Genomic DNA, 143363 nt, shown 5'->3' on the forward strand with positions numbered 1-143363 from the left:
TGGGGGCTCTGCCTGTGCACCCCCATCTGCTGCTTCCTGGGGGTGGTGGCTGCTTCCTCAAGAGGAAGTTGGATCTGCTCTCCTGCCCACCCCTCTCCAGGACCTTGTGGAGCCCTGGCCACGTCCTCCCAGGGTAAGGGCAGAAAACTGGGCTCCTTGCCCTTCTTGCTGCTTGGGTGACAATCCTGGGGTCTTTCGTAGGCCCCATCACTCTTCCTGCTTCTAAATAGAGAGTATTTTGGCAAATCTTCCTGGCAGAGGCCGGGGGCTCATCCCTGCTATTTGCTGTAGCTTGGTAAAGCCAGGTGAAGACATCTGGCCAAGCAGATAGTAGAGCGGCCCCCAGGAAGGGTGGGGCGAGGGTGCTGGCCTTTGGGCTTGCCTGGACCCGGCTGGGAGGGGGCAAGGTTACTAGGAAGCAGGGTTGTGAGGGCTAAAATCAGGAGGCGGGAATAATGCTGGTGGAGGATGGGGGTGTGTCGTGGCTTGGGGTGGGGCATGAGAGCCAAGGTTTGTCAGCACACAGAGGGGTGGCTGACTCATGGACTAGAGGCTGTGGAACCCAGTGGTTGCCCTTAGTTCCTGGATCCTGGGAGACCTCTGGAGCCTGGGTCTGGGGCAGCCTAGGGGTGGAGGTGGTGGGAGACACGGGTAGGGGTGGGACAGGCCTTGCATGGTAGGGTGAAGGGTAGGAAACCAGCCAGGGGCCAGTTTGCATTGGCGGTTCCCATCCCCACCCCCAACCCCAAGCCCACCCCTACCCCCACCCTGCTGCAGAGACTGGCCTGGGCTGCTGTCCTCTGCTTTGGCCTCAGCAGATGGCACGATGGAAGCTGGCAGTCCCATGGGTGCGCCACTCAAGCCAGCTGTCATTTGCAGTTTCTGCTTCCTGGAGTGTGGGGCACCCACCCAGGAGAGCACGGGCACACCCCACACCCCTCTTTTTGAGGATGCTGGGAGGTGGGGGACCAAGGGCCTGCAGCCCTGTGCTTGCGCTGTGACGGGTAGCCTAGGAGTCCTGTGTCCGCCCATCCACGTGGGGCCCCAGGAGCCCGAACAGTGGCAGGCGGAGAGATGAGGAGGGAGAGAGAAGTGGAAAAGAAGGAGAGAGAAAGAGATGGGAAGAAGGGAGTGAGAGAGAGAGAGGAAGAGAGATAGGGAGAGAGACAGAGGAGGTTGAGAGGAAAAGGAACAAGAGAGATAGGGAGAGAGACACAAAAGGCAAAGAGAGAGACAGGGAGAGACGAGCATGAGTAGGGGATCAGGTCACTGTTGATCTCAGTTCCCAGTGAAAACTGGAGCTTGCCGTCACCTCACTGCGCATGCAATGAAGTCTTCTGCCTGCTGCTTATAGCCCGAGAACCCCTTCTCCGGGAGAGTCAAATCTTTGACCCTTGCCCTTTCTCACTGGAGTTTGCTTGTGTCTTCTGATGAACTGCTATGTCTCACCTATCGCCTTCCTGGGCTCAAGGATCCAGGAAAAGCCGACACCTCTTTTAGGGAGGCTGTGCAGTGCCTTCATCTCATGAGGCTCCCCAGGAAGCTTGAGAACTTGGCTTGAGCCCTAAGCAGCCGAGTATGTGCCGGGCCTCTGCTTCTGTCTTTCAGTAAGAGGGAGAACCAAGAAAGACACTGAAGCATGGTCTGCAGAGAAGGCACTTGTGCAAACACCAGGAGAATGAGGGGCCTGAGTTGTCTTCATTTCTCCTAAAGACACGCATTCCCTCTCTGGCCACCCTAGTGAGGGCATGAAGCACAGCGTATGTGTGTGTCTGTGTGTGTGTGTGTCTGTGTGTGTGTGTGTCTGTGTGTGTATGTGCGTGCGTGTGCATGCAGGTATACGCATGTGTATGTATGTATGTTCGTGTGTGTGTGTGCAGGTATGTACATGTGAATATACTTATGTATGTGCATCTGTGTGTGTGCGTGCATGTGTGTGCCTGTGTGTGTGTGTGTGTGCAGGTATGTACATGTGAATGTACTTATGTATGTACATCTGTGTGTGTGTGCGTGTGTGTTTGCAGGTATGTACATTTGAATGTATTTATGTATGTGCATCTGTGTGCATGTGTGCGTGTGGGGGCACGTGTGCGTGTGTTGCAGGGCTTTACAGTGGACAGGATGTGGGAGGACAGCTGCAGCTCCAAGCAGCAAGTCTTTCTGATAGAATGGTTAAGATTCCCTGGACCACAGAAAGAGTGTTTTCATTTGCACCCATTTTTATTAGTATTTAAACCTGTATTTTTTGTAGTATGTAAAGCTTAAGTTGCTTAACTATTCTTGCAAACATTTAAATCATTGGTCCCGAAACTTTTTGGCACCAGAGACCAGTTATCTTGAAGACAACTCTTCCACGGACCTGGGAGAAGGGGAAGGGATAATGCGGAGGTGATTCAAGCCCATTACATTTATTGTGTGCTTTATTTCTATTATTATTTCACTGTAATATATAATGAAATAATTACACGACTCACCATAATATAGAATCAGCGGGAGCCCCAAGCTTGTTTTCCTTTAACTACATGGTCCCATCTGGGGGTGATGGGAGACGATCACAGATCATCAGGCATTAGGTTCTCATAAGGACCACACAGTCTAGATCCCTGGCATGAGCAGTTCACAGTAGGGTTCATGCTCCTATGAGAATATGACGGCACTGATCATCTCACACGAGGCAGAGCTCATGGGGTAATGCGAGGGATGGGAAGCAGCTGTTTCTACAGATGAAGCTTTGATCACTGGCTAGCTGCTCACCTCCTGCTGTGTAGCCTGGTTCCTAACAGGTCAGGACCCCTGATTTACCCAGCAAGATACACACATTTTTATGTCAATTGAAATTATTCATCCTGCACCACCCAAAATTATCTTGCATACCTACACCCACCTGAGAGTCCCATAGTGCACTTTGGAAGCTGTAGACAGTCAGCCTGGAGCTCCGTTGCACATTCCATCCCTTCACCATCTGTGGGCTAACAGGCTGTGTTAGTTTCCTAGGGCTGTTTTACAGGACCACAGACCGGGCACTCTCAACAACAGAATCTTATTGTCTCACAGTCCTGGAGGCCATGAGTCCGAGATCAAGCAGGATGGGTCCCTCTGAGGCTGTGCAGGAAGGCTCTGTTCCAGGCCTGTCTCTTGGCATATGGGTGGTCATCTTCTCCCTGTGACTCTTGGTTAAGGGTGACTCTGGCCAGGGCTCAGAAGAGGAGAGCTGGACAGAATGTCGGTAGCATATGGAGGGGTTCGTGCGTAGTGTCTCATGCCTGGAATCTTAGCACTTTGGGAGGCCAAGATGGGAGGATCGCTTGAGGATGAGGCTTTAAGACCAACCTGGCCAACATAGGGAGTCTCACTCTCTTAAAAAAATAAAAATATGAAAGGGAAAAGTCATTCAGATGAAGTCTCAGATGGCAATGAAGAACATGTTATTGAAAACTGGAGGAAAGGTGACGCTTGTCATAAAGTGACAAAGAACTTGGTTGCATTGTGCTCCTAGTGTTTTCTGGAAGGCAGAGCTTGTGAACGGTGAACCTGAAATTTGGCAGAAGAAACATCTAAGCAAACTATTGAAGGAGTACCTTCATTCTCTTGAATGTTTCTAGGAAAATGAAAGAAAAGAGGAATGATTTAGAGACAGAACTTATAATCAAAAGGGAAGCAGAACTTAAACATTTGGGAAATTTTTAGCTTTCTCAGTCTGTCCGTATTGAACAGATAAGAAAGTGTGTTTGGGAGAGAACACGAGGGTGTGGGTCAGGAGGCCTGCATGGATCAGGGCTGTGCTCTTCACCAGGACAATGGAAGAGAGACCCTGAAGGCAGTTTGTAGATCGCTCAGGCTGCACTCTCATCACAGGCCTATGGTGCCAGGGCACTGACGGCAGTACGATTTCCAAGGAAGGCCCTGGGGCGCCCTGAGGACCTTGGGACTTGCTGCCGAGCACTCCCTGACATCACTGGCCCCCACATTCTGGTGTGGCACTCCTTGACTGCTCCAAGTGTTGCTTAATGGGCTCCTGTCCAGGGGAGACATGATGTCACCCCTGCAGACGACACAGGCAGAAAACCCTTAGGCAGCATCCATGTGATGCTAATTCTGCAGGTGTACTGATTTTGCTTCTCCCTTATAGAAATGGTGGAGTCAATGAAGAAAGTAGCAGGGATGGATGTGGAGCTGACAGCTGAAGAAAGAAACCTCCTCTCTGTTACATGTAAGAATGTGATTGGAGCTAGAAGAGCCTCCTGGAGAAGAATCAGCAGCCTTGAACAGAAAGAAGGAAACAAGGGAAGAGAAGACAAGCTAAAAATGATTCAGAAATACCGGCAAAAGGTGAGACTGTTGTACAATAGTCCCCCCTTATCCGCAGTTTTAGTTACCAGTGGTACAGCACAATAAGATATTTTGAGAGATAAAGAGACTACGTTCATATAACTTCTATTAGAGTATGTTATAATTGTTCTGGTATTCATCTTTCACTGTGCCTAATTTATAAATTAAACTTTACCATGAGTATGTATGTATAGAACAGAATATAGTATATATAAGGTTTGCTATTATCCATGGTTTCAGCATATTTACTCGGGGTCTCAGAATGGATCCCTCTCAGATAAAAGGGAATTATTGTATTTTCAAGAAAAATGATGAGTGTTTTTGGTTAAATTTGTCTCATTCTTTTTTTATTGAAAGACTCAAGTTTCTTTAATTCAATGTCATAGTTTTTAATCTTTGGGTTTTATGCAACAGAAATTATCTGGGGGAAGGAGGTTGTTGTTTCCTGAATATGTCCTAATTTTTGCCTTTTATTTTTATGGTTCTAGAAAATGTCTCTGAAAAGGGAGGCTTGTTTGAGTGTCTGGCTTAGTTCTCAGGCTTATGTCTGTTAGTAATTTGGCCATAGTCGTTGGCATTTGAGGTCACAGTCTAGTACTCAGATGACTGTATATATAGTACACATTTTACATCTTGGTAGATTTTTGTCTTTTGCTCACGTAGGATTAGGCTATAGAATATTTCAGGACAAACCTTGAGCTAGACACGGAGTACTGATTGGTGCATTTACAATCCCTCAGCTAGACATAAAGGTTCTCCATGTCCCCACTAGACTCAGGAGCCCAGCTGGCTTCACCTAGTGGATCCCTCACTGGGGCTGCAAGCAGAGCGGCCTGCCAGTCCCGCGGTGCACCTGCACTCCTCAGTCCTTGGGCGGTCCATGGGACCAAGCAGCGCGGCGCAGCGGGCAGCCCTCCTCTGGGAGGCTCGGGTAGCGCAGAAGCCCACGGAGGGGTGCAGGGAGGCTCGGGCATGGCAGGCTGCAGGTCCCGAGTCCCCGCCCTTCGGGAGGCAGCTGAGGCCCGGAGAGAATTCAAGGGCAGCGCCGGCGGTCCGGCACTGCGGGGACATGGCGCACCCTCTGCAGCTGTTGGCCCAGGTACTAAGCCCCTCACTGCCCGGTGCCTAGTGCGGGCACCGCCGAACCCACGCCCACAGGGAACTCGCGCTGGCCCGCGAGTGCCGGGCGCAGCCCCGGTTCCCGCCCGCGCCTGTCCCTCCACACCTCCCGGCAAGCAGAGGGAGCCAGCTCTGGCCTCGACCAGCCCAGAGTGGCTCCCACAGTGCAGTGGCAGGCTGAAGGGCTTCTCAAGCGCCACCAGAGTGGACGCCGAGGCCCAGGAGGCGCAGAGAGCGAGGGCTGCTAGCAGGTTGTCACCTCTCAGTCCCAGCTACTCGGGAGGCTGAGGCAGGAGAATGGGGTGAACCCTGGAGGCGGAGGTTGCAGTGATCTGAGATTGCGCCATTGCAGTCCAGCCTGAGGGACAAAGTGAGGCTCTGTCTCAAAAAAAAGAAAAAGAAAAAAAAACAGGAAGCACGCTAAGAATGTGCGTTTAGAGGTGGTGTACATTTTCAGCATTATAAATGAATTGAGATGAGTAGCAATAGTTTTTTTGGTCCATAGATTTTTGGTATCTTAACTAGTTTTGGATCTCTTCCACTAACGGGATTGCCTCTTGAACCTTGTTAGGAATGTAAGTACTGAAGGCAAACTGCTTGGGTTTGAATTTTGTTCTATCCCTTGCACCCTGCCTGGGTTCAAATCCTAGCTCTGCTTAGTAAGTTCTTTTAAGGGGGTGATCTTCGAGCAAATGTCTTAGCTCCTGTTTTCCCAAGTAAATGGACATAGTAGTTGCTACCTTGTGAAAGATTCACGTAATTGACCAGCATTTACCAAGTAGCATCAGTGTTTAGTTTTAGTCATTGGTGATTGTGTAGTTGGACTGTGAGGCGGTGCTGGGGTGGGGGGTGGTGTGTGTGTGTAGCACGTAATTGCATGCGGAAAGGAAAAGATACTTTTGATGACCGAGAGGCAGCTTTTCTCTGCTTTTGTATCAAAAGGGAAGAAGGGAGTTTGGAGAGGGAAAAGAATTCTGTTCAATACTAAGCTCTCTTCCTCAAAATCAGAGGTACATAGAATGTGTAATAATTTGCAGAATTTCTAGACTTCAGCAATCTGATTTTTTTAAATTTATTTTTATTTTTTCAGGTCGAGGCTGAGCTGGTGTTAATCTGTGTCGACATGCTGGAGGTACTAGACAAACACCTCATTCCAGCAGCTACCACTGGTAAGTCTAAGGTTTTCTATTATGAAATGTAGGTTATATACTAGAAAGGAAAATGTAAGATTCAAAGTTGGCCTTTTTAGAATCATGACTTTCTTTTATGTAGGTTTCCAATTTTTATTTAAAAATAATTGTTTAATGTTAGAAGGATAGTTGATGTTGGAATAAAAAGATGGTCAGGCTATTATAAAAATGCATTAGCTTTTGCTTTAGTTATTTATATTCTTTTGCTTTCATGGAACCTATCTCATTTCCCTCCCCCAAATGGCCACACATTGCACAGTCCTGGCTGAATGTTTCGTGTAGAAATTTTATGTTATGATTCATACACTTGTGGCATTTCTTCGAATCACTTTCTTGTTTAATTCTAGTCTATCGAGTGATAATTTTGTTGATACTTGGAAGCTCCTCAGTTAATTTCTGTGGGATTTTTGGTTATATTTAATAAGAAAAATAATAGGAAATATCTAAGAAAAAAAGAAACAAAGCCAATTATTCTTGAGAGTGTTTAAAATTATTGAAGTACACTTGTTAGTTGTTAGTATAGAACCTACATTTCATAATAGAAAACCTTGGACTTGCCAGTGGTAGCTGCTGGAATGAGGTGTTTGTCCAGTGCATCCAGAACGTCGCCACAGATTAACTGTAGCTCAGTCTAAACCTAAATAAAAATAAATTTTAAAAAATCAAATTGTTGAAGTCAAGAAATTCTGTAAATTATTACACATTCTGTGTACCTCTGATTTTGAGGAAGAGAGCTTAGTATTGAACAGAATTCGTATGCCTTTCCAAAACTCCCTTCTTCCTTTTTGACACAAAAGCAGAGAAAAGTGGCCTCTCCCTTATCAAAACTATCTTTTCCTTTCTGCATGCAATTAAGTGCTACACACACACACACCACCCCCCACCCCAACCCTCTCACAGTCCAAATACAGAGTCACCAATGACTAAAACTGAAGGCTGATGCTACTTGGTAAACACTGGTCAATTACATGAATCCTTCCACAAGGTAGCAACTATTGTGTCCATTTACTTGGGAAAACAGGAGCTAAGACATTTGCTCAAAGATCATCACCTTAAAAGAACTTACTAAGCAGAGCTAGGATTTGAACCCAGGCAGGGTGCAAGGGATAGAACAAAATTCAAAACCAAGCAGTTTGCCTTCAGTGCTTCCATTCCTAACAACGTTCAACAGGCAATCTCTTCAGTGGAAGAGATCTAAAACTAGTTAAGATACCAAAAATCTAGGGACCAAAGTAACTATTGCCACTCATTTCTTTTCATTTATAATGCTGGAAATGTACATACCACTTCTAAAGGCATATACCCAGTTTGTTGCTTTTTTTTTTTTGAGAGGGAGTCTCACTCTATTGCCCAGGCTGGAGTGCAGTGGCAGGACCTCGGCTCACTGCAAGCTCCACCTCCCGGGTTCACGCCATTCTCCTGCCTCAGCCTCCAGAATAGCTGGGACCACAGGCACCCGCCACCATGCCCTGCTCATTTTTTGTTTTTTTTAGTAGAGATGGGGTTCCAACGTGTTAGCCAGAATCATCTCGATATCCTGACCTCATGATCTCAGCCTCCCAAAGTGATGGGATTACAGGCGTGAGCCACCACGGCCTGCCTTTTTGTTTTGTTTTTGTTTTTGTTTTGTTTCGTTTCCCCGTTTTTCTTGTTTTGTTTTGTTTTTGAGACGGAGTCTTGCACTGTTGCCCAGGCTGGAGTGCACCATCCCTGCTCACTGCAAGCTCCGCCTCCCGGGTTGAGGCTACTATCTTGCCTCAGCCTCTATAGTAGTTGGGACTACAGGCACCTGCCACCACGTCCGGCTAATTTTTTTTTTTTTTTTTTTTTTTTGTATTTTTAGTACAGACAGGGTTTCTCTTCACCTCGTGATCCGCCCGCCTCGACCGCCAAAACTACTGGAGTTACAGGCATGCGCCACCACACCTTGCCAATAGACTCTATTTTTTAAAAAAAATTATTTTTTGTAGAGATGAGGTCACACTTCGTTGCTGAGGCTGGTCTTGAACTCCTGACTTTAAGTGGTCCTTCCATTTTGGCCTCCCAAAGTGCTGTGATTTTATGTGCGAGGCACTGCACCTGGCCTCAGTAGGCTTTTATGGCTTATGCCTTCTGTCCTTTTAAAACTATTTCAACTTAATTTTCTACTCTAATTGTTTGTTGTAGTTTATATATATATGTAATTGTATATATATTTGTAGGGTGTGTAAATATAGTGTGTGCATATATATATAGTATCTGTGTGTATATGTGTATGTGTGTCTGTGTGTGTGTGTGTATATACAGGTATATATATATACACACACACACATTTTTGTTTTTTCGAGATAGGGTCCATTCTGTCACCCAGGCTGGAGTGCAGTGGTGCAATCATGGCTCACTGCAGCCTTGACCTTCTGGGCTCAATTGATCTGCCCGCCTCAGCCTGCTGAACAGCTGGGACAACAGGTGTGCCACCACCACATCCAACTAATTTTTTTTTTTTTTTTTGTAGAGGTGGGATTTTGCCATATTGCCCAGGCTGGTCTTGAACCCCTGGGCTCAAGCGATCTGCCTACCTCAGCCTCCCAAAGTGTTAATATTACAGGTGTGATCCGCTGTGCCCGGACTATATTACTATGTCGTATGCTGCAGAACCTCTTTTGGAAACAAACTGGGATATAAATAATACTCAAGTGTGACTTTCAGGAACGTATTCTTCATAGTAAGACAATGCCATTGAAACTTACTGTGTTTCATAAGAAGGGGTATTACTGGCTCTACATTTATTTTTGCTTTTACATTCTGAGGATGGGAGGGAGAGGGATCTAAAATAAATTTTGAGTACCATTGCATTTGAACAATAATAGCTGATTAGCCTAATTCCTTTCAGAAGGGAAATCAGCATGCATGACATCATTTCTTGCCACTTAAATTAAAAATCTAAATTCGTGAGTTTGGCTCTTTAAGAGAAACCAGACCTACTTGACTGCAGTCATCCTAGCTGGCCATAAGACAGGAAGTAAAGGGTCAGGCGCAGTGGCTCACGCCTGTAATCCCAGCACTCTGGGAGGCTGAGGCGGGCGGATCACAAGGTCAGGAAAACGAGACCATCCTGGCTAACACGGTGAAACCCTGTCTCTACTAAAAATCCAAAAGACTTAGCCGGGCGTGGTGGCGGGCACCTGTAATCCCAGCTACTCAGGAGACTGAGGCAGGAGAATGAACCCAGGAGGCGGAGCTTGCAGTGAGCCGAGATCACCCCACTGTGCTCCAGCCTGGGCAACAGAGCGAGACTCCATCTCAAAAAAAAAAAAAAAAGGACGGGAAGTAAACAGGTAACAGGCAGATGTTAAAAGCTTTGCTTCATTCTTGTGTTGAGAGGACCTTTTTGATTTTTTTCTCCCTCTCCGCAGGTAAATAATCCCAGCATCCTTGTGTTTTCATTCACGTAAGATTTAAAAACTTGCGGCAGGAGTTTTTTCTTTTGTTTTGTTTTGTTTCTTTTAGATGGAGTTTCGTTCTTGTTGCCCAGACTGGAGTGCAATGACACGATCTTGGTTCACCGCAACCTCTGCCTCCCGGGTTCAAGCAATTCTCCTGCCTCAGCCTCCCCAGTAGCTGGGATTACAGGCATGCGCCGCCACTCCTGGCTAATTTTTTATTTTTAGTAGAGACGAAGTTTCTCCATGTTGGTCAGGCTGGTCTCAACTCCTGACCTCAGGTGATCCACCCGCCTCGGCCTCCCAGAGTTCTGGGATTACAGGCATGAGCCACCACGCCTGGCCCGTGGCAGGAGTTTAAAAGTTAAAATGTACTTTATTTCTTTGTTTATTTTATTTTATTTTTTTTGAGATGGAGTCTGGCTCTGTTGCCCAATCTCAACTCACTGCAAGCTCCGCCTCCTGGGTTGTCGCTGTTCTCCCGCCTCAGCCTCCCGAGGAGCTGGGACTAGAGTTGCCCGCCACCATGCCCGGCTAATTTTTTGTATTATTTTAGTAGAGACGGGGTTTCACCATGTTAGCCAGGAGGGTCTTGATCTCCTGACCTCGTTATCCGCCTGCCTTGGCCTCCCAAAGTGCTGGGATTACAGGTATGAGCCACTGTGCCCGGCCACAAGTATCTATTTCTACCAAACACGGTTCAGTTCTCTGAGAAAGATTTCACAGTAACATGTAACATGGAACAGAAAGGTGCAGAATGTAGCCACTTTTTTGTGACTATTGCCGTTGGAAAAACTTTTTTTTTTTGAAGATGGACTTTCGCTCCTCTCGCCCAGGCTGGAGTGCAGAGGTGTAATCTCAGTTCACTGCAACCTCTGCCTCCCAGGTTCAAGCGATTCTCCTGCCTTAGCCTCCCATTTAGCTGGGACTACAGGTATGCACCACCACACCGGGGTATTGTTTTGTATTTTTAGTAGAGCTGGGCTTTCACCGTGTTGGCCAGGCTGGTCTTGAACTCCTGACCTCAGGTGATCTGCCCGCCTTGGCCTTCTAAAGTGCTGGTATTACAGTTGTGAGCCATTGTGCCTGCCCGGAAAAACTTTATTTTGACATAATTTCATACTTAAACAGTTTCAAGGGTAGTATAAAGAATTCCTATGCCAGGCTCAGTGGCTCATGCCTATAATCTCAGCACTTTGGGAGACCAAGGTGGGTGGATCATGAGGTCAGGAGTTTGAGACCAGTCTGGCCAACATAGTGAAACCCCGTCTCTACTAAAAATAGAAAAATTAGCTGAGCATGGTGGTGTGCTCCTGTAATCCCAGCTACTCAGGAGTCCTCATTTTATAAATGGAGAAACTAAAGTATAAAATCACATAGCTCACTTATTATCACACAATAAGTTAATGGTGGAAACACAGGCTTCCTTCCAGGACACTGCTACTTCCTCTGTCCTGTTGCTTAAAAACTGCACTTCTGCCGGGCACAGTGGTGCGTGCCTGTAGCCCAAGCTACTCAGGAGGCTGAGGCGGGAGGATCATTGGAGCCAAGGATTATTAATAGAATCTAGCCTTGACAACATAGCGAGACCCTGTCTCTAAAACAAAATAAAGGTCTTTAGCAGTTAGCCTGTTTCACAGCATACATTTCTGATCCCCATGCATAACTAATTCAGGAAATAGATAATATTGTTATTTAAAATTTGTTTCTTATATGCTAATATTTTTCACTCCCTGCTAATATTTTTCACTTGTCTTCTACTCTTAGCCCCCATTCACTGGGGAGAATGGAAAGAAAACAACTGTCTCCCTACCTCACACAAGAAGCCAGAGATCTGCTTAAAAAGGTAAGGTTCTTTTTTTTTTTTTTTTTTTTTTTTTTTGAGACGGAGTCTCGCTCTGTCGCCCAGGCTGGAGTGCAGTGGCCGGATCCCAGCTCACTGCAAGCTCCGCCTCCCGGGTTTACACCATTCTCCTGCCTCAGCCTCCCGAGTAGCTGGGACTACAGGCGCCCGCCACCTCGCCCGGCTAGTTTTTTTTTCTTTTTGTATTTTTAGTAGAGACGGGGTTTCACCATGTTAGCCAGGATGGTCTCGATCTCCTGACCTTGTGATCTGCCTGTCTCGGCCTCCCAAAGTGCTGGGATTACAGGCTTGAGCCACCGCGCCCGGCCAAAAAAGGTAAGGTTCTTAAATGGTCACCAACACTATAAGATTCAATGACTAGGATTTAACTAGATAGAATTTAATGTATATTTTGAATAATATATATTGAACAAAAAAGTCTTCAGTTTTTGAAGGCGAAGTACAGATTTATCTAACGACTTTCTTTTCATATTGGTTTTTATAATTCTTTCTTTTTTTTGGGGGGGGGGGGACAGAGTCTCGCTCTGTCACCCAGGCTGGAGTACAGTGGCGCGATCTTGGCTCACTGCAACCTCAGCCCCCCAGGTTCAAGCGATTCTCCTGCCTCAGCCTCTGGAGTAGCCGGGATTACAGGCGCCCGCCAGCACGCCTGGGTAATTTTTGTATTTTTAATAGAGACAGGGTTCCACCATGTTGGTCAGGCTGGTCTGGAATTCCTGACCACAGGTGATCCAGCTGCCTTGGCCTCCCAAAGTGCTGGGATTACAGACCCTTAAACAATTATTCAGTAGTAATTAGTAAACTCTATTTTCTTTTCTTTCTGAGATGGAGTCTTGCCCTGTCATCCAGGCTGGAGTGCAATGGCATGATCTTGGCTCACTGCAACCTCCGCCTCCCAGGTTCCAGTGATTGTCCTGCTTCAGTCTCCCTAGTAACTGGGATTACAGGTGTGCACCACCATGCTGGGCTAATTTTTGTATTTTTAGTAGAGAAGGGGTTTCACCATGTTGGCCAGGCTGGTCTCGAACTCCCAGCCTCAGGTGAACCACCTGCCTCAGCCTCCCAAAATGCTGGGATTACAGGCATGAGCCACCGTGCCCGGCCAGTAAACTATATTTTGTCAAGGCAAAGTAGACAAGCAAAGTCTAAAAAGGAAAAAAATCAGTTTGACTAAGGTTCTTTATCCAGGCTTTTTTTCCTCTATCAAGCTGCTTCTCATCTGGGAGCTGGGCCTGGGGACCCTGGAGAAGTTCAAGTAGGGATTGGCATGTTTGGTGTTTTGTGGGGAAGATAGTGCTAGTTTTATGTATTTCTCAGGGTTATATGTAGTTGCTTTTAAGTTTAGCTTATTTTGTGACTTGTAACTTCAAAAAGGTGATTAATTTCTCAATCCAGCAAAGTCTATTCCCCTCAACTTTTCTTTCTGCTTTTTTTTCCCCTAGGCTCATCCATTCTTTAGACACATTAACTGGGAAGAACTTCTGGCTGGAAAGGTGGAGCCCCCCCTTTAAACCTCTGTTGGTAAGTATACATGAAAGCATATAATTGGGTGCAAGGGCTCATACCTGTAATCCCAAAACTTTAAAGGGCCGAGGTGGGAGGATTGTTTGAAGCCAGGCGTTCAAGACCAGCATGGGCAACATAACAAGACTCCATCTCTACAAAACATTTAAAAGTTAGCTGGGCCGGGCGCGGTGGCTCACGCCTGTAATCCCAGCACTTTGGGAGGCCGAGGCGGGCGGATCACGAGGTCAGGAGATCAAGACCATCCTGGCAAACACTGTGAAACCCAGTCTCTATTAAAAATACAAAAAATTAGCCGGGCGTGGTGGTGGGCGCCTGTAGTCCCAGCTACTCGGGAGACGGAGGCAGGAGAATGGCGTGAACCCGCAAGGCGGAGCTTGCAGTGAGCGGAGATCACACCACTGCACTCCAGTCTGGGCGACAGAGCGAGACTCCGTCTCAAAAAAAAGAAGTTAGCTGGGTGTGGTGGCATGTGCCTGTGAGTCCCAGCTACTTGAGAGGCTGAGGCAGGAGGATCGTTTGAGACTTTTTTGGAATAAGAAAACTCGCGGCCGGGCGCGGTGGCTCACGCCTGTAATCCCGGCACTTTGGGAGGCCCAGGCGGGCGGATCACGAGGTCAGGAGATCGAGACCATCCTGGCTAACACGGTGAAACCCCGAATCTACTAAAACTACAAAAAATTAGCCGAGTGTGTTGGCGGGCGCCTGTAGTCCCAGCTACTCAGGAGACTGAGGCAGGAGAATGGCATGAACCCGGGAGGTGGAGCTTGCAGTGAGCGGAGATGGGGCCACTGCACTCCAGCCTGGGCGACAGAGCGAGACTCCATCTCAAAAAAAAAAAAAAAAAAAAGAAAAAAAAAGAAAAAATCTCAGAGCAGACAGAAACATTATTTTCATTAGCAGTTCAGAGATCTCTGGTTTATCCTCTCTTCAGCATCTTTGTTTTTATTTTTTATTTATTTTATTTTATTTTGAGACGGGGTCTCACTCTGTCACCCAGGAACCCAGCATGGAGTGCAGTAGCACGATCACAGTTCAACGCAGCCTTGACCTCCCCAGAATCAGGTGATTCTCTCACCTTAGCTTCCGGAATAGCCGCGACTACAGACACGTGTCACCATGCCTGGCTAATTTTTTGCAGAAACAGGGTTTCACCATGTCACCCAGGCTGGTCTCGAACTCCTGGACTCAAGTGATCCACCCACCTCAGCCTATCAAAGTGCTGGGATTACAGGTGTGAGCTGCTGCACCCAGCCAAGCATCTTCTATTTTTGTACTGTTTTTTAAAGAACTAAAGCCAGCCGGGCGCGGTGGCTCAAGCCTGTAATCCCAGCACTTTGGGAGGCCGAGACGGGCGGATCACAAGGTCAGGAGATCGAGACCATCCTGGCGAACACGGTGAAACCCCGTCTCTACTAAAAAATACCAAAAAAAAAACTAGCCGGGCGAGGCGGCGGGCACCTGTAGTCCCAGCTACTCGGGAGGCTGAGGCAGGAGAATGGCGTAAACCCGGGAGGCGGAGCTTGCACTGAGCTGAGATCCGGCCACTGCACTCCAGCCTGGGCGACAGAGCGAGACTCCGTCTCAAAAAAAAAAAAAAAAAAAAAAAAAGAACTAAAGCCAGTGGCAGTTGACTGTATGAGCTATTTTTAAGTCAGTTTCCAAAGACAATTAAGTATTTCAGGTAGTTGGGACTTTTCTTTTTTTGGTTTATTTTATTTTGTTTAATTTAACCATTTTAAATATGATTTTCTGGGAATTATTTCTTCAAACTATAGAATATATGTGCATTCGTTTGCTAGGCTTGCTGCAACAAAGTACCACAAACCGGGTGGCTGAGACAACAGAAATTCATTATCTCATAGATCTGGAGACTAGAAGTTCTACGTCATGTTGTTAGAGTTGGTTTCTTTGACGACTGTGAGGAACTGTATGTTCCTTGCCTCTCCCCTGGCTTCTGGTGGTTTGCTGTAATCTCTGTCATTCTTTGGCCTGTAGGTGCATCACCCGGATCTCTGTCTTCATGTTCACATGGTGTTCTACCTGTGTGCGTATCTGTGGCCAAATTTCCCCTTTTTGTAAGGATACCAGACATACTGGATTAGGGTTCCTCTCTACTCCAGTAGGACCTCATCTTCACTAATTATGTCTGCAATAACCTTTTCCAAATAAGGTCACATTCTGAGGAGCTAGAGGTTAGAATTTCAACATACGAAATTTTTTGGGGAGTGGGTAAGGCACACGCTTCACCCCATAACAATATGTTTATGAGTAAATGAGTTAGTATGTTAGTTATTGTCTTTCTCCCACCTCAGAATCTGAGAAAATACAGTTTCTTTTTCCATTCCTTGGGATGTAGGTGGAGAAGGAGGAGGATGATGATGGTGATTATTTTTTGGTCATGGAGCTAATGTGACCCACTTTAAAAAGCAACAGACAATTGTAAGGAGGAGAACTGTCATACACCTACCGCCCAGCTTAAAAAATGATTAAGTCATCTTGTTTAAACATAACTGCCATCCCAGCATCACACCTCAGAAGTTGACAGTTTGCCCGGTTTTTTTTTTTTTTTTCTTTTTTTGAGATAGGATCTTTCTCTGTTGCCCAGGCTGGAATGCAGTGGCATGATCATGGCTCATGGCAGCCTCAACTTCCCAGGCTCAAGGGATCCTCCCGTATAGCTGGGACCACAGGGGTGTATCACCACACCCAGCTAGTTTTTTGAATTTTTCTAGAGATGAGGTTTCCCTGTGTTGCCCCACCTAATTTTGTTGTTGTTGTTCCATTCTTTTTTTTTCTCGTCCTGTTTGTGAGGATTTAATCAAGGTCTGTATATAACTTGGTTTCTATGTCTCTTAAGTCTTTTGTCATTTACAGATTCCCCTTGTGATTTACTGACGAAACCGGGTCATTTGTCCTGTAGAATTCTCAGATTTTGATTTTGCTGATATTATCCCCATAGTTTCACTGACCATGTTCATCTGTTCCCTGAATTTCCAAAAACTGGTAGTTAAATTTAGGTGGTTGATCTGATTCAGATTAAACTCTCAGCATTGCATGCTTTGATCAGGAGGCATAATGTGTAGTTGTATTTGTGTGTGTGTGTGTGTGTGTTTGTGATGTTAGTGGTCACTGATCATTGCCTGTGTCAGCATTTCACTACCAGGGTAATTTGGCAATGTCTGGAGACACACTGATTGTCACAGCGTGGGGGAGGGAACGCCACAGGTACCTTCAGGGGTAAGAGTCGGCGCAGCACAGCCCCCTACAGCAAAGTATTAATAGGCCTAAAAAGTCAGTAGCACTGAGGTTGAGAAACTCTGGCCTACTTTTATAATTTCATCAGGTGTTCATGAAATGGTCTTATTCTAACTGTTATTTCTTCTTTCTTTGTTAGCTGGAATTCTTTCATAAAGAGAAAGTGTTTGATCAGTTAGTTACTCAAGGTATGGTTCATACAGGAAAGGCAGGATGTATGTTTGATTCTTTCCTAGTTTTCAAAATAATTAGTTCCCTAGCATCTCCCAAAATTGACCAATGAACTTTGTGTGTGTGATTTTTTCTTTTTTAGTACATTATAAACTTACACGTTTTAACATATTTGTGTTTCATTTCATTGCAGTTGTTTTTATTTTATTTTTATTTATTCATTTATTGTTTTGAGGCAGGGTCTTACTCTGTCGCCCAAGCTGTAGTGCAGTGGTGTAATCTCTGCCCACTGCAGCCTTGATTCCCGGCCTCAGCAATCCTCCCACCTCAGCCTCTTAGTAGCGGGGACCACAGGTACACCACCATGCCCAGCTAATTTTTGTGTTTCTGGGAGAGACGGGGTTTTGCCGTGTTCACCAGGCTGGTCTTCAACTCCTGGGCTCAAAAGCAATCCGCCTGCCTCTGCCTCCCAAAGTGCTGGGATGATGGGTGTGAGCCCCCGCGCCTGGCAGTTATTTTTATTGATGCTTAATTTTTCCCTTCGTTGAATGCTGGCTGCAGTGAACGCTGGGTGCATCTTCATGTTGGTTTCTGAGTCCTTTTGACATGAGCACCTTGGCTGGTGTTGTACCAGAGAGCAGAATAAGGAAACTGGTGTTCTGTGCTTATCTTGTGCATTTCCCCACACCTGGAATCAGCCGTTCCTCCAGGGAGTGAGGTTCACAGTCTGGGCTCTGGGAGAATTATAAGGTCAGTGTGGTCACCTTTTAGTATGAAGTCAGATATTCTAAACTATTATTTACTTCCTACATTTGGCCCAAGAGTCTAACCAGATATTTTGGGAAAGAGAGAAGGAATTACATAAATAAATCTCATGGTGATAACAATACTTTCACAAGGTAATATAACTTATAACCCATGCAGAATAGAGAATTACTTTTGCTCCTTTAGATTTCTAAAGGAATGAAATAAGCTGTGTGAAGAAACTTTAACTGGAGCATCTTACCGGTGTTATTCATGGTTGAACTCTGCTGCACTAGTTTTTCAGGTTTATTACAAACCTGCAGTAGCCAACTGAACTAATTATCTCTACACAGAGATTTAGCCAGTGGACTAGGCACACTGAAGCTTTGTGAGAGGGGAAATTGGTATTCACATCTTTTCCAGCTTGTTTTGAGCTCAATATATTCACTTTTTGTTTTTTTTTTTCAATTGAGGCAGACTCTCGCACTGTCGCCTGGGCTGGTGTGCAGTGGCACCATCTGTGCTTGCTGCAACCTCTGCCTCCCGGGTTCAAGCAATTCTCCTGTCTCAGCTTCCTGAGTAGCTAGGATCACAGGTGCCTGCCACCACGCCTGGCTAATATTTTGTATTTTGAGCAGAGGCGGGGTTTCGCTATATTGGCCAGGCTGACCTCGAACTCCTGACCTCGTGATCTGGTAGCCTCAGCCTCCCAAAGTGCTGGGATTACAGGTGTGAGCCACCATGTCCAGTCGATATATTCACATTTTTAATAGGAATAACTGTATATTAAAATCTATTTGAGTGTATACTTAAGATTTGAAGATGTAATTTGACTCAGTACTTTTCACCTGCATTGTTTTCTTCATTCTGTGCCTGCTAAGACTATTCTAATACTTCATTGTAGTTAACCCCTGCGAAAAGAGCTCCCAGAGCTTACGGTGCATTTGATTGATGTCATATGGACTATTTATCATTTCTAAATTATTTTGTTTGTATAAAGCAATCTGAAGAGGATGTAAGTCAGTCTGATTCCAAGTCTACACATCAAACACCTGTCGACAGCCCAGATGACTCAACTCTCAGTGAAAGTGCCAATCAGGTCTTTCCGGTAAGTGAAAGAATTTCCACATAGTCATGGGAAATTGTAAGTATGAGGATGGGCTCTTGGATAAGAAAATTCAGTTTGCTTGCTTTGCAGTTCGTGTAGGTAACCTGGCCCACTATTTTTTTTTAAATAAGCCATGCTCTTATAACTTATTGATGCCTACAGAATTGATTTTCATAAAGCAACATTTTATTTTAGCAATTAGAGTGGGAAGGTACCATTCTTTGGAGAGTATGATTCCCTTCTTTGGTTGGGCCACAGACTTAAAATGACATCTGGCTTAGTATCTCAACCAAAAATTAGTCATAGCAGTGGGGAAGAAAAACCTCACTAACTGCATGTATTTTATTCCTGAAACAGCTGTAGATTTTTGGTACTTCTTTTTTTTGAGACAGGGTCTCACCTTGTAGCCCAGGCTGGGTGTAGGGTGTAGTGGTGTGATCACAGTTCTCTGCAGCCTTGACCTCCCAGGCTCAAGTGACCCACCCATTTCAGCCTCGTGAGTACCTGGACTACAGGTGTGTGCCACATCCAGCTAAGTTTTTATTATTTTGTAGAGACAGAGTCTCACTATTTTACTCCTGGACTCAAGCTGTCTTCCCTCCTCGGCTTCCCAAAGTGCCAAAATTATAGGGATGAGCCATCATTCCTGGCCCTATTTTTCGTACTCTTAACATAAGCAGGGTTTTTTGTTTTGTTTTGTTTTGTTTTTTTGTTTGTTTGTTTGTTTGTTTTGAGACGGAGTCTTGCTCTGTCACCAGGCTGGAGTGCAGTGGCACGATCTCAGCCCACTGCAACCTCCGCCTCCTGGGTTCAAGTGATTCTCCTGCCTCAGCCTCCTGAGTAGCTGGGATTACAGGCACGCACCATCACGCCTAGTTAATTTTTGCATTTTTAGTAGAGACAGGGTTTCACTGTGTTGGCCAGGATGGTCTCGATTTCTTGACCTCGTGATCCTCCCACCTTGGCCTCCCAAAGTGCTGGGATTACAGGCATGAGCTACCGCACCCAGCCTGTAGATTATTGTCTTTTAAGCTTCTACGTTTGGGGCAGTTGGCTTCATAACAAGATTAACTGATAGCCTAATGACCAAGTATATGGGGCAGGTAAGAGGAATAGTCTAAGACAAATCTTCATTTTTTAGCATGGATAGATGGATAAATCAATATTGGGAAGCTATATTAGAATAAGTAAATTGGTGGCATTACCAGATGAATAGGGAATTTTTTTGAAAGACCAAGTTTGGGCAGACATCAATAATTTGGGCTTGGAAATACTGAGTCTTAGGAGTTCCTGGGAAACATACAGGTAAAGATATCCAGTTGGCAATTTGATATAAGGATCTGGAGCTAGAAGATTTGAAGTAAAAACTGTGGCTTTGAATAACTTTGCCCATTTCTCATTCATGCGTTTTCAGAGTCTTTTTTTAATAGATTCTTTGTAGACAGTGTTGTCTACAAATAGAAACAGCTTCTTCCTTTCTGATGCCTATGCCTTTTATTTCTTGCTTGATTGTATTAACTGTAACTGCCAATATGATGTTATTAATACATTAAATGGGAATGGTGACAGTAGACATGTGTGCCGTGCTCCTGATTTTAAGGGGAATACATTTAGCCTTTTACCGTTAGGTATTTCAGTTCATTTGTTTGTTTCCTTTTTTTTTTTTTTTTTGGTGAGTCGGAGTCTCACTCTGTCGTCCAGGCTGGAGTGCAGTGGTGCCATCTCAGCTCACAGCAACCTTTGCAACCTTCGTCCCCAGGGTTCTAGCAATTCTCCTGCCTCAGCCTCCCAAGTAGCTGGGATTACAGGCAGCTGCCACCACACTCTGCTATTTTTCTTTTTTGTATTTTTAGTAGAGACGGATTTCTCCATGTTGGCCAGGCTGGTCTCGAGCTCCTGACCTCAGGTGATCCACCCGCCTTGGCCTCCCAAAGTGCTGGGATTACAGGCGTGAGCCACTGCGCCTGGGCTGTTTCTTTTTTTTGAGATGGATTCTGACTCTGTCGCCCAGGCTAGAGTGCATTGGTGTGATCTTGGCTCACTGCAATTTCCACATCCCAGTTTCAAGCGATTGTCCTGCCTCAGCCTCCCCAGTAGCTGGGATTACAGGTGTCTGTAAGCACACCTGGCTAATTTTGTATTTTTAGTAGAGATGGGGTTTCACTATGTTGGCCAGGCTCGTCTTGAACTCCTGAGCTCAGGCGATCCACCCACCTTGGCCTCCCAGGCATGAGCCACCATACCTGGCCTGGACAATTTCTCTTGATCCATCTTCACTAACTCTTTGCTCTATTGGTAATCTTTATCCTATTATTGATACCATCTAGTAAAATTTTTTATTTCGGATATATTTTATCAGTTTACATTCTGTTTACATTGAGTTTACATTACAGTTTATATTCTGTTCGGTTCTTTTTCATAGATTTTTCTTCTGTTGAGAACTTGTATCTTAACGTTTACTGCAGGCGTGCTCACTTTTATCTTATAGAGCATGATGATAATAGCTGTCTTAAAGTCTGGTAATTCCATCGTCTTGGCATTGGTATCTGTTGATTATCTTTTTCGCTTGAGAATGGTCACTTTTCCGCGACTCTGTGTGTGTTGAATAATGCCAGTTTGTATGCTGAACAGTTGGAATATTCCTTTGTGACTCTCTGGTTCTATTAAAATCCTCCAGAGAACGCTGATTTTAGTTGTTGTTTTCAGCATTCAGTCATCCTGCTTGGATTCAGACTGCAAGGTCTGTCTCGCCTTCTTTTCTCCCTGTGGATTCCAATGTCACGACAGTTTTCAAAGCCTGTCCTGTGCTGCTGTAGATCATCCTGCATCGATCTGTGTCCTTTGGGGGTTAGACTTGGACTTGTGCCTTATGTCGTTGTTCGGTTTTCGAGGCTTTTGCTGTGCTGCTTTGGGGTATTCTGTGTCTATGCACCTCAGGAATGAGCCCTGGACAGATGCTTGTTCGTGCACAGAAGTAGGAGAACGCTTCTCTAGGTCTCCTCTCTGGGATTCTTCTCAACTTCCTGCCTGTCCTAGGGCCAGAATGATGGGGCTTCTCAAGGAGGGTTAGTTGCCCATGCCACTGCCACAGCAAGAGAGAGAGGGAAAAAATGGACATTTCTCCCTTCCAGCTCTGAGACCCAGGGACTCACTTTCTGAGTTCCTCGATCTACACAGACAGGGCTTCTCTGGGAGTTTTAGCTGTCCACACTGCACTGCCACAGCTCACTGTGTGCCTATCCTCAGATCACACACACACACACACACGGAAGCTCACTCCCATGTGGACCCCTTTCTCCAAGTTTGATTCTGCATTTGTTTACTTTTCAGAGTGCACAGGTAGTTGCTTTTTGTATTTATTCCAGAGTGTTTAGTTATAACCAGCAATACAAATAAGCTATAGTGGACTACTCCATGTTGATTGGCACTGGAGTCTTAAAATAGTTATACTTCTTTTTCTTTTTTTGAGACAGGGTCTCACTCTTTTGCCCAGGTTGCAATGCAGTGGCACTGTCACTGCAGCCTCAATCTCCCAGGCTGAAGTGATCCTCTAACTTCAACCTCCTGAGTAGCTGAGACAACAGGTGCACACTACTGCATCCACTAATTTAGTTTTAGTTTTAGTTGATTTTTTTTTTTTTTTTTGAGATGGAATTTTGCTCTTGTTGCCCAGGTTAGAGTGCAATGTTGCGATCTCGGCTCTCTGTAACCTCTGCCTCCTGGGTTCAAGCAATTCTCCTGCTTCAGCCTCCTGAGTAGCTGGGATTACAGGCCCCCACCAGCATGCCTGGCTAATTTTTTGTATTTTTAGTATAGACAGGGTTTCACCATGTTGGCCAGGCTGGTCTCAAACTCCTGACCTCAAGTGATCCACCAGCCTCGGCCTCCCAAAGTGCTGGGATTACAGGAGTGAGCCACCGTGCCTGGCCCACTAATTTATTTTTTATAGAGATGGGGTCTTGCTTTGTTGCCCAGGCTGCTCTTGAACTCCTGGCCTCAAGATATCCCCTCATCTTGGCCTCCCAAAAGCTTAGGATTACAGGTGTGAGCCAACACATCCAGCTTATTTCTTAAATGACTCATTAAATGTATGTCTCTTTCACTATACGAAATGTCAGCAGGGACAATTTTGATTTTGTTTATTTTATTTTGTTGTATTGTATTGCATTGTATTGTATTGTACGACGGTGTCTCACTCTGTCGCCTCGGCTGCAGTGCAGTGGCGTGATCTCAGCTTACTGCAACCTCCGCCTCCTTGGTTCAAGTGATTCCCCTGCCTCAGCCTCACGAGTAGCTGGGATTACAGGTGTGTGCCACCAAGCCCAGCTAATTTTTGTATTTTTAGTAGAGATGAGGTTTCTCCATGTTGGCCAGGCTGGTCTCAAACTCGTGGCCTCAAGTGATCTGCCTGCCTCAGCCTCCCAAAGTGCTGGGATTATAGGCATGAGCCATTGCACCCTGCCTATTTTATTTTATTTTTAAAACTCATTTATTTTATTTCATTTTATTTTATTTTTGAGATAGGGTCTTGCTCTGTCACCCAGGCTGCAGTGCAATGGTGCAATCTCAGCTCACTGCAACCTCCGCCTCCTGAGTTCAAGCAATTCTCCCACCTCAGCCTCCCTAGTGGCTGGGATTACAGGCACCTACCATCATGCCCTGCAAATTTTTGTATTTTTGTAGAGACGGGATTTCACCATGTTGACCAGGCTGGTCTTGAACTCCTGAGCTCAGGTGATCGCACCATGCACTTCAGCCTGGACGACAGAGCTAGATCCCTCTCAGAAAAAGAAAACAAAATGAAAATCCAATTACGATGCACACGCCTACATAATCAGACAATTCCCAGAGAGTCTACACAACATCCTGCATTCCGTGGAAGAGACTCAGTCATCTCTTCTGCTCATTTCCAAATTTTGGATATTATTTTCTTAATATTATTTTAAACTTTTATTATTACTATTACTATTATTATTATTGTTTTGAGACAGGGTCTCACTCTGTTGCCCAGCTTGGAGTGCAGTGGCATGATCATGGCTCACTGCAGACTCAACCTCCAGGGCTCAAGTGATCCTCCCACCTCAGCCTCCCAAGTAGCTGGGACCACAGGTGTGCACCACCACGCCTGGCTAATGTTTTCATTTTTTGTAGCTCGAGGTCTCCCTGTGTTGCCCAGGCTGGTTTCAAACCCCTGGGCTCACGTGATCCTCCTGCCTCGGCCTCCCAAAGTTCTAGGACTACAGGTGGGAACCACAGCACCTGGCCAGTTTTCGTAATATTCTTCACTCAGATAGGAAAATTTTACTTTCTCTTTTTTTTGTACTAGTCTCTCTTTCCTCATCGAATGTTTTTTCCTCTCCTCCTGCCCAGGTATGTCCCTCACTTTCTTTACATCTGGCCCCGCTTCCTTCCTTTTAACACAAATTTCTGTTTCCTTCCTCTTCCATCCTTACATGAAACAGCTGATGGCCCAGGTATTCATTCCTGAAACATTCGAGGAGTAACTTGGAGTGTTAATTTTTCTTTTCTTTTCTTTTCTTTTTTTTTGAGATGGAGTCTTGCTCTGTCACCCAGGCTGGAGTGCAGTGGCGTGATCTCTGCTCACTGCAACCTCCACCTCCCAGATTGAAGCGATTCTCCTGCCTCAGCCTCCCAAGTAGCTGGAATTACAGGCGCCTGGCACTATGCCCGGCTAATTTTTGTATTTTTGGTAGAGGCAGGGTTACATCATGTTGGCCAGCCTGGTCTTCAACTCCTGACCTCATGATCCATCCGTCTCGGCCTCTCACAGTGCTGGGATTACAGGTGTAAGCCACCCCGCCCGGCCTGAAGTGTTAATTTTTCATTGAGGGGATAATAAAATGGTATTATTTTTATTAAAAATGGCCTTCATTAGTTTGGCTTTTTTCTCCCCAGTTCTCATTTGGTTTAAACGGTTTGGCATACTTGTATTATATTCCCAGTTTCATTCTAACTTCCATGAGGGAGAAAATAATTTTTTTTTTTTTTTTTGAGATGGAGTTTTCACTTTTGTCGCCTAGGCTGGAGTGCAGTGATACAATCCTGGCTCACTGCAACCTCCACCTCCCAGGTTCAAGCAGTTCTCCCTGCCCCAGCCCAGCCTCCCATATAGCTGGGATTATAGGTGCCTGCCATCACACTTGGCTAATTTTTGTATTTTTAGTACAGATGGGGTTTCACCATGTTGGCCAGGTTGGTCTCAAACTCCTGACCCAAGTGATCTGCCCACGTCCGCCTCTTAAAGTGCTGGGAGAACAGGCAGGAGCCACCTCGTCCAGCCGAAAATCCAATTAATCTTTCTTTTTTCTTTTAATTTATAGAAAGTGTATCCTCCAATTCAGCCATGGTATATGGCACTTACGCTACCACTGTGCTTACCCATAGCTGTGGTAGGTACAACTGATCTCAGAGTCACTCTGGATCAGCCTGGACTTAGCCTCATATTCCTTCTCAACACAGAATTCCAGGCATCCACTCTCAGTCAATTAAAGTGGGCACAAGACGGACATGTTTTCTTAATAATTGAGTGTTTTAAAGAAATATGTCACTCAGGTGTGGTGGCTCACACCGGTAATCCCAGCACTTTGGAGGCTGAGACAGGAGAATCGCTTGAGCCCAGGAGTTCAAGACTAGCCTGGGCAACATGGCAAAACCCTGTCTCCACAAGAAATTTTACAATTAGCCAGGCGTGGTGGCACGTGCTTGTATTCCAGCTACTCAGGAGGTTTAGGTGGGAGGATCACCTGTACCCAGGAGGTTGAGGCTGCAGTGAGCTGAGATCGCACCACTGCACTCCAGCCTGGGTGACAGAGATCCTGTCTCAAGAAAAAATAAATAAATAAAAATTATAAAAAAGAAAGTGGTGTTTAAGTAACATCATCAGAAATTACTGTATGGGGCCGGGCACTGGCTCAAGCCTGTAATCCCAGCACTTTGGGAGGCTGAGGCAGGTGGATCACGAGGTCAAGAGATCGAGACCATCCTGGCTAACACAGTGAAACCCCTTCTCTACTGAAAATACAAAAAATTAGCCAGGCGTGGTAGCGGTAACCTGTAGTCCCAGCTACTCGGGAGGCTGAGGCAGGAGAATGGCATGAATCCAGGAGGCAGAACTTGCAGTGGGCCGAGATCGCGCCACTGCCTCCAGCCTGGGTGACAGAGCGAGACTGTCTCAAAAAAAAAAAAAAAGAAATTATTGTATGGATTCATTTATGTACATGTTATTATAGGGAGACAATTGTGGTCTCTCTCAGAAAATAAAAATGTCTTTTGGGAATTGTTTTAAAACAATTTGTTGTATGGGGTTGATTATAATCTCACAAAGTACGTTTCCTTTGCTTTTTTTTGAGACAGGGTCTTCCTGCATTCGCAGGCTGGAGTGTAGTGGCATAATCATGGCTCACTGCAACCTCTGCCTCTTGGGCCCAAGCAATCTCCCATCTCAGCCTTCCTAGTAGCTGGGTCCACAGGCACACACCACCACGCCTGGCTGATTTTAAAACTTTTTCTAGAGACGGAGTCAGCCCAGGCTAATTGGTGATAGCCCAGGTAGGTCTTGAACTCCTGGGCTCAAGTGATCTTCCCACCTCAGCCTCTTAAAGTGGTGGGATTAGGGGAGTTAACCACAGAGTCCAGACTCTTTTGCTTTTTTTTTTTTAACCCCCAAATCTAAGCAAATTATTAAGGTAGATAAATTTCTTATATAAAAATTAATTTACATAATGTGGTCCAGTGGTTAGCCTTCTGGAAAATAAAGACCCATTTTCAGTACATTGTTTTGAATGTATCCACATTTGATCCTAATGTACTTTATTATTTAAAAAATTATTATTATTATTATTTTAAAAATAAATTTATGGCTGTATGTGGTGGCTCACACCTGTAATCCCAGCACTTCGGGAAGCTGAGGCAGGTGGATCACCAGGTCAGGAGCTCAAGACCAGCCTGGCCAATATGGTGAAACCCCATCTCTACTAAAAATACAAAAATTGGCTGCGTGTGGTGGTGTGCCCCTGTAGTCCCAGCTACTCGGTAGGCTGAGGCAGAAGAATCTCTTGAACCCAGGAAGCAGAGGTTGCAGTGAGCCAAGATGGTGCCACTGCACTCCAGCCTGGGCAACAGAGTGAGACTCCATCTCAAGAAAAAAAAAAAATCATCATACTGTACCCCATAAATAAGTGCAATTATTATGTGTCAAAAATAAAAATAAGAACTAATAAACAAATATAGCAATGTTGTAGGGTACAAGATCAATAAACAAAAACCAATCATATTTCTGGCGGGGCGTGGTGGCTGGGTTCAGTGGCACAAGCCCGGGAATTTGAGACCAGCCTGGTCAGCACGGTGAAACCCCGTCTCTACTAAAATTACAAAAAATTAGCCGGGCGTGGTGGCACATGTCTGTAATCTCAGCTACTCAGGAGGCTGAGGCATGAGAATCACTTGAACCTGGAAGGTGGAGGTTGTAGTGAGCCAAGGCCATGCCATTGCACTCCAGCCTGGGCGATGGAGTGAGACTCTGTCTCAAAAAAAAAAAAAAAAAAAAGTTCATGTAGTAGGTGTATCAGAACATCACATTGGCCGGGCGTGGTGGCTCAAGCCTGTAATCCCAGCACTTTGGGAGGCCGAGATCGGCGGATCACGAGGTCAGGAGATTGAGACCATCCTGGCTAACCCGCTGAAATCCTGTCTCTACTAAAAAATACAAAAAAACTAGCCAGGCGTGGTGGCGGGCGCCTGTAGTCCCAGCTACTCGGGAGGCTGAGGCAGGAGAATGGCGTAAACCCGGGAGGCGGAGCTTGCAGTGAGCTGAGATGCAGCCACTGCACTCCAGCCTGGGCGACAGAGCGAGACTCCGTCTCAAAAAACAAAACAAAACAAAACAAAAAACAGAAAACATCACACTGAGGCCGGGTGCAGTGGCTCAGGCTTGTAATCACGGCACTTTGGGAGGCCGAGGCAGGTGGATCACTTGAGGTCAGGAGTTAAAGACCAGCCTGGTCAACACATTGAAACTCCGTCTGTATGAAAAAAAGAAAAAGGAAGAAGAAGAAGGAAGAAGAAAGAGGAAGAAAGAAGAAAAAAAGAAGAAAGAAGAAAGGAGAAGAAGGAGAAGAAGAAAGAAGAGAGGAGGAGGAGGAGGAGGAGGAGAAGAAGGAGAAGGAAAAAGAAGAAGAAGAAGGAGGAGGAGGAGGAGAGAGAGGGAGAGGAGGCAGGAGCATGGGGAGGGGGAGGAGGAGGGACAGATGGGGAGTGGGGGTGTTGTTGTTGTTATTTTTATTTTTATTTTTGCTACGGAGTCTCGCTCTGTTCCCCACGCTGGAGTGCAGTGGCTTGATCTCGGCTCACTGCAAGCTCTGCCTTCAGGCATCATGCCATTCTCCTGCCTCGGCCTCCTGAGTAGCTGGGACTACAGGCGCCCGCCACCGCGCCAGGCTAATTTTTTTTTTGTATTTTTAGTAGAGACGGGGTTTCACCGTGGTCTCCATCTCCTGACCTTGTGATCCGCCCGCCTCAGCCTCCCAAAGTGCTGGGATTACAGGCGTGAGCCCGCGCGCCCGGCGGGGGTGTTGTTAAAACAAAATGCTGGTCTGCTTCAACCCAAGAGGAATCAGAAGATCCAAAGCAGTTTGGGAAAGCCAGAACCATCAGGGATGGAGGGAGAAGGAAAATCCAGGGGGTGGGGGTTCTGTTTGGCAACTGCGGTGAAGGGATCGCTGTCTCCCTGCTGGGATTTCCCCCAGTCCCTCCGGTCAAGCAGGAAGGGAGCAGCCTATTTCACTGCAGGCCCAGAAGAAGTGCATGCATGGACCATCCTTGAACTCCTGGGTGCAAAGGATCCCTCTGCCTCAGCTTCCCAAGTAGTTAGGACTACAGGTGTGTGTGCCACCGTGCCCAGGTAAGTTTTTTTTATTTCTGGGGGTTGGGGGAGCTGTCTCACTATGTTTCCCTGGCTGGTCCTAAACTCCTGGGCTCAAGGAATCCTTCCACTCAGCCTCCCCTGTGGCTGGATTACAGGCTTGAGCCACTATGGCCAGCTCTCCTGTAACACTTTCAAATTATCTCTAGATTAAGCCTGGCTAATTTTTGTTTGTTATGGCTTTTTGTTGTTATTGTTGTTGTTGCTGTTGTTTTGTAGAGATGGGATTTCCCCATGTTGCCCAGGCTGGTCTGGAACTCCTGGGCTCAGGCTTCCCAAAGTGTTGGGATTATAGGCATGAGTCACTGTACCCAGCCTAACAGTAGCATTTTAAGTAAATATGCTTTTGGCCAGGCATGGCGGCTCACACCTGTTAATCATAGCACTTTGGGAGGCTGAGGCAGGAGGACTGCTTGGGCCTGGGAGGTTGAGGCTGCAGTAAGCTGTGATCTCACCACTGAACTCCAGCTGGGTGACAGAGCAAGACACTGTCTCAAAAACTGTACACATATATATACACACACACACACACACACACATATGTATATGCTTTAGATTTTCATATTTTCTCTAGCACTGCAGACTACTAAATAGTCATAGTCATCTAATGGAAATGAACTATTATTGCTCATTGAGTTATGAATTAAAATGAGTAAGTTATGAAAACATACTAATTATTGATATTTTATGTACATCAGCAATATTTGGACTTTCTCCCACCTTAGTGGAAGGCAAGCTAAATTTGGAAGCACTCTTGGATTTTTTGGTAGTTTTTAATGTTTTTACTTTGATTTAGCATTTTTATTGCTTATATTTCTTTTTTATGTTTTAATCTGTTAGTCAAAGATTTTTAAAATTCCTAGACTGATGGAAAGTAGTTATTTAAAAGCTTGACAAAATAATTTTAATACTGTCTAATCAACAAGTTTATGAAATCTTTTTTTTTTTTTTTGAGACAGGGCCTTGCTCTGTCACCCAGGCTGGAGTGCAGTGGTGCAACCATGGCTTACTGCAGCCTTGAACACCAGGCCCAAGCTAAGCCTCCAGAGTAGCTGCGACTACACGCAGGCAGCGCCACTCCAGGCTGATTTTTTTTAGTAGGGACAGGGTCTCGCTATGTTGCCCAGGCTAGTCTCGAACTCTTGAGCTCACACAACCCTCCTGCCTCGGCCTCCCAAAGTGCTGGAATTACAGGTGTGAGCCACTGTGCCCAGCCTGAAGTCTTTATTTTAATTGATACACCTAAAGTTGCTTTTATGATGCGTAATTTTATTTATTTATTTATTTATTTATTTATTTTGAGACCGAGTCTTGCTCTGTCGCCCAGGCTGGAGTGCAGTGGTGCCATCTCGGCTCACTGCAACCTTCGCCTCCTGGGTTCAATCGATTCTCCTGCCTCACCCTCCTGAAAAGCTGGGATTACAGGCGTGGGCCACCAAGCCTGGGTAATTTTTCGTTTTTAGTAGAGATGGGGTTTAACCATGTTGGCCAGGCTGGTCTCAAACTCCTGATCTCAAGTGATCCGCCTGCCTTGGCCTCCCAAAGTGCTGGAATTACAGGTATTAGCCACCGCATCCAACCTTATGATGCATAATTTTAGAGATTGCTTTTTAAGACAAATATGGAACTCATGTATTAAATAGTTTGATGAAAACTCAGACTCTATCTGAATATGATATCTCTTTATATTTTTTACTTTTAATCTTAAGTTATACATGTTTATTATAAAAATATTCAAATTAGTAGGGAACTTTTAAAAATGTAAAATTATCTTGTTCATCCTAAATCCCATTTTTCAGTAGTAACTAGTGTGAATACTTTTTGGGAGTGGGGAGGGGACGGGGTCTCACTCTGTCGCCCAAGCTGGAATGCAGTGGCATAGTCTTGGCTCACTGCAGCCTCTGCCTCCTGGGTTCAAGAGATTCTTGTGCCTCAGCCTCCCGAGTAGCTGGGACTACAGGCGTGTGCCACCATGCCTGGCTAATTTTTGTTGTTGTTGTTGTTGTATTTTTTTGTAAAGACAGGACAACAGAGCAAGACCCTGTCTCTTTAAACAAACAAACAAACAAACAAACAAAAAACTATGTTGCCCAGGCTGGAGTGTAGTAGCTATTTACGGTATTCACAATCACAATCATGGCACGCTACGGGCTGGAACTCCTAGGCTCAAATGATCCTCCTCTTCAGACTCCTAAATAGTTGGAACTACAAGCCTTCATTAGCACATCTGATTTTTTTTTTTTTTTTTTGAGATGGAGTCTCACTCTGTCACCCAGGCTGGAGTGCAGTGGTATGATCTCGGCTCACTGCAACTTCTGCCTCCTGGGTTCAAATAATTTTCCTGCCTCAGCATCTCCAGTAGCTAGGATTATAGGCATGTGCCACCACACCTGGCTAATTTTTGTCTTTTTAGTAGACATGGGGTTGCACCAGGTTGGCCAGGCTGGCTGGTCTCAAACTCCTGACCTCGTGATCCGCCTGTCTTGGCCTCCCAAAGTGCTGGAATTACAGGCATGAGCCCCGCGCCTAAGCTGGAATGCAGTGGCATGGTCTTGGCTCACTGCACCCTCAGCCTCCTGGGTTCAAGAGATTCTTGTGCCTCAGCCTCCCAAGTAGCTGGGACTACAGGCATGTGCCACCATGCCTGGCTAATTTTTGTTGTTGTTGTTGTATTTTTTTGTAAAGACAGGGCAACACAGCAAGACCCTGTCTCTTTAAGCAAACAAACAAACAAACAAAAATTATGCTGCCCAGTCACACCTGAGTTTTTAAAAAGACCTGGGTGTTTATCTGGGATGTGAGCCCCTGTTTCCTTTTACTGTTTTTAACATGACTGCTAAAAATTTTAAACTACACATATGGCTCACATTATATTTCCACTGGACCTCGCTGCTCTGAACTAACAGATGAGGACCATAACACGGGCTTTAAAAATTATGTAATATGGCCCGGCACAGTGGCTCAAGCCTGTAAACCCTGGAATTTAGGGGAACTTGGCTGGGCACTGTGGCTCATGCCTGTAATCCCAGCACTTTGGAAGGCCGAGTCAGGGAGATCACTTGAGGTCAGGAGTTCAAAACCAGCCTGGCCAATATAGTGAAACCCTGCCTCTACTAAAAATGCAAAACAATTAGCCGGCGTGGTGGTAGACCCCTGTAATCCCAGCTACTTGGGAGGCTGAGGCAGGAGAATCGCTTGAACCCAGGAGGTGGAGATTGCAGAGAGCCGAGATTGTGCCACTGCAATCCAGCCTGGGCAACAGAGCAAGACTCTATCTCAAAATATAGATAGATAGATAGATAGATAGATAGATAGATAGATAGATAGATAAGATAGATTAGATAGATAGATGGATAGATAGATAGAAAGAAAGAAAAAAAGGGGAACTTGGAATGGGAGCCATGCGGGAGTAGTGCTGGGTATGAGGCCTGTGTATCTTGTTGCAGGGCTATCTTGAGTCATGGTCCACCCACGTGGGCTGCTGTCATCTCATCAATGGCCAGGTTGTAGATTAACTGCCTTAAGGTCATCTCTGGAATTTAGCAGTTGGGTCTTCATGCCTGATGTGTTCCAAAATTAGCCCCTGGAATTGCTGAATAAGTGCATAATTACATAAGCGAGCACTGGCACAAGAGTATCTATCTGGTGGGAAGGGAGAGAAACAGAGAACTTTATTTATTTATTTATTTTCGAGACCGAATCTCACTCTGCTGCCCAGGCTGGAGTGCAGTAGCATGATCTCTGCTCACTGCAACCTCCACCTCCTGGGTTCAAGCGATTCTCCTGCCTCAACCTACCGAGTAGCTGGGATTACAGGCTTGCATCACCACGTCTGGCTAATTTTTGTATATTTAGTAGAGATGGCGTTTCACCATCTTAGCCAGGCTGGTCTCGAACTCCTGGCCTCAAGTGATCCACCTGCCTCGGTCTCCCAAAGTGCTGGGATTACAGGCATGAGCCACCAGGCCCAGCCAACAAACAAGTTTAAAGTATGTTTCAAGGCTAAATGTAAGAAAGGAAAAAAGTTCCAAAATGCATTTTGAAGCTGAGCTACTCGGTTACAAATTGATGCTTTTATTTCTGTAGCATAGATTTCCCAAACAGACTGCTAGCTCAAATGTTATTTTCCAAATTGGCTTTAGCAATTTATATTCCCACCAGCATGTATGAGTTTCCTTTATTCATGCTTTCAGTATGAGGTATGATTACTCTTTTTATTTGTGTGTTTATTTGTATAATTACTCTTTTTATTTGTTTGTCTTTCGCTGTGTTACCCAGGCTGGAATGCAGTGGCATGATCTTAGCTGACTACAACATCCAATTCCTGGCTCAAGTGATCCTCCAGCCTCAGCCTCCCAAGTAGCAGGGACCACAGGCATAAGCCAGCATGGCCAGCCAATTTTTGTATTTCTTGTAGAGACAGGTTTTCACCATGTTGTCCAGACTGGTCTCGAACTCCTGAGCTCTAAGTTATCTGCCTCCCGTGGCCTCCCAAAGTGCTGAGATTACAGGCATGAGCCACCGTGCCTGGCGCAGATATGGTTACTCTTTATAATTTTTGCCAGTCATTGAACAGTGGCATCTCTTTCTTGTGTTAATTTGCTTTTTCCTGAGTAGTGAGGCTGAGCAGTATCTTTTTATATTTTTACTGACAATTTGAATTTACTCTCTGCAATTTGCCTATTTGCAGCCTATGTCCATTTTTCTATCTGTCATTAGTTTCTTTCTAACTAATTTGTAGAAACTATTTATGTGTTACAGACTTTCATTCAAATGTCTTACAAATATTTTCCCAATCTATTTTTTTTCTTAATTTTGTTTATGCTTTCACCATGGAAAAAACTTAAATTTCATATAGTCACTTTCCTTTATGATTCCTCTTAATCAAGTTCTCTTCATACACACCTCTTCACTTTTATTTTCATTATTTTATACTTAGCTATCTAATGCATTTCAAGTTATATTATCTTACATTATATGACATAGTGGCTGATTGACTCAAATTTGCAATCAACTCTATAAAACAGAATCTCTACTACAATGCCTTAATCAAATAGGGGTCAGGCGCGGTGGCTCACGCCTGTAATCCCAGCACTTTAGGAGGCGGAGGCGAGGGGATCATGAGGTCAGGAGATCGAGACCATCCTGGCTAACACAGTGAAACCCCGTCTCCACTAAAAAATATAAAAACTTAGCCCGCGTGGTGGCGGGTGCCTGTAGTCCCAGCTACTCGGGAGGTTGAGGCAGGAGAATGGCGTGAACGCAGAGACGGAGCTTGCACTGAGCCGAGATCGCGCCACTGCACTCCAGCCTGGGTGACAGAGCGAGACTCCGTCTCAAAAAAATAAAAAATAAAAAATAAAAATAAAAATACAAAATTAGCCAGACATGATGGTGCATGCCTATAATCCCAGCTACTTGGGAGGCTAAGGCAGGAGAATCGCTTGAATCCAGGAGGCGGAGGTTGTGGTGAGCCGAGATCGTTCCATTGCAATCCAGCCTGGACAACAAGAGTGAAACTCCGTCTCAAAAAAAAAAAAAAAATTGGGCTTTTTTTTGGTTTGTCTTTTCATATAACAAGAAGAATAGAAGTAAAAGATCAGGACAGGTGTGATGGCTCCACCATGCCATCAAAGATCCAGGCATCTTCTCCCTTTCGGTTCCACAATTCAGGGATCATTCTTTTCTTTTTTCTTTCTTGTTTTCTTTTTCTTTTTTTTTTTTTTTTTGTTAGGGTGGAGCCTCACTCTGTTGCCCAGGCTGGAGTGCAGTGGTGCGATCTCGGCTCACTGCAACCTCTGCCTCCCGGGTTCAAGTGATTCTCCTGCCTCAGCCTCCCTAGTAGCTGGGATTACAGGCGCCTGTACCTTGCCCAGCTAATTTTTGTATTTTTAGTAGAGAAGGGGTTTGGCCATGTTGGCCAGGCTGGTCTCCAACTCCTGACCTCTAGTGATCTGCCTGCCTCGGCCTCCCAAAGTGCTGAGATTACAGGCATGAGCCACCATGCCCAGCCTCCTATTTTCTTTTTCAGGCAAGCCAGTTTCTGTACTAAAAGGGTCGTATTTACATGTTACGGGCAGGAAGAATATAGGATGAAGGACACCCTTCTTCTCTTTTTATCAAGAAAACAATAGCTTTCCTGGAAGCTCTACCCATTAGACTTCTAATTATGTCTCACTGAGTAGGATATGGCCACTCTTATTTTCAAGAGAGTCTAGGGTGGTAAATAGATTTGTCTGGGCACATCGCTGCCCTAAATGAAATCAAGATTCTGAATGAAAATTGGGTAGGCAACTAGTGGTGTCTGCCATAGGAACTAGCTTTATTTTCTTCTAGTTGTATGCTCAATTATGCCAGCACCATAAAATAAATAAAATAAAAATAAAATAAAATAAAATAAAAAATAAAATAAATAAATAAATAAAAAGTCATCTTGGTCCTTGTATTAGTGTGTTCTCATGCTGCTATAAAGGACTGCCCGGGACTGGGTAATTTATAAAGGAAAGAGGTTTAATCAACTCAGTTGCACAGGGCTGGGGAGGTCTCAAGAAATTTACAATCATGGCAGAAGGGGAGGCAAACACATCCTTCTTCACCTGTGGCAGGAAGCAGAAGTGCCGAGCGAAGGGGGAAAAGCCCCTTATAGAACCATCAGATCTCTTGAGAACTCACTCAGTATCACTAGCACAGCATGGGGGTGACTGCCCCCATGACTTAATTACCTCCCACTGGGTCCCTCCCACGACATGTGGGGATTATGGGAACTACAATTCAAGATGAGATTTGGGTGGGGACACAGCCAAACCATGTCAGTTGTTTATTAGGTTGCCGTGTAGTTTGATCAATTTTGGGGTTCTATTTTTCTTTTTTTTTTTTAAATAGAGATGGAGTCTCGTTCTGTTGCCCAGGCTGGAAATATAGAGACATGATCATAATTCACTGCAGCCTTAAACTTCTGGGCTCAAGCAATCCTCCCACCTCAGCCTCCTGGGCAGCTGGGACTACAGGCACATGCCAGCACACCCGGGTAACTGTTTTACTTTTATTTTTTGTACAAATGGGGTTTTGCCTTGTTGCCCAGGATGGTCTTAAACTTCTGAGCCTCAAGTAATCCGTGATCTACCCTCTTGGCCTCCCAAAATGCTGTAATAAAGACATGAGCCATCACACTCGGCCTAATTTTTAACATTTTTATAGACACGGGGGTCTCACTTTGTTGTCAAGGCTGGTTTTGAATTCCTGGCCTCAGGCTGGGCGTGGTGGCCTGTAATCCCAGCACTTTAAGAGGATGGGACAGGGCGGAGGCCAGGAGTTCCAGACTAGCCTGGCCAACATGGTGAAAGCCTGTCTCCACTAAAAATACAAAAATTACCTGGGCCTGGTGGTGGGTGCCTGTAGTCCCAGTTATTAGGGAGGCTGAGGCAGGAGAATCACTTGAACCTGGGAGGGGGAGGTTGCAGTGAGCCAAGATCATGCCGCCGCACTCCAGCTTGGGTGACAGAGCAAGACTCCATCTCAGAAAAAAAAAAAAGAATTCCTGGCCTCCAGCCACCCTCCCGCCTTGGGCTCCCGAAGCTCTGCAATTACAGGCATGAGCCATTGTACTGTTTTCTCTAATGATCTAGATGTCTGTTCCTGTGCCAGTATCATACTGTTTCATTTACCATAGCCTCATTTTAAGTTTCATAAAAGGCAGGTCCCCTTTGCTGGTCTTCTTTTCCAAATATTCTTGACCATTTCATTTATTTTTCTATATGAATGTTCAAATTACTGTCCAGTGTGTTAAAAAATTGATGTATTCTAATTGCACTTATATGCGAATTTGGATTTGTATGTTACATTTATATGTTAATAAAAGAATTAGTACCTTTATGATAGTAATTCTTCTTATTCAAAATCATAGAATGTTTTTCCTTCATTTAAAGGTATGATTTCTATGTCTTTTGAAAAAGTCTAAGTCTTAAATTTTTATGTAGCCAAATTTATAAAAAAAAATTTCCTTATAGCTTCTGAATTTGGTAACACGTGCTTTAAAAGGCCTTTTCCACTCCAAGATTAGAAAAATATTCATCCATATTTCCCTTAGTACTTTTGTGGTTTCATATTTTATCTTTAATTTTTGATACATATGTAGTTTATTTTAGCATAAAGTAATGATTTAGGTTTTTTTTTTAAAAGTCTAACCAGTTGTCTCATTACATTTACTGCATAAGCCATCTTTCTCCCACTGATCTGGAATGCTAGTTTTATCATATCATGAATTCAGTGTATATATGGGTCCAGTTTTCATTTTTACAATTTGTTTTGTTTCTATACTAATACAATAAACATTTAGCCTCTTTGGAGTGCTAAGTGATTTCATCAAAACATTTAATGTTCAACCTCCTGTGAATTCCACATTTTTCTTCCATTTTGAGATAAGAAAAGTGAACCTAGAGAAGGTAAGTTAATCGGCCGGGCACGGTGGCTCATGCCTGTAATCCCAACACTTTGGGAGGCCAAGGCGGGTGGATCACCGAGGCCAGGAGTTCGAGACCAGCCTGGCCAAAATGGTGAAACCCCATCTCTACTAATAATATAAAAATTAGCCGGTTGTGGTGGTGCACACCTGTAATCTCAGCTACTCAGGAGGCTGAGGAAGGAGAATCGCCTGAACCAGGGAGGCGGAGCTTGCAGTGAGCCAAGATCGCACCACTGCACTCCAGCCTGGGCAACAGAGGGAAACTTTGTCTCAAAAATAAATAAACAAACAAATAAATAAATAAATACGAGCGAGAAGGTGAGTTATTTCTCATGCGTTCAGATGTGGTCTCTTGTCCTTTCCCCAGGGAAAGCAGCTTGTAGTCTTCATTACTTCCGAGTTGGGATGAGCATTCACATTAGAAGGCATGGATGAGGTTCTGAGGTTAGTATTATGGTATTGATCCAGGGACCAAGCAATGCCTGGGTGTCCTCTTCTCTTTGGCATTCCAGATCGAGGCAGCTACAGGGAGGTATATACAAGGAATGGAAATCCAGTACCTCCCGCTATGCAGCTCTGTTAGGTTCGATGTTTTCTCTCTTCTCCCTGAAATTAACATGATACAGACTGCAGAGGAGGCCCCTATAAGAGTAAAAGAGAAATAAATAAGGCCCAAGGAATGCCTTGGACTCTGACCAATCATATTAACCACTCCTTCTAGGAACTGAGGGGCCTAGGAAAGCCTTTTTGGGGTGGTAGTCCTGAGAACATGAAGCAGAAGTGTTCTCTGCCAAGATCTGCAAAGTTGAACCATGTATCTCTAGTGTAACCAAAGGGCTACAGAGATTAAAAATTGAGGTGGGGTTAATGGTGGTTATGGTTAGAGTCATCGTTTCCTTAGTGTTTTTGTGTTCTCAGCCTATGAGTGTTTGCCACTTCTACAAACCCCATTTCTTCAGAATTTCTCATTAGAAACCTCAAGAATTACCTATAGAGATGTGAACTCCTAGCTGCTGGTATCTTCCATCATCCAGTGATCAAAAAACATATCATTCTTTCAAGATCTCTTTTGAAAAATAGTTTCGCTGAAATGTAATTCCAGTTTGACAATGATTTTCCTTTCAGATGTTAGAGGTGTTATTCTGCTATCTTCTGGCTTCTTCCATTGCTGTTGAGAAATCTGCTGTCATTTTCATTTGTTTCTTTGTAGGTAAGATATATTTCTCTCTAGCTGTTTGAGGATCGTTCTCTTCAGTTTTCTGTAGTTTCACTATGATGTGTCTTGATACGGATTTCTTTTTATTTTTCTGGATTGCAGTTCTTTAAGTGTCTGAAAGAATTTGGGTCTCATTAATTCTTGAAAATTCTCAGTCATAACCTTTCAAATATGGCCTCTGCCCCATTTTCTCTATTTCCTCCTTCTGGAACTCCATTTTCTCTATTTCCTCCTTCTGGAACTCCAGATATACATTGGATCTTTGTGCTTTGTCGTCCATGACCCATGGTCTTTCATGCTTTCCATTTCTTTGTCTCCGTGCATTCTGGTAACTTCTTTGTGGCTGTCTTCTAGGTCACAAATTATTCATTCACACTATTCATCTGTTTAATCTTTCCATTGATTTTCTACTTTTAAATATTATAATTTTCTTTTTTATATATATTTTTTGCCTTTCCCAAAATCAGGTGTTATTTTATAAAATTATTGTTATTATTATTATTTTGAGACAGAGTCTCGCTCTGTCGCCCAGGCTGGAGGAGTGCAGTGGCGCGATCTCAGTTCACTGCAACCTCCCCATCCCGGGCTCAAGCAATTCTTGTGCCTCAGCTTCCGGAGTAGCTGGGACCACAGGCCCGTGCCACCACGCCCAGCTAATTTTTGTATTTTTAGTAGAGACAGGGTTTCACCATGTTGGCCAGGCTGCTCCTGAACTCCTGGCCTCAAGTGATCCACCCACCTCGGCCTCCCAAAGTGCTGGGATTACAGGCATGAGCCACCACACCCAACCTTATTTTCGTTTCAAAAGTTGGTTGATTCCCTAATCACTACCTACTTTCATGCCGTGTTTTAACCTAGTCAAACTGCTGGTCTCATATGTTTTGTTTTTTTGTCTTTGAGACAGAGTCTCACTCTGTCACCCAGGCTGGAGTGCAATAGCATGATCTCAGCTCACCGCATCCTCCACCTCCTGGATTCAAGTGATTCTCCTGCCTCAGCCTCCCAAGTAGCTGGGATTACAGACACGTGCCACCACACCTGGCTAATTTTTGTGTTTTTTTTTTTTTTTTTTTTGAAATGGAGTCTTGCTCTGTCGCCCACGCTGGAGTGCAGTGGCACAGTCTTGGCTCACTGCATCTTCCTGCTGTTCCAGCAATTCTCCTGGCTCAGCCTTCTGGGTAGCTGGGATTATAGGCATGCGCCACTACGCCCAGCTAGTTTTTGTATTTTTAGTAGAGATGGGGTTTCACCATGTTGGCCAGGTTGGTCTCAAACTCCTGAGTTTGGGTGATCCACCCACCTCAGCCTCCCAAAGTGCTGGGATTATGGGCGTGAGCCACGGCACCCGGCCTGGTCTCCTATGTTGGTAGTAGTTAAAGCTAGATAATGGGTACCTAGGGATTTGTTAGACTTCTATCTACTTTTGGTATATTAAATGGTTTCCATAATAAGTTTTAAAGGGCAGGGAGGGGTCATCACACTTTAAAAAGTTGGGGATAATTGAACAATAGGCCATATGAAAGCATGAGAATTTAAACTGGGTTATGGAGAAGACAGAACTGTGGGGCATGAAACTTTTCTGGAATACAGTGGAGGATTCCGAATGGGTTGAGGACAGCAGGAAGGGAGGCTGTGGATATGTGGGAGACAGGAAAGAAGAGGCAGAGAGTAGGAAGTGGGTCCAACCCATGATGGGAGGAAACCAACACAGTCTATTCCATTTTCCTCAGGGCCCTAGGAGCTCAGAGCCACTGAGATCATCTATATGCTGCCTTCATTTGAATATCAAGGGCTGCTGGTGGCTGGTTTCAGGGAATTTTTTCCATTGCTCCCTTCTGTCTAGTCCAGTAGAGCCAGTTTGACCTCTTGGCTCAACTGGTATCATCTCCAACCAATTCATGCCATGCCTTGGTAAGAGAAAGAGCGTAAGAGGCAATAAAGAAAAGAACCGTTCAGACTTCTTAGGTGACATAATTCTGTCTTTCCACTTTCTGTCCTGTCATGAAAAATTTGAAGAAATATTTTAATTAAAGTATACACATTCGACTGGGTGTGGTGGCACATGCCTGTAATCCCAGTGCTTTCAGAGGCTAAGGCAGGAGGATCACCGGCGATCAGGAGTTTCAGACCAACCTGGCCAACATGGTGAAACCCCATTTCTGCTAAAAATACAAAAATTAGCCAAGCACGGTGGCACTCGCCTGTAATTCCAGCTACTCAGGAGGCTGAGGCAGGAGAATCACTTGAAACCGGGAGGTGGCAGTTGCAGTGAGCCAAGATTGTGCCAGTGCACTCCAGCCTGGGCGACAGAGCGAGCATTTGTCTCAAAAAAAAAAAAACAAAAACAAAAAAAACGCATACATAAGCGGATAATATGCATTAAAAAAATCAGCAGAGCCTCACATTCAAGGATTTTCTACACAAGAAACAATTTCTAAAATATGTGCTTGGAATTACTAGGGTTTCTCTTGCAAACATTTTAATAACACCTCATTCTTTTAAAACTGTGGTTATATATGTCATGTTATTAGATCTTTACAGCAACTCTCCTGGGTAAGGAGGTTATTACTAGGATATTTTATAGAAGAAAAAACAACCAGTACTTTTTTTTTTGCTTTACTTCAGTAGGTATGGCCTCCTTCAATTTGACATTTCAGTCCAGGCACATAGTGGGGGCTCAACAAATATTTGTTGGAGGAATGCCATTTAAAATACAATGACAGGATAGGAGAATATTTAAGGGCATTAACATTTTTTAAAAGCCAAAAAAATTACAATTGGACTTACGAGATTTTGATTTTTTTGTGTATTTTTTTTTTAATAAGCTTCTCTAGGCTGGGCTTGATGGCTCATGCTTGTAATCCCAGCACTTTGGGAGGCTGAGGTGGGTGGATCACCTGAGGTCAGGAGTTCGAGACCAGCCTGGCCAACCTGGTGAAAACCCGTCTATACTAAAAACACAAAAATTAGCTGGGCGTGGTGGTGCACACCTGTAATCCCAGCTACTAGGGAGGCTGAGGCAAGAGAATCGCTTGAACCCGGGAGGCGGATGTTGCAGTGAGCCGAGATCACACCACTGCACTCCAGCCTGGGTGACAGAGCAAGACTCCATCTCAAAAATAAATAAATAAATAAAGTATATAAATAAATAAATAAGCTTCTCTTTTGGCTTCCTCCAATGTAGTCTCTTTGAGTAGGAAGAAATTACATTGCTATGATTTAGACTGGCAATTTTTTATTTTTTATTTTTTATTTTTGAGATGGAGTATCACTCTTATTGCCCAGGCTAGAGTGCAGTGGCATGATCTTGGCTCACTGCAATCTCTGCCGCCCAGGTTCAAGTGATTCTCCTGCCTCAGCTCCCGAGTAGCTGGGATTACAGTTGCCTGCCATCACGCCTGCCTAATTTTTGTAGTTTTAGTACATATGGGGTTTCACCATCTTCCAGGCTGGTCTTGAACTCCTAACCTCGTGATCCACCCACCTCGGCCTCCCAAAGTGCTGGGATTACAGGCATGAGCCATTGCGCCCAGCCAACAATAAATTCTTATATCAAAAAACTGAGTTCAAAATGGTCCCTGGAACTGTTTTCCATCCCTAAAAAGATGATGTCAAGCTGTCATGTATAATAAATAACAACTCAATTGACCACATATTTTCCTTTAAGCCTAATGATGAAATAATATTATAATGAAATACTTAGAAGTTTTAAGGGAAAAAATCCTTTAAGTCATTAAATTAAAATTTAAACCAAAACAATAACTTCACTGTTTGAGAATAAAATTGGCAAATGAAAGGTTTGATAGTGAACAATATTAACCTACTACAGCATTTGCCTTTAGCATTTACTAATACTTGAAGCTATCATAAATGTGCAAATGAAGACATTATTTATTGTACTACTGCTGACATTAAGATTGTCTGTTTCAGATTTCTAAAACATTACAACAAATGCACACATGAGGGCGCTCTAATCAGTCAGTATGGAGAGGACGTAGGCATTTGTTGACTGTTAAGTCAAAACTAGTTCTATACTTTTAACAGATGGAAAAATCAAGGTCCACCAAAGAGGTTATGATTCTAGATGAGTTATTCTCTAGAGGAAATAAATTGGGTATTAGAATTTTAATAAAAAGATTGAACAGAAATCCCTGTCAGTAAATTTATGCTGGATAATTTTTACTTTTATCCCAGCAACTCCTTAATGAAAATCTTTACCCATGGCATGATATAATTTATCTTCAATCTTAAATGGGTTCAGTAATAGTGTTTATAAGATGTAGGAGAAAGAGTTCATTAGAATATTTATTTTTATGAACTTTTGCTCTGTAAAATTATAAAATGTTAATTGTGATTCATTTATACATTTTTTTTTTTTTTTTTTTTGAGATGGAGTCTCACTGTGTCGCCCGGGCTGGAGTGCAGTGGCGTGATTTCAGCTCACTGCAAGCTCCGCCTCCCGGGTTCACGCCATTCTCCTGCCTCAGCCTCCCGAGTAGCTGGGACTACAGGCGCCCGCCACCTCGCCCGGCTAATTTTTTTGTATTTTTAGTAGAGGCAGGGTTTCACTGTGTTAGCCAGGATGGTCTCGATCTCCTGACCTCATGATCCGCCTGTCTTGGCCTCCCAAAGTGCTGGGATTACAGGCGTGAGCCACCGCGCCCGGAGGTTTTTTTTTTTTTTTTTTTTTTTTGAGACGGAGCCTCACTCTGTTGCCCAGGCTGGAGTGCATTGGCACGATCTTGGCTCACTGCAACCTCCACCTCCCGGGTTCAAGCGATTCTCCTGCCTCAGCCTTCCGAGTAGCTGGGACTACAGGCACACGCCACCACACCTGGCTAATTTTTGTATTTTTAGTAGAGACGGGGTTTCGCCCTATTGGCCAGGGTGGTCTCCAACTCCTGACCTCAAGTGATCTCCCCGCATTGGCCTCCCAAAGTGCTAGGATTACAGGTGTGAACCACCAATACCTGGCCCATTTATACTTAAGGCTGATTCTCAGCTGGTTTGGGTCAGATGCTTGGTCTTTCCCCATCTCTGACATAATTCCTAGTTTGTCCTTTGGCTTTCCTATGTGGACAAAGGTACCAGGCTGCTTGCAGGTTTTCCAGGGAAGGATTCCCATAAACACTCACAACGATTTTATTAGGGAGAAGCAATGATGGGAAGATAGAATGTAGAGTTTTTAAATTTAAAAATCAGTATGTAGAGCTGGGCACGGGTTGTGTGCCTATTAGCCCAGCCACTGGGGAGGCTGAGGCAGGAGAAGCCCTTGAGCCCAAGAGTTCAAGACTAGCCTGAGCAACACAGTGAGACTCTCATCTCAAAAAATAAAATAAAATAAAGTTGCAATATTTATTATATAGGTAATTTTTTTTTCACTTAAGTACTACCCTCATCAAAAGAAGATTTGTTTGATTAGATCCCCACACAGGCTGGCCACTTCCTCATTTCTACTTTTTCTTTTCTTTTTGAGATGGAGTTTTGCTTTTGTTGCCCAGGCTGGAGTGCAATGGCACGATCTTGGCTCACTGCAACATCTACCTCCTGGGTTCAAGCTATTCTCCTGCCTCAGCCTCCCGAGTAGCTGGGATTACAGGCACCTGCCACCCCAGCTGGCTAATGTTTATATTTTTAGTAGAGACAGGGTTTCACCATGTTGGCCAGGCTGGTCTTGAACTCTTGCGTTCAAGCAATCTAACTGCCTTGGCCTCACAAAGTGCTGGAATTACAGGTGTGAGCCACTGCGCCCCGCCTCATTTCTACTTTTTCAAAGAAGACAATTTTCTTTAAAAAATAAACTATTTTAGCCACATGGTGGCTCATGCCTGTAACCCTAGCACTTTGAGAGGCAGAGGCAGACGGATCGCTTGAACTCAGGGGTTGGGGTTCAAGACCAGCCTGGCCAACATGGTGAAATCCTGTCTCTACAGAAAAGATGCAGTGGCACATGCCTGTAGTCCCAGCTACTCGGGAGCCTGAGGCAAGAGAATCACTTGAGTCCAGGAGGCAGAAGTTGCAGTGAACTGAGATCATGCCATTGCACTCCAGCCTGGCTGATGGGAGTGAAACCCTGTCTCAAATAAGTAAATAAACTCTTATTAAAAAGAAAAAGCAAATCATGAAACAAAACAAAACCCAGGGCTCTGAATGAAAAAGATCTCTCCTTTAGGGGGCTAGGTAATGGAAAATAAAATATATCATGAATTTCATGTTCTCATTTGTCTTCGTTAATGACTTATATGTATATATATTTCCATTGAAGACATAGATATGCATTTGATCACCTACATTTGTTTGTATTTTGAGTCATAAATTAAGTTATTTCTTGTCCAGAAAGCACCTGACAGTCTTATGATAAAAAACATGGAATTTTAAAATCACAAATGCAAATAACAAGCCGGGCACAGCGGCTCCCGCCTGTAATCTTTGCTTTTTGGGAGACCAAGGTGGGCAGATTGTTTGAGCTCAGGAGTTTGAGACCAGCCTGGGTAACATGCAGAAACCCCGTCTTTACAAAAAATAAAAAATCAGTGGGGCACGGTGGCATGTGCCTGTAGTCCCAGATACTCAGGAGGCTAAGGTGGGAGGATCGCTTGAGCCCAGGAGATGGAGGCTGCTGTGAGCTGTGGTCACACCACTGCATTCCAGCCTGGGTGACAGAGTGAGACCCTATCTCAAAAAAAAAAAAAAAAAAAAAGAGTGCAAATAACAGATAGATGACCTCCAAACACCAAAAGTTATATCTTTATTTATAATAAGTTTTATCTATATTTAATGAAATATATTAGACAAGTAAAAAATGTAACAGTGTGCATATAACTTTATTTTATCTTGGCCCTGCCCACTACTCTGCCCTCATCTCTTTTCCTTCCCACTGAGTTCTTCCACATTGGCCACACCACAGCAAACCTGAGCTTCTGCCTGAAATTAGCACCATTGCACTTCTCTTCCCTTTGACTGAAACATTCTTTCTTTCTTTCTTTCTTTTTTATGAGATGGAGTCTTGCACTCTTGCCAGACTGGAGTGCAGTGGCATGAAATCAGCTCACTGCAGCCTCCATCTCCTGGGTTCAAGCGATTCTCCTGCCTCAGCCTCCCGAGTAGCTAGGATTACGGGGCACACCACCACACCTAGCTAATTTTTGTATTTTTAGCAGAGATGGGGTTTCACCATGTTGGCCAGGATGGTCTCGATCTTTTGACCTTGTGATCCACCTGCCTCAGCCTCCCAAAGTGCTGGGAATATAGGCATGAGCCACCGTGCCTGGCCAACATTCTTATTCCCCTTTTCTTTGACCATTGAACACAAGCTCTAAGATAGCAAAGGCTTTGTCTGGTTTAGTAGGGGTCTCAACAGAAAACGATGGAACAGTCAGAATAATTACCAGACATTTTATATAAACAGAATCATACACTAACTCTGTGACGTGTGTTATTGTCGCTGGATTCCTTCACTCAGCATGACATTTTCAAGGCTCATTCATGTTGTAGCATGTGTCAGTACTTCACTCCTTTTTGTTGCTCAACTGTAAGTTTTATTGACAAAGTGGTTATTTTATTTAGTAAAGGGTTATTTACAAATGTAAAAGGGTAGAGGAACCATAAAAATGAGTGTAGTATCCCAGAGCCAGTAGCAACTGCAATGTTACCATCTTTAGACCCAAAATGGCAAGGGGAATAGTGGTTAGTTGAACCTGAAAGAGTCAGCATGTAAAATCGGCTGCCCTGGAAGAGCAGTGACCTTCACTGGAGAGACGCAGCCAGCCCAAGCTACCCACTCGGTGAGGGAGACAAAAGAATACTTATCCTGAGCCCACCTTCCTTTCCACTCTAATCTCCTGTCAGTTGGCCAAACCCAACCAAGGCATGGGAACCCTTTTCATGTGGATTATAAGGTCAGCCTCTAAGGGCAGAGTGGAGAAGGGGGAAGAGTGGGTCTAGAAGGGTAAATAGAAGACATATGACAATTTCTGTTTTTGCAGCACTTAGAACATTGCCTTACATATAGCAATTTTAAAAACTATAACAACTTTATTGAGGTTTAAGTCACAAACCAGGCAATTCACCACTTCAATGTGTATAATTCAATGGGTTTTAATATATTCACAGAGTTTTGCAGTCATCACCACAGTCAATTTTTTTTTGTTTTTGAAACTGTGTTTCGCTCTTGTTGCCCGGGCTGGATTGCAATGTCACGATCTCAGCTCACCACAACCTCCACCTCCTGGTTCAAGCGATTTTCCCGCCTCGGCCTCCTGTGTAGCTGGGATTACAGGTATGCACCACCACACCCGGCTAATTTTCTATTTTTAGTAGAGACGGGGTTTCTCCATGTTGGTCATGCTAGCCTCGAACTCCCAACCTCAGGTGATCTGCCCGCCTCGGCCTCCCAAAGTGCTGGGATTACAAGCGTGAGCCCCCGCACCTGGCCACCACAATCGATTTTAGAATATTTTCATTTCTCCCAACGAGACATCCCATGCCCATGAGCAGTCACTCCTCTTTCCTGCATCCCTCAGTCCTAGGCAACCACTCATTTACTTTCTTTTAGGATAGGATTTGCCTATTTGGACATTTCATATAAATGGAGCCATACCATTTGTGGTCTTTTGTGACTGGCTTCTTTGAAGTAACCTAATGTTTTCAAGGTTCATTCACGTTATAGCATGTGTCAGTACTTCTTTCCTTTTGTTTTTTTATGGCTCAGTAATATGCCGTTGTAGGAATATAACACATTTCATTTCTCTGTTTATCACTTTTTGTTTATTTATTTATTTATTTACTTACTTATTTTTGAGACTGAGTCTCAGTCTTTCATCCAGGCAAGAGTACAATGGTGTGATCTTGGCTCACTGCAGCCTCTGCCTCCTGGATTCAAGCCATTCACCTGCCTCAGCCTCCCAAGTCGCTGGGATTACAGTCACGTACCACAATGTCCTGCTAACTTTTGTATTTTTAGTAGAAATGGGGTTTCACTATGTTGGCCAGGCTGGTCTCGAACTCCTGACCTCAAGCGATCCTCCCGCCTTGGCCTCCCAAAGTGTTGGGATTGTAGGCGTGAGCCACCATGCCCAGCTGTCTCCACTTTTTGGCTATTATGAATAATGCTTCTGTGAATATTCATGTGTAAGTTTTTGTGTGGACATATGTTTTCATTTCCCTTGGGAATATGATGAAGCCTGGCATTGCCAGGTCATATGGTAACTCTATGTTTAAACTTGGGAGGAACTGCCAGACCATTTCCAAAGCAGTTCCAACTTCATTGCAAAGCATTTTACATTCCCTCCAGCAACATATGAGTGTTTCAATTTTTCCACATTCTCTCCAACACTTGTTATTATCTGTCTTTTTATGATAGCCATTCTTGTGAGTGTGAAGTGGTGTCTTAACGTGATTTGGATTTGCACTTCCCTGATGGCTCATGACGTTTCTATGGTTTGAACATTTGTGTCCTCCAAAATTCATGTTATAACCTAAGACCTAATGTGATGATGTTAAGAAGTGAGGCCTTCAGAAGGTGGTGATTAGGTCATGAGTGCTCTGCCCTCATGAATGAAATTAATGCCCTTATGAAAAGGCTTCACATAGCATTTCTTCTTTTTTTCTCCTTTCTCCTCCTGCCATGTGAAGATGCCACTGCAAGAACAGGAACAATGGAACAGGCCCTCACCAAATGGCAAATGTGCTATCACCTTGATTTTGGATTTCCCAGCCTCCGGAACTGTGAGGAACAAATTTTTTGCTTATAAATTACTCATTCTCAGGTATTTTGTTATAGCAGCACAAACAGACTAAGACAGAAATTGAGTGTATTTTCTTGTGCTTATTGGCCATTTATTTTATTTATTTTATTTATTTATTTATTTATTTATTTATTTTAGGTGGGGTTTTGCTCTGTTGCCCAGGCTGGAGTGCAGTGGTGCAATCTTAGCTCATTGCAACCTCTGCCTCCCAGGTTCAAGTGATTCTTGTGCCTCATCTGCCTGAGTACCTGGGACTATAGGCATGTGCCACAATGCCTGGCTAATTTTTATGTTTTTAGTAGAGATGGGTTTTCGCCATGTTGGCCAGGCTGGTCTCGAACTCCTGACCTCAAGTGATCCACCTGCCTTGGTCTCCCAAAGTGCTGGGATTATAGGCATAAGCCACAGTACCTGGTCCTTATTGGCCATTTGTATATCTTCTTTGGAGAAATATCTGTTCAGATCTTTTGTCCATTTTAAAATTGGGTTCTATCCTTTTTATTATCAAGTTGTAAGAGTTCTTTATGTGTTCTAGATCCAAGTCCATTGTCAGATACAGTAGTCCCCCTTATGCTTTCTGCAGTTTCAGTTACCTGCAGGTAGCTGCAATCCCAAATATTACAGTATTTTGAGAGAGAGAGAGAAAACTATTCATGTAACTGATATTAAAGTATATTCTAGCCTGGCACGGTGGCTCACACCTGTAATCCCAGCACTTTGGGAGGCCGAGGTGGGTGGATCTCAAGGTCAGGAGTTTGAGACCAGTCTGGCCAATATGGTGAAACCCCATCTCCACTAAAAATACAAAAATTAGCCAGGCATGGTGGCAGGTGCCTATAGTCCCAGCTACTTGGGAGGCTGACGCAGGAGAATCGCTTGAACCCGCGAGGAGGAGGTTGCAGTGAGCCGAGATGGCGCCATGGCACTCCAGCCCTGGGCAACAGAGCAAGACTCCATCTCAAAAAAAAAAAGTATATTCTTTCTATATTATTAGTTATTGTTGTTACTCTATTACAGTGCCTAATTTATAAATTAAACTTTATCATAGGTATGTGTAGGAAAAAAATACAGTATAGAGTTTGGTACTACCTGCAGTTTCAGGTATACACTGGAGGTCTTGGAACATATTTTGTTACATATATATGTATATATCTATACATACTTTTTTTTTAGATAGGGTCTTGGTTTAAAAAAGACCAAGACTGTATCTAATATATATATATAATATATATCTAATATATATGTATTATATATATCTAATATCTTTTATATATATATATATAAGATACGGATTAGATACGGTCTTGGTCTATTGCCCAGACTGGGGTACAGTAATGCGATCTTGGCTCACTGCAACCTCAACCTCCTGGACTCACGTGATTCTCCCACCTCAACCTCCCAAGTAGCTGGGACCACAGGCACATGTCACCACATCTGGGTAATTTTATTTATTTATTGTAGAGATAGGGTCTCTCTATGTTGCCCAGGTTGGTCTTGAGGTCCTGGGCTCAAGTGATCCTCCCACCTGAGCCTTCCAAAGTTCTGGGATTACAGGCATGAACGAGCCACTGTGTCTGGCTACATATTTTCCACAAATAAAGTGGGCGTACTTTGTATATAATTTGCAAATATTTTCTCCCATTCTGTGGGTTGTCTTTCACTCTTTTTTTTTTGAGTCCTCCAAAATTCATGTTATAGCCTAAGACCTAATGTGATGATGTTAAGAAGTGAGGCCTTCAAGGTGGTGATTAGATCATGAGTGCTCTGCCCTGGTGAATGAAATTAATGACCTTACAAAAACGCTTCACATAGCATTTCTTCTTTTTATTTTTATTTTTTGCCTCAGCCTCCTGAGTGGCTGGGATTACAGACGTGTGCCACCATGCATGGCTAATTTTTGTATTTTTAGTAGAGACAGGGTTTCACCATATTGGCCAGGGTGGTCTTGAACTCCGAACCTCAGGTGATTGACCCGCCTCGGTCCCACAAGGTGCGGTAATTGCCGGCGTGAGCCACCACGTCGGCACATGCATCAGTTGTTATGATTCCTTGCTTGAACTGATTAACAGTCAACTACTGGTTCCAATAAGGTTGGATGATGAGGTAGCTTATACTCTACTTATTTGCCGTGCCTCCTCCTTTTTTTTTTTGATACAGGGTTTTTGACGCGCTGGCTGGAGTGCAGTGGGGTGATCTTGACCCACTACAGCCTCGACCTCCTGGGCTCAAGCAATCTTCCCACCTCAGTCTCTAAGTAGCTGGAGCTACAGATATGTGCCCCTATGCCTGGCTAATTTTTGTATTTTTGTAGGACGGAGTCTCCCCATGTTGTCCAGGCTGATTTCCAACTCCTGGGCCCAAAAGATCCGCCCACCTTGGCCTCCCAAAGTGCTGGGATTAGAGGCGGGAGCCCCTGTGCCTGGCAACTTGTAACAATTCTTTGTATATTCTTAATACAAGTCAATTGTTAGATATAGTAGTAGTATATAATTAAACATAATTATATAAAACTATATTTTATATAAGTGCAGCATTATATAAAATAGCAAAAATTTGGAAATAACCAAATGTCTAACAATAGGTGGTTAGCTAAATAAATTGTGAAACATCCATGTAACAAAAGCTATATAACTATAAAAAATGATCTAGATCTATTTATACTGACATCGACAGATGTCTCACATAAATTACAGGAAAACAGGAAGTGACAAAGAAGAGAGTATGGTATAATCTCATTTGCATTAAAGTAATAAAAAACCCCAACTTATATAATAGATACAGGCTGGGCAGGGTGGCTCACACCTGTAATCCCAGCACTTTGGGAGGTCAGGGCAGGAGGATCACTTAAGCCTAGGATTTTAAGATCAGGCTGGGTAACATACCCAGACCCCATATCTACAAAACATTTGAAAATTAGGCAAGTGAGCTAGGATCACGCCACTGCACTACAGGCTGGGGGATACAGCAATACTGTCTCTAAATAAAATAAAACAAAATAAAATAAAACAGGCTGGGCATGGCAGCTCATGCTGTAAAAGTGATGTAATCCCAGCACTTTGGGAGGCTGAGGCAAGTGGATCACCTGAGGGTGGGAGTTCAAGACCAGCCTGGCCAACATGGTGAAACCTCGTTTGTACTACAAATACAAAAATTAGCCACGTCTGTAATCCCAGCTACTCAGGAGGCTGAGGCAGAAGAATTGCTTGAACCTGGGAGGCAGAGGTCACAGGAGCTGAGACCGTACCATTGCACTCCAGCCTGGGCAACAGAGTGAAACTCTGTCTCAAAAAATAAAAATAAAATAAAGTAAAATAAAATATAATAGATACAGCTACATATGTGTGAAAAGGACAATAACATTAAATTATGAGTGTTTTCTGTTTCTCTTTCTGTCCTCCCTAGGGGGACCTTTCTAAGGGGGAAGCATTCTTCCTTTACTTGAATCGTCCAACCATGGGGTCACTTAGGATGAAAACTGCAAATGCCTATAGGCTGCTTTACTTATGAATATAGGAAAACGTAAAAGGAAAAGAAGATGAAGTCGGTTTAAGACAAGGTAGTGATGGGTTTGGAGGAAGAAAGAAAGGGCAGTTTGGTGAGATGGAGGGAAAATGGCTAACGTGGACATTTTGGAAGTTTTATTGTGACATGCAATGTAATTTTCAGTTATTCATTTTCTCAAAGCTGCAGTGAAGTTCTCCATTGCTCTCCAAGGCTTTTGGAGTTGTTACTGTGTTTTATAAAATCTGTATCTGCAGATAGAGACTGACCTCATATATGAATAGAAAAAATCTGAAGAAATAAAAATCATTGATAATGATAATCTCTGAAGAGAAAATTTTCTAGGGAACCTTAATTTTCTCTATTGCGTCTTTCCATAAGGTTAGAAAGCTTCGTATACATTCCTTTAGTTACTAGGAAGTGAAATGTAACACTGTGGGCCTTGTTCCCTTATTTCAGGCTAGGGATTAAAGTAGTGAAATAAAAATGGCTTTTAATTCCACCCGATGCGTTTAGATCACAGCTTTCTCACTGATAATATTAAAACAAGCAGCTGCTTTTATTTTGGAAGGCATTAACTCAACTTGTTTCAATAGAGGTATTTGCTCAAGCACCGTAGCACTTGGGATTGTCTGCTATGTATGTGTGTGTATCCACGTGCTGTTTTAATACTTTTTATCAACTTTAGTTCATAAGCCTTCTGCAAACATTTTCAATGACTACCTGCTTGTATATAATTGTATATGCTACAAATTGACCTTAGAAATTGTAGCAAATAATTCAATCAATTCACTCTACTATTTACACAGTAGAGTCTAGTTTATTTAATTTGTGGGAACCAAGATTCAGAAAGCAGTAGGAAGGAGCTATCAGGTGGTGTTTTTTGTTTGTTTGTTTTTTGTTTTTTTATCTGAAAGGGCACTTCTTCCTGGATTTTTTTTTTTTTTTTTTTTTGAGACGGAGTCTCACACTGTTGCCCAGGCTGGAGTGCAGTGGCGCGATCTCGGCTCACTGCAAGCTCCGCCTCCCGGGTTCCCGCCATTCTCCTGCCTCAGCCTCCTGAGTAGCTGGGACTACAGGCGCCCGCCACCGCGCCCGGCTAATTTTTTGTATTTTTTTTAGTAGAGACGGGGTTTCACTGTGGTCTCGATCTTCTGACCTTGTGATCCGCCCGCCTCGGCCTCCCAAAGTGCTGGGATTACAGGCTTGAGCCACCGCGCCCGGCCCTTCCTGGATTTTAATGTTTAAAGGAGAAAGTAATAACAATGTTGCCAGATCCTGTTCTTTCTCTGCATTGAGGTCCTGTAACATGGTGGTTATTCACATTGACTCTTGGTTCACTGCAAGTTCTTGGCTGCATGGGTTCACAGCGTAGTTCTGTGACCTCAAGCAAGCCAGTTCACCTATTTGTGCCTCAGTTTTCTCATATATAAAATGAGGAGATAGGCCAGGCATGGTGGCTCACACCTGTAATCCCAGCACTTTGGGAGGCCAAGGCAGGTGGATCACCTGAGTTCAGGAGTTCAAGATCAGCTGGGTCAACATGCTGAAACCCCGTTGCTACTAAAAGTACAAAAAATTAGCTGGGTGTGGTGGCAGACACTGTAATCCCAGCTACTTGGGAAGCTGAGGCAGGAGAATCACTTGAACTCAGGAGGCGGCAGTTGCAGTGAGCCAAGATCATGCCGCCACACTCTAGCCTGGGTGACAGAGTGAGCCTCCTTCTCAAAAACAAACAAACAAACAAACAAACAAACAAAAGACTGAGGAGCTAATGCCTTCCTTCACTGGGTTGCTATAAACATTAAATAAGAAAATATATATAGGGTTGATAGCAACGCATCTGGCATAAACTGTGTGCTTAATACATGGAAACTAATGATAGTTTGTTATTATTGAATTTTCTTTTCTCTAGAATTTTGAAACTATTTTAGAAATAACAAAGAGCTGTGAATTTTATGGAAGCCTACACTGAATTCAACCTGATGTAAATCAAGTTGCAATCATGGCAAACTTGAAGTAGTATTGTGAAAAAGTTTTTGTTTGTTTGTTTCTTAAATTAAGGGTTATGACCAGGTGCAGTGGCTCACTGCCGTAATCCCAGCACTTTGGGGAGCCAAGGCAGGCGGATCGCTTGAGTGCAAGAGTTCAAGACCAGCCTGGGCAACATGGTGAAATCCCATCTCTACAGAAAATGCAAAAATTAGCTGGGAATGAGGGTGCACACCTGTAGTCCCAGGTACTTGGGAGGCTAAGGTGGGAGGATGGCTTGAGCCTGGGAGGCAAAAGTTGCAGTGAACTGAGATCACACTACTGTACTTCAGCCTGAGTGGCAGAGTGAAACCCTGTCTCAAAAAAAAGAAAAAAATTAATTAATTATGAAAGGAGCTCAAAGAAGTAACAGAATGAAAGGACCGGGTGCGGTGGGTCACTCCTGTAATCCCAGCACTTCGGGATGCTGAGATGGGTCGATCACCTGAGGTCAAGAGTTTTATACCAGACTGGCCAAAATTGCAAAACCACATCTCTACTAAAAATACAAAAAAAAATTAGTGGGTCATGGTAGCTGGCACCTGTAATCCCAGCTACTCAGGAGGCGAGGCAGGAGAATCACTTGAACCTGGGAGGTGGAGGTTGCCGTGAGCCAAGATCAAGCCACTGCACTCCAGCCTGGGTGACAGAGCAAGACTCCATCTAAAAAAAAAAAAAAGAAAAAAAAAAGAAAGAAAAGAAAAAGGTATTTTTAGGTGGTGGAACGATATTCTCTTCCATCTACACCTCCATTCCACTGCAGCCATCAACATTCACTGCTTCAAGGAAAGGATGATACAGGAGGAAAGCTTTTGTGTTATAAGAACCAACCTGGGCTTCCGAGTTTCACACACCCAAGGCCTAGAAGATTCATGGTATAAAGTTCATGTCATCAACAGTGATTTGGAGGAACAGATGGAGATCCAGGCTGCCTACTCCAATCTGGACTAAGGCATGTCTCTGGACCCAGCAAGATGTGGGTACAAAGGAAGAGAGTACACGAGTGTGGACTCGCAGGGTGCAGGCCACACCCCTGAGACAGGGCGCAGAGGCTGTCTGCCCACCCTGCCCCAGCAAAGGGACCAGCATCTCTGAAGAGGCCCTGCAGCCAGAACCGGGAAGACTCCCCAGGACCCAGCAGACTCCACAGGGGAATGGTGGGGTCTCAGCACATGGTGGCCCAGGGAAATGGCAACTAGCAGCCCCAGCGTCACGTTGGCCTCTGGAACTTAGGTGCAGCGAGGAAAGGCAGGAGGAGGCATTCTGCATTCACTCAGATTACGTTTCCGCCATTGGGCAGAATGGGGGCTCAAAATAGAAATTAAGTGTGGTGATACAAAAATAAAAGTTAATCTTTTACACTCCTGAGTTAAGGCTTTAAGTATATGAAGACCTAAATACTTCCAAATGTTTTACTAGGATGTTTTGAAATGTCATATCTTTCTTGTACCAGAAAAACTATAACCTGCCTTCTTAACATCATGACTAGAAAAAATGTCATTGTTCGTGAGGCCGAGCACACATTAGATAGCAGGTAGACATTTTAACCATACCGCTGGAGGATTAAAATAATACTTTGGTATATGCCCAACAGAAATGCATACTTATATTCACTACAAGGCATGTTCTAGAATGTTCATGGTAGCACCATTTATTTATTTATTTATTTATTTATTTATTTATTTATTTTGAGATGGAGTCTTGCTCTGTCACCCAGGCTGGAGTGCAGTGGGAAGATCTCAGCTCACTGTAACCTCTGCCTCCTGGGTTCAAGTGATTCTCCTGCCTCAGCCTCCCCAGTATTTGGGATTATAGGTGTGTGCCACTATGCCTGGCAAATTTTTGTATTTTTAGTAGAGACAGAGTTTCTCCATGTTGGGCAGGCTGGTCTTGAGCTTTTAACCTCAAGTGATCTGCCTGCCTTTACCTCCCAAAGTGCTGGGATTACAGGAATGAGCCACCACACCTGGCCAGCGGCACTGTTTGTAATAGTCAAAATCTAACCAACCAACTAAATGCTCAATTAACAGTAGCACGGATAAATAAATTGTGATACATCAAGCAATGGAATAGTATACAACAACGAAAAGGAACAAACTATATGCAAAAGCATGGTTACATGCCACAAACCTAAATTGAGTGGGAGAAGTCATTCACAAAGGTCCTAATGTACTATCACATTTACAGAAAGTTTACAGCAGGCAAAACTAACCTATCAATTAGAAGTCAGGATATGGACTTAGGGGGCGTGGCTAGTGACTAAGAGCAAATATGAGGGGGACTTTTGGGGAGCTAGTGACATTCTGTGTTTTGATCTGGCTGAGAATTATATGGATATGTTCAGTTTGTGAAAATTCATTGAGCTGTACACTTACGATATCTGTGCCCTTAAAAATATATATAATGGCTAGGTGCTTGGCATGGTGGCTCATGCCTGTGATCCCAGCACTTTGGGAGGCCAAGGCAGGTGGATCACTTGAGGTCAGGAGTTCAAGATCACCCTGGCCAATGTAGTGAAACCCTGTCTCTACTAAAAATACAAAAACTAGCTAGGTGTGGTGGGCACCTGTAATCCCAGCTACTCGGGAGGCTGAGACAGGAGAATCAGTTGAATCCGGGAGGCGGAGGCTGCAGTGAGCCGAGATCAAACCACTGTACTCTAGCCTGGGTGACATCTGTCTAAAGTGTGTGTGTGTATATATATATATATATATGATACTATGTATATCTTCTTCCTTAAACAAGTCAATTGTACAGTTTGCAGTTTATGATTTGTCTAAAGCAGCGACATAGTAAGAAATAAAAGATAAGCCCTGAAAATTTGCTGATTGGAATTTAAAAATTTTTTTTCTTTGTATTATATTGATAGAGATTTTCTTCTACTTAAAAAATGATAGATTGCTCAACACATTAGAGCAATTTTGGAAAGTCTCCTGAATTTGAAAGAAAACTACATTTTGGAATACCCAGTGGTTGAGACAATTCCCATGTATAGATGCTAAATAGTCTAGACTTGCTTTGTGAAGATGGGCTTCCTCAAACACCACCGTGTTAGATGATTCAGCATTCAGTGCAGCAGTGAAAACGTAGCACTTTCAATCCGGCTGGATTGTAGATAGAGACCGACATGTTAGATTTAGTGCAACTGGAGAGTTAATGCTGAAAACTCCCACGCTGCACAGTTTTCCCAGATACTACAGAAAAGTGCTACACAGTTTCCCACTCAAAAGCTGCTATATTAGGGCGCTAGCTGATTTTATGCCTTCAACTTGCTTAATGTTTTCATTTATATGCAATAGAGTTTTACGCCATGTCAGTCAAGCAATCTAATGCAAAATAATTTACAGTAAAATCATAATAAATTTAAAGGAAGTATTGATTTAGCATTCATTTTCCAACTGTGAAAGTTAATGAACCATACATTTGTAAATAAATTGGTGAAGTGAAAGACGTAAATGACAAAAACAATTAGTCACTGTGTTGTGTATGTGCTTTTTCGATGGCTATATGGGGAAAACATATGGGAAGAGGCTTCTTAACATTTTAAATTAGTGACATAAAAATAACATACTGGATGAAGAAACAGACTATCTCAACACAATTGTGAAGAAAACCGCCCGGGAATCTGGTTGATAATCTTGACATACTGGCATCACAATTCAGTTTCCCTGCAAGGGAAAGCATCTTCACACTCCGGTGCTTCCAAAAACTGTTGGAGGCAAATCTATATAACAGAGTCTATTTAATTCTTAGAATATCATGTTTCTGTTTAGATGTGTATGTTTGAATATCTTTACTATTTTAAAAGCCCACGTTGCAAGCATCACCTTGGCAATATAATAGTTTAGGGCCCCAGTGGACATTTGTATCTCCTTGACTACGTGTTTTAGAAGTGATTGTCCAGCCTGAGTCTGATCACCTGCAGGGATGGGAATGCCCCATCTCCCAATATAAGATGGCCTATTCTGCTCCAGCCTTGGCTGGTCACTTAGAAATTACAGTGATTCTTGTAGTTCAGTCTCTGTTTTGGTCAGAGAAAAACTTTTTTCTAAGACCATATTTACTAGACCCATTGCAGCTCCGTCTCAATGGCATCAACTGAGCACCAGATACCAAATAAGAGAGTGGCTAAGTTGGTAAAGATGCCATCAATGCCATCATCATTGCTTGGAGAAAAATATAAGTTCTTCATGTTGACACACTTAATTGATAGTTGCTGATATGGTTTGGCTCTGTGTCCCAACCCACATCTCATCTTGAATTGTAACCCCCAGGTGTTGAGGGAAGGGCCTGGTGGGAGGTGATTGGATCATGGGGGTGGTTTCCCCCATGCTGTTCTTGTGATAGTGAGTGAGTTCTCCCAAGAACTGATGGTTTTGGGAGACTCATAAGGGACCCTTCGCCCTTCGCTTCCTCTCTACTGCCACAATGTAAGATGTGCCTGCTTTCCCTTGTGCCATGATTGGAAGTTTCCTGAGGCCTCCTCAGTCATGCAAAACTGTGGGTCAATTAAACCTCTTTCCTTTATAAATTACCCAGTCTTGGATATTTCTTTATAGCAGTGTGAAAATGGACTAATACAGTTGCTGTCTTCATTAGGTACTGTTAGTGTAAAAAAATCAGTCTTTATTTGGAAAATTATGTCATAAGGCTGTACATTCACACCAAGAGTTCTGTGATTCAGTTGAGTAGATTAGTTTAGATTTAGTTCACGTGACCACCATTGACCCAGAGGCCAGAGGAATGGGATGCATTAGGCCTAGTCACGTGTTATAACTCTAGGGCCAGTGGTAGTATCCTATCAGATTGTGTTGACTCTGAGAGTGTGAGCAGTGGATCCCAAAGAAAAATGAGGGCTGTGACCAGATTGCTGGGAATGTGGTACAGACTGTGCACTACACAGCTCCAACGTCACCATTCACATAGTCTGCAATGTGATTGGCATCCCTTGGTGGTGTGCAGTGCACAACCTGTGCAACTGTATGCAGTAACCCTTGGTGTGACTCAGAAAAGGAATAATAAATGCTTCAGAGGCAAATTACAGATGTCCACTATTCTGACTGGCTAGATTTGCTTATCTAGTTGTTTCCAAAAGGCTTAAGTCAATATTTATGACCCCCACTCTTATTTATTTATCAGGTCTATTTATATGTCCTGTCTCTACAACAGTAGTTTTCGACTCTTTTTTTCCTGCTACAATATACATAAAGAATGATTTTTATGTAAGTTTGTACTTAGGATAAGTATAATCCTAAATTGTGTTCTGGATCTAATCCTTTGTCACTCACTCAAGAAAGCACCTATGTGGAGCCGGGCACTGTGGCTCACACCTGTAATCTCAGCACTTTGGGAGGTCCGGGCAGGCAGATCACCTGAGACCAAGAGTTCAAGACCAGCCTGGCCAACATGGTGAAATGCCACCTCTACTAAAATTACAAAAATTAGCTGTGGTGGCACACACCTGTAATCCTAGCTACTCAAGAGGCTGAGGCAGGAGTATTGCTTGAGCCTGGGAAGTGGAGGTTGCAGTGAGCGGAGATCACACCACTGTACTCCAGACTGGGTATAAAGCGAGACTCCGTCTCCAAAAAAAAAAAAAAAAAAAAAAAAAAAGAAAGAACACATGTGCCAGGCACCAGGCATGGTGGCTCACACCTGTAATCCCAGTACTTTGGGAGGCTGAGACAGGAGGATCACTTGAGCCAGGAGGTTGCGGCTGCAGTGAACCAAGATCATGCCACTGTACTTCAGCATGGGCAACTGAATGAGACCTGTCTAAATAATAATGATAATAACAATAATAATAAATGTAGGAGTGTAATTTATATCAACCATTATTGGAAGACAGTGTGATGATTCCTCAAAGACCTAAAAAAAGAAATACGATTTGACTCAGCAATCCCATTATTAGGTGTGTACCCCCACAAAATATAAATCGTTCCATTACAAAGACACACGCTTATGTTCATTGCAGCACTATTCACAATAGCAAAGACATGGAATCAACCTAAATGCCCATCAGTAATAGACTGGATAAAGAAAATGTGGTATATATACATCATGAAATACCATGCAGCCACAAAAAAAGACTGAGATCGGCTGGGTGTGGTGACTCATGCCTGAAATCCCAGAACTTTGGGAGGCCGAGGTGGGTGGATCATCTGAGGTCAGGAGTTCAAGACTAGCCTGGTCAACATGGTGAAACCTGGTCTTTATTAAAAATACAAAAATTTGGTGGGTGTGGTAGCAGGCACGTGTAATCCCAGCTATTCAGGAGGCTGAGGCGGGAGAATCACTTGAACCTGGAGGCAGAGGTTGCAGTGAGCAGAGATCATACCATTACACTCCTGTCTGAGCCACAGAGCAAGACTCCATCTCAAAAAAAAAAAAAGAAAAAACCACTAAAAATATTTTTATTAAAATCAGGAGTGCAATAAAATTTCTAACTCCATTGTGATATGTTATATGCATTGGTTCTTACCAGTGCAATGACACTGAAACATAAATATGATCAGTTATAAAATTATGACACATCCATAAACAAAATATTTTGTAGACACTGGAATGATGTCTCTAAAAATTTTGAAAGAGATAAGGAATTTTTCTAATACGATTTTGAATGAAAATGTAGGATCCATGCTCAAAGTTGACATCACCAGGAATGGGATAAAGGGACATAACGTGCCTCCTGACAGGACACATTAAATAGAACATGACATCACTTCTATGGTGTTTTTGCCAGAAAAGCGTATCTTGACCGTAATCTTGAGGAAACATCAGACAACTCCAAATTAAGGGACATTCTTCAAAATAACTGGTCTTTATTCTTCAAAAATGTCAACATCAAGAAGCTCCAAGAAAGACTGAAAATTAAAAAGACATAACCAAACACAAAATATAATACAGGATTTTCTTTTTTTACAAAGGGCATTGTTGGGAGAATTGGTGAAACATGAACGAGGCTAGATAATAGTTTTGTATCAATACTAATTTCCTGATTTTGACCATTGTACTGTGGTGACTGCAAGAGAATTCCTTGTTTTTAGGAAATACACGGGAAGGATTGAGGTTAGTAAAGGGGCATCGTATCTCCGAGTTACTCTGAAAAGGTTCAGAAAGAGAGAGGAGAGAAAGTCAGTGTGACTGAATGTTCACATCTGGGAAATGTGGATGAGGGTGACAGAGGAGTCCTTAGTACCATTTTCACAACTTTTCTGTAAGTCTGAAATTAAGTAAAAAGAAATACTTCAAAGAAGAAAATGTGCAATATTTATTTAAAATATATATGATGAATATAAAATACTGGGAAGAGGTTAGGCGTGGTGGCTCACACCTGTAATCCCAGCACTTTGGAAGGCCGAGGCAGGTGGATCACCTGAGGTCAGGAGTTTGAGACCAGCCTGGCCAACATGGTGAAACCCCATCTCTACTAAAAATACAAAAAATTCAGCCGGCCATGGTGGTACATGCCTGTAATCCCAGCTACTTGGGAGGCTGAGGCAGGAGAATTGCTTGAACCTGGGAGGCGGAGGTTGCGGTGAGCCAAGATCGCGCCATTGCACTTCAGCCTGGGCAACAAGAGCGAAACTCCATCTCATAAATAAATAATTTTTAAAAATACAAAAATTAGCTGGGCGTGGTGGTGGGTGCCTGTAATCCCACCTACTCAGGAGACTGAGACAGGAGAATCACTCCAACACAGGAGGCAGAGGTTGCAGTGAGACAAGATGGCACCACTGCACTCTACCTGAACAAGAGAGCGACTTTGTCTCAAAAAAATAAATAAATAAATACAAAAAATAAAAAAAGACTGTGAAGAAATGTACCAGACTGCTATTTCTTAGCTGAAAAATTTTGAATGGTTTTTGGTATACTGTATTCTCTCTATTAAGTGTATATGTGTAATATTCATGAGTTTTTAACAGATCCGTTTTTGCTAGCATTTTAATGTCTATAAATAGGACAAATTGTTTTTTCTTCCTTAACCTGTTTGACTCTTCGATATTTTCAATGTTTATAGCAATGTAATGATTAAATAATTTTTTTTAATCTGAAACTGACTTGTAAATGATTGCCCACTTGCTGCATCAAACAGTCATGTAAGTGGAATGAATAATGGAGAATTCTGGTTTTACTCCACGCATCCTGTAGCTTTCTTGGAAAGGCTAGATTTGTGGATTAGTAATTTCATATTTCCATATAAAAGAGCAACCTAAATTATAATGTATATCACAGTAATTCAGTGTGGTATACTTTTTTTTTTTTTTTTTTTTTAGACGGAGTCTCGCTCTGTCGCCCAGGCTGGAGTGCAGTGGCCGGATCTCAGCTCACTGCAAGCTCCGCCTCCCGGGTTGACGCCATTCTCCTGCCTCAGCCTCCCGAGTATCTGGGACTACAGGCGCCCGCCACCTCGCCTGGCTAGTTTTTTGTATTTTTTAGTAGAGACGGGGTTTCACTGTGTTAGCCAGGATGGTCTCGATCTCCTGACCTCGTGATCCGCTCGTCTCGGCCTCCCAACGTGCTGGGATTACAGGCTTGAGCCACCACGCCCGGCCAGTATACCTTTAAGTGAGTGAAAGTACTAGATTGTTGAGAACTATTGTTCAAACTGTTGCCTGACCAATAGTTTGATCTCCAAATGGGTACATTCCACTATATGCCTCATAATAAGTTTAAATTTAGGCCAGGTACAGTGTCTCACGCCTGTAATCCCAGCACTTTGGGACGCAGAGGGTGGATCACCTGAGGTCAGAAGTTCAAGACCAGCCTGGACAACACGGTGAAACTCCGTCTCTACTAAAAATAAAAAATTAGCCAAGCGTGGTGGTGGGCACGTGTAATCCCAGCTACTCAGGAGGCTGAGGCAGGAAAATTGCTTCAGCCTGGGAGGCAGAGGTTGCTGTGAGCTGAGACTGTGCCGCTGCACTCTAGCCTGGGAGACAAGAGCAGACCTCCGTCTCAAAAAAAAAAAAAAAAAAAAAAAAATTTAAAACTGTGCAGGTTTTATATATATATTTTTTTCAATAAAACTATAAAATCCTAGTGCAGAAGTCATCAACTCAGCCTCCTACCTCTAGGCAGAACGATAATTAAGTTATCCTAGACAGGTAATTGTCCATTCCAGTGAGTCTCTCACAAGCTCAGTCATCCATTCCTGTAATGATTTTTCGTCAGAAACTTCTTTTTTTTTTTTTTTTTTTTTGAGACGGAGTCTCGCTCTGTCGCCCAGGCTGGAGTGCAGTGGCGCAATCTCGGCTCACTGCAAGCTCCGCCTCCTGGGCCCACGCCATTCTCCTGCCTCAACCTCCCGAGCAGCTGGGACTACAGGCGCCCGCCCCTGCGCCCGGCTAATTTTTTCTATTTTTAGTAGAGACGGGGTTTCACCATGGTCTCGATCTCCTGACCTTGTGATCCGCCCACCTCGGCCTCCCAAAGTGCTGGGATTACAGGCGTGAGCCACCACGCCCGGCCAGAAACTTCTTTATTTGATCTAATTCAAGCATTTTCCTTTCAGTTTAATTTCATCTGATTTTCTGTTACATATAGGAATTTATTCTACTGTAGAAAATTATGTAATAAATGTCCTTGTGCAGTCATTTCATTTTATTCATGAACATCATGATAAGAAAACATGGCTTCATTACATAGTCAGCATTAATATTATTTATACATATTAACTGTATTTTCTTTATGTATGAGAGTATAATGATTTACTATTACATTGCTCACTTAATTGATACCTGTATATGGTACAGTATTTTGACAAGGCAAAAATGATCTTCATGCATTTGTCTATAACCTCTTGACTGTACGATGGTATAGTAATTTCAGCTCATATAAACGACTTAAGTTGAGTTAAATTATTAAAGAATGTTGAAATGTAGCACCCGGCCGGGCGCGGTGGCTCAAGCCTGTAATCCCAGCACTTTGGGAGGCCGAGGCAGGCGGATCACAAGGTCAGGAGATCGAGACCACAGTGAAACCCCGTCTCTACTAAAAATACAAAAAATTAGCCGGGCGCGGTGGCGGGCGCCTGTAGTCCCAGCTACTCAGGAGGCTGAGACAGGAGAATGGCGGGAACCCGGGAGGCGGAGCTTGCAGTGAGCCGAGATCGCGCCACTGCACTCCAGCCTGGGCAACAGCGTGAGACTCCGTCTCAAAAAAAAAAAAAAAAAAAAAAGAAATGTAGCACCCAACAAACATATGAAAAAATGTCCAACATCACTAATCATTAAAGAAGCAAATCAAAGGCACAATGAGATACCATCTCATACCAGTCAGAATGGCTATTATTATTATCATTATATATTTTTTCGAGACAGCGTCTTGCTTTGTCACCCAGGCTGGGGTATGGTGGTGTGAACATGGCTCACTGCAACCTCGACCTCCTGGGCTCCAGCGATCCTCTCATGTCAGCTGCTCATAGCTGGCACTTACAGGCATGTGATACCATGCCCGGCTAATTTTTGTATTTTTTAGAGATGGGGTCTTGCCATGTTGCCCAGGCTGATCTTGAAACTCTGAGTTCAAGCCATCCACCCACCTCAGCCTCCCAAAGTGCTGGGATTACAGGCATGAGCCACCATGCCTACCCCAGAATGGCTATTACTAAAAAGTCAAAAAATAATAAATACCGGCAGGCAGGGTGCGGTGGCTCACACCTGTAATCCCAGCACTCTGGGAGGCCTGGGTGGGCAGATTGCCTGAGTTCAGGAGTTCGAGACCAGCCTGGACAACACGGTGAAATGCCGTTTCTACTAAAATACAAAACATTAGCCGGGCGTGCTGGCATGTACCTGCAGTCCCAGCTACTCGGGAGCTGAAATAGGAGAATTGCTTGAACTGGGTTGGCAGAGGTTGCAGTGAGCCAAGATCATACCACTGCACTTCAGCCTGGGCGACAGAGTGAGACTCAGTCTCAAAAAAAAAAAAAAAGATGCTGCAAAGCTGTGGAGAAAAGGGAATGCTTATCCACTGTTGGTGCTGGGAGTGCAAATTAGTTCAACCTCTGTGGAAAGCAGTTTGAAGATTTCTCAAGAACTTAAAACAGAGCTACCATTTGACTCAGCAATACCATTGCCAGATACATACCTAAAGGAAAATAAATCATTCCACCAAAAAGATGCATGTGCTCCTATGTTCACTGCAGCACTATTCACAATATCAAAGACATGGAATCAACCTAGGTGCCCATCTATGATGGATTAGATAAAGAACATGTGGTACGTATACTCCATTCACGACTACACAGCCATAAACATGAATGAAATCATGTCCTTTCCAGCAGCATGGATGTAGCTAGAGGTCATCATTCTAAAAAGAATCAAGGCAGGAACAAAAAGCCAAATACCGGCCAGGCGCAGTGGCTCAAGCCTGTAATCCCAGCACTTTGGGAGGCTGAGACGGGCGGATCACGAGGTCAGGAGATGGAGACCATCCTGGCTAACATGGTGAAACCCCGTCTCTACTAAAAAATACAAAAAACTAGCTGGGCGAGGTGGCGGGCGCCTGTAGTCCCAGCTACTCGGGAGGCTGAGGCACGGGAATCACTTGAACCAGGGAGGTGGAGGTTGCAGTGAGCCGAGATCGCACCACTGCACTCCAGCCTGGGCGAGGAGAGAGACTCTGTTTCAAATAAATAAATACATTACATAAATAAATACAGAAATAAACGGAAACAATAGACACTGCAGACTGTTGGGTGGTGGGAGGAAGCAGGGCAGGAGCTGAAAAACTACCTATTGGATATATGTAGACCAGAGCATATGATAATCCACGGTTGTCTCCATGATTTCGAGTGACCTGTCATTTTACTGGTGTTTAATTGTTGTTGGTATCTGGCACAGTATTTAGGACTCAGTGTAGAAATGAGCATGAATAATACTTTGGTGATTGTGCATCTCTCATACATAAAATGCCCCTTAAAGGGCCGAGCACGATGGCTCACACCTGTAATCCTAGCACTTTGGGAGGCTGAGGTGGGCATATCACTTGAGGCCAGGAGTTCGAGATCAGCCTGACCAACATGGCCACACCCCCGTCTCTACTAAAAATACAAAAATTAGCTGGGCATGGAGGTGGGTGCCTGTGATCCCAGCTACCTGGGAGGCTGAGGCAGGAGAATTGCTTGAACCTAGAAGGCAGAGGTTACAGAGAGCTGAGATTGCATCACTGCACTCCAGCCTGGGTGATAGTGAGACTCTGTCTCAAAAAAATACAGAAAGTTAAAAAATTAAATAAATGAAATACCCCTTAAAAGTGAGGCAGTCTAGTCTCTTATCTTTCTGGACATCATGCTGCCCCCACATTCTCCTTCCCTGCCACACTGAACCACTTGCACAGCCAGAAAACCTGAATATTTCATGTTAGCAAGGATGGGTTCTCATCAAAGCAAGCCTGTCAGAGAGATGGGGAAATATGCAAGGTGACAGGCACACGAGTATGCGGGCAACAGGAATGTCGAGAGATGAGACTAAGAGTCACGTAGTGAAGGGCCTTGAATTTCACACAAGAGAATTTGGATTGAATCCTTAAGAATTAATTGAAGCATTATGAAGGAAGACTAAAGAAGCACTGTGCAGATTTAGATTTTAGGAAGAGCTCTCTACAGGTGAGTAGTGGAATGGGAGGGATTGTGGGGAGGGGTGGGGAGGAATGAATGGCAAAGGCTTGATTTAAGACAATGAAGTGAAAGGGGTGGAAATGTGAATTATCAAAGGATAGAATAAAGAGGATTTCCCAGCACTTTGGCAGGCCGAGGCGGGCAGATCATGAGGTCAGGAGATCAAGACCATCCTGGCTAACACGGTGAAACCTCGTCTCTACTTAAAATACGAATAAAAATTGGTCGGGTGTGGTGGTGGGCGCCTGTGGTCCCAGCTGCTCCGGAGGCTGAGGCAGGACAATGGCGTGAACCCGGGAGGCGGAGCTTGCAGTGAGCCGAGATCGTGCCACTGCACTCCAGCCTGGGTGACAGAGTGAGACTCCGTCTCAAAAAAAAAAAAAAAAAAAGAGGATTGGGTGCTTGATTGAACATGGAAGGAAAAGAAAAAGATAAGGATGAGGATGAGTTTCAGTTTCTTTTCTTTTCTTTCTTTCTTTTTTTGTTTGAGACCAGGTCTTGCTGTGTCATCCAATCTGGAGTGAGTGCAGTGGCGTGATCATAGTTCACTGCAGCCTTGAACTCCTGGGTTCAAGGGATTCCCCCAACCTTGGCCTCCAATAATGTTGGGATTACAGGTGTGAGCCACCACACCCAGCCCCAGTTTCTGATTTACACCTTGGGGTGCATTGTGATTCCAGAGACTGCTCCATTATACTGTTCAGGGTGTTCTCACTGAATCAGACATGATTCTTGGTTGGAAGTAACAGAAGCCATCTCTGGCTGTCTTAAGAAGTATTTATGAAAGGTCTGTGAGAGAGTACTAGTTGTTTTTTTTTTTTTGAGACGGAGTCTCGCTCTGTCACCCAGGCTGGAGTGCAGTGGCGCGATCTCGGCTCACTGCAAGCTCCGCCTCCTGGGTTTACGCCATTCTCCTGCCTCAGCCTCCTGAGTAGCTGGGACTACAGGCGCCCGCCACCGCGCCTGGCTAATTTTTTGTATTTTTAGTAGAGACGGGGTTTCACCATGGTCTCGATCTCCTGACCTTGTGATCCGCCCGCCTCGGCCTCCCAAAGTGCTGGGATTACAGGCGTGAGCCACCACGCCCGGCCAGTTGTTATTTAATTTCTATTCTTTCCTTTTTACTCAGGAAAGAGTAGAAAGGTTCCAGTAAGAACCCTTGGCCCATAAGACCACTTTCCTCAGCCTCCCTTGCAGCTAGGTCTAGCCATGTGACTAAGTTCTGGCCAGTGGGATATAAATAGAAGTAATGTGTGCAACTTCCTACACTTATCCTTTTCTTTTTTTTTTTTTTTTTTTTTTTTGAGACAGGGTCTCACTCCATCACCCAGGCTGGAGTGCAGAGGCACAGTCTCAGCTCACTGCAACCTCTGCCCCACCCTGGAGCTCAAGCGATCCTCACACCTCAGCCTCCTGAGTAGCTGGGACTACAAGTGTGTGCCACCATGCCTGGCTATTTTTTTTTGTTTTGTTTTTTGTTTGTTTGTTTGTTTGTTTGTTTTTGAGATAGAGTCTCATTCTGTTGCTCAGGCTGGAGTGCCGTGGTGTGATCTTGGCTCATTGCAACCTCTGCCTCCCAGGTTCAAGTGATTCTCCTGCCTTAGCCTTCCAAGTAGCTGGGATTTCAGGTGTGTGCCACCACACTTGGCTAATTTTTGTATTTTTAGTAGAGATGGGGCTTCACCATGTTGCCCAGGTTGCTCTTGAACTCCTGAGCTCAAGTAATCCGCCTACCTCAGCTTCCCAAAGTGCTGAGATTATAGGCGACAACCACTGCACCCAGCCTAAACTTACCATTGAAGGGTGAAGGTATATACCTCTTCCTTTTTCCCATTACTTATGTGATGGCTGCAGCTCCATCTTGGACCACAAGGAAGTCCATACCTTGGGGATGGCAAAGCAGACAGAGTATTCTGGGTTCCAGATCGGCCATAGCATCCCAAAATGCTTATGCTCAAACTTTTATGTGAAAGAGAAATAAACTTGTGCCTTAAGTATCCATTACTTTTGTTTTCTGTTATATGCAACAGAACCCATATCTCAATCACACAGGTAGGCATCAGAGACTCACCAAAATGACAGAAGGCTAGAGGGCTTTGAATACAGTTGGATACAGGGGCGCCATGGAGGTGAGGCAGCAGAGACTGCCCAGCCTCAGTACCATGCTCTTGCCGCTGGGAGCAGTCTCACTCCCAGATGGCCCCAGTCTGGTTGACTCACTTAGGATGCAAAATCCTGGTAGGGAGCACTTTTTGCTCAAATTGGGTCATATGTCTCCTCCCCAGGGGCACCAAAGGGCAGCTGGAGGAAGGACCTAGCCCTCTGCTTCTGGTATAAGCATTGGGAAGTGTGTTCCAGGGATAGCCCATGCATTAACAAAACATACAACAGGAAATTCCTTCCAAGGGAAAATTGAGTTGCTGATAGGAAGGGGGAAGGGGAAGATGCTGGACAGCCAGAAAAACACAACATATGTCTACTACATTTAACTTCTCCGTATCCATACTGAATCACGGCAAATTAAGAGAGGCTATCATGATTTATTTTCCCATTTAACTTAAAGCTTTCTTATTTCAGTGGGCCCATTTTGCCTTAAAACATTGCAATTTTCTTTCACAATACCCTTTAAGTAGCACACATTTATCATTTCTTCTAAATTCTGTTGCAAGCAAAGATATTCACAGGTTGCTTATAGTGCTCATATGCTATACCTCCCTTTTTGGCAATAGAATCATGGAAAATTATGGCAACATTGTATAAAAGCTACAATCAAAATTCTGTCTTTGGATCTTTAAAACACTTCTTAAAAATAGCAGGAGTATTTTCTATATATGAAAAGAAATCTTATCAACTAAAATGTTATTAGTATCCTTTCAAAAGCCAGTATCAATCTTGGCAATCTTGTATTTTAACACATTTTTATTGCATTTCAGGAAAAAAAAAAAAGTTACAAAGAATTCAATCCCTCAATTTATTTGAAAACAATCTAAACTATTCGTCATTAACAGGAAGAAGATCAGACGGGCCCACAGCGCAGTTGTTGAAAATGAGCATTTTTTGTCATCAGTTCAGTCTCATTACTGTTCCGTTGCAGTTATCTGACAATTTCTGCAAAATGACTCTTAATACTTGTTTTGTAAATGTGTCCCAAATTAGTAATACCAGCTGAGATGCCAATAATTTGCAAATGAGCCTCACTGTTGCTCAAAATTGAGAAACCATTCACAGTCACACCAAGTAAAACATCTAGTTTTATAGCTCTAGTATTTTCCTTAAAATACTTCACAGATAGAAACAAAACTTTCTTCTTCCCTGTCTCTTCCTTTCTTTCCTCTTACTCAATCAGATCTGACTTAATCGTTAAACACGAAGTTTTGCAACCATTTTTCTTTCTTTCTTTTTCTTTTTTTTGAGATGGAGTCTCGCTCTGTTACCCACCCTGGAGTGCAGTGGCCCAATCTCAGCTCACTGCAAGTTCCGCCTCCCGGGTTCACGCCATTCTCCTGCCTCAGCCTCCCAAGTAGCTGGGACTACAGGTGCCCACAACCACCCCCGGCTAATTTTTTGCATTTTTAGTAGAGATGGGGTTTCACCTTGTTGGCCAGGCCGGTCGCGATCTCCTGACCTCGTAATCTGCCTGCCTCGACCTCCCAAAGTGCTGGGATTACAGGCGTGAGCCACCAAGCCCGGCCTTTCTTTTCTTGTCTTCTTTTTTTTTTTTTTTTCTTTTTTGAGACAGTCTTGCTTTGTCGCTTAGGCTGGAGTGCAGTGGCGGGATCTCGGCTCACTGCAACCTCTGCCTTCTGGGTTCAAGTGATTCTCCTGCCTCGGCCTCCCAAGTAGCTGGGACTACAGGTGCCCACCACCATGTCCGGCTAATTTTTGTATTTTTAGTAGAGAAGGGGTTTCACCATATCGGCCAGGCTCCAACTCCTGACCTTGTGATCCGCCCGCCTCGGCCTCCCAAAGTGCTGGGATTACAGGCGTGAGCCACCGCCTAGCTGTTTTGCGACCATTTCTAATGAAAAATCATCTGCCCTGTTAGCGCAAGAATTGTTTAAATATTTGTCTATTATGCTAATGAAGAAATGTAAAGAATGTGGAAATTAGCCCTATGGTTCCTCCCCGAAGAGCTGGTATTTGTATTTTATGTTCTATTATGTGATTGTAGCTGCTCTGACCATTGGTTCCATTTTAACACAGTCATCTTTTATACAGGCTTTTCACACTGAAGATCAAGAAGCTACAAAGCTGGTAACAAACTGATATTTCTTTAATTGACTATGTTAAGTATGTTAATTATCCACCACAAGCAATATTAATTTCACTTGTGATATCAGTTGTGGCAAATGTAATGTCTCTATAAAAATTGATGTTGAATTTGAATAGGTAATAATGCACATGATACAAAGTTAAAGTCATATAAAAAAGAGTATACAATAGAAAGTTTCCACCTCCCATCTTTGTCACCCAGTCATCTAATTCCCCTTCCTAAAAACACTTACCAGCTTCACATGTATCATTGTTGATATTATCTGAGCATATACTAACACATTTTAAGATAGTATTGGCCGGGCGCGGTGGCTCACACCTGTAATCCCAGCACTTTGGGAGGCCGAGGCGGGTGGATCATGAGGTCAGGAGATCGAGACCATCCTGGCTAACATGGTGAAACCCCGTCTCTACTAAAACACAAATTAGTTGGGTGTGTTGGTGCGCACCTGTAGTCCCAGCTACTCAGGAAGCCGAGGCAGGAGAATCGCTTGAACCTGGGAGGTGGAGGTTGCAGTGAGCCAAGAGCGTGCCACTGCACTCCAGCCTGGCAACAGAGCAAGACTCTATCTCAAGAAAATAATAATGATAAAACATTAATTAAATTAAATCATCTCCTTTGGCCTGGTATGGCGGTTCATGCTTGTTATCCTAGCATTTTGGGAGGCTGAGGCGGGAGGATCACTTGAGGCAAGGAGTTCAAGACCTTGAGGGGAGGAGTTCAAGACCAGCCTAGGCAACTAGTGAGACCCTGTCTCTACAAGAAATTTTTAAAAAATTAGACGGGTGTGGTGGCTTGTGCCTGCAGTCCCAGATGTCAGAGGGACTGAAGTGGGAAGATTATTTGAGCCCAGGAGTTCAAGGCTGCAGTGAGCTATGATCACGCCACTGCATTCCAGCCTGGGCAACAAAATGAGACTCTGTATCTTTAAAAAAAAACCAAAAAACAAAAAACAACAACAACTCTCTTTTTTTTTTTAATGTAAATATACCATACTAAATACAATTTTTTTTCTCAGCTCACTGCAACCTCCTCCTCCTGGGTTCAAGCAATACCCCCACCTTAACCTCCCCACCTCCCCAGTAGCTGGAATCATAAGCATGCACCATCATGCCCAGCTAATTTTTTTTTTTTTTTTTTTTTTTTTGAGATGGAGTTTTGCTCTTGTTGCCCAAGCTGGAGTGCAATGGTGCAATCTCAGATCACTGCAACCTCTGCCTCCTGGATTCAGGCAATTCTCCTGCCTCAGCCTCCCGAGTAGCTGGAATTACAGACGCCTACCACCATGCCCGGTAATTTTTGTATTTTTAGTTGAGATGGGGTTTCACCAGGCTGGTCTCGAACTTCTGACCTCAGGTGATCCACCCACTTCGGCCCCCCCAGGTGCTGGGATTAAAGGTGTGAGCCACTGCTGGCTAATTTTTGTATCTTCAGTAGAGAGAGTTTCACCATATTGGTCAGGCTGGTCTTGAACTCCTGACCTCAAGCGATCCGTCTGCCTCGGCCTCCCAAAGTGCTAGGATTACAGGCATGAGCCACTGTGCTCAGCTAAACAGACATTCTTTCACCTCCTTTTTTTTCTCCACTTAATATACCTAGGAAATATTTCATAGTCGTTGTAATGAATTTTAAATGGCTGCAAAAATCTTTATCATTCTCCGCATAGAGTTTATTTGCCCTCCCTTTGAATCTGTGTGGCCCTGTGTCTGCTTACCCAATAGAATGCAGCAAAAGTAACCCTGTGGCAGCTCCAGACTTTAGAAGGACTGACAGCTTCTGTTTCCAGCCTCTTGGAATACTTGCTCTTGAAATGGGTGTTCTGGGGAGTACAGCCCGCGGTGTCAGAGGTCCAAGTATCATGAAGGCATGACAGTGTGAGGAAGCCAAAGTGAGTCCCGCAGAGAGGCTGCGTGGAGAGTGACAGAGATTGGTTCCTGGCTAGTTTGTAGCTATTGCATCTACTAAGACACAAGACAACATGAATGAAGAAGTCACGTCGGACGTGCGTTCTAGTTGAGCTTCGGATGACTCTTTTTCCATCCACCATCATGTCACAGTTATGTGAAAGACTCTGAGAGAGAACTGGCCAGGTACAGTGGCTCATGCATGTAATCCCAGCACTTTGGGAGGCAGAGGCGGGTGGATCACCTGAGGCCAGGAGTTTGAGACCATGAGACCAGCCTGGCCAACATGGTGAAACCCCGTCTCTACTAAAAATGCAAAAAATTAGCCTGGCCCAGTGACAGGTACCTGTAGTCTCAGCTACTCAGGCAGCTGAGGCAGGAGAATCACTTGAACCTGGGAGGTGGAGGTTGCAGTGAGCCAAGACTACACCATTGTGCTCCAGCCTGGGCAACAAGAGCAAAACTCCGTCTCAAAAAGGAAAAAAGAAAGTTACTTGGTTTAATCCTCACAATAACATTGGGAGGTAGGTGTCATTAGCCTCAGTTAATTAATGAGGAAAAAGCAAGCATAATATCACATAATAGTATTAAATAATTTCATTCCTGGAAAACTGAACAAATCACCCAGGTCTGCACATTTCTACCTCCATTTTTAAGTGTTCCTAATTCTTAGTTTCGAGTTTACTATCCAATTTTTTTTTTTTTTTTTTTTTTCCGAGACGGAGTTTTGCTCTTGTTGCCCAGGCTAGAATGCAGTGGCGCGATCTCAGCTCACCACAACCTCCACCTCCCGGGTTCAAGCGATTCTCCCTCCTCAGCCTCCCAAGTATCTGGGATTATAGGCATGCGCCACCACGTCCGGCTAATTTCGTATTTTTAGTAGAGACGGGGTTTCTGCATGTTGGTCAGGCTGGTCTCGAACTCCTAATATCAGGTGATCCACCCGCCTCAGCCTCCTAAAGTGTTGGGATTACAGGTCCCAGCACCCAGGCTGAGGCGGGTGGATCACCTGAGGTCAGGAGTTCGAGACCAGCCTGGCCAACATGGTGAAACCTTGTTTCTACTAAAAATACAAAATTAACCGGGAGTGGTGGTGCATACCTGTAATCCCAGCTACTCGGGAGGCTGAGGCAGGAGAATCGCTTGAAACCAGGAGGCGGAGGTTGCAGTGAGCCGCCGAGATCCTGCTGTTGCACTCCAGCCTGGGCAACAAGAGTGAAACTTTGTCTCAAAAAAAATATATATATATATTTTGATTTATAATGGGTCAGCAGATGGTAAAATAGTTTAAAATCTACAAATATAAAATGATCTAGGAATAGAAAATTAAGATATTTGTGCTAGAGAATCATTATTCAATATAGTGTTCAATAAAATAATTAGAACTTTAATTGGGAAAAATCATGTAATTGCTTAAAACAGTAAATGCAAACAACAAGTAAAAATCTAAGAGCTTGTTGGATTGCATATGGCAAGGTGCTAGTTTGCACAGTTTCTAAAACTCTAGGATCTGGATTGGAACACACTGAAGACTTGGGCAAGCAGATGCTTTATATATCTTGGGATCGTTCTGTCGCCAAGTGTCTCCTTTGTCTGTCCCTTCGTTTCCATTCTCGATGCTACTGTCCTATTTCGGCTCCTCACGCTTTCTCCCACAGTGTATGGTAATAATCTTTTAATTGGTCTCTCTTTCTGGGAATTTCCCCTTTTCTGACTTCCTTGCACTGACCTTCAGATTAATGTTAATACAGTTCTCTTCAGTGGTTCTTCACAACCTCTTGAATGAAATCCAAGCTTCTTAGTGAAGTATTGAAAATCCACTCTGAATTCTAGCTTCACTCCCTGTCTGGCATGAATAACTCATGTCTCCGGAGGCCTTGGAGCCCTGAGGATAAAAACAGTGGATTTGGCCGGATGCAGTGTCTCACACCTGTAATCCCAGCACTTTGGGAGGCTGAGGCAGGAGGATTGCTTGAGCCCAGGAGTTCAAAACCAGCCTCACAAATATAGTGAGGCCTTATCTCTGCAAAAAAAGTATCTGGGCATGGTGGTGCACATCTGTAGTCCCAGTTATTTGGGAGGCTGAGCCGAGAGGATCACTTGATCCCAGGAGGCAGAGGTAGCAGGTGAGCCAAGATCGTGCCACTGCACTCCATCCTGGGTGACAGAGCAAGATCCTGTCTCAAAATAAATAAATAAATAAATAAATAAATAAATAAATAAATAAATAAATCATGACGGATTCACTCTCACAGAAATAGGTGACATTCTCCCAGCTCAGCCCCACCTCCACTGCTGCAAACACCCCTGTTATTTCCGAGGCTCCTTCCCCTTCCCTTCTGCTCCATTATCCTTCACAGGAGTCTGCTGCTGAGGCCTCCACATCCTGTCGAGCCCCTTAATAAGAATACTAACACTAGGCCAGGCGCGGTAGCTCACGCCTGGAATCCCAGCACTTTGGGAGGCCGAGGCGGGCGGATCACGCGGTCAGGAGATCCAGAACATCCTGGCTAACACGGTGAGACCCCGTCTCTACTAAATATACAAAAAATTAGCCAGGCGTGGTGGCGGGTGCTTGTAGTCCCAGCTACTTGGGAGGCTGAGGCAGGAGAATGGCGTGAACCCGGGAGGCGGAGCTTGCAGTGAGCCGAGATCGCGCCACTGCACTCCAGCCTGGGCGACAGAGCGAGATTCTGTCTCAAAAAAGAAAAAACAAAGCCAAGCAAAACAAAACCAAAAAAGAATAATAACACTAAAGAGAACTACAAGCAAGATACTGGGTTCAATTGTGCACCTGCATTACCTGAGCAAATCCTCACAACACCCCGTGGAGAAGCCACCATTAGGGACTAGTAACTAAGTGGTCATGCCAAGATAAAGTCCAGGAAGGCTAACTCCAAAAGCCATGCTGCTCACCACCACACATGAGGACCCCTCCTGGTGCCACCACGCACCGCTGAGGATGAGGACTTCCGCAGAGGCCATGCCTCCTTGCTTACCCGAAGTGGTGTTGCTCCCATGGCTTTCAAGTTATTGGTGCCTGGTGTCACCAGAGCCTCAGGCCTGGACCTGCCCCATTCAAGCCACTCCTGAGCTAGAAGCTTTGACGATCAAAGCTTCACTCTGTCCTCTGGAGCCCTCCTAGCATCTCAGACCTGCAGGGTCCTTACCCAGGTGGGCAGAATACACTGTCACCCTTTGAGCTGCACTCTGACACCAGGCCGCCTACGCCGTTCCTACCACCACCATGTCTCTCCCTATGCCCTCAGAGATGTTAGTGAGGACAGAACTGTCACTGTTTACGCTGGACCTTTTCTCTCTCCCTGGCACTGAAATGTGGGTCCATGGGCTAGGCTGGAAGGTCTAATGTGAGCAGTGGCCAGAAGGATGTCCTCAAAATCAGCCCCTGCCTCTTGAGGGGTGTGGGATGCAGGGAAAAGGGCATTTTGTCGAGTTATCTCTTTGAGTTGTTACAGTACGTGTCTTCCTTTCCAAATCTTGCTTTTTCAAAAATCTAGTAAAAATAGACAATTAATTATAAAATACTCAAATCCCTTCTATCCTAACCTCCCAAGACATGATTATTAGAATTTGTGTCATTCTGTCTCTGGAGGCTGCTCCGTCATTCATATAAATCAATTTCTGGCAGGTCCCAACTTTTTAGAATCCTGAGCTGAGCCCTGTTTAGGTTCAGGGTTGAACTTCACTATCCTTTACCTCCCATGTGAACCCTGGGGAAACCACCAAATGGAAACACATCCGAAACCAGCCTTTCGCTTTCTTGCAATGCCTTTTCCAAGGCACTTCCTTCACCTAAACCTCCTCACCACCTCCACCTCCTAAAAATCCTTTATGTGTTTATTTATTTATTTATTTATTTATTTTTTGAGACGGAGTCTCGCTCTGTAGCCCAGGCTGGAGTGCAGTGGCCGGATCTCAGCTCACTGCAAGCTCCGCCTCCCGGGTTCACGCCATTCTCCGGCCTCAGCCTCCCGAGTAGCTGGGACTACAGGCGCCCGCCACCTCGCCCGGCTAGTTTTTTGTATTTCTTAGTAGAGACGGGGTTTCACCGTGTTAGCCAGGATGGTCTCGATCTCCTGACCTCGTGATCCGCCCATCTCGGCCTCCCAAAGTACTGGGATTACAGGCTTGAGCCACCGCACCTGGCCATTTATTTATTTTTGAGACAGGTTCTCTTTCTGTCACCCAGGCTGGAGTGCAGCAGTGTGATCATAACTCGCTGCAGCCTTGAACCCCTAGGCTCAAGCAATCTCCCTGCCTCAGCCTCCCAAGTAGCTGGGATTCCAGGCATGAACCAGCGCTCCTGGCCCTAAAATCCTATCTTGTAATGTTCAGGTCCAAAGTCCCTCTTCCAGGAATTGCTCACACAGCACCCTCGAAGTGAACTCTCTCTCTCTGCTCTCAACTCCTTAAGTGCTTTCCCTGGCACTCGTAACAGACATTTGTTTTGTCTGCCTGGCATCCCTTTCCACTATCTCCAGTATCCACTTCCACCTCTTTTCCTCTCCACTCCAGCCATATGATTCTGGGGTGGACACCAATTCCAGGACCCCCATCACAGTGGACAAAGGGTGACATATTCCCAGCACTGCCAGACATAACGCCCTACCACTTTGGCCTCAATGATTGGTGGGAGGCAGGGACATACGACCAATGCAGGCCAATCAGAGTCTTTCCCTAGGATCTACATTTATAGCAGAGAGGAAAGAGAAATTCTGTCTTTTCCCTGGGTTGGAAACTGACGTGTATTAGCCTAGAGGTGCTTCACACTCTCTCTCTCTCTCTCTCTCTGTGTGTGTGTGTGTGTGTGTGTGTGTGTGTGTGTGTGTGTGTGTGTGAGTGAACCCAATAATTTTGGGCATCCTCCACCATTGCATGAGCCCATAAATCTCCTTTTGTTCCAACTTTTAAGTTCAGGGGTACATGTGCAGGATGTGTAGGTTTGTTACATAGGTAAATATGTGCCATGGTGGTTTACGCACAGATCATCCCATCGCCTAGGTGTTAAGCCTGGCATCCATTAGCTGTTCTTCCTGATGCTCTCCCTCCTCCCACCCTCCACCCTCCAACAGGTCCCAGTGTGTGTGGTCCCATCAATGGGTCCACATGATCTCACTGTTCAGCTCCTACTTATAAGTGAGAACATGCGGTGTTTGGATTTCTGTGTCTGCATTATTTTACTGAGGATAAAGGTCTCCAGCTCCATGCATGTTCCTGCAAAGGACATGATCTCATTCGTTTTTACGGCTGCATAGTATTCCATGGCTTGTACATAACCACATTTTATTTTTTTTTTTGAAACAGAGTTTCACTCTTGTTGCTCAGGCTGTAGTGCAATGGCATGACCTTGGTTCACTGCAACCTCCACCTCCCAGGTTCAAACAATTCTCCTGCCTCAGCCTCCCCAGTAGCTGGGATTACAGGCATGTGCCACCACGCCCAGCTAATTTTGTATTTTTAGTAGAGACGGGGTTTCTCCAGGTTGGTCAGGCTGGTCTTGATCTCCCGACCTCAGGTTTTCCATCCTCGGCCTCCCAAAGTGCTGGGATTATAGGCATGAGCCACCGCGTCTGGCCACCACATTTTCTTTATCCAGTCTGTCATTGATGGGCACTTGGGTTGATTCCATGTCTTTGCTATTGTGAATAGTGCTGCAACGAACATACACATGCATGTATCTTTGAAACAGAATGATTTATATTCCTTTGGATATATACCCAGGAGTGAAATTGCTGGGTCAAGTGGTATTTCTGCCTCTAGGGTTCTGAGGAATTACCACACTGTCTTCCACAATGGTTGACTAATTTATACTCCCAGCAACAGTGTACAAGTGTTCCTCTTTTTCCACAACCTCACCAGCATCCATTATTTTTTGACTTTTTAATAATAGCCATTCTGCGGCCAGGTGTGGTGGCTCACGTCTGTAATCCCAGCATCTTGGGAAGCTGAGGCAGGCAGATCACCTGAGGTTGGGAGTTCGAGACTAGCCTGACCAACATGGAGAAACCCCATCTCTACTAGAAATACAAAATTAGCTGGGCGTGGTGGCGCATGCCTGCAATCCCAGCTACTTGGGAGGCTGAGGCAGGAGAATCACTTGAACCCAGGAGGTGGAGGTTGCGGTGAGCCAAGGTCATGCCATTGCACTCCAACCTGCACAATAACAGCGAAACTCTGTCTCAAAAAAAACTTGCAACCAAACAAATAATAGCCATTTTGACTGGTGTGAGATGGATCTCATCATGGTTTTGATTTGCATTTCTCTAATGACCAGTGATGTTGAGCTTTTCCTCATGTTTGTTGGCTGCATGTATGTCTTCTTTTGAGAAGTGTCTGTTCATGTCCTTTGCCCACTTTTTAATGGGGTTGTTTTTTCTTGTAAATTTGTGTAAGTACCTTATAGATGCTTAATGCTAGACCTTTGTCAGAAGGATAGATTGCAAAAATCTTCTCCCATTCTGTAGGTTGTCTGTTTACTCTGATGATAGTTTATTTTGCTGTGCAGAAGCTCTTTAATTAGATCCTGTCAATTTTTGCTTTTCTTGCAATTACCTTTGGTGTCTTCATCATGAAATCTTTGCTTGTGCCTATGTCCTGAGCAGTATTGCCTAGATTTTCTTCTAGAGTTTTTTATTGTTTGTTTTTAAGAAAGAGTTTCACTCTTGTCACCCAGCCTTAGTGCAATGGTGCCATCTTGGCTTACTGCAACCTCCACCTCCTCGTTTCAAGCAATTCTCCTGCTTCAACCTCCTGAGTAGCTGAGATTACAGGCACACACCACCATGCCCAGCTAATTTTGTATTTTTTATAGAGACAGGGTTTCACCATGTTGGCCAGGCTGATCTAGAGCTCCCGACCTCAGGTGATCTGCCTGCTTTGGCCCTCTAAAGGGCTGAGATTACAGGCATGAGCCATCGTGCCTGGCCCTTTTCTAGGGTATTTATAGTTTCGGGTTTAACATCTAAGTCTTTAATCTATAATTTTTGTTTGTTTTTATGATTTTTTTTTTGAGACAGGGTCTCACTCTGTCACCCACATTGGAGTACAGGGGCACAATCTCAGTTTACCGCAACCTCTACTTCACAGGCTCAGGCGATTCTCCTGCCTTAGCCTCCCGAGTAGGTGGGATTACAGGTACCTGCCACCACACCAAGCTAATTTCTATATTCTTAGAAGAGACAGGGTTTTACCATGTTGGCCAGGCTGGTCTCGATCTCCTGACCTCAAATGATCCACCTGCCTCAGCCTCCCAAAGTTCTGGGATTACAGCCACCATGTCCCACCTAATATATCTTGAGTTGATTTTTGTATATGGTGTAAGGAAGGGTTCCAGTTTCAGTTTTCTTTACATGGCTAGCCAGTTCTCCCAGCACCACTTATTAAATAGAGTATCCTTTCCTCATTGCTTGTTTCGGTCAGGTTTGTTAAAACTCAGATGGTTGGCCAGGCATGGTGACTCATGCCTGTAATCCCAGCACTTTGGGAGGCCCAAGGGGGTGGATCATGAGGTCAGGAGATCTAGACCATCCTGGCTAAGATGGTGAAACCCCATCTCTACAAAGAAATACAAAAAAATAGCCCTGCATAGTGGCACACGCCTGTAGTCTCAGGTACTTGGGAGGCTGAGGCAAGAGAATAGCTTGAACCTGAGGTGGATTTTGTACTGAGCCGAGGTCCTGCCACTGCACTCCAGCCTAGGCGTCAGAGCGGGACACTCCATCCAAAAAAAAAAAAAGGAAACAAAGGAAGGATCCTTTACTTTGGGTCTCTTCCACTAAAGGAATTGTCTGTTGAACATTGTTAGGAATGTAAGCACTAAAAGCAAACTGCCTGGGTTTGAATTTTGTTCTGTCCCTTGCACCTTGCCTGGGTTCAAATCCTAGCTCTGCTTAGTAAGTTCTTTTAAGGTGATGATCTTTGAGCAAATGTCTTAGTTTCTGTTTTCCCAAGTAAATGGACACAATAGTTGCTACCTTGTGAAGGATTCATGTAATTGACCAGCATTTACCAAGTAGCATCCAGTGTTCAGTTTTAGTGATTGGTGATTCTGTATTTGGACTGTGAGGGGGTGTTGGGGTGGGGTGGTGGGTGGTGTGTGTGTGTGTAGCACTTAATTGCATCCAGAAATGAAAAGATACTTTCATAAGGGAGAGGTAGCTTCTCTCTGCTTTTGTGTCAACAGGGAAGAAGGGAGTTTGGAGAGGGAAAGGAATTCTGTTCAATACTAAGCTCTTTTCCTCAAAATCAGAGGTAAGTAGAATGTGTAATAATTTACAGAATATCTAGACTTCAACAATCTGATTTTTTTTAATTTATTTTTACTTTTTCAGGTTGAGACTGAGCTACAGTTAATGTGTGGTGACGTTCTGGATGCACTGGACAGACACCTCACTCCAGCAGCTACCGCTGGCAAGTCCAGTGTTTTCTATTATGAAATGTAGCTTCTATACTAACAATGAACACAAATACTTCAATAATTTTAAACACTCTCAGGAATAACTGGCTTAGTTTCTTTTTTTCTTAGACATTTCCTATTATTTTCCTTATTAAATATAACCAAAAATCCCACATAAATTAACTGAGGAGCCTCTAAATATCACCAAAGTAATCACTTGATAGACTAGAATTAAACAAGCAAGAGGTTCCAAGAAATGGCACAAGTGTATTAATCATAAAATAAACTTTCTACATGAAGCATGCAGCCAGCACTGGGCAGTGTGTGGCCGTTTGCGGAAGGGGATGAGATAGGTCCCATGAAAGTAAAAGAATATAAATAAGTAAATCAAAAGTTAATGCATTTTTATAATAGCCTGACCATCTTTTTATTCCAACATTAACTATCCTTCTAACATTAAACAATTATTTTTAAATAAAAGTTGGAAACCTACATAAAAGAAAGTCATGATTCTAAAAAGGCCAAATTTCAATCTTACATTTTCCTTTCTAGTATAGAACCTACATTTTGTAATAGAAAACCTTGGACCAGCCAGTGGTAGCTGCTGGAATGAGGTGTGTGTCCAGTGCATCCAGAAGGTCGCCACAGATTAACTTTGGCAGTCTCAACCTGAAAAAATAAAAAATAAATTTTAAAAAATAAGATTGTTTCAGTCTAGAAATTCTATAAATCATTACACATTCTATCTACCTCTCATTTTGTGGAAGAGAGCTTAGTATTGAACAGAATTCCTTTCCCTCTCCAAACTCCCTTCTTCCCTGTTGACACAAAAGCACAGAAAAGCTGCCTCTACGTTATCAAAAGTATCTTTTCCTTTCTGGATGCAATTAAGTGCTACACACACACACACACCACCCCAACACCCCCTCACAGTCCAAATACAGAATCACGAATGACTAAAACTGAACACTGATGCTACTTGGTAAACGCTGAATTACATGAATCCTTCACAAGGTAGCAACTATTGTGTCCATTTACTTGGGAAAACAGCAGCTAAGACATTTGCTCAAAGATCATCACCTTAAAAGAACTTACTAAGCAGAGCTAGGATTTGAACCCAGGCAGGGTGCAAGGGACAGAACAAAATTCAAACTCAGGCAGTTTGCTTTCAGTGCTTACATTCCTAACAATGTTCAACAGGCAATCTCATTAGTGGAAGAGATCCAAAACTACTTAAGATACCAAAAATCTGTGGACCAAAGTAGCTATTGCCACTCATCTCTATTTATTTATAATACTGAAAACATACACCACCTCTAAAGGCACATACCTAGTTGGCTTCCTTTTTTGTTTTTTTTTTTTTTGAGAGGGAGTCTCGCTCTGTCGCCCAGGCTGGAGCAGAGTGGCGTGACCTTGGCTCACTGCAAACTCTGCCTTCCAGGTTCATACCGTTCTCCTGCCTCTGCCTCCCAAGTAGCTGGGACTACAGGCGCCCACCACTACACCTGGCTAATTTTTTTTTTTTTTTTGTATTTTTAATAGAGATGGGGTTTCACCGTGTTAGCCAGCATGGTCTCAATCTCCTGACCTCGTGATCTGCTTGCCTCGGCCTCCCAAAGTGCTGGGATTATACGTGTAAGCCAGCGAGCCCGGCCTTTCCTTTATATTTTTAGTACAGACAGGGTTTCACCGTGTTAGCCACGGTGCAGCTTGTGCATTCATAGGCTGGAATAATACCTACCCCTTCCAGTGCCATTTTAAAGATTTCATATAATATCTTACACGGATACTTATAATACAGATATTTTCCCACTCAGGACAGTGCCCAGTAGAGCTGGTGGGTCAGTAACTGTGGTTCCCCCACCCTGCCCTCTCCCTACCAAACTCCGTTTCCACCTGCCCTGCAATTCCCTTCCGTGTTCTCTTTCATGTGTTTACACGCCTGTCTCTTCCAGTAGAATCAGCTTCTCAACAGCAGCGCTATTGACAGTTTGGGCAGAATCATTCTTCGTTGTGGGGACTGTCCTGTGCATAGTAGAATGGTCACAGCGTCCTAGTCTCCACCCCACTCGATGTCAGTGGCACCCTCCAAGCTGTGACAGTCAAAAATTAGACGTTGTCAAATGTCCTCTGAAGGACAAAATCACCTCTAATTAAGAATCACTGCACTAGAATAATGGCTCCGAAGTTTTTGGAGCAAGATCTACAATAAGAAACATTTTTAAATATGCATGTACCCACACAGTATGTGAAAAAACTTCATTAAATCATTCTTGCCTGACAGTGTCCCGCTCTGAAATGTTCTGTTTAAAAACCGAGTAGGCCGACCGTGGTGGCTCACACCTGTAATCCCAGCACTCTGGGAGGTCGAGGGAGTCGGATCACGAGGTCAGGAGATTGAGACCATCTGCCTGACACGCTGAAACCCTGTACGAAAACTACAAAAAAGAAAAAAATTACCGGACGTGGTGGCAGGCGCCTGTAGTCCCAACTACTGCAGAGGCTGAGGCGGGAGAATAGCCTCAACCCGGGAGGCGGAGCTTGCAGTGAGCGGAGATGGCGCCACTGCACTCCAGCTTGGGCGACAGTGCCAGAGTCCGTCTCAAAAAAAAAAAAAAAAGGCGGGACGCGGTGGCTCACGCCTGTAATCACAGCACTTTGGGAGGCCGAGATGGGCAGATCACGAGGTCAAGAGATCCAGACGATCCTGGCTAACACGGTGAAACTCCATCTCTACTAAAAATACAAAAAGTGAGCAGGGCATGGTGGCGGCGCCTGTAGTCCCAGCTACTCGGGAGGCTGAGGCAGGAGAATGGCGTGAACCCGGGAGGTGGAACTTACAGTGAGCCGAGATCGCACCACTGTACTCCAGCCTGAGCAACACAGCCAGACTCCCTCTCAAAAGAAAAAAAAAAGGAAGTAAACTGGGTATGTGCCTTTAGAGGTGGTGTACATTTTCCACATTATAAATAAATAGAAATGAGTGGCAATAGTTACTTTGGTCCATAGATTTTTGATATCTTAACTACTCTTGGTTCTCTTCCACTGAAGGAATTGCCCGTTGGACGTTATTAGGAATGTAAGCACTGAAGGCAAACTGCTTGGGTTTGAATTTTGTTCTGTCCCTTGCACCCTGCCTGGATTCAAATCCTAGCTCTGCTATTAAGTTCTTTTAAGGTGATGATCTTTGAGCAAATGTCTTAGCTCCCGTTTTCCCAAGTAAATGGACACAATAGTTGCTACCTTGTGAAGGATTCATGTAATTCACCAGCGTTTACCAAGTAGCATCCGGGTTCAGTTTTAGTCATTGATGATTCTTTATTTGGACTGTGAGGGGGTGTTGGGGTGGGTGGTGAGTGTGTGTGCAGCACTTAATTGCATCCAGAAAGGAAAAGATACTTTTGATAACGGAGAGGCAGCTTTTCTGTGCTCTTTTGTCAAAAGGGAAGAAGGGAGTTTGGAGAGGGAAAGAAATTCTGTTCAATACTAAGCTCTCTTCCTCAAAATCAGAGGTACATAGAATGTGTAATAATTTACAGAATTTGTAGACTTCAACAATCTGATTTTTTTAAATTTATTTTTATTTTTTCAGGTTGAGACTGAGCTGATCTGTGGCGACGTTCTGGATGCACTGGACAAACACCTCATTCCAGCAGCTATAGCTGGCAAGTCCAAGGTTTTTTATTATGAAATCTAGGTTCTACACTAACAACTAACGAGTGTACTTCAATAATTTTCAACACTCTTAGGAATAATTGGCTTTTTTTCTTTTTGTTTTCTTAGACATTTCCTATTATTTTCCTTATTAAATATAACCAAAAATCCCACAGAAATTAACTGAGGAGCCTCTAAATATCAACAAAGTTATCACTTGATGGACTAGAATTAAACAAGCAAATGATTCCAAGAAATGGCACAAGTGTATTAATCGTAAAATAAAATTTCTACATGAAACATTCAGCCAGCACTGTGCAATGTGGGCCATTTGGGGGAGGGGAATAAGATAGGTCCCATGAAGACAAAAGAATATAAATAAGTAAAACAAAAGCTAATGCATTTTTATAATAGCCTGACCATCTTTTTATTCCAACATCAACTATCCTTCTAACATTAAACTATTAGTTTTAAATAAAAGTTGGAAACCTACATAGAAGAAAGTCATGATTCTAAAAGGCCAACTTTTAATTTTACATTTTCCTTTGCAGTATAGAACCTACACAAGAAATAAGATGAAAACAACCCCTGCTCATTCCACCGTACCAGCTTTTCATTATCTGCATCTTCAGCTGAAGAGAGTGCACCATGTCTCAAAGGTTCCTTTCAAGTATCTGACTTTATCCTCAAGTCACTTTTTTTCATTAAAATGTTCAAACCCTGAAGTTCTTAGGTGTGAGCCTAACAACATATGTACAAGATCTGTATGAAGAAAACTGTGAAACTCTGATGAAATAAATCAGATAACTAAATGAATGGACAGAGATTCCATGTTCATGGATAGGAAGGCTCAATATTGTAAAGATGTTACTTCTTCCCAGCTTGATCTATAGATTCAGTGCAGTCTCAATCAAAATTCCAGCAGGTTACTTTGCAGATATCAACGAACTGATTCTGAAATGTATATGGATAGGCAAAAGATCCAGAATAGCCGACACAATATTGATAGAGAAGAACGAAACTGAGGGACTGACATTCCCTAACTTCAAAATCTACTATAAAACTACATTAATTAACACAGTGTGATATTGGTCAAGGAAGAGACAAACAGATCAGTGGAACAGAATAGAGAGCCCAGAAATAGACCCACATAAATATAGTCAACTGATCTACAACAAAGGAGCAGATACTTTTCAACAAACGGTGCTGGAACAGCTGGACATCACATGCAAGAAAAAAAAAAATGAGTCTAGGCATAGACCTTTTATTTAGCTTTTTAAAAATATTTCTTGTTAAAATCCGGGGTTCATTCAGTGTACATGCATTGCATTTAGTTATCATGTTACTGTAGTCTTTTTAAATCTAGAGTCCCCCCACCCATCTTTTTTACATCAAACTGACTTAGGAAAGAATCCAGCCCAATTGTCTTATAGAATGTGAACTCTAAGTTCATCACCAAAGATAACAAAATAAACCACTTTCTTAATGTGTCAGATTGTTTCTTTATGGTGTTAACTTATTCTCCTGTCCCATGTATTTCCAAACTGGAAATGAGGTCTAGAAGTTTCATTAGATTCAAGTTACACAAGGAACTATTCTTAATTGCCTGCAGGGATAGCTACCATCTTTACGGTAGCTGTTCCCATGGTGATAAGTTCTTACTGCTTCCTTTGACAGATGTTAATGTTCGCGTGTCAAATCTCACATTCTTGAGAGCTATAGTGTCCACCCACGCACCTTTACCTGAAGTCCAGCTACTTCTGCAACAGCCATGTTCTTCTGGACTCGGTAATAGCAATTCAGCAACCCCTCACCTCAGCCCTCCTGATTGGTGGAAGAAAGCCCCTGCAGGACCCTCTCTGGAAGAAAGGTCAGTTAGCTCACCTAAGGGGTCTTCAGAGCCCGGCTGGCTCATTCGACTCTACATTTCCATTGTGGTACTGCCCAAGGAGGATTCCTGTTCAGGTAGCGATGCTGGCTCTGCAGCAGGAAGTGCCTACAAACCATCCCCCATGGGACTGGAGGCCTTACAGGTAGGAGGTTTCATTTCCTCATGTCTGAAGTGGAAGGAACTATTCTTCCTTCAGCGTGCCCGTGAGGAGCGGGCAGGTAAAACCAAGCCATGTGTCAATTGTGTTTGCGGGAGTCGTATTTTAGGTATGGGTGGTCTATTGTTTTTGTTGTTTTGTTCTGGGGAGGTGTTCCTTTGTTGCAAAATAGCAGATTCATTCCTCTTTGTTCTTTGATTGCAAATTATTTTAGTCACTTCAGGTATTACATGACAGGTGGATGTAATAGATGGTAGAAGAATTCTGAGTGAAGTTGTACAGTTAATTTTCGATTTTTTTCAACTTAAATGTTTAATTCTTTATAAGCTTCTCCTTGGTCTTGTACCTGCTTAGAGCAACAAAATAATTGTTCCTTCAAAGAAAGAAAACAATCCTAGATAAAAGAGTTTACTTTTTCTATACAAATGTGATCTGAGACTAGGCCTGGTCCTGGGGTCTGCTGCTAATTAACTGGACAACATGAAACATATCCTTTAACCTCGTCAGGCTTAGTATCTTTAGCGGTAAAATTCAATTAATACCTAACTTAAAGAATAGTTCCAAGACTTAAATGAGATTACATTAATGAAAAGCAATCATATACTAAAGCACCATAAAACTATGATACACTTAATTGATGTTAGTCATGAAATAAAGATTATGGTTCTTAATTTCATTGGACAGATTTCAGCCCCTGTTAAACATAAGCGATTTCTGAAATATTATCACACTTTTCTGGATATTGCAGCCTTGCACTCAGGTCTTAGAGGGTTAATTCCATGCTCTCTCTGCAGGTATTGGCTCTTCTGGCAAGGGGCTACTTTTCAATGACTCAAGCCTACTTGATGGAGCTTGGAGAGGTGATTTGCAAGTGCATGGGGGAAGCAGATCCATTCATTCAGCTTCATGGAGCAAAGGTAATTTTCATCAAAACCACAACGCTTTTTCCTTCTCGTCACTTTATATCCCTCCTTTTCTTCACTTTACATTCTTCTGCCACATGTCCTTCAATTCTGAGATTTCTTTTTTTTTTTTTTTTTTGAGACGGAGTCTGGCTCTGTCACCCAGGCTGGAGTGCAGTGGCGCTATCTCGGCTCACTGCAAGCTCCGCCTCCCGGGTTTACACCATTCTCCTGCCTCAGCCTCCCGAGTAGCTGGGACTACAGGCGCCCGCCACCTCGCCCGGCTAATTTTTTTGTATTTTTAGTAGAGACGGGGTTTCATTGTGTTAGCCAGGATGGTCTCGATCTCCTGACCTCGTGATCCGCCCGTCTCGGCCTCCCAAAGTGCTGGGATTACAGGCTTGAGCCACCGCGCCCGGCCAATTCTGAGATTTCTTAAAGAGATTTCAGGTGAGGAAGACTATACATTCTTCTGTTTTCAGCTCTTACATGTAAACCCCAAGAACTGATTCAGTAACAAATGAGTAAGATATAGCTGTTGATTTCAGTCCTTGAAAGAATGCCTCTGTTAAGAGTGACTGAAAAAAGGAAGAAAATGAGTTGTAAATTATGTTTCCCCTTGACTTGAGGTGATCTCCAAACTAAAGTGCAGTTGTCTGTTAGTCCTAATACTCTGCTTTGGTAATTCTTTTTTCTTGGCAGCTTCTGGAAGAACTGGGCACAGGCTTAATACAGCAGTATCAACCGGATTCTGCTGTAGCACCTGATCAGAGAGTATCAGTCTTCTTGGTAAATAAATGTCAATTCATAGTTTTCTTTTATTGGTGCTTCAGTTGCAGTTTTATTTTGAAGTTCAGTGGTAAGTGGAATAGATGGTATGGTTTCTTCCAGTGTCAAAAATTGTGTTTTATAATCCAGGAAAACATGAAACTAGTATAAATGGGTTTTATTTTACATTTCAGTTTATTTGCAATTTAGTATGCGGTAGGCTTATGTAACCAGCAATAGTAAAACTAATAATTCTTTTTTTTTTTTTTTTTTTGAGACAGAGTCTCGCTCTACTGCCCAGGCTGGAGTGCAGTGGCCGGATCTCAGCTCACTGCAAGCTCCGCCTCCCAGGTTTACGCCATTCTCCTGCCTCAGCCTCCCGAGCAGTTGGGACTACAGGCGCCTGCCACCTCGCCCGGCTAGTTTTTTGTATTTTTTTTTTAGTAGAGACGGGGTTTCACCGTGTTAGCCAGGATGGTCTCGATCTCCTGACCTCGTGATCCGCCCGTCTCGGCCTCCCAAAGTGCTGGGACTACAGGCTTGAGCCACCGCGCCCGGCCACTAATATTTCTTTTGCATAAAACCTAGTCTGGTTATTCAGCCTGCCCAAGAGACAAAGAGCCAGAAATTTTGTATCCAAAGCCATGGGATCAAATTTAGGGAACATGATTGTATTAGTCCATTTTATGTTGCTATAAAGGAATACCTGAGGCTGGGCAATTTATAAAGAAAAGACATTTATCTGGCTCACAGTTCTGCAGGCTATACAGAAAGCATGATGCCAGCATCTACTTCTGATGAAGCCCCAGGAAGCTTTTAATCCTGGTGGAAGGCAAAGGGGGAGCAGGCATGTCATATGGCAAGAGAGTAAGCAAGAGGGAGATGCCAGGCTCTTTTAAACAACCAGCTGTCATAGAGGGAGAGCTCACTCATTTCCACAAGGACAGCACCAAGCCATTCAAGAGGGATCCGCCCCCATGACCCAAACACTTCCTGTTAGACCCACCTCCAGTGTTGGAGGTCACATTTCAGCATGAGGTTTGGAGGAGGCACACATCCAAACCATATCATTCTGCCCCTGGCCCCCGCAAATCTCATGTTCCTCTCATTGCAAAATAGTCATATCTTCCCAATAGTTCCCCAAAGTCTTAACTCTTTCCAGCATCAACTCAAAAGTCCAACATCTCAGCTGCGAATCAAGGCAAGTTCCTTCCACCTGTGAGCCTGTAAGATCCAAAACAAGTTATTGATTTTTAAGATACAGTGGTGTACAGGCATTGGGTAGACATTCCCATTCCAACAGGGAGAAAGCAGCCAAAAGAAAGGGGCAACGAGCCCCACACAAATCCGAAACCCAGCAGGACAGACACTAAACCTTAAAGCTCCACAACAGTCCTTTGACTCCATGTCCCGCATCCAGTGCGCACTGGTGCAAGGGGTGGGCCTCCAAGTCTTCTGGCAGCCTTGCCCTTGTGGCTTTGCTGGGTGTAGGCCGTGACCATTCCCAGAGTTCCACTGGGCAGTGCTCAGTTGGAGACGCTGTTTGGGGGCTCCAACCCCATATCTCTCTTTGGCACTGCCCTAGTAGAAGCTCTCAGTGGGGGCTCTGTCCCTGTGGCAGGCTTCTGCGTGGGCACCCAGGCTTAGGGAATCCTCTGAAATCTAGGTAGAAGCTTCCAAGCCTTCTTCACATTTGCATTCTGTGCATCTGCAGGCTTAACACCACATGGAGACCGCCAAGGCTGACGGCTTGTACCCACTAAGCAGAAAACCAAGCAGTATCTGGGGCCCTGTGAGCCAAGGCTGGGGATGCTGGGAGCAGTGTCTCAAGGCTGTGCAGAGCAGTGGGGCCCTGGGCCTGGCCCCCAAAACCACTTTCCTTCTAGACCTCTGGGTGTGTGATGGCAGGGGTTGCCTCAAAGATTTCTAAAATGCCCTTAAGGCTGTTTTCCCATAGTCTTGGCTATTAGCACCTGGCTCCCTTTTAGTCATGCTAATCTGTCTAGCAGGTAGTTGCTGGGAGCTTGGATTCCTTCTCCAGTACAGGGCCAGGGTGCAAATTTTCCACATTTTTATGCTGTTAACCTTTTAATGGTAAGTTCCAACTCTAAGTCATTCCTTTGCTCCTACATCGGACTATAGGTTGTGAGAAGCTGCCACATCACCTGTTGAATGATGCTTCGAATTTCTTTCACCAGATACCCTAAGTCATTACTCTTTAAGTTCAACCTTATGCAAATCCCCAGGACATGGGCATAATGCCGCCAAGTTGTTTGCTAAGGTGTCACACAGGTGGCCTTTCCTCCAGTTCTCCCAACTTTTTTATTTCTATCTGAGGCCCCCTCAGCCTGGCTTTCACTCTCCATATTTCTATCAGCGCTTTGGTCACAACCATTTAATCAGTCTCTGAGAAGTTCTAAACTTTCCTTTGTCTTCCTATCTTCTGAGCCTTCCAAACTCTTTCAACCTCTGCCCAGTACCAAGTTCCAAAAGTTGCTTCCACATTTTTAGGTATCTTTGTACCAACAACCCATTCCTTGGTACCAATTTTCTGTATTAGTCTCTTTTCTGCTGTGTAAAGAAATACCTCAGACTGGACAATTTATTTTTCAAAGAGGTTTGTCTGGCTCACAGTTCTGCAGGCTATAGAAGAAGCATGGCGCCAGCATCTACTTCTGGTGAGGCCTCCAGAAGCTTCCAGTCACGGTGGAAGGCGAAAGGGGAGCAGGCATGTCACACGGCGAGAGAGGAGGCAAGAGGGAGATGCCAGGCTCTTTTAAACAATTAGCTCTCGTTTGAATATCAGAGTAAGAACTCACTTATTACCACAGGGATAGCACCAAGCCATTCAGTAGAGATCTGCCCACATCACCCAAAAACCTTCCTCTAGGCCCACCTCCAACATGGAAGGTCACATGTCAACATGAGATTTGGAGGGGACGCACGTCCAAACCATACCAGCCACTTAATGGATATGTGGTTATAGGCATGATTTCCTAGTTGTAAAAAGGAATAATAAACCATAACTCCTCAGTCACAAGGCTGTTGACAAATCGAATGACATGTAAAGATGCTAACACATAGGAGGTAAATCTGGTACCCGTGTCCTCCCCGCCCCCCACCAGCCCCACCCTGGTTCTATTAAACTCCTGTGATTTCAGGTTGTTTCTGCTACCCCCACACTGTGCCAGTTCCAAAGATGGATGAAGGGCATGTGATCACATGGTGGCAGTCATGTGAAAACTAACAAAGTATGTGAAAACACAGATTCGTTGTCCAACACATATAGTATTTGTCTTAGTCTGTTTGAGCTGCTGTCATAAAATACCATAAATTGGGTGTCTTCTAAACAACAGAAATGTATTTCTCATAGTTGTGGAGGCTGGAATTAAGATCAAGTCACTGAAAGACAGATTTGGTGCCTCAAGGAGGGCTCACTCTCTGGCTCACAGGTGGCACCATGTGAGCCGTGTCCTCATGTGATGGAAGGGGCAAGGCAGCTCTCTGGGGCCTCAGTCATAAGGCACTCATCTCTTTCATGAGGGCTCTGTTCCCATGACCTGATCTTCTCCCCAAAGCCCCAACTCCTGATACCATCACCCTGGGAGTGAAGATTTCAATATAGGAATTTTGAGGGAGCATAAACATTCAGAATACTGCTATTCAGAATAGTGGTCTTCAGACTGCTCTTTTTCTTTAGTCCTCAGTGACATTTGCATCCATTCTTATTTCCATAAATGAGCTTCTATAAAGACGGCAACTTTAATAAAGGTTGAACGTGATGAGCTGCTGTGTGTGTCTTGCATAAAGTGGGTGCTCAGATAATCATGGAATCTGAATTGAACCTGCTCTTTACCAGGGTAGCCTCAAGGTCGCAGTGGTATTCAACTCTTGAATATGGTCTCAGACACAGATATTTCACATCTTTCATAGAAGCCTTTGGCTCGTAGTTATTTCATTCTCATTTTTCCCTTGTCAACCTTCTCATTGCAGAATGACAGGCCGATCCTGTGCATCACTCACAGTGCTGCTCGGACTGAATGACAGCAGGAATCGCTTAGTGAAAGCTGCAACCTCACGGGCCCTGGGAGCCTATGTGCTTTTTCCCTGTCTCAGACAGGTCAGAGTGAGCCTGTTTAGCTCTTCTGTGCTCCTTTATTGTCCATGACACCCCTAGTTTGTGGATATAGAGCTCCTGCATTGGACAGTAAAGGAAACTAAATTGCTTTGTAATATGATTTCCTTAATTGCTACTAAAATATGGTCATGGGCCAGGCATGCTGGCTCATGCCTGTAATCCCAGCACTTTGGGAGGCCAAGGCAGGTGGATTGCTTGAGCTCAGGGGTTTGAGACCAGCCTGGGCAACTTGGCGAAACCCCGTCTCTACAAAAAATAAAAAGATTAGCCAGGCATGGTGGTATGCGCCTGTAGTCCCAGCTACTTGGGAGGCTGAGATGGGAGGCTCACTTGAGCCTGGGAGGTGAAGGTTGTAGTGAGCAGAGATCACACCACTGCACTCCAGCCTGGGTGGCACAGCCAGACACACACACACACACACACACACAGATACACACACTCTCTCTCTCTATATATATATATAGTTATACATAAATATAGTTCTATATATGTAACTACAGGCATTACCATATATATATCATATATATAAATGAACTGAGGCATTACCATATATATATATGGTATTTATTTTTAATTTTTAATTTTCAATTGCTTAGCACACTCCCTGGGACCTTAGGCGCCCAATAAATGCTTAAATGAATGAATGATATAATAAAAATGAAATGGGACATTACCAGGTGGTAGTCATCATTTAGAAAGCTGACATAGTTTTTATTTAAAAAGACATAATGTCCTCTTTCACTCTTACTTGTGACGTTTATCTCACTGAGAGGTGTGTGGTACATAGGATGTGTTTTGGAAATAAATGCATTTCTTTTTCAGAACATTATTTCCTGAGATGGAAATCAACCAAGCACAGAGTTCACAGATAACTGTCCCAGGCCAGGTTATATATTCGATGTACATAAGGGCAAAATCCTTAGGCTTCTCGGGTGTCCATGGCACATACCAAAATCATAGGAGCTTCCCCTGGGATTTTTTTGAGTGTCCAAATTGTAAAATATAAGAACAGTAAATTGATTGAGTAGATGAATTTTTATTTCCAAGTAGAAATTTGCGTGAAGGCTTATAGCTCTATCTGAAAATAAGTTTGAGAATTTCAAAGGTAGCAACTTGACCTGCTAAAGTAACGGCAGTGTTTTGTTTTGTCTTATAGGATGTCATATTTGTTGCAGACACAGTAAATGCAATATTGATGTCACTTGAAGACAAGTCTCTGAATGTTCGAACCAAAGCAGCCTGGTCCCTGGGCAACCTGACAGACACGCTGATTGTCAACATGTAGGTGACTCACCTTGCTTTCCCCAGCTGACTTCTGAGACTGAGGACCCAAGAGAATGTCCTCGATTCCTACCATGAAATAATCAACAGTAGTTCCTGCTTATTATCCCGCTTCCTGCTTTATTTATATATATATAAATAAATATATATATATATATATTCTTTCAGAAAATAAAATAAGCTGTTCTTAATATATATTAGGAATATATTAGACATATATGTATTAAAAATACTGTATACCTATATAAGTAATATGTCCACATTATAGAAAACATAAAAGCAAAACCTTAGTAATGGTTACTGTACTTTTGAAATGCATTTTAAAAAATTTCTTAAAGTGGCATATTCACAGGCTAAAAAAAAGCCAAACAGTACAAAGCAGCGTTCAGTGTGCAGCCTGTCTTCTACCCTGACACCTTAGTTCCCTCCCCAGAGGTAGCTGGTTGTTCATGTGCAAGTGTCCTGCTTTTCGTCACTTCACCATATAAGCGACATGTAACGTGTGTAAGCATTCTCTTTTATTATTGCCTTGTTAGAAATCCTTATTTATGATTACATAATTATCACTGTGTGATAATTAACCATTTTTCTATTACTGAACATCTGTTTTAGGCTTTAGGCTTGTAGTCTTTTACATTCAGTGAATATTTTTGTGCATGAAATCTGCATTTTGAGATTTTTTTTTGGAGACATTCCTAGGTGGGGAACTATTGGGTCAAAATATATATACTGTAAGTTTCTTGATACAATCTAAGCAGATCTGTTCAACTGTTTTCCTAAACTTTTATGCTTATACTAAGTGAATATATTTCTATATGTATATATTTAAGTGATTTACCTTTTAACATGTATTGCCTGCTTTGGGTGGAACAGGGAAACACCAGACCCAAGTTTTCAGGAAGAGTTCTCTGGTCTCCTGCTCTTGAAAATGTTACGATCAGCTATAGAAGCATCCAAGGATAAAGACAAGGTAGACTCACGACAAAACCCAGTATCTCCCAAACAGATTCTTAATGTATTGTAGCTGCAGTGTGGTAGTTTAGTGTGGCTTGATGCTCCTCAGACTATCCCACCAAATGTACTCCTGTTCAAAGGAGACTGAGGGTGTGCTCAGCGTATAAACGGCCTATTCCACACATGTATGGTTTCTTTACTGTCTCCTGCCTCCCGAAAACTATCAGTGCCCATTGTAATACTACATAACATATTCAGGTTCCTTTTATTTTTTTATTTATTTATTTATTTATTTTTTTTTTGAAAGGGAGTCTCGCGCTGTCGCCCGGGCTGGAGTGTAGTGGCTGGATCTCAGCTCACTGCAAGCTCCGCCTCCCGGGTTTACGCCATTCTCCTGCCTCAGCCTCCCGAGTAGCTGGGACTACAGGCGCCCGCCACCTCGCCCGGCTATTTTTTTTTTTTTTTTGTATTTTTTAGTAGAGACAGGGTTTCACTGCGTTAGCCAGGATGGTCTCAATCTCCTGACCTCGTGATCCGCCCGTCTCGGCCTCCCAAAGTGCTGGGATTACAGGCTTGAGCCACCGTGCCCGGCCTCAGGTTCCTTTTAAATTAACTTTTTTTTATTCCCCCCCCAAAAAAAATTTTAAGTAGAATTGACAAGTCAGAAAAATGAGTAGCTCTTGGCTTTGAATATTACCTGTTAAACTAATCAGTTTAAAAAGCACAGGTCTGGGCTTTAGGTCAGACATACATGGATTCAAGCCCTGGCTTGCCCTTTAGTAGCTGGGTGACTTTGGTATATTATGTAACTTCTCTTAAGGTCAGGTCCTTACCTGTAACATGGAAGTTCTATACCTCACCGGATATGAAGATGCCTTATGTTAAAGCACCGAGCACCGTACCTGACCCGTACCATGTGCTCACTTTAATACTACTTCTGAAAATCTGGTAATCACCCAGGAAGCCCTGCCTCAGAGTAATTCAGTCAGAAATTCTGAGGTTAGGGCCTGCAAATTGGTTTTAAAACAAAAGGAAAAACCTTCCCAAATGATTCTGGTGGGCTGCAGAGGTTGAGACTCTAGTGTAGTAGAAAAGTATCGGACTGGAATGATGGAACCTAGCTTCTCCTCATCATGTTGCTATCAACCAGCCTTGTCCTGTTGTCCCCAGACCTTATACTCCATCTCAGTAAAACAAGGAAGATGGACCTCTCTGAGGTCCTCTCTAGCACTAAATAAAATAAATAAATAAATAATCAGAGAGAGGAGTTTTGTAGAACCTCACCTTTCTGATGGCTCAGGATGTTAACCAGAGCAGACCTTGTGAGTTCCAGGGACTTGCTTTAAGAAGTCGAGGACCTCCTGGGTTTTTTTAAGCTGAAATTAGACTTTTGAAAACATCTCTCTGGCAAAACAGATTTCTAAAGCGTTTACATTTTTTTCTAGGTAAAGAGCAATGCAGTCCGGGCCCTAGGAAATTTGCTTCATTTTCTGCAACCCTCTCATATAGAAAAACCCACATTTGCAGAAATAATTGAGGAGTCTATCCAGGCCCTAATTTCTACTGTTCTAACAGAAGCTGCCATGAAAGTCTGATGGAATGCTTGTTATGCAATGGGAAATGTATTTACAAATCCTGCCCTTCCATTAGGTAAGAAAGTTTCCCTTCACTCCCTGGTGAAAAGCCTCTTGGACAATACACACCAATCTACATTGTTGTTAAAGATGTTTGTCACATGTCATTTATCACAGTATGAGGAAAAAATGGAGACACACTGAAAACAAGTTTAGGAGAACATTGAAATACATCATTACCTATACAATGAGATTTATAATGGAATATTTTGTTGCCATTTAAAATTACTTACAATAATTTTATAATCTGGAAAAATACTTCTGATGTTAAACAAATGAAAGCAGTATTAAATCATTTCTACAGAATGACCTCAATCGATGGGTAGAAAAAAGACTGAAAGGAAACTGGACCAATTATTAACAGTGATTGCCTCTGGTTGAGTAGGATTTTTTCTGTTTTCATTTTCTCAGTTGTCTACAATAAGCATATATTGTTTCAATGGTCAAGAAAAAAGGAAGGAAACAAAACTGGAATGAGAGGGGATATAAACTGGAAATCCCCTGTGAGCTGTGTACAGAAGTGGATGCCATTAATAAATGTAAGGAGGGCATCTGTCTCTAAGTAGCGGCATGCCATGCCCCTTGATATGTCATTCAGGACCAGTAGCTGCTTAGGTGTGTGGATCAGAGCCTCCAAACCTTGCTCACTTTGAATGTCAGTGTTCGCTTTATTGCGTCTCTCTCTCTCTCTCAGAAGATTTGAGACCTAAGGATGTGTTCCTGGAGAGGAGTTCATGCATCAAGTGAGGGAAGTCTGGCTCTGCTCCCCTTTATCGCCTAGAGCATCCAGGCCGAGCAGTCAGCTGGGAGCAGGTGGAGAAGTAGTCTCCTGGCTTCTTCCACTGAGAAGTCACCTAAGGGTGACCTTTGGGGTTGGAGCTCATTGAGGTGGATGTCCGCCTTCTGGAGAGCCAAGAAGTCCTTGAAACGAGGGCACCTCAGTGGTGGTTAGCTCCTACCTGCCTTCCTGTATGGCCCTTGCCCTTAGCCTACTAGAGAGAGAAGTCGACCTGCATGACTTGGAGGGAAAGGGAAGCTCCAAAGAGGCAGGAAGTTTGAGAACTAGAAAGCATCCAATAGCAGAGCTATCAAGAACCACATAAGAAAAGGGAGCCAGAAACTGATAAAGAACTCTGACGGGTCAAATTGTGAGTGTCTTGTAGGTCTAGCAGTGGCCCATTGTCAATGGCAGTGGCAAACACCAAATGGAAAGGGCCTGCTTGCCTGTCTTCGGAGGCAACAGAGAAGCCGGGGAGGGCTGGGCGAGTTAAGAGAAGCTGCATTCTACTCTGTCACCCATCTTGAGGAGTAAGGACACCCCAAAATGGAGTGGGTAGCAGTAGCTCTGGTAAGGAGGAAAGCAGGCTGATTTCCTAGGGCCTACAGGTATGGAGAAAGAATAGAAATCTGGGCATGTTATTCTTGAAACTGTAAATTTTCTTTTTCTTTGCAATAAAATACATGACTTGCTATGGCCAGAACAGTGTCTGGATGCTGTTGCAAGTGAGGAAATAATTCTTTTTGCCAGCATGAACAGCACTGCCACATACAGAGTGTGCTTTGCACACAGCTAAGAAGGGCCCAACTGAGATGACAGGTGGGGTTGCAATTCAGTCCACGCTCTGCCCAAGAAGCCATACCCCATGGGACAGAATCCTCCCAGAGAAGAAGCCTTTTTCTGAGTCACCAAAGGCCCTATATCGGGTAGCAGAGGCTCTAAGCATGTCACAGGCTGAGGTAGGGAAAGAGGGAGGTTTGGGGATTGGCACCTGGCCACTTACCTAGGATCTTACAGTCAGTCACCACCGTTGTCTCACAGGATGATTGTGAGAATGAAGTGAACACATAAAATGAGTGTTTTGGGCACTAGTGTTTATGCTGCCTTCTGCCCCTCTCCCTCTCACCCCACCTAGTTCTAAGCCTGCATTTGTTTTAGTGACTGTAGATTCTTTCTAGGGACAGCCTCATGGACCTCCCAGGCTTACAGTGCCCTGACATCGGTCGTGACATCATGCAAGAAGTTCATCACCTCCCACATAATCAGGTCACTAAACAAATCGCAGAGGGCCCAACCCCAGCTGTTGCCTGGCTTTCCAGGAGTAGAACTCAGTTGGGAATGGCTGCTGCTCGGACAGCCGTATCCCCAGAAAGCCCTGGGTGTGGATGGAATCTTGTTTACCCTCTGGTTTCCACTGACATATTTATCTACCAACATTCTGTCCAAGTCTCCTCTTCTGAACCCTCACCAGAATCAACCTTAATGAAGAGTCACAGGGAGAAGATGTCCACCCATGCATCAGGAGACAGGCCTGGAACAGAGCCTTCCTGCACAGCCTCAGAGGGACCCACCCTGCTGACACCTTGATCTTGGACTCGTGGCCTCCAGGACTGTGAGACAGTAACATTCTTTTGTTGAGGGTGCCCAGTCTGTGGTGCTGTAAAACAGCCCTAGGAAACTAATGCAGCCTGTTAGCCCACAGATGGTGGAGAGACGGGATGCGCAATGGAGCTCCAGGCTTACTGTCTACAGCTCCCAAAGTGCACTAGGGGACCCTCGGGTGGGTGTAGGTATGCAAGATAATTTTGGGTGGTGCAGGGTGAATAATTTTAATTGACATAAAAATGTCGGTATCTTACTGGGTAAATCAGAGGTCCTGACCTGTTAGGAACCAGGCTACACAGCAGGAGGTGAGCAGCCAGCCAGGGAGCAAAGCTTCGTCTGTAGAAACAGCCACTTCCCATGCCTCACATTACCCCATGAGCTCTGCCTCCTGTCAGAGGAGCGGTGCCGTTAGATTCTCATCGGAACATGAACCCTACTGTGAACTGCGCATGCCAGGGATCTAGACTGCGTGCTCCTTATGAGAACCTAATGCCTGATGATCTGTGACTGTGTCCCACCACCTCCAGATGGGACCATGGAGTTACAGGAAAACAAGCTCAGGGCTCCCCTTGATTCTATATTATGGTGAGTTGTGTAATTATTTCATTATATATTACAGTGAAATAATAATGGAAATAAAGCACACAAGAAATGTAATGGACTTGAATCATCTCCGCATCATCCTTTCACCTTCTTCCGGGTCCCTGGAAGAATTGTCTTCAGGAAAACTGGCCTCAGGCAGCAAAAAGGCTGGGTGTAAATGCTTCAGGGAATAGTTAATCAACTTAAGGTTTACATGGTACAAAAAATACAGGTGTAAATGCTAATAAAAATGGGTGCAAATGAACACACTCTCTTGCTGTGGTCCGAGGAACGTTCAGCATTCTCTCAGAGAGACTTGCAGCTTGGAGCTGCAGCTGCCCTTCCACATCCTGTCCACTGTAAAGCCCTGCAACACACACCCACACACACACACACACGCACACACACACACATGCATAAACCTGGACACACACACACACACACACACACACACACTGTGCTTCACGCCCTCACTAGGGTGGCCTGGGAAGGAATGTGTTTTTGCTTTTTTTTTTTTTTTGAGACAGAGTTTCACTCTTGTTGCCCAGGCTGGAGTGCAATGGCGCAAATTCGACAACCTCCGCCTCCTGGGTTCAAGCAATTCTCCTGCCTCAGCCTCCTGAGTAGCTGGGATTACAGGCATGCACCACCATGCCCGGCTAATTTTGTAGTTTTAGTAGAGATTGGGTTTCTCCCTGTTGGACAGTCTTGTCTCGAACTCCTGATCACAAGTGATCTGCCCACATTGGCCTTCTAAAGTGCTGGGATTACAGGCGTGAGCCACTGCGCCCAGCCAGGAATGCATGCTTTTAGGAGAAACGAAGACAATTCACGCCCCTCGTTCTCCTGGTGTTTGCACAAGTGCCTTCTCCACAGACCATGCTTTAGTCTCTTTCTTAGTTCTCCTTCTTACTGAAAGAGAGAAGCAGAGCCCCAGCATGTACCCAGCTGCTTAGGGCCCCAGCCAAGTGCGCAAGCTTCCTGGGGGGCCTAGTGAGTTGAAGGCACTCAAATTCTCCCCAAAAGAGGCATCAGTTTTTGGTGGATCCTTGAGTCCAGGAAGGCAATAGACAAGACATCAGGGTTCACCAGAAGACACAACAAAATTGCAGTGAGGAAGGGCTGCAGTCAAAGGTTTTATGCTCCACGAGAAGGGGTACTCAGGGCTCTAAGCAGCAGGCAGAAGATTTATTGCATGTGTGGTTAGGTGATGGTGGCCTACAGTTTTCACTGGGAACTGGCATCAAGAGTAACTCGACCTCCTCCTCATGCACGTTTCTCTCTGTCTCTTTGCATTTTATGTCTCTCTCCCCATCTCTCTCGCTCCTTATCCTCTAGCCTCCTCTGTCTCTCTCGCCATCTCTCTTCCTCTCTCACTCCCTTCTCCCCATCTTTCTTTCTCTCTCCTTCTTTTCCACTTCTCTCTCCCTCCTCATCTCACTGCATGCCACTGTTCATGCTTCTTGGGATCCACGTGGATGGGCGGACACGGGACTCCTAGGCTAATTATCATGGCACAAGCCCAGGGTTGCAGGACCTCGGTCCCCCACCTCCCAGCACCCTCAAAATGAGAGGTGTGGGGTGTGCCCGTGCTCTCCTGGGTGGGCGTCCCACACTCCAGGAAGCAGAAACTGCAGGACAAAGCTGGCACAAGTGACATGCCCATGTGACTGCCCGCTTCCAGCTTGGGATCTGCTGAAGCCAGAGGACACCTGCCCAGGAGAGACCCTGCACCAGGGTGGGGGTAGGGGTGGGTTTTGGGGTGGGAATGGGGATGGGAGCAGCCACTGCACACCAGTCCCTGGCTGACTTCCTGTCCCGCACCTTGTCATGCAAGGCCTCCCCTCCCACCCCTACCCCTGCCTCTCACCACCTCCACCCCTAGGCTGTCCAGATCCAGGCTCCAGAAGTCTCCGAGGATCCAAGAACTAAGGGCAACCAATGGGCTCCTCAGCCCCGGGTCCATGTCAGTCACCCCGCTGCAGGCTGACAAACCTTGGCTGTCACTGATCCTCCACCCCAAACCAGCCACATCCCCATGCCCCCACCAGCATTACCACCTCCTCCTAACCACAGCCCTGAGAGCTCTACTTCCTGGTAAACTTCCTCCTTCCCACCCTGGTCCAGGCAAGTCCAAAGGCCAGCGCCCTCCACCCACCCTTCCGGGGGGCCCCCCTACTATCTGCTTGCCCAGATGTCTTAACCCGGCTTTCCCAAGCTACAACAGGTGACAGGGATGAGCCCCCGGCCTCTGCCAGGAAGATTTGCCAAAATGTTTTCCATTTAGAAGCGGGGCAGTGATGGGGCCTAAGGATGACCCCAGGGTTGTCACTCAAGCAGCAAGAAGGACAAGAAGCCCAGTTTGCCGGGGCGCGGTGGCTCAAGCCTGTAATCCCAGCACTTTGGGAGGCCGAGGTGGGCAGATCATGAGGTCAAGAGATCGAGACCGTCCTGGCTAACACGGTGAAACCCCGCCTCTACTAAAAAATACAAAATACTAGCCGGGCGAGGTGGCAGGCGTCTGTAGTCCCAGCTACTCAGGGGGCTGAGGCAGGAGAATGGGGTAAACCCGGGAGGCGGAGTTTGCAGTGAGCTGAGATCAGGACACCGCATTCCAGCCTGGGTGACAGAGCAAGACTCCATCTCAAAAAAAAAAAAAAAAAAAAAAAAAGAAGCCCAGTTTGCTACCCTGACCCTTGGAGGACTTGGCCGTGGCTTCACAAGGCCCTGCAGGGGCAGCAGGGCAGGAAATCCACCCTTCTCTGTAGGAAGCAGACACCATCCCCAGGAAGCAGCTGATGGGGGCGCACTGGCAGAGCCCTCGTGTGCTGCCATGCAGGGCCTGCAGGTCTGTACTCAGATTTAGCCCTGGGGAGTCGCAAGATAGACCGAGACCCTCACAGGTCTGGCTCTGTGTCCCCACCCAAACCTCATCTGGAATTGTAATCCTCTTGTTGCAAGGGAGGAACCTGGGGGGAGGGGATAGGATTTGGGGACAGTTTCCCCCGTGCTGCTTCCCTGATAGTGAGAGAGTTCTCAGGAGAGCTGATGGTTTTAAAGTGTGGCACGTCCTCGTTCTCCACTCACTCCCTCCTGCCGCCTTGCGAAGAAGGTGCCCGTTTCCCCTTCTCCTTCCCCCAAGATTGAAGTTTCCTGAACTATGAGTCAATTAATCCTGTTTCCTTTATAAATTACCCAATCTCAGGTATTTCTTTATGGCAGTGTGAAAACAAACCAGTACAGACCTTTCCTGAGGTACCTTCTCCTTAGGCACTGGCTGCCCCCGTGCTCCTCCTCTGCTCCCTGGTCTTTCTTTTCCCAAGTGATCCACATGGCCAGCCCCAGCCCCATCCTAGTGTAGCCCGTGTGGCCGCTGGAGAGGCCGCGCTCCTTTCCTCACCCCGAGGGGGCCTGATATGCTCTTTGGATCCTGGAGGAAACTGACCCCCTATTCTCACACTGGTGCAACTTCTTCCAAGACCTCAAAGCTGGACAATGTGAACTGGTCTTTTTTCTTGTCTCCTCTTGCTAGGGCTGTCATTGGGACAGTCCTAGATGGGGAATGGGGGTGGGGGGGAACAATGGATGAATGGACAGTCGTCCAGGGAGTATATCCCTGTCTGTCCTGAACTGGGCCCTTCCTCCAATGAGAAGCTTTCCTGAGTGAGTTTATACAGTCATTGCTTGGTATCCATGGAGGATTAGTTCTAGGGTCCCCAGGGATGCCAAAATCCATGGATGCTCAAGTCTCTGACATAACATGGCCTAGTATTTACATATAAGCTATGCACATCCTCCCATAGACATTAGACCATTACTAGATTATTTATGATATGTAACACAATGCAGATGCTACATAAATGGTTGGGATACTGTATTCTTTAGGGAATGATGACAAGAACAAAGTCTGCACATGTTCAGTAGGGACATAACCATCCAGTTTATTTTCTAAATATTTTCCATCTGCTGTTGCTGAATCCACAGATGCAGAGCTCCCGGATAGGAGGGCCAAGTGTGCTTTGAGAGCAGGGTGGGTGAGGCTGCTAATGAGTACAGGGGAGCAGGTGTCAATCATGGGGGCCCTGCATTGGGGCATCTGGACGCCCTGTCTCAGGACTTGAGACTCTGTTTAGATGGCACAGGCAGACTCAGCCCAGGTCAAAGCCACCTCTTGAAGGTTCATTTTATCCCAAGCTCTTTCTGGAGCCTGGAATTTGGCATGCCCTAGCCCCTGAGTGGTTTTAGATAACATGTCTGAAAGAATGAGCCCCTACTGTGTGCCCAGCACTTTCCCCACAAGATCCTCTAGCTAAAATATCCAAGGGTCAGGGAGAGAAATACCCAGTTAAAATATCAGAAATGAAAAAAGAGATACCATTAGAGACACTAAAAAAGACCATTAGGTAATAGTATTAGCATTTGTGTTCTGAGATTCAACAGCAGCAGTCACTTTCCTCCACCCCTATGTGTATCCCAGACCACCCTGGGCGGGGACAGCTGAGGTCGGGGCGGTGTGATGTTGGTCCTGGGCCTCGGGGGTGACAGTGGTGAGGAAGTGGGTGCACACATGAGTGGGGAAGCCAAGCCTGGCCAGAGAAGCAACACATGGGTGCACAGACCTGTTTACCCACATACACATGTGCAGGCACGTGTGCAAACACATTGTAGGCAGGCATGTGGCCGCCTCAGGCAGCGGAGGACCCTGACTCTGGGCCCTGCTGAGCGGGGCAAGGCCCCACTGTGATGCGTGCCATGACCTCACAATGTCACTGGTGCTTAGCACCAATCCGCTCTCCGGCCTGCCTCTGTGTTCTACGGCAGTTACCCACGCACAGTGGTATCAGCTACACACGCACAGTGGTATCTGGGAACAGTTTTGTGGACTCAGAGGTTTTCTACCTGAGAGGCATAACGCAGGCCAGCTGATTCATCAGAATCAGGTGAGTGTGACCTGCTCTCTTCCCTCCAGGCTGACTTGGGGACAGTGGCTATGCTGTGGGTGGTGTTGGCCTCTGGGCAGCTACCGAGGAGGGTCATTCCTAAGCACTCACTGGGAGCCCGTTCTACACTGCCCGTGTAGACGATTTTCTCTTTTGTCCTCATGGGGGTTTTATGGAGTCGGTGCTATTCTCTAGTGTACCCATTCAACAGGGGAGACATCTGGGGTCAGAGAGGCGGTAACCGGCTTGGGAATTTAGACAGGACGCTGGGTTTTGCTCTCAGCCCTGCCGTGCGCTGTGCTGGAATTCAGGCCTGAACCCTGTGACCTCCCTGCCCTAGATCCCAAATCTGCCCAGGTTTCCGATCCCGATGGGGCAGAGCGTGGTCCTGGCAGAGACGCTGGGATGGATCCACTGTGGGTGGGAAGGAGGGGAGGGTCCTCTGAACACATCTGGGGCCTAAGCTGGGTCCTGATGTTCGCTGTGGGACCTACTGGACCCACACGGTCCCTTGTCTGGGAGTGGCATGGGGAGACTTCTGCCCTTGGGCAGTTGTGGAAAATGAAGGGGCCCTGGAGGGCTGGCTGGAGGGAGACTATCTTCCCTTCTGTTCAAAGGGGTCCGGGCTCTGGGGATTGTCCCCGAGTATTTCTTGTTCTGTCTGGTCCTCTCGAGGCCTCGCTCGCCTTTTGCCCCGAGTGTTCCCAGGAGGGACAGTCCATCTAGATGTTCTCCAGGACCAAGGACCCACTGTTCTTCCTCAGTGGCCCAGGAAAATGAAGCCCCCTCCTGTAGGGACAGCTCAGAATGGTGGAGTCCACAGTCCCTCCCCGAGAGCCGTGATTTCCACGAGCACAGAGGCTGCTTTAGAGACAGTAGATCATTTTCATCCCCAAAACCAAACACACTCCTGCTCAGACGGCATTATTCCTAAAGCAGCCTCACTGGTTAGACTGAAGGGCCACGGTAGCCCAAGTGATGAGCGGTGTAGAACTGAGCAGTCAGGAGAGATCTTGTTCTCCGCAGGAAACTGGGCATCTCTGTGGTCCTGAGCATCCCAGGAGGCCGATCGTACAGAGACCTCTGGTGCCTGATCCCAGTTCACATCCACATCCCTGGAATAGCCCACGATGGGCCCTTCACCCTTGGCAGGTGGACACCATTCAACCTGCCAGGGCAGGTGTGTGAGCATTTCATGGCATTTGGGGACAACGGGATTCTCTGTCCAGGTCCCACTCTTCTCGAGTCCTTGGGAAGATGCCATTCCCTGCTTGGAGCTTCAGACTCCAGAGACCCATGGAGGTGTGGGCCATGGGGTCTGGCCCCTTTTTACCTGGGGGCGGTGGTGGAATGAAGGTTATACAACCAGCCAGCATCTGGGAGTCCGGCGGGAGCAATTCAGGTTTTCTCTGAAGCTCTCGGGTACAATGTAACCTTTAGACAATTTTGTCTCACAGGATGGACATGGTAGAGGACGTGGACAGTTTGTGGGCACAGGAGCGAGAGGATATCATTATGAACTATGAGAAGGTACAGGTCGGTCTGCTTCTTGGAGGGAGGCCTGTTCCAGTGCACCCTGGTCAAAGGGTCCTGGGCTCACTAGGAGCACAGGGTGGGGACGGGTGGCCACTACCCCCAGGCCCTTACACCCTTTACCTTGGACCCCTCACCAAGGCTTCCTCTGGGTTACAGGGACACCGAGCTGGGCTGCCAGAGGACATGGGGCCTGAGCCTGTTGAAATCTACAACAACATTGATCACTTTGGAATTCTGCAGTGAGTCCTCTGTGCTCCCCTCACCCCTAAAGCACCTGTCTCAGCTCAGGGACGGGTCTGCTTTTAGGAAGGCCTTTCTGAGGTAGGACATGTCCTGCCAGGTCGCGTCAACCTCCTTTCCAGGGTCAGAATTCCTCCCTGGCTCCCCTGCAGGTCCAGCCCGAGGTTGCTGTTAGGCCAGAGGTGCGGGGCCCATCTAGGGAGCAGGTGGGAATGGAGACTGGGCTAGGTCAGGCCCCTGGACTCTCAGCAGTTCTGTCCACAAGTTAGCACAAGAGGAGGGGGCAGCCTGAGTGTCTGGCCATGTCTACCTGGAGACAACCCAGTGAGATCCAAGTGTTGTGGCCACAGGGTGAGGGGACGCCTGGCCGAACCTTGGGGCTGTTGTCCAGCAGGTCTCTGAGGGCCCACCTGCCCCTGTCCTTCCCCAATTTCCCTAGAGCTACAGCCCTCATCGTCCCCATGGGGAAGGGGGAAAGGCATGAGGACACTGGGGGCAGTGGCCCTAGGGAATGGGGGAGAAGATGGGCAGTGCCCGTTCTGGGCATCTCATGGTTAGGCCAGGGAGGCAGCAGGGCTTGTGGCTAAAGACCCTGCATCTGGTGCTGGTAAGGGATCTGGGGCCAGGTAAAAGGAGCCCAGCCAGGAGCCCATCTGTCAGGGATCGTAGGATGGAGAGACAGGATCCAGGGGAAGTAGAGTGGGAGTGAGCTTATGAGTTGTGCCACTTCAGAAACGCAGGGTGTGTGGTTCACATGCAGGGAGAGGCAGGTGGACACTGGGAGGTCAGACCCTGCAAGGGTTTTGGGGCTGTCAAGTGGGATGGGACCCTTGTGGTCCCAGGGTGCACTGGGCAGGTCTCAGGGCAGGCTCCCTAGACCGTAGTGGGGTGATGTGGTCACTCCCTGAGGGACTCCTGTGAGGGCCCGGTCACTCACCCTGGGCGGCCCCCATCTAGTCTCAGGGCTGACCTTCCTCAGATCCAGCAGAAAGCACCACCTCCAGTCCAGGACGGGCAGCCTTATTGTGCAGCCTGAACACCCCCCACACCAGGGGCCCCAGTAACCCCACCCAGGCTGGCCCCACACTCCTTCTTCTCCCAGGTCTTGCCCCTCCTGGGAGTCATCCCCACAGGAAGGCCCTTGTCCTCCCTTCCCTGTGTCTTTTCCTGGACTGAGCCCTGAGCTAGATAGGGACAGAGCCTGTCATTTCTGGGGGTTGGTTCCCAGTCTCGGGGAGCTCCAGGCCCTGTGCAGGTCCTCAGTTCTGCCTGGGTTGTCTTACAGCGAGACAGAGCTGCCTCCTGCCACTGCTCGGGAGGCGAAGGTAAGAGCCTGATGCATGGGGAGGGGCTGAACCAGGGATGTGGGGACTGGGCGGGTGGTCAGTGAGGCAGAGGAGGCAGCTGGCCTGGGCGGTGGTGGGTAAGGGCAACATGATGTCCCTGGGAGGGGCAGCACTCCCTGCTGGACCTGACCCCAGGTTGCTGTAAGTTTGGCAGCTTGATAAGATTCCAAAGTGAGGACCACAGTTGTGGCTTGGGGGTGGCTGCCCGCCTGTTTCAGGACCCCACCTAGAGGCTGGGACCTGACCTAAGACTGGTGTGTCTGTGGCCTGAGGATGGCACCTCCCAGGGTCCCAAAGCCAGCCCACTGGTGATCATTTGCTCAAAGGTTCTCAACCCTTAGGGTCTGCCCTTCCTTGGCTCCCTCCAGCAGGGTCCACCTGGGCTCCAGAGCCCAAGATCCAGCATCCACGGGCGGCTCTGGGAAGCCTGGCAGCTCCCCTAATGCCAACATTCCTCATTTGACAGCAAATGTGGCGGGAGATAACACGAAAGAGCAAGTGGATGGAAATGCTGGGACAATGGGAGACATATAAGAACAGTAAAAAGGTAATGTGTGGAGGGAGAGGCCCCGGGAACCACTCTCTGCAGAGACAGGGGACGGGCACCCATGGCTGTGGCCTGGCACCGTCAGCCTCTCAGAGGGTGGGTGGCACACTGTCCTCACCGAGAGGACTGCAGGCCTGGTCGGTGGTTTGCCTGCCTATTTGTGCAAGCGTCACCTTGCTGGGAGGGAATCTGAATCTAGGGCTGGGACCACCCGGAGCTCAAGGCTAGGGATGCCCTGGTGACCCAAAGGAAGGAGAATGTTCAGATCAGAGTCCCGACTCTGAGTGTCCATCCACTCTTTCAGTCCTGGGAAGGGAGACTGTCTCCCAGCTTAATGTCACCTCTAACGAGGAATCATGGGGCCAAAACCAACCATTTCCAGAATCCTCGGGCTCTGGTCCTCACTGGGGTCGCCCCGTGGCCTGTGACACCAGGTTGTTTTCTGCCCACAGCTGATAGATCGAGTATATAAGGGCATTCCCATGAACATCCGGGGCCAAGTGTGGTCAGTTCTGCTGAACATACAGGAAATCAAGTCGAAAAACCCCAGAACATACAAGGTACACTCAGCCAGAGCACGACAAACAGGACAGGCCGTGTCAGGAGCCCAGGTCTCCAGCTGGAGGGAGCATCAAGCCCAGGCTGGGGGGTGGGTAGGATGGTCAGATGCACATCCTGGGCACGGACAGTGACATAGTCACCACAGACAAACTCGGCTCTGGTGACCCTCCCCGGCTTCAGTAACAAGCCAAAAAGCAGCTTTGTGCACAAGGAAACCTTCCTGCTTTCCTTCCTTCCTGGAGTGCTGACTGTGGGCTGACTGCCATTTGGGGCCGGGAGTCTTCCATCTGTTCTGAGGCTGCTTCCTCCTCTTGGCCCTGCCCTACAGGTCATGAAGGAGAAGGGCAAGAGGTCATCTGAACACATCCACCAGATCGACCTGGACGTGAGCGAGACACTAAGGACTCACATCTTCTTCAGGGATCGATACGGAACCAAGTAAGCCTATGGGAGCCACAGGGTCTCATCAGAGATGGAGTGAACGAAAGGGATGGGGGCTTCCCCGGAGAAGAGGCCAGGGTCACCCAGGAGGGATGACAGAGCTGCCAAGAGCTCTCCTGTCCCAGGGAGCAGCCAGCACCATGAACTGAGCACCTGGTTCCAAGCCCTGGGCCAGACTGGAACATGTGGGGCCAGAACCCAGGAGGATCCTGAGGAGACAGAAGGCAGCAAATAAAATCATGCACAATGGTGAAAGGTGCTCTCCCTGACCCACGGGGACCCATGGTAGGACTCACAGGAGGGTGGCAAGATGGAGGGCCCATGAGCCTCTCCAGGCAACACTGACAGCAACAAATGCTGGGGTAATTGGGGTCCCGGAAACTGTCATCCTGGTCTGCTGGGAACATGATATGGCACAGCCACTTTAGCAGCCAGTTGGGCAGTGACTCACAAAGCTCAATGGACTTGAACCACGTATCACCAAAGTATCACAAATATTGAACCCACTGATTTGAAAACTGATGTGCACATGAAACCTGCATGCCACGTCCACTGCTTGATTCATCGTCACTCACACAAGAAGCCTTCAGGGACAGTCTTCAACATGGGAATGGGGAGAGCAAGGATGGTCCTCCCTTCAAACGGAAGCCACAGTGAGAAAAGGGAATGAGCCAGTGTTGCCCGCATGAAGGTGGGTGGATCCTAGATGCATTTTGCTGAGGGAAAGAAGCCAGACACAGTAAGCTACCACGTAGGATTCCCATTCCTGGGCCATTCTGGAAAAGGCCAAACCATAGGGATTGAGAAGCAGTCTGGGTGGTCAGGGGCTGACGGATCAGGGACAGGCCAGGTGCATAGGGGCCACCCTGGAGACTTGGAAGGTGAAGGAGTCGCTTCAGGAGGGGCTGGAGCGGTCGCCAGGAGACTCTGCCCATTGGTTTAGAACCGTGGAGGAACTGTACACCCAAAGGCTGAACTGGCGTGTGTGCAAACTGAAAATAAAAAAAATCATTCAGAGTGAAAAGGATCAGGCAAGTCACTGTACAACTGGGCTATCTGCATGTCACAGATGTGGATTTTACTGAAACATTTCCTCAAAGTCAAAGGCCCTGAAGAGCTCACTGCTTATCTGGTGAATCATCTGAACCTGAAATGGGCTTTGTTGTTAGGCTTTGTAGACAAAGTGAAACTAACGGCATCTGCACAAAACAAACAAAAGCCCCCTTTCTCTGTTTCCTAGGCAGCGGGAACTATTCTACATCCTCTTGGCATATTCGGAGTATAACCCGGTGAGTATTCCCCGCAGTGACGTTCCCGGGCAGTATTTCCCTGTTCACAGGAGTGGGTGTCTGGTGGGGGTGTCGCTGCTTCTTTTAAAGTTAGTATTTGTGAGCCACCAGGATATAGGAGGCAGGACTCCAGCTCACTGCTGGCATAAACCTCCAAGCAAGGGGGTGGTCTCAAGGGGTCAAGCTGAGACACAAAGGAGTCAGGCCTGGACTCCTGGTGTCACCTGGGTCTGACCACCACTTCTCAGAACAAGAAATGACGCCCTCCTCTTGGGGCTGCCCCAAAGCCCAGGAGCTTGGCAGGGTCGCATGCGAGATGGTGCCATCAGGAGACAGTTTGGACAAGGTGCTGAAGTGCCTGATGGACTTGGCTCTTGTCATGAAATGAATTTGCATCCTGAGGAAGCCTCTTCATCAGAGGAAGCCTCCCCAGTCACCTCTGCCCTCTCCAATGACATGAGTCCTCCCAGGTGACCTCAGTCCTCCCAGGTGATGTCCTTTCACGGTGACTCTGGCTCTTGCAGGAGGTGGGCTACTGCAGGGACCTGAGCCCCATCGCGGCCTTGTTCCTCCTGTATCTGCCTGAAGAGGATGCATTCTGGGCACTGGTGCAGCTGCTGGCCAGGGAGAGGCACTCCCTGCAGGGTAGGTGAACAGGTGCCCAAGGGACCTCATGCAGTCAGACCCAGGGACGACCACCCTGGCCAGATGATCTCAGCTTTCAGCCAAGGCACCTTCCTTGGCCAGCTCCTTGGGAGTCTTTAGGATGTCTCTGCTGAGGGTCCCACAGGAGTCCACGGCTGACCCCAAAGCCCAAGTCAGACGCCTTTCATCCCCGTCAACTGAGGGCATCTCATCCTCCCCGTGGCCACCCTCTGTGTCCTGCTGCCACGCCCTCTGGATCTGATTGTGTAGCTGACTCTCTAATCCCTGAGAGTCCTGCTGCCCTTGGTGACCATGAATGGGCCGACCAAGCCCAGGTGGCAGCATCTCCCCAACCCGTGTCCCCTGCCCCGACCTCACTTCCAGGAGACGACCAAGAGCCCAGCACCCACCCTGCTCTGGCAGCCATGTGGTGGCCTCAAGTCATGTTTGCCCTTTTTGCACCCTGGTCCAGGAGGCGTCCAGGGGAAGCTCCAGCCAGGCTCCAGGGGATGTTCCTGCCCCACCTCCCCAGGGCAAAGGCTGCATGGTGGGTCACCAGATGGGAGGGTGAAAGGCTTTCAGGTTTCGGGTCCTCTCCAGCTGCCCAGCTCTTCCTGCTGATGGCTCCACATCTTGGGGGAAGGCTCTGATTCCTTGATGGGCTGGGGGCTTCTCAGGATTCCACAGCCCAAATGGCGGGACAGTCCAGGGCCTCCAAGACCGTCAGGAGCATGTGGTCCCCACGTCACAACATAAGACCAGGTGGCATCTGGTGAGTTTATGGCATCTGGTGAGCAAGCTTGGGCTCTTCCCCAGAGACTCTGCCTCCCGTGGAGCTGGAGGAACGGGGACTGGAGCCCCTGGTGGGGCTGGTGACTGGATGAGTCCAGCCAGGGCCTGACCTGGGACGTCGGGTTCTCCATGGGCAGGGAGTTGGATTCCTTTCCTGCCCTGGAGGAGACAGAGGCACAGGGATGGGGGCCCAGCTCCCGCAGAGCAGGGCAAAGGGCAGTGTGTGCACCGGGAGTGTGGGAAGGGGCCGGTGTTGGGGGGAGCCCTGGACACCGCCCAGTGTTCTGCACTAGGGGAAGGCTCTTCAGAGGCCCTGCAAGAGGGAGGTTTTTAGGGCAGCCCAGGGGGCCCTGAGCACCTCTGTTCCTCCCATCAGGACAAGGAAGGTCTTTGCGCGCAGGATTCCTCCTTAGGCTGGCTTCTCCAGACGTTGAATGACGGGGTAAGAAGGCACAGGGAGACCCTGGCTCAGGGACCCTCCTTGCCCTGCAGTGCCCTGCTTCCCTAGCCCGGGGGTCTGGCTCAGCCACAGCCCACAGGAGGCTCCGCCCACAGGGGGGGCCTCACAGGACACCCAAACCAAACCCTCTGCCCAAGAGGGGTCATCCCAGGGCAATGACTGGAGCTCAGGACCAGCCTTATAGGCAGACTGGGCCAAGACCTGACTTGGGAGGGATCAGGGAAGCCTCAAGCCCTGGGCAAGCCCCTCTCTCCAGGAGCCACACCCCCACTCCAATGAGTGCCCCCCATGAGGAGCTGCAAGACCTTGTCTGACCCAGCGCCCTGGAGGGCTCAGGAAACCCTCATGGGGAAGGTCACTGACTCTGGGGACTGAAGTCCCAGTGGGCTCAGTTCGAGCCACCAGCCCCAGCCTGGAAGGGCTACAGTCTCCCACACCTGCTATCCCCACAGATCTCTCTTGGGCTCATCCTGCGCCTGTGGGACGTGTATTTGCTGGAAGGAGAACAGGTGTTGATGCCGATGACAAGCATTGCCTTTAAAGTTCAGAGGAGTAAGTCTACATGTGCCCAGTGGGGCCTGGGGAGCCCTGGGGTCAGACGCTGACTTACCCGAGGGCAGCTTCCTCACACTGTCCTCATGATCCTCTGTTCTGGCCCAGAGGGAGGTCTGGCCAGGTGAGCTGGGCAAGGCACAGTGACACCGAGCCCGTCCCCCACATGACCCAGATGAATGTTGTGAGCACTTCCCTACCCACTTCCCCCAGCCACGGTCTCCTGTGCGCATCCAAACCCCTGGGGTGACCACAAAAGATTCCCGCATCGCCTAGTAGGAGCCTGAAGTGGCCACGGGGTATCAGCTGTGCCCCCTCCCAGGGAACTCTCCTGACCTGATGTCCACCCTGTCCCTAGAGCGCCTCATGAAGACATCCAGGTCTGGCCTGTGGGCACGGTTTCGGAACCTGTTCTTCCACACCTGGGAGTTGGATGATGACTCTGTGCTCAAGCATCTTAGGGCCTCTACGAAGAAACTAACAAGGAAGCAAGGGGACCTGCCACCCCCAGGTGAGCTCCAGTGCCATGTCCCCCCCCATGTCACCCTCTGGGGCAGTCAATAATAGGGGAGTGCCCGAGACCCGCAACCCTACTACCTGGGCCTTCCTCTTCACCTTTTCTTCCTCCTCTTCCTCCTGGACTCTAAGAAAGTACAGGAGGCCACCGGTCCTCACGGCAGGCGCTCAGTGCGTGTGTACTGGATGTGATGTGCCCGCAGGAGGGCGATGTGGGCAAGACCTTCCAACAAGCCGCCTCCCACATTCCACAGTGTCTCTGTCTCCCCATCACAAGGCCATCAAGGGCCCTAAAGAAGCCAGACCCATTTGTGGGAAACCCCGCCCCTCCCTGCAAGCACCCACAGCCTCAGAGAGCAGCAGAGGCCCCTCACTCCTGCACGCTCCTCCAAGGTTTCCAGGACAACAAGCCTTGAGCCAGGGAGACAAGGGAATCGGGTGTCCCTGACCCCAGAGCATTCAGGGAGAGGGCACAGGCTGCACCCCAGGCGAGAGCCAGAGCCAAGAATTCAGCCAGATGTGGGAACGGTCAGTCCTGGCATGGACTGGGCAGCCCAGGAAGGCAGAGGGTGACCCACATCCAGGTCCAATCACCCACTGTGGAGATGGGTCCCCATGTGAGGTGACAAGGGGCTGGGTGACATCCAAGTCCCCTCCCACCTGAGTTCTCACTGGGGGCTGTATCCCTGGCCCAACAGCCCTGGGAGGAAGGTGTGTGGTAGGAATCCCCCAGCCAGTCCGAACCCTGGGGGCAGTCCTAGGAGCTACCTGTCATGCCCTGATAGCTTCCCCATGCCAGGCAGCACACACCCCTCCCTCTGGGATCAGCAGACTACAGGCATGTCCTCAGTGTCAGACCGTGGGGCCACACAGAGATCCTGAGGACTCCAGAGACCCAGGCAGGTGGGGCCTGGCCGGGAAAGGCCTACATGGGCTCAGTGGAGACGCTGACCACGTCTGTTTTTCTTTCAGCCAAACCCGAGCAAGGGTCCTCGGCACCGAGGCCTGTGCTGACTTCAAGTGGCAGAATGACCCTCTGCAAGGGGGACAGGCAGACCCCTCCAGGCCCACCAGCCCGGTTCCAGCGGCCCATTTGGTTAGTTTCCCCACCATGGGCACCTCATTCTTCCACATCTTGTCCTGGTGTGGCTGTCCGGGAAGACACCTACCCTGTGGGCACTCAGGATGTGCCCAGCCCGGTCCCGGCTCAGGGAAGACCTCAGGGTTCCTGGAGATTCCTGGAGTGGAACTCGATGCCCCGGCTCCCGACGGACCTGGATGTAGGGGGCCCTTGGTTCCCCCATTATGATTTCGAACAGAGCTGCTGGGTCCGTGTCCCTTCTGAATGTGTCCTGGACAGCCCCGGGACTGTGGGACAGGGCCAGCTCGAGAAGCCCGCGGGGACCCTGACACCAGGCCCTGCCCAGGCCCATCAGGACTGAGGGAGGCCAGGAGATATCCCACTACAACAGGGCACCCCGTCTACGGACAAGAGACTTGCACCCAATTTCTACAATGGCACCGTATCCCAGGAAGACCAGCTGGCCACCTGCTGGCAGGCGGAACACCCTGCGGAGGGGGTGAGATTGGCTTTCACCGCACTGAGCCACAATGTGGACATGGACTTCCAGCCAGCCCTGCACTGCACCCAGCACTGATTCCAACCAGGACGGCTCCTTTACAGCTAGGGACGAGCAGCAGCGCGCTCCCACCTCAGGGCCTTGCCTCTGTCACCTCTACTTGGAAAATTCTCATTTCCCTCCAGGGTTCTAGAAGCATCTGGGGCAGGGCTCATGGCTGGATAACTTCCCGAGACTTAACAACCCAAGCAAACTTCACGTCCTCGTTTCATTTTTTGTTAAACTTATGAAAATTGATTAAGAAAGTGTGCAGCTCGAAAGACCTTCACAGATGGAACACACCAGCCCCCAGATCACAAAGCCAACCATGCCCAGCCCCTCCCAGCACCCCCAGCCGTGTGACCAGCTTTCTGAATTCCCACAACACCGTGTGCCTGCCTTTGTATTTTCAACTCATAGACGATTAACCCCCTTCATGTTTTAAAATAAATGTTTTCTGTTGAAATTATTTTAGATATAAAAGATTGAAAAGGCACTACAGTGGCCTCCTACACCTTCCATCCAACTGCCCCTAATAATGACGTTTTGCAGTTCCATGGCACATAACAAATTTAGACTGGGTGTGGTGGCTCACACCTGTAATCCCAGCAATTTGAGAGGTCTAGGCAGGACGTTCAGGTTCACTTGAGTCTAGAAGTCTGGGACCAGCCTGGGAAACACAGGTGGACCCTGTCTCTAGAGAAAAGACAAAGAAATTAGCCTGGCATGGTGGCGGGTGCCTATGGTCCCACTTAGGAGGCTGAGGCAGGATTGCTGGAGCCCATGAGTTCCAGAAAGCAGTGAGCCATGACTGCACCACTGCACTCCAGCCTGGGTGACCGAGTGAGACTTCCCCTCTTAAAAAAATTAGCAATTTAACGTGGGTACAATCCTATTAACTAAATAATAATGTGAACTATTATCTAAGGTTATTAAGGCTGGAATTATCCTATTTTTGCCTAACTTCTCATACATGTCCCAAGATCCCACTTCGGACTCACCCTCTGCCTTCAGCTCATGTCTCCTCAGCTTCCTCCAGATGGTCCAGCAAACACACACCTGGGCTGAATGGTAGAGCTGATTGCTCGTACACAAGGGGAGACCTGTGGGCAGGGGTTTTCAAACTTATACAGCAAATGAGTTTTCCATGGTGTTCTGGAGAGCACCCTTTGAGAAACACTTTGACAGTGAATCGAGGCCCCAGTGTCCATCAGCTGCTCTGGTGAATTTTGTGGAAGCTCAGTGAACACCTGCTCTGCAGGGTGCATGTGAAAGGGGAGACGATGAGTAAGCTGCAGATAAAGAAGACAGGACACAGGGGGTCTGTCGAAGCTCTTCCCCTGCATTCAGCACTCACGGATCAAATCCAACTCTTAGGGAATGGTGGCCACATGCTGGGCCAGCTCCAGGCTCTGAGGATCTGAGAGTGAGTGATGCAGAGCCAGGCCTTGCCCTCGGGGAGCTCTCCAGCATACACCTCCCTCTACCCTCCCAGCACCCCGCAAAGCAGGCGTCAATGTCATTGTTAATGCACAGAGGAGGAACCTGATGGTTAGACAGGTTCATGGGTTTTCCAGGGTTGCACGGCTTCTGGGAGACGGATGTGACCATGAGGACAGGGCACAGGCCAGTGTAATGCCAGGTTGGAATGAGCTGTGATCTGTGCCATGTAGAGGCCCAGGCCAAGGTGGGAGTGACTGATGACCAGGTCAGCCAGGTGGCTGAAAACACTCTTGGGTCCTCACCTGCTGGCTCCCAGGAGTCTGGAACTGCCAGGAGGGTGGTGGCAGGTCCCCCATCCTCAGCTGGGTGGGCCTGGATAGAATAACAAGGCGAGGGCACATTTCCGCGGCCATTGCCTCCAGGCGCCGCTGTGACCGGCTCATTCCAATTTTGTGGAAATGTTTCCACACACACACACAATTGCAAGTAGCAGCGGACGTGGTGAGAGGCATTTGGACATGGGATAGGCAGTATTTTGGAGGCAGAGCCTCCAGGACTCGCTGACGGGTTAGCTGCAGGGCTTGAGTGGGGAAGGAGAACCGAGGATGATGTGTTCAAATCAGTCCATTCACTTCCGCTGTGCCACGCCTGTGCTGGGTACTGGGAGAGACAGATGAGCACAGGAGTCCTGGCCAGGGGGAGGTGTGGGAGGAAGCCCAGAGTGTCTACTGGGAGCTGAGGGCTTGTGTCCACCTCAGCGCCATCCAGGTTCTCTGCGTGGACAAGTATAAGCTGAGCTGCCTGCAGGAGGAGCAGCTGCTCTTGATGGTGACCAGCATGTTCGGGAACGGAGACTCCTCTGGCAACGGAGAGGTGGGTGGCCTGAGGTCTGGATGGTCTAGGGAGTGTTGGGGCCCAGGAGGACCCAGGAAAGGGTCTGGGGGATGCAGGACGTCCTACGGACGGCGTTTGAAACTCAGTGCTCAGGTCACTCCGGGTCACTCAGGTCATTTGCCGGCGTCTGTCGTAATTATTGCCATATGAGAGTGCCACCTTTCCTATGACATGTTTTATATATTTCTGTGAATGGCCTACTTGTTTATATTTACAACTTCATGTTTAAAGGAAACTTCTATCACTCTCACAAATGGAAAGCCAGTAAAACATAAATTCTATGAAAACAAAATGAAGTCAACGAATTTTAGCTAGATACTACTCCCTGACCAAGGCCTGCTGGAGGTGGTAAAACCGGGGTTTGAATTGAGATGTGCCAAGCTTCTGAGTTTCTTCTCCTTCCCCCACACCAGGGCTCCTGAGTACTGCATTACTGACATCAGGGGCCAGACAGTTCTTTGTGACGGGGGCTGTCCTGCGCCTGGCAGGATGTTTAGCAGCTTCTCTGGCCTCCACCCACTGGAGGCCAAGGGAATTCAGAAGAAGCTCCTCATTCTCCCATTTCATCCTCAGGACAATATATGACATAAATGTTATATCTTTTATTTTATAAATGAACAAAATGAGACTCAGAAAGGTTTAAGTGAGTTACCTAAGAACACACAGACAGCAAGAGGTAGAACTAGAAAGTGAACACAGGAGTCCACATGGGACAACAACAAAGTTCAGGTTCCAGCTTCCTTTGAGTCTCTCATTTCAACAATTACCATCGTCTGGATATGAGCTGAAGTACGGGAAACCTGGGGCTGAACTCTCCTCCCATCAGGCCTAGGAGCCCAGACCAGAACCCCAGCCCATGGTCTCCCAGTCATCAGGCCACTGGAGTGAGCTGGCATCCACACTAGCCTGGTTTCCCAAAGCTACAGGGATGCCAGTCTCACTGCGGAAGAACAAAATGAAGGGCATTTGCTTCTCCTGCAGGCTGTCGGGATTGAACACAGATTCCTTTTCTTGCTTTCCTCTCCTACAGCAGAAAACACAGTGGTCCACCCCCTCCCAGTGTCCCAAGGCTTTGCTGCAAGTTCTCTCATTTCTCCCACTCTCGCAGTGCACCCTACCCGCGTCTCCCTGGCAACCTTTCTGCTCTATCCCCTCGAAACCTGGATCAGAACACCTGTGAGGCCGCTTATCAAGCTACATCCCAAATGATCATTCCTGTGTCCTCAGCCAGTGCCCAGGCCCAACTTGCTCTCCGGGGGTGACTTTCTTTTCTGCCCAATATGGTTTCATCATCTGTAAATTGGGGACAATTAAAGTCTTGATCCTGATATTTGACTCTCAAAGCAGAAGTAGCAAGCTCAGCCAAGTCACGTAAACAAGAGGAGACGTTCCTTGTGAACCAAGAGGGCACTGGTCACCAGGGCCGCTCCTTCTTCTCCCAGGGCTCTCCACCCGCCCTCGGCTCAGCGGAAGAGGAGACTCAGGCTGTGCTTCTGCGCAGCTGGGATAACATAGGTACCTAGTCCTCGACCCTGCGACTTTAACAGTTTCCTACCGTGGCTCAGTTCTACAGCTTCAGTGACACAAGGTGGCTTTTGCTCAAAATAGCCTTTGACAGGTTAAGTTAGTCCTCTGCCACTCTAAGTCTGCATAGAACAGTTCTAAGTAAGAGATGTTTATTCCTCTGATCCCGAGGAAGGGAGGAAAAGGCAATGACATTAACCGTGTGTTGGACTTCAGCCTCTGGAAAACCCTGGTACTGGCTGCTGCCAGTACAACCTGGGATAGCGTCACAAACATCAAGCGATGCCAGGAGGCCCTGCTTCATTCAGGGAGCAGGGAGTCGGGATAGGCTTGCACACCTGTTCTTATTCAGCAGAGACACTTCCTCTTTATCTATTTCTGGGTGAGAACCAGCACCATTTCCCTGGTGACAGGGGCCCCAGCTAGGAACCATACAGGGTAGGATGCTACCCTACCCTAGACACCCAGCAGGGAAAATGCCATTTTGCAGATGCAGGAGTGGTTAGAGTTTGAAATGGTCATGCTGGACTGCAACACCACGTGGGTCCTCAAATGATTATGAGTTTCTGCCCTCAGGCACATAAGGCCCCAGCAGAAGCAACCTGAGAGTGGACCTGAAACGGCATGGCTATGTGTGTCTGCTGGGGAATCATAGAGAAGGTTTCTGTTCAACATGGACCTCAGGGCCAAGTGAGCCTGGCTCCAATCCCAGCACCGCCACTCACAAACCTTGACTGTCAGCAAATCACTTATGTTCTCTGAGTTCCAGCTCCCTTGTTTCTCTAATGGGAATTGGATATCTCACTATAACCTCTCTTTTGTGCAACTGGCACACATGAGTTGCTTGCTAAGTGTGAAAATCCCTCTTCTCCCTCTGTTTCCCTGATGATCAACAGATGTGGCCGAAAGCTGACTTTAGCCAAAAGCTAAATGTTTGCAAAATTTTAATATACATTTATATTAAATATAGAAATAGAAACAAAAGGGCTAAATCTGCCTATGTTACAGGATCTCAGTTAATGCTAAGAGCTCAGAAGACCTGGGTCAATTACATAGTCTCTTTCTCTGCCAAGCCCATTAAACAGCCCCTAAAATAAAGGCTATGGGTCTTGGGTTCTCCCAAAATTTTGAGAAATAAAGAGGGGGCCTCTGTGCTGGGTTGTGTGAATTGCACCTCTCACCTGACAGTGGCTTGTGGTGTCCCTAGAGCCTAAAAGCTACATGATGCTCCCTGGGAAGTGGCTGCTTTCTGACTGGTATGCTTGGATCTGTGCCATGGACAGTCATTGGTGGCTCAGAAATCCGTACTTATTTCAGGCTGGTCCAACTCCAAAAAAAAAAAAAAAAAAAAAAAAAAAAAAAAAATGTGTTCACTCTACCATTGTTCTCCTCTTCACTGAGCTTCCCTTTCTCAGTTTCATGCTGAAACGCCAAGACTCACAAATATCACCTTCTCCTATGCCAAAAAAATGCACAATGATGTAACCCCAAAGTCTTCCGGCCTCACCAGCCTGTAGGGAGGAATGAAATTACATCTGAAACACAGCATGGGCTGCCACTCCCTGAATGTAATATGGCTATGGTATTCCACAACTGTAACACCGCCATTCTTTCATAAAATATTCATAGTTGTTCCACGGCGGGCAAATCTATGCTAGCCTACCCCCAAAGTACAATGAACCTGAGAGGCAGAAGAAAGCCACTGACAAATCCTGTCTCTTAGAAAGTGGCTAGGCGCGGTGGCTCACGCCTGTAATACCAGCACTTTGGGAGACCGAGGCGGGCAGATCACCTGAGGTTGTGAGTTCGAGACCCGCCCGACCAACATGGAGAAACCCCGTCTCTACTAAAAATGCAAAAATGTAGCCAGGCGTGGTGGCATATGACTGTGCTCCCAGCTACTCGGGAGGCTGAGGCAGGAGAATCACTTGAACCCAGGAAGCGGAGGTTGCAGTGAGCCGAGATCACGCCATTGCACTCCAGCTTGGGCAACAAGAGAAAAACTCCATCTGAAAAAAAACAAAACAAACCAAACCAACAAAACAACAACAACAACAACAACAAAAGTAACATTTAATAGGGACTTACAAACAGAAGCCGTGTCAGTGTCTGGTGGTGGAGAGATGAGATCGTGGATCCCTGCACCATTACCCTGCAGACCCAGGGCTGATATACCACAGGGAAAGGGTATACATGATTCAGAAGTGATGTGTAGGACAATTAAAGTATGATAACAGCAAAGCTGTTTTACCCTGAGAGCAGGATTTACAGTAAGTATGTGATCTTACACAAGGAATAACAGACAAACTGGAAATCTTAATGATCTTCCCAGAGCAGAGGTTAATCTGAAGTCAACATGGCAGATTAGCATCCAACGTGGAGTTGCTTTGGCCTCCGCATAGTGACTTCAAGAAATTAAGAATCCCCAAAAGTAGCCACTGTCTTTAGGAGTACAGTGGAGGGCGGCAGCAGTGGTGGTCGTGGTGGTGTTGGTAGAAGAAAGAGGTTAGGCTGACTTGTCAAAGTGATGCAACTAATGAGAATCCGCATTGTCTTAATCAGCTGCTGCAACAAAAGTTAATTGTCCCAAACCTCAGTGGCTTGAAATAACAATCGTTCCTATGAATCTGTCAGTCAGCTAGAGGATCAGAAGGGGGTCAGCTGATTTTTTGGTCAGCTAGGGGGTCAGAAATCCAAATCTTACTGGTTTAACTGGTTATTCCTTTTTTTTTTTTTTTTTTTTTTTTTTGAGACGGAGTCTTGCTCTGTCTCCCAGGCTGGAGTGCAGTGGCTCGATCTCCACTCACTGCAAGCTCTGCCGCCTCCTGGGTTCATGCTTTTCTCCTGCCTCAGTCTCCCTAGAAGCTGGAACTACAGGCACCAGCCACCACGCCCGGCTAAATTTTTTGTATTTTTGGTAGAGACGGGTTTTCACCATGTTTGCCAGGACGGTCTCTATCTACTGACCTCGTGATCCGCCCGCCTCGGCCTCCCAAAGTGCTGGGATTACAGGAGTGAGCCACCGCGCCCGGCCCTAACCTCACTTTTAATCCATAACTATATTGTGCCCTTCCTCTTCCTCAATACTGGTGAGATCTGCCTATCTTTCTCCATCTCCACTGTTACCCTACTTAAAGCCAGCATCACCTTTCATCAGGACCACTTCAGTCACTTCCTAAATGTAGTAGTCACCCAGTTATCCATGGGAGAAACATCCTAAGAACCCCAGTGGATGTCTGAAATGACAAATGGTACTGAGCACTTAATTCTGTTTTTTGCTATACACACATACCTATAAAACATGTTAATTTACAAATTAGGCACAGTAAGAGATTAGTAACAATTATAAAATAGAACAGGCCGGGTGTAGTGGCTCACACTTATAATCCCAGGACTCTGGCAGGCCACGGCGGGCAGATCACCTGAGGTCAGGAGTTCGAGACCAGCCTGGCCAACGTGGTGAAACCCCATCTCTACTAAAAATACAAAAATATTAGCTGAATGTGGTGGCTCACGCCTGCAGTCCCAGCTAAGCAGGAGGCTAAGGCAGAAACGTCAATTGAACCCGGGAGGTTGCAGTGAGCCAAGATCGTGTCACTGCACTCCAGCCCGGGTGACAGAGACAGACTCCACCTCAAAAAAATTTTTAAAGATTAAAAAAACATTTTAACAATCTACTATGAAAAAGTTATGTGAATGTGGTCTCTCTCAAAATACAGTCTGCATAACAACAACCACATACACAATGGTGGTCCCATGAGATTAAATGGAACTGAATAATTCCTATTGCCTAGTGACGTAGTGATGTGATAGCCATAGCAACATGACAGAGCAATTTTTAAACTAAATGTAGTGTACATTAAGTGCACAATGTTTATAAAGTCTACGGTAGTTGTAGCTGTCCATTCTCTCACTGCTATAAAGAACTACCTGAGACTGGGCAATTTATAAAGATAAGAGGTTTAATTGACTCACAGCTCCACCTGGCTGAGAAGGCCTCAGGAAACTTTCAATCACGGTGGGAGGGGAAGCAAGCACGTCTTACATGGCAGCAAGCAAGAGAAAGAGAATCTGTATGTAGGAAAAAACTGCCACTTTCAAAACCATCAGATCTCAAGAGAATTCACTCACTGTCATGAGAACAGGATGGGGGAAACTGCCCCTATTATCCAGTCACCTCCCTCCTTCAACACATTGGGATTACAATTCCAGATGAGATTTGGGTGGGGATACACAGCCAAACCCTATCAGTAATGTACAATAATGTCTCAGGCTTTCACATTCACTCACCACTTACTAACTGACTCACCCAGAGCAACTTCTAGTCCTGCAAGCTTCATTCATGGTAAAGTCCTATACAAGTGCATTTTTTTTTTCTTTCATACCATTATTTTAGCTGTACCTTTTCTATGTGTAAAAACACAAATACTTACCATTATGTTAAGTTGCTTGCGGGATTCACTAATGAAATGTACAAGTTTGCAGCCTAGGAGCAATAGGCTATACCATGTAGCCTAGGTATGTAGTAGGCTATACAATATAGCTTTGTTTGAGAACATTCTAAGATGATTGTGCAATGACAAAATCACCTAATGAGGTATTTCTAAGAACATACCTCCCTCCTGCATTACACAACACGTGATTCTACCTCACTGTACTCTACTCACCTATTTTCAGAGGGGTTGACCATGGGGAACTAAAATCAAGGAAAGAAAAACAGAAGATAATGGAAAATGACTGTAGTCTCTTAATATTCACTCTAACCAACTATCACCAATCTGCAGAATGAACTTTTCACAACAAAACGAACTTCAGAAATGCAAATCCAAACATACCGCTGCCCACTTAAAAACACTTCAATAGGCTGGGCATCCTGGCTGAAACCTGTAGTCTCAGCACTTTGGGAGCCTGAGGCGGGCAGATCAGGAGGTCAAGAGATCGAGATCATCGTGGCCAACATGGTGAAACCCCTTCTCTACTAAAAATACAAAAAATTAGCTGGGTGTGGTGTTGCACTCCTGTAGTCCCAGCTTCTCCGGAGGCTGAGGCAGGAGAATCACTTGAAACTGGAAGGCAGAGGTTGCAGTGAACCGAGATCATACCACTGCACTCCAGTCTGGGCAACAAGAGCTAAACTGTGTCTCAAAAAAAAAAAAAAAAAATTACAGAGCCTATTGATAAAGTTTGGATATTTGTGTCTCCAAATCTCATGTAAAAACATATTCCCAATGTTGAGGGTAGGGCCTAGCAAAAGATGTTTGCATAATGGGGACAGATCCCTCATGTATGTCTTGGTGTTTTCCTTGAGTGAGTTTCTTGCTGGTGTTAGTTCACGTGATTTCTGATTGGTAAAAAGAGCTGGCCATCTTGCTCCCTTCTCTCACCACGTGACACTCCTGGTCCCCATTCCCACTCCCCCATGAGTAAAAGTTTCCTCAGCCCAAAGGTGTTGGTGTTATGCTTGTACAGCCGACAGAACTGTGAACCAAATAAATCTCTTTTCTTTATATTAATAATCTACCCAGTTTCAGATATTCCTTTACAGCAACACAAAACACATGAATACCGCTATATTTCTTGCCTTTCAGTATTTCACTCTCCTGATTTTCTATTACCTCTTTGGCAGCACCTTTCTGATCACCCTATCAAACCTTTAAATGGTGAAGTTCCTCAGGTCTCTGGCCTAAGATGTCATCTTATTTCACGTGAAACACTAGGCAATCTTATTCATCGTCCAAATTTCCATTACCAACTAAATTATAAAAATATAACAGAGAATCCCGAATTTTATCTATTTGTATCTGTCCTCAGGTTCAGCTATAAAACTATACATGCTACATAAACACTTTATTTTGTTTTATTTTGCGATGGAGTCTCGCTCTGTTGCCCAGGCTGGAGTGCAGTGGCTTGATCTCAGCTCACTGCAACCTTCACCCCCAGGGTTCAAGCAATTCTCCTGCCTCAGCCTCTCAAGGAGCTGGGATTACAGGTGTGTACCACCACTTCCATCTAACTTTTTCTATTTTTAGTAGAGATGGGGTTTCATCATGTTGCCCAGATTGGTCTCAAACTCCTGGCCTCAAGTGATCCACCCACCTCAGCCTCCGAAAGTGCTAGGATTACAGGCGTGAACCACCGCACTCAGCCTACATAGACACTTGAAATGCTCCACAATTTATGACAAAATCTGCTCTTCCTGCTCTTTCCATATATTGGTAATGATATTTTCAATGACACACTGCTCATGCAAGATACCTAGTATACACAATCTGTGACCACTTCATACCTTACTCCCTAACCTCACTTTTTTTTTCTTTTTTTTTTTTGAGAGGGAGTCTCGCTCTATCGCCCAGGCTGGAGGGCAGTGGGGCGATCTTGGCTCACTGCAAGCTCCGCCTCCCAGGTTCATACCATTCTGATCACATGAAATATCATCATAATTGTTTTAAAGGACTTGTGTGCTAATTCTATTTTCTGTTTCATTTCAAAATTAGTTTGTTTTTTGTTTCATTGTGGTGCGTAATTTCCTGCTTCTATGTAAGTCTTATAAATTTTGATTGACTTTTTAGCCAGTGTGAATTTTACCTTGTTTTCTCATTTCTCTAGTTTTGTTTGCCTTTTAAAAATATTTGTGGACTTTGTTCTGTGGTATTATTCAGTTGCTTGAAAACAGTTTCTTCTGTTGGGTCTTTTATGTTTTCTTTGATTGGACCAGGGCTGTGTTTAGGGTTAACTTTTTCTTCCTTCTGAAGCCTTTTCTTTCCTAGTACTCCGATGTCATATCTCCAATGTGATGTAAATTACATCACATCATTTCCTTTTGGATTTTAGGTACGGGTACTATTCACATCCTATGTCAGTTCTGGATGCTATTACCTCTAATTCTTTTGGGGATTTCTCACCTTGCCCTCGGATAGCTCCTTTACATTGCAAGTGCTGATTTGTCATTCAACCAAAAGTTCTAGGGTGAGCCTTTGTAGATCTCTTCATTTCTCTGTCTCTCTCCAGCTCTCTACTCAGTGCTGGTCTCCCTTGTGAGCTCTAGGCACCTTGGCCTCCTTGGACTTCCAGCTCCATTTCCTCAGCTTGGGGAGACCACGTGCTCTGCCTGCGTTCCTCCTTCCTGTTCCATGACTTGGAAACTCTCTCGAGGCAGTAAGCTGGGCACGCCTGCAGCCTGTTTGTTTTTGTCTTCCAGGAATCACTGTCTTTTGTTACTTGTCCAATATCTTCAGTGTTGTTTCATTCATTTTATTAGGTTTTTATTATTTCATGCAAGGAGGCTAAATCTGGTCCCCTTAATCGCTCCCTCTTGACCGGAAGTGGTAACATTGTGGTTTCAATTTACATTTTCATGAGAACTGGTGATATTGAGCACTTTTTAGCTCGTGTGTTGACCATTGGTGTGTTCTCTGTTGATGAGTTTGTTCATTTAGCCTTTAATGTTCTTTGTTTTGTTTTTTTCATCTATTTGAGTTGCCGAAGGTGTTTATATGTCCTAAATACTCATCTTTTGTTAGACAAATGTTTTGTAAATATTTTCCCCAAGTCTATGTGGTTTACCTATTTATTTTAACTGTACCTTTTGATAAGCCGAAATATTTATATCTGATAAGTTTAATTTATCAGTGTTTCTTTTGTAGTTATTGCTTGCTGTGAGCTAAGACACTTTTGCCTACCCTCCAAGTCATGAAGGCAGTTTCCTTTATTTCCTCTAAAAGGTTTTGCTTTTGCTAATTTATATTAGGTCTGTGATGCATCTGCAGTTATTTTTGTAGATCTGAGTTTTCTGCATATGGCTGTCCAGTTGTTTTTCACCATTTGTTGAAAAGAGTCTCGTTTTCTCACTGGGTTGCTTTGTGAACATCCCATGGCTGCATAAGTGGGATCTCTTTCAGAAATCTTCCTTCTGCTCCAAAAATCTGTTTGTCTAGCCCTGTTAGAGTATTCTGATTATTTTGTAACTTTACATTGTCTTGAAGTTAGAATTGCAAAGCCTAAAACCTTTTTCTTCTTTTTCGAAGTTCTGCATACTCTACGTCCTTCACATTTCCATGTCAATTTTAATAATCTCTTTTCTCTCTTCTCCAAAAATGGCTGATGGGATCATGATTGTAATTGTCTTGAATCTGCTGATCAGTTTGAGGAGAATCGACATCTTAACCATTGAGTCTTAATCATTAGTATAGTATATCTCTCCATTTGTTTAGGTCTTTTGTGTTTTGTCTGAGCAGTTGTTTGTTGCTTTTAGCCTTTGGTCTTGCATGTCTTCTGTTTTTAAAATTACTTATTTTTTTTTTTCTTTTTTTGAGATGGAGTCTCACTCTGTCACCTAGCTGGAGTGCAGTGGCACAATCTTGGCTAACTCCATCTCCTGGGTTCAAACAATTCTCCTGCTTCAGCCTCCCAAGCAGCTGGGATTACAGGTATGTACCACTAAGCCCAGCTAATTTTTATATTTTTAGTAGAGATGGGGTTTCACCATGTTGGCCAGGCTGGTCAACTCCTGACCTCAAATGATCTGCCTGCTTCAGCCTCCCAAAGTGCTGGGATTATAGGCATGAGCCACCACGCCTGGCCTAAAATTATTTTTATTTTTAAGTATTTGGTCCTTTTTTGATGATATTTGTATTTTAAAATATTGAATACATTTTTCAGCAATTATAAAGTATTATAAAATTTTCTAACTTTTTGTTGGAAATTGAATTTTTGTATATTGACCTGTTTCTTACAACCCTACTGAGGTCCTATTAGTTCCACTAGTTTTTTAGGTAGATTTCTTAGATTTTCTAATAGATGATTGTCATAAAACACAATTTTCTCTCTTTTTTCCCACTGTAATTCCTTTTCTTCTCTTTCCTTACAGAACGGACTTAATCTTGTTTTCATTTTTCGAGGAGAGCATTCAGTGTCACACCATTAATTATAAGTCAGCTGTAGGGGTTTTATTGATGAACTTTGTCAGATTGTTTTCAAATATAGGTTTTATTACTATTTAGATATGACAAGGGCAACAGAAGCCCACATGACTCCCATTGAAAAGATAGTTACAGTCACAGACTCCAAGAGGAATAGTCATGCCATGCCATGGAGAATACACAGCTGAGTAAGGTCTAGCCCTCGCTTCCTGAGGGTTTATGTCATGAATGCATATTGAGTTTTCTCAAAATCTTTTTCTGTATCTATTGAGATAATGCTATATATTTAAAGATATTAATGTAAATTTCATTGTTTTATTTTCAAATGTTGTACTAAATGCCATTTGGTGTCATGGTGTATTATTATTATTTTTGGAGATGGGTACAGTGGTGCAATCTCTGCTCACTATAACCTCCGCCTCCTGAGTTCAAGTGATTCTCCTGCCTCAGCCTCCCAAGTAGCTGGGATTACAGGCACGTGCCACCATGCTCAGCTAGTTTTTTTTTTTGGAGACAGAGTTTCACCATGTTGGCCAGGCAGGTCTCCTGACCTCAAATGATCCTCCCTCCTTGGCCTCCGAAAGTGCTGGGATTACTTTCATAATCCATGTGGGCCACCGCAACTGGCCTATTCTTCTTATATATTGTTGGATTTAAGTTGCTAATAGTAAATACATCCAGCGAATTTTTTGTACTTTCAGTAGAGATGGGGTTTTACCATGTTGCCTAGGCTGTTCTTGAACTCCTAACCTCAAGTGATCCACCCGCCTCGGCCTCCCAAAGTGCTGGGATTACAAGTGAGAGCCACTGCAGCCGGCCAGACTTTTATAGAAGTTTTATGGTTATAAATGGTTATATAAAATATATTTGTACATATATTTTCATGTCTTGAAGATAAAGTATATAAATGATATAAAGGACACAAAGGTAATTTATAAATGCTATATCTTATATTATTTGCTTTGGCTCTCTAGAAGTGAAGTAATTATATTGAATTTTTTCTCGATTCTTATTGCTTAATTGCTGTCCAAAAGAATAGGATTATGGTGTCATCGAAATTATATAAAAATGAATATTGAGGTTTTTTTTTTTTTTTTTTTTTTTTTTGACAGAGTCTCTCTTTGTCGCCCAGGCTGGAGTGCAGTGGCGTGATCTCACCTCACTGCGGCCTCTGCCTCTTGGGTTCAAGTGATTCTCCTGCCTCAGCCTCCGAGTAGCTGGGATTACAGGTGCCTGTCACTACGCCTGGCTATTTTTTTTTTTTTCTTTGAGATGGAGTCCTGCTCTGTCACCAGGCTGCAGTGCAGTGGTGCAATCTCAACTCACTACAACCTCCGCCTCCTAGGTTCAAGTGATTCTCCTGCCTCAGCCTCCGAGTAGCTGGGAGTACAGGAAAGCACCACCATACCCAGCTAATTTTTGTATTTTTTGTAGAGACGGGGTTTCACCATGTCGGCCAGGATGGTCTCGATCTCTTGACCTTGTGATCCACCTGCCTTGGCCTCCCAGAGTGCTGGGTTTACAGGTATGAGCCACTGTGCCCAGCTTAAGTTTTGTATTTTTGGTAGTGACGGGGTTTCGCCATGTTCACCAGGCTTGTTTTGAACTTCTGATCTTACGTCATCTGCCCACCTTGGTCTCCCAGAATGCTGGAATTACAGGCATGAGCCATCGAATCTGGCCTATTTTTGAAAATTAAAATTTTTCTTTCTTTTTTTTTTCATTACAGCAGCAATGGGATGTTTGTGGTTTTGTTCCTTTTATCCCTTCATCACGTAGTTTTTGAGTTAGTGCGCCTGGAGACTGTGCCTGATGTTAGGGGTAGCTACAGCCATAAAATGGAGTTTATAATCTAGCAGAAGAGTTAACTTAATTGCATAAATAGTTAATTGTAATTGTAATATATCCCAAGAAGAAAAGCATAGGTAAATCATCATATGGCACCTGACCTCATCTGGAGATTTAGCGACATTGTCTTTGATTAAGTGACTTTAAGCAAGAACCAGAGGGATACATAGCAGTTATCCAGCTGCAAAAGAGGGTACACTGAATAATAATATTCCCTTTAGAGTAAAAACAACCCATTAAAAGCCTTTGAAGTGGGAATGAGCTCTGGAGAATTTATAGAATTGAAAGAAGAAAAAGCCAGGGTTGCCCATAAAATGAAATGTTGGAAGGAGGGAAGGTTGTGGAGGTAAGAAAGGGTTATATGATATAGGGAAACTATTGAAGTAGTTTTTTTTTGTTTTGTTTTGTTTTTTTGTTTTTGAGACGGAGTCTCACTCTGTCACCAGGCTGGAGTGCAGTGGTGCCATCTCGGCTCAGTGCAACTTCCTCCTTCTGGGTTCACGCCATCCTTCTGCCACAGCCTCCCAAGTAGCTGGGACTACAGGTGTGCAACACCACACCCAGATGATTTTTGTATTTGTAGTAGAGATGGGTTTTCACCACGTTGGCCATGATGGTCTCGATCTCTTGACCTCCTGATCTGCCCGCCTCAGGCTCCCAAAGTGCTGAGACTACAGGTTTCAGCCAGGATGCCCGGCCTATTGAAGTGTTTTTAAGTGGGCAGCGGTATGTTTGGATTTGCATTTCTGAAGTTCGTTTTGTTGTGAAAAGTTCATTCTGCAGATTGGTGATAGTTGGTTAGAGTGAATATTAAGAGACTACAGTCATTTTCCATTATCTTCTGTTTTTCTTTCCTTGATTTTAGTTCCCCATGGTCAACCCCTCTGAAAATAGGTGAGTAGAGTACAGTGAGGTAGAATCACGTGTTGTGTAATGCAGGAGGGAGGTATGTTCTTAGAAATACCTCATTAGGTGATTTTGTCATTGCACAATCATCTTAGAATGTTCTCAAACAAAGCTATATTGTATAGCCTACTACATACCTAGGCTACATGGTATAGCCTATTGCTCCTAGGCTGCAAACTTGTACATTTCATTAGTGAATCCCGCAAGCAACTTAACATAATGGTAAGTATTTGTGTTTTTACACATAGAAAAGGTACAGCTAAAATAATGGTATGAAAGAAAAAAAAAATGCACTTGTATAGGACTTTACCATGAATGAAGCTTGCAGGACTAGAAGTTGCTCTGGGTGAGTCAGTTAGTAAGTGGTGAGTGAATGTGAAAGCCTGAGACATTATTGTACATTACTGATAGGGTTTGGCTGTGTATCCCCACCCAAATCTCATCTGGAATTGTAATCCCAATGTGTTGAAGGAGGGAGGTGACTGGATAATAGGGGCAGTTTCCCCCATCCTGTTCTCATGACAGTGAGTGAATTCTCTTGAGATCTGATGGTTTTGAAAGTGGCAGTTTTTTCCTACATACAGATTCTCTTTCTCTTGCTTGCTGCCATGTAAGACGTGCTTGCTTCCCCTCCCACCGTGATTGAAAGTTTCCTGAGGCCTTCTCAGCCAGGTGGAGCTGTGAGTCAATTAAACCTCTTATCTTTATAAATTGCCCAGTCTCAGGTAGTTCTTTATAGCAGTGAGAGAATGGACAGCTACAACTACCGTAGACTTTATAAACATTGTGCACTTAATGTACACTACATTTAGTTTAAAAATTGCTCTGTCATGTTGCTATGGCTATCACATCACTACGTCACTAGGCAATAGGAATTATTCAGTTCCATTTAATCTCATGGGACCACCATTGTGTATGTGGTTGTTGTTATGCAGACTGTATTTTGAGAGAGACCACATTCACATAACTTTTTCATAGTAGATTGTTAAAATGTTTTTTTAATCTTTAAAAATTTTTTTGAGGTGGAGTCTGTCTCTGTCACCCGGGCTGGAGTGCAGTGACACAATCTTGGCTCACTGCAACCTCCCGGGTTCAATTGACGTTTCTGCCTTAGCCTCCTGCTTAGCTGGGACTGCAGGCGTGAGCCACCACATTCAGCTAATATTTTTGTATTTTTAGTAGAGATGGGGTTTCACCACGTTGGCCAGGCTGGTCTCGAACTCCTGACCTCAGGTGATCTGCCCGCCGTGGCCTGCCAGAGTCCTGGGATTATAAGTGTGAGCCACTACACCCGGCCTGTTCTATTTTATAATTGTTACTAATCTCTTACTGTGCCTAATTTGTAAATTAACATGTTTTATAGGTATGTGTGTATAGCAAAAAACAGAATTAAGTGCTCAGTACCATTTGTCATTTCAGACATCCACTGGGGTTCTTAGGATGTTTCTCCCATGGATAACTGGGTGACTACTACATTTGGGAAGTGACTGAAGTGGTCCTGATGAAAGGCGATGCTGGCTTTAAGTAGGGTAACAGTGGACATGGAGAGAGATAGGCAGATCTCACCAGTATTGAGGAAGAGGAAGGGCACAATATAGTTATGGATTAAAAGTGAGGTTAGGGCCGGGCGCGGTGGCTCACTCCTGTAATCCCAGCACTTTGGGAGGCCGAGGCGGGCGGATCACGAGGTCAGTAGATAGAGACCGTCCTGGCAAACATGGTGAAAACCCGTCTCTACCAAAAATACAAAAAATTTAGCCGGGCGTGGTGGCTGGTGCCTGTAGTTCCAGCTTCTAGGGAGACTGAGGCAGGAGAAAAGCATGAACCCAGGAGGCGGCAGAGCTTGCAGTGAGTGGAGATCGAGCCACTGCACTCCAGCCTGGGAGACAGAGCAAGACTCCGTCTCAAAAAAAAAAAAAAAAAAAAAAAAAGGAATAACCAGTTAAACCAGTAAGATTTGGATTTCTGACCCCCTAGCTGACCAAAAAATCAGCTGACCCCCTTCTGATCCTCTAGCTGACTGACAGATTCATAGGAACGATTGTTATTTCAAGCCACTGAGGTTTGGGACAATTAACTTTTGTTGCAGCAGCTGATTAAGACAATGCGGATTCTCATTAGTTGCATCACTTTGACAAGTCAGCCTAACCTCTTTCTTCTACCAACACCACCACGACCACCACTGCTGCCGCCCTCCACTGTACTCCTAAAGACAGTGGCTACTTTTGGGGATTCTTAATTTCTTGAAGTCGCTATGCGGAGGCCAAAGCAACTCCACGTTGGATGCTAATCTGCCATGTTGACTTCAGATTAACCTCTGCTCTGGGAAGATCATTAAGATTTCCAGTTTGTCTGTTATTCCTTGTGTAAGATCACATACTTACTGTAAATCCTGCTCTCAGGGTAAAACAGCTTTGCTGTTATCATACTTTAATTGTCCTACACATCACTTCTGAATCATGTATACCCTTTCCCTGTGGTATATCAGCCCTGGGTCTGCAGGGTAATGGTGCAGGGATCCACGATCTCATCTCTCCACCACCAGACACTGACACGGCTTCTGTTTGTAAGTCCCTATTAAATGTTACTTTTGTTGTTGTTGTTGTTGTTGTTTTGTTGGTTTGGTTTGTTTTGTTTTTTTTCAGATGGAGTTTTTCTCTTGTTGCCCAAGCTGGAGTGCAATGGCGTGATCTCGGCTCACTGCAACCTCCGCTTCCTGGGTTCAAGTGATTCTCCTGCCTCAGCCTCCCGAGTAGCTGGGAGCACAGTCATATGCCACCACGCCTGGCTACATTTTTGCATTTTTAGTAGAGACGGGGTTTCTCCATGTTGGTCGGGCGGGTCTCGAACTCACAACCTCAGGTGATCTGCCCGCCTCGGTCTCCCAAAGTGCTGGTATTACAGGCGTGAGCCACCGCGCCTAGCCACTTTCTAAGAGACAGGATTTGTCAGTGGCTTTCTTCTGCCTCTCAGGTTCATTGTACTTTGGGGGTAGGCTAGCATAGATTTGCCCGCCGTGGAACAACTATGAATATTTTATGAAAGAATGGCGGTGTTACAGTTGTGGAATACCATAGCCATATTACATTCAGGGAGTGGCAGCCCATGCTGTGTTTCAGATGTAATTTCATTCCTCCCTACAGGCTGGTGAGGCCGGAAGACTTTGGGGTTACATCATTGTGCATTTTTTTGGCATAGGAGAAGGTGATATTTGTGAGTCTTGGCGTTTCAGCATGAAACTGAGAAAGGGAAGCTCAGTGAAGAGGAGAACAATGGTAGAGTGAACACATTTTTTTTTTTTTTTTTTTTTTTTTTTTTTTGGAGTTGGACCAGCCTGAAATAAGTACGGATTTCTGAGCCACCAATGACTGTCCATGGCACAGATCCAAGCATACCAGTCAGAAAGCAGCCACTTCCCAGGGAGCATCAAGTAGCTTTTAGGCTCTAGGGACACCACAAGCCACTGTCAGGTGAGAGGTGCAATTCACACAACCCAGCACAGAGGCCCCCTCTTTATTTCTCAAAATTTTGGGAGAACCCAAGACCCATAGCCTTTATTTTAGGGGCTGTTTAATGGGCTTGGCAGAGAAAGAGACTATGTAATTGACCCAGGTCTTCTGAGCTCTTAGCATTAACTGAGATCCTGTAACATAGGCAGATTTAGCCCTTTTGTTTCTATTTCTATATTTAATATAAATGTATATTAAAATTTTGCAAACATTTAGCTTTTGGCTAAAGTCAGCTTTCGGCCACATCTGTTGATCAGCAGGGAAACAGAGGGAGAAGAGGGATTTTCACACTTAGCAAGCAACTCATGTGTGCCAGTTGCACAAAAGAGAGGTTATAGTGAGATATCCAATTCCCATTAGAGAAACAAGGGAGCTGGAACTCAGAGAACATAAGTGATTTGCTGACAGTCAAGGTTTGTGAGTGGCGGTGCTGGGATTGGAGCCAGGCTCACTTGGCCCTGAGGTCCATGTTGAACAGAAACCTTCTCTATGATTCCCCAGCAGACACACATAGCCATGCCGTTTCAGGTCCACTCTCAGGTTGCTTCTGCTGGGGCCTTATGTGCCTGAGGGCAGAAACTCATAATCATTTGAGGACCCACGTGGTGTTGCAGTCCAGCATGACCATTTCAAACTCTAACCACTCCTGCATCTGCAAAATGGCATTTTCCCTGCTGGGTGTCTAGGGTAGGGTAGCATCCTACCCTGTATGGTTCCTAGCTGGGGCCCCTGTCACCAGGGAAATGGTGCTGGTTCTCACCCAGAAATAGATAAAGAGGAAGTGTCTCTGCTGAATAAGAACAGGTGTGCAAGCCTATCCCGACTCCCTGCTCCCTGAATGAAGCAGGGCCTCCTGGCATCGCTTGATGTTTGTGACGCTATCCCAGGTTGTACTGGCAGCAGCCAGTACCAGGGTTTTCCAGAGGCTGAAGTCCAACACACGGTTAATGTCATTGCCTTTTCCTCCCTTCCTCGGGATCAGAGGAATAAACATCTCTTACTTAGAACTGTTCTATGCAGACTTAGAGTGGCAGAGGACTAACTTAACCTGTCAAAGGCTATTTTGAGCAAAAGCCACCTTGTGTCACTGAAGCTGTAGAACTGAGCCACGGTAGGAAACTGTTAAAGTCGCAGGGTCGAGGACTAGGTACCTATGTTATCCCAGCTGCGCAGAAGCACAGCCTGAGTCTCCTCTTCCGCTGAGCCGAGGGCGGGTGGAGAGCCCTGGGAGAAGAAGGAGCGGCCCTGGTGACCAGTGCCCTCTTGGTTCACAAGGAACGTCTCCTCTTGTTTACGTGACTTGGCTGAGCTTGCTACTTCTGCTTTGAGAGTCAAATATCAGGATCAAGACTTTAATTGTCCCCAATTTACAGATGATGAAACCATATTGGGCAGAAAAGAAAGTCACCCCCGGAGAGCAAGTTGGGCCTGGGCACTGGCTGAGGACACAGGAATGATCATTTGGGATGTAGCTTGATAAGCGGCCTCACAGGTGTTCTGATCCAGGTTTCGAGGGGATAGAGCAGAAAGGTTGCCAGGGAGACGCGGGTAGGGTGCACTGCGAGAGTGGGAGAAATGAGAGAACTTGCAGCAAAGCCTTGGGACACTGGGAGGGGGTGGACCACTGTGTTTTCTGCTGTAGGAGAGGAAAGCAAGAAAAGGAATCTGTGTTCAATCCCGACAGCCTGCAGGAGAAGCAAATGCCCTTCATTTTGTTCTTCCGCAGTGAGACTGGCATCCCTGTAGCTTTGGGAAACCAGGCTAGTGTGGATGCCAGCTCACTCCAGTGGCCTGATGACTGGGAGACCATGGGCTGGGGTTCTGGTCTGGGCTCCTAGGCCTGATGGGAGGAGAGTTCAGCCCCAGGTTTCCCGTACTTCAGCTCATATCCAGACGATGGTAATTGTTGAAATGAGAGACTCAAAGGAAGCTGGAACCTGAACTTTGTTGTTGTCCCATGTGGACTCCTGTGTTCACTTTCTAGTTCTACCTCTTGCTGTCTGTGTGTTCTTAGGTAACTCACTTAAACCTTTCTGAGTCTCATTTTGTTCATTTATAAAATAAAAGATATAACATTTATGTCATATATTGTCCTGAGGATGAAATGGGAGAATGAGGAGCTTCTTCTGAATTCCCTTGGCCTCCAGTGGGTGGAGGCCAGAGAAGCTGCTAAACATCCTGCCAGGCGCAGGACAGCCCCCGTCACAAAGAACTGTCTGGCCCCTGATGTCAGTAATGCAGTACTCAGGAGCCCTGGTGTGGGGGAAGGAGAAGAAACTCAGAAGCTTGGCACATCTCAATTCAAACCCCGGTTTTACCACCTCCAGCAGGCCTTGGTCAGGGAGTAGTATCTAGCTAAAATTCGTTGACTTCATTTTGTTTTCATAGAATTTATGTTTTACTGGCTTTCCATTTGTGAGAGTGATAGAAGTTTCCTTTAAACATGAAGTTGTAAATATAAACAAGTAGGCCATTCACAGAAATATATAAAACATGTCATAGGAAAGGTGGCACTCTCATATGGCAATAATTACGACAGACGCCGGCAAATGACCTGAGTGACCCGGAGTGACCTGAGCACTGAGTTTCAAACGCCGTCCGTAGGACGTCCTGCATCCCCCAGACCCTTTCCTGGGTCCTCCTGGGCCCCAACACTCCCTAGACCATCCAGACCTCAGGCCACCCACCTCTCCGTTGCCAGAGGAGTCTCCGTTCCCGAACATGCTGGTCACCATCAAGAGCAGCTGCTCCTCCTGCAGGCAGCTCAGCTTATACTTGTCCACGCAGAGAACCTGGATGGCGCTGAGGTGGACACAAGCCCTCAGCTCCCAGTAGACACTCTGGGCTTCCTCCCACACCTCCCCCTGGCCAGGACTCCTGTGCTCATCTGTCTCTCCCAGTACCCAGCACAGGCGTGGCACAGCGGAAGTGAATGGACTGATTTGAACACATCATCCTCGGTTCTCCTTCCCCACTCAAGCCCTGCAGCTAACCCGTCAGCGAGTCCTGGAGGCTCTGCCTCCAAAATACTGCCTATCCCATGTCCAAATGCCTCTCACCACGTCCGCTGCTACTTGCAATTGTGTGTGTGTGTGGAAACATTTCCACAAAATTGGAATGAGCCGGTCACAGCGGCGCCTGGAGGCAATGGCCGCGGAAATGTGCCCTCGCCTTGTTATTCTATCCAGGCCCACCCAGCTGAGGATGGGGGACCTGCCACCACCCTCCTGGCAGTTCCAGACTCCTGGGAGCCAGCAGGTGAGGACCCAAGAGTGTTTTCAGCCACCTGGCTGACCTGGTCATCAGTCACTCCCACCTTGGCCTGGGCCTCTACATGGCACAGATCACAGCTCATTCCAACCTGGCATTACACTGGCCTGTGCCCTGTCCTCATGGTCACATCCGTCTCCCAGAAGCCGTGCAACCCTGGAAAACCCATGAACCTGTCTAACCATCAGGTTCCTCCTCTGTGCATTAACAATGACATTGACGCCTGCTTTGCGGGGTGCTGGGAGGGTAGAGGGAGGTGTATGCTGGAGAGCTCCCCGAGGGCAAGGCCTGGCTCTGCATCACTCACTCTCAGATCCTCAGAGCCTGGAGCTGGCCCAGCATGTGGCCACCATTCCCTAAGAGTTGGATTTGATCCGTGAGTGCTGAATGCAGGGGAAGAGCTTCGACAGACCCCCTGTGTCCTGTCTTCTTTATCTGCAGCTTACTCATCGTCTCCCCTTTCACATGCACCCTGCAGAGCAGGTGTTCACTGAGCTTCCACAAAATTCACCAGAGCAGCTGATGGACACTGGGGCCTCGATTCACTGTCAAAGTGTTTCTCAAAGGGTGCTCTCCAGAACACCATGGAAAACTCATTTGCTGTATAAGTTTGAAAACCCCTGCCCACAGGTCTCCCCTTGTGTACGAGCAATCAGCTCTACCATTCAGCCCAGGTGTGTGTTTGCTGGACCATCTGGAGGAAGCTGAGGAGACATGAGCTGAAGGCAGAGGGTGAGTCCGAAGTGGGATCTTGGGACATGTATGAGAAGTTAGGCAAAAATAGGATAATTCCAGCCTTAATAACCTTAGATAATAGTTCACATTATTATTTAGTTAATAGGATTGTACCCACGTTAAATTGCTAATTTTTTTAAGAGGGGAAGTCTCACTCGGTCACCCAGGCTGGAGTGCAGTGGTGCAGTCATGGCTCACTGCTTTCTGGAACTCATGGGCTCCAGCAATCCTGCCTCAGCCTCCTAAGTGGGACCATAGGCACCCGCCACCATGCCAGGCTAATTTCTTTGTCTTTTCTCTAGAGACAGGGTCCACCTGTGTTTCCCAGGCTGGTCCCAGACTTCTAGACTCAAGTGAACCTGAACGTCCTGCCTAGACCTCTCAAATTGCTGGGATTACAGGTGTGAGCCACCACACCCAGTCTAAATTTGTTATGTGCCATGGAACTGCAAAACGTCATTATTAGGGGCAGTTGGATGGAAGGTGTAGGAGGCCACTGTAGTGCCTTTTCAATCTTTTATATCTAAAATAATTTCAACAGAAAACATTTATTTTAAAACATGAAGGGGGTTAATCGTCTATGAGTTGAAAATACAAAGGCAGGCACACGGTGTTGTGGGAATTCAGAAAGCTGGTCACACGGCTGGGGGTGCTGGGAGGGGCTGGGCATGGTTGGCTTTGTGATCTGGGGGCTGGTGTGTTCCATCTGTGAAGGTCTTTCGAGCTGCACACTTTCTTAATCAATTTTCATAAGTTTAACAAAAAATGAAACGAGGACGTGAAGTTTGCTTGGGTTGTTAAGTCTCGGGAAGTTATCCAGCCATGAGCCCTGCCCCAGATGCTTCTAGAACCCTGGAGGGAAATGAGAATTTTCCAAGTAGAGGTGACAGAGGCAAGGCCCTGAGGTGGGAGCGCGCTGCTGCTCGTCCCTAGCTGTAAAGGAGCCGTCCTGGTTGGAATCAGTGCTGGGTGCAGTGCAGGGCTGGCTGGAAGTCCATGTCCACATTGTGGCTCAGTGCGGTGAAAGCCAATCTCACCCCCTCCGCAGGGTGTTCCGCCTGCCAGCAGGTGGCCAGCTGGTCTTCCTGGGATACGGTGCCATTGTAGAAATTGGGTGCAAGTCTCTTGTCCGTAGACGGGGTGCCCTGTTGTAGTGGGATATCTCCTGGCCTCCCTCAGTCCTGATGGGCCTGGGCAGGGCCTGGTGTCAGGGTCCCCGCGGGCTTCTCGAGCTGGCCCTGTCCCACAGTCCCGGGGCTGTCCAGGACACATTCAGAAGGGACACGGACCCAGCAGCTCTGTTCGAAATCATAATGGGGGAACCAAGGGCCCCCTACATCCAGGTCCGTCGGGAGCCGGGGCATCGAGTTCCACTCCAGGAATCTCCAGGAACCCTGAGGTCTTCCCTGAGCCGGGACCGGGCTGGGCACATCCTGAGTGCCCACAGGGTAGGTGTCTTCCCGGACAGCCACACCAGGACAAGATGTGGAAGAATGAGGTGCCCATGGTGGGGAAACTAACCAAATGGGCCGCTGGAACCGGGCTGGTGGGCCTGGAGGGGTCTGCCTGTCCCCCTTGCAGAGGGTCATTCTGCCACTTGAAGTCAGCACAGGCCTCGGTGCCGAGGACCCTTGCTCGGGTTTGGCTGAAAGAAAAACAGACGTGGTCAGCGTCTCCACTGAGCCCATGTAGGCCTTTCCCGGCCAGGCCCCACCTGCCTGGGTCTCTGGAGTCCTCAGGATCTCTGTGTGGCCCCACGGTCTGACACTGAGGACATGCCTGTAGTCTGCTGATCCCAGAGGGAGGGGTGTGTGCTGCCTGGCATGGGGAAGCTATCAGGGCATGACAGGTAGCTCCTAGGACTGCCCCCAGGGTTCGGACTGGCTGGGGGATTCCTACCACACACCTTCCTCCCAGGGCTGTTGGGCCAGGGATACAGCCCCCAGTGAGAACTCAGGTGGGAGGGGACTTGGATGTCACCCAGCCCCTTGTCACCTCACATGGGGACCCATCTCCACAGTGGGTGATTGGACCTGGATGTGGGTCACCCTCTGCCTTCCTGGGCTGCCCAGTCCATGCCAGGACTGACCGTTCCCACATCTGGCTGAATTCTTGGCTCTGGCTCTCGCCTGGGGTGCAGACTGTGCCCTCTGCCTGAATGCTCTGGGGTCAGGGACACCCGATTCCCTTGTCTCCCTGGCTCAAGGCTTGTTGTCCTGGAAACCTTGGAGGAGCGTGCAGGAGTGAGGGGCCTCTGCTGCTCTCTGAGGCGGTGGGTGCTTGCAGGGAGGGGCGGGGTTTCCCACAAATGGGTCTGGCTTCTTTAGGGCCCTTGATGGCCTTGTGATGGGGAGACAGAGACACTGTGGAATGTGGGAGGCGGCTTGTTGGAAGGTCTTGCCCACATCGCCCTCCTGCGGGCACATCACATCCAGTACACACGCACTGAGCGCCTGCCGTGAGGACCGGTGGCCTCCTGTACTTTCTTAGAGTCCAGGAGGAAGAGGAGGAAGAAAAGGTGAAGAGGAAGGCCCAGGTAGTAGGGTTGCGGGTCTCAGGCACTCCCCTATTATTGACTGCCCCAGAGGGTGACATGGGGGGGACATGGCACTGGAGCTCACCTGGGGGTGGCAGGTCCCCTTGCTTCCTTGTTAGTTTCTTCATAGAGGCCCTAAGATGCTTGAGCACAGAGTCATCATCCAACTCCCAGGTGTGGAAGAACTGGTTCCGAAACCGTGCCCACAGGCCAGACCTGGATGTCTTCATGAGGCGCTCTAGGGACAGGGTGGACATCAGGTCAGGAGAGTTCCCTGGGAGGGGGCACAGCTGATACCCCGTGGCCACTTCAGTCTCCCACTAAGCGATGCGGGAATCTTTTGTGGCCACCCCAGGGGTTTGGATGTGCACAGGAGACTGTGGCTGGGGGAAGTGGGTAGGGAAGTGCTCACAACATTCATCTGGGTCATGTGCGGGACGGGCTCGGTGTCACTGTGCCTTGCCCAGCCCACCTGGCCAGACCTCCCTCTGGGCCAGAACAGAGGATCATGAGGACAGTGTGAGGAAGCTGCCCTCGGGTAAGTCAGCGTCTGACCCCAGGGCTCCCCAGGCCCCACTGGGCACATGTAGACTTACTCCTCTGAACTTTAAAGGCAATGCTTGTCATCGGCATCAACACCTGTTCTCCTTCCAGCAAATACACGTCCCACAGGCGCAGGATGAGCCCAAGAGAGATCTGTGGGGATAGCAGGTGTGGGAGACTGTAGCCCTTCCAGGCTGGGGCTGGTGGCTCGAACTGAGCCCACTGGGGCTTCAGTCCCCAGAGTCAGTGACCTTCCCCATGAGGGTTTCCTGAGCCCTCCAGGGCGCTGGGTCAGACAAGGTCTTGCAGCTCCTCATGGGGGGCACTCATTGGAGTGGGGGTGTGGCTCCTGGAGAGAGGGGCTTGCCCAGGGCTTGAGGCTTCCCTGATCCCTCCCAAGTCAGGTCTTGGCCCAGTCTGCCTATAAGGCTGGTCCTGAGCTCCAGTCATTGCCCTGGGATGACCCCTCTTGGGCAGAGGGTTTGGTTTGGGTGTCCTGTGAGGCCCCCCCTGTGGGCGGAGCCTCCTGTGGGCTGTGGCTGAGCCAGACCCCCAGGCTGGGGAAGCAGGGCACTGCAGGGCAAGGAGGGTCCCTGAGCCAGGGTCTCCCTGTGCCTTCTTACCCCGTCATTCAACGTCTGGAGAAGCCAGCCTAAAGAGGAATCCTGCACGCAAAGACCTTCCTTGTCCTGATGGGAGGAACAGAGGTGCTCAGGGCCCCCTGGGCTGCCCTAAAAACCTCCCTCTTGCAGGGCCTCTGAAGAGCCTTCCCCTAGTGCAGAACACTGGGCGGTGTCCAGGGCTCCCCCCAACACCGGCCCCTTCCCACACTCCCGGTGGACACACTGCCCTTTGCCCTGCTCTGCGGGAGCTGGGCCCCCATCCCTGTGCCTCTGTCTCCTCCAGGGCAGGAAAGGAATCCAACTCCCAGCCCATGGAGAGCCCGACGTTCCAGGTCAGGCCCTGGCTGGACTCATCCAGTCACCAGCCCCACCAGGGGCTCCAGTCCCCGTTCCTCCAGCGCCACGGGAGGCAGAGTCTCTGGGGAAGAGCCCAAGCTTGCTCACCAGACGCCATAAACTCACCAGATGCCACCTGGTCTTGTGTTGTGACGTGGGGACCACATGCTCCTGATGGTCTTGGAGGCCCTGGACTGTCCCGCCATTTGGGTTGTGGAATCCTGAGAAGCCCCCAGCCCATCAAGAAATCAGAGCCTTCCCCCAAGATGTGGAGCCATCAGCAGGAAGAGCTGGGCAGCTGGAGAGGCCCCCAAACCTCAAGGCCTTTCACCCTCCCATCTGGTGACCCACCATGCAGCCTTTGCTCTGGGGACGTGGGGCAGGAACATCCCCTGGAGCCTGGCTGGAGGTTCCCCTGGACGCCTCCTGGACCAGGGTGCAAAAAGGGCAAACATGACTTGAGGCCACCACACGGCAGCCAGAGCAGGGTGGGTGCTGGGCTCTTGGTCGTCTCCTGGAAGTGATTTCAGGCCAGGGGACACGGGTTGGGGAGATGCTGCCACCTGGGATTGGTCGGCCCATTCATGGGCACCAAGGGCAGCAGGACTCTCAGGGATTGGAGAGTCAGCTGCACAATCAGATCCAGAGGGCGTGGCAGCAGGACACAGAGGGTGGCCACGGGGAGGATGAGATGCCCTCCGCTGATGGGGATGAAAGACGTCTGACTTGGGCTTTGGGGTCAGCCGCGGACCCCTGTGGGACCCTCAGCAGAGACATCCTAAAGACTCCCAAGGAGCTGGCCAAGGAAGGTGCCTTGGCTGAAAGCTGAGATCATCTGGCCAGGGTGGCCGTCCCTGGGTCTGACTGCATGAGGTCCCTTGGGCACCTGTTCACCTACCCTGCAGGGAGTGCCTCTCCCTGGCCAGCAGCTGCACCAGTGCCCAGAATGCATCCTCCTCAGGCAGATAAAGGAGGAACAAGGCCGCGATGTGGCTCAGGTCCCTGCAGTAGCCCACCTCCTGCAAGAGCCAGAGTCACCGTGAAAGGACATCACCTGGGAGGACTGAGGTCACCTGGGAGGACTCATGTCATTGGAGAGGGCAGAGGTGACTGGGGAGGCTTCCTCTGATGAAGAGGCTTCCTCAGGATGCAAATTCATTTCATGACAAGAGCCAAGTCCATCAGGCACTTCAGCACCTTGTCCAAACTGTCTCCTGATGGCACCATCCCGCATGCGACCCTGCCAAGCTCCTGGGCTTTGGGGCAGCCCCAAGAGGAGGGCATCATTTCTTGTTCTGAGAAGTGGTGGTCAGACCCAGGTGACACCAGGAGTCCAGGCCCCGACTCCTTTGTGTCTCAGCTTGACCCCTTGAGGCCACCCCCTTGCTTGGAGGTTTATGCCAGCAGTGAGCTGGAGTCCTACCTCCTATATCCTGGTGGCTCACAAATACTAATTTTAAAAGAAGCAGCGACACCCCCACCAGACACCCACTCCTGTGAACAGGGAAATACTGCCCGGGAACGTCACTGCGGGGAATACTCACCGGGTTATACTCCGAATATGCCAGGAGGATGTAGAATAGTTCCCGCTGCCTAGGAAACAGAGAAATG

General features: G+C 46.1%; 3 protein-coding genes across 7 annotated transcripts in view; 2 read left to right on the forward strand and 1 right to left on the reverse strand.

Moving 5' to 3' along the window:
* Positions 1-6571: 6571 nt before the first annotated feature.
* Positions 6572-105556, forward strand: LOC141408728 (HEAT repeat-containing protein 6-like). Its single transcript, XM_074018131.1, is given in 14 exon segments — positions 6572-6617; positions 86171-86526; positions 87336-87458; positions 88146-88232; positions 89703-89840; positions 92145-92228; positions 92230-92331; positions 93506-93630; positions 94504-94600; positions 96030-96234; positions 98175-98262; positions 101069-101280; positions 104005-104123; positions 105353-105556. Coding segments are annotated over 14 exon segments (1986 nt in total).
* A 25-nt stretch (positions 105557-105581) lies between these two features.
* On the forward strand, positions 105582-115136 carry LOC135967868 (TBC1 domain family member 3B-like). Of its 3 annotated transcripts, none has more exons than XM_065532518.1 (15): positions 105582-105653; positions 105816-105898; positions 107002-107224; positions 107712-107792; positions 108245-108352; positions 108682-108791; positions 110035-110083; positions 110608-110728; positions 111406-111500; positions 111897-111962; positions 112433-112532; positions 112891-113043; positions 114021-114383; positions 114570-114646; positions 114684-115136. In XM_065532518.1, exons 1-15 carry the CDS (start codon positions 105582-105584, stop codon positions 114819-114821), a joined length of 1839 nt encoding a protein of 612 aa, XP_065388590.1. In that variant the 3' UTR covers positions 114822-115136. The 3 variants fall into 3 exon arrangements, with proteins under 3 accessions (XP_065388590.1, XP_065388591.1, XP_065388592.1); XM_065532519.1 differs by having other exon boundaries at positions 107185-107224; XM_065532520.1 differs by lacking the exon at positions 111897-111962 and having other exon boundaries at positions 107185-107224.
* A 23107-nt stretch (positions 115137-138243) lies between these two features.
* The window catches only part of LOC135967869 (TBC1 domain family member 3B-like), a 9564-nt gene continuing 4444 nt past the window's right edge, over positions 138244-143363 (reverse strand). For 2 of the 3 annotated variants that reach the window (XM_065532523.1, XM_065532521.1), the window contains exons 7-15: positions 143297-143345; positions 142651-142771; positions 141879-141973; positions 141417-141482; positions 140847-140946; positions 140336-140488; positions 138997-139359; positions 138734-138810; positions 138244-138696 (exon numbers count right to left, since the gene is read on the reverse strand). In XM_065532523.1, coding sequence (XP_065388595.1) covers positions 138559-138696; positions 138734-138810; positions 138997-139359; positions 140336-140488; positions 140847-140946; positions 141417-141482; positions 141879-141973; positions 142651-142771; positions 143297-143345 — 1162 coding nt within the window. In that variant the 3' untranslated portion in view covers positions 138244-138558. The remainder of the gene's footprint in view (positions 138697-138733; positions 138811-138996; positions 139360-140335; positions 140489-140846; positions 140947-141416; positions 141483-141878; positions 141974-142650; positions 142772-143296; positions 143346-143363) is intronic. The other variant, XM_065532524.1, reaches the window with a different exon arrangement.

This window comes from Macaca fascicularis, chromosome 16 (assembly GCF_037993035.2).
Source record: "Macaca fascicularis isolate 582-1 chromosome 16, T2T-MFA8v1.1".
Lineage (NCBI taxonomy): Eukaryota > Metazoa > Chordata > Mammalia > Primates > Cercopithecidae > Macaca > Macaca fascicularis.

Excerpts from the sequence above, each read along its gene's own strand:
- LOC135967868 (XM_065532518.1), top strand. The coding sequence starts at position 105,582 with ATGGACATGGTAGAGGACGTGGACAGTTTGTGGGCACAGGAGCGAGAG. Across the intron at positions 111,963-112,432 it reads TCCAGACGTTGAATGACGGG|ATCTCTCTTGGGCTCATCCT; the intron begins GTAAGAAGGCAC and ends CTATCCCCACAG. Across the intron at positions 113,044-114,020 it reads AGGGGACCTGCCACCCCCAG|CCAAACCCGAGCAAGGGTCC; the intron begins GTGAGCTCCAGT and ends TTTTTCTTTCAG.